Below are 142,315 nucleotides of genomic sequence, written 5' to 3'. Positions count from 1 at the left end.
CCTGCAGTCTGGCTACAGCCTCCTCGGACACCTCCGCTCCCCCTCCCCCCCCCACCCTCCCCCCCCCCCCCCCCCCCCCTCCTCCTTTTCTTCTTCTGCTGCTGCTCTTTTTCCTCTTTTCTTCTTCTTCTTCATCGTTCTCAGCGGGGAGAAAAAGGATAACAAAGGCATAGTCGTCTCAAAGAACAGAAGAGGTGTGTGCGAGTGTGTGTGTGTGTGTGTGTGTGCGTGTGTGTGTCTTTGTGTGTGTTTGTGTGTGTGTGACGACAGGGAGCATTCTCATTTCCGGAAGGCTCCAATTTGCTTTGGCGTTCCCCAGAGAGAGAGAGAGAGAGAGAGAGAGAGAGAGACAGAGAGAGAGACCGTCTATCACATTTTTAGTCTGAGGGGGAGGAGTTGTGAGGATTGAGAGGCGGAGGAGGGAGTGTGTGTGTGTGTGTGTGTGTGTGTGTGTGTGTGTGTGTGTGTGTGTGTGTGTGTGTGTTTGGGTGCTCGACAGGTAAAGATGACATGGGAATGTTCTCGGCAGCGCTTTGTTAACATGTATAAAAGGGCAGATAGGTATTTTATGGCAACCAATAATGTAGATAATTTGACTGAAATGGTTTGTGTCTGTAGTCTCTCTCTATCCAGAAGTGTGTTTGTGTTTTTTCTTATCAGACGGAAGCTCTGTAATGTGTGCCGGCTATAGCAGTGACGTGCCAAGCCTGCCACCATGGCGGCAGAGTTGTGTGGATAGGTGGCGGTGAGCGGTGCTGTAGTGTAGTGTAGTGTGGTGTGGTGTAGGGGGGGGGGGGCACACATCAGTAGTTTCGGAGGAAGCTTTCTGTAAATCTTTGCTGGAGGCAAGTCTGCTGTTTTTCTCTGGGTCAGCCTGGCTTTTTTACCTGCCTTTTCCTTCCTGCTGACCAGCCACAAAGCGGCACCTCGTGGTGTTGTCCTTTCACCGCTTCGTTTTTCACCGAGCGCCATCGGTGCTCGGCCCCCTGGTGGTGGAAGGCAGAGGTGCGGTTATAGGCTGATCATCAGGCAGCTCTCTGGCTCCGCTGGTCAGAGCGCTGGGCCAGCTCTCCCCCAAGAGGGAGGGATGTAGACGGGGCCAGCTCTCCCCCAGGACGGAGGGATGTAGACGGACACTCCGGAGGACAAAGAGGAGTACCGGGCTGCTTGGCTGGAGGGGGGGGGGGGGGGGGGGGGGGGGGGCTTTTCCTTTGCCGGCACAAAGGCTAGTTAACACAGAGAACAGGCAATGCAGAGGCTGGTCTAATTAAAGTCTGACAGTCTCTCCAACCGATCTTATTCCATCTATCTTTGTCTCCTCTCTCTCTCTCCCCTTTTCATCATCTCCATCTGTCCTGCTATTGTTGTCTTGTTGTCTCGCAGTGTTTACTGTGTATAGTGTGTGTGTCTGTTTGTTTGTTTGTTTGTTTGTCTGTGTCTGTCTTTGTGTTCACAGGAAGCGAGCGGAGACCTCTGAAGGAAGGGATAAGTTATCTGCAGTGGAAGGAAGGAAGGGAGGAATAAGGGGGAGATACATTTTTCTCGACTTGCTCCACGGCATGAGGGCTTTTGCTGTTGTTGTATTTCTGTTTTTCTATTGATGGAACAAGTGTGAATTGGTATCAGTGGTATAGGTAGTAGTATGGTAGTATTAAGGAGAGAGAGAGAGAGAGAGAGAGAGAGAGAGAGAGAGAGAGAGAGAGAGAGAGAGAGAGAGAGAGAGAGAGAGACATAGGATATCAGCGCCACTCCGTGCCCTGCAACTGTCCGCAGCTCCTCCGTGAACCCTGTTTTTTTGTACTCCACCTGTTCCCTGAGACCCTAACTTGTGAGCTCTCTTGATGACAAAATCACGGGTTAGGCTCTTGGGACGCGGGCGGAGGGCACAAGCGACTTCCTACCGAGTTTTCCAAAAAGGGTGGAGTCGGTATGAACCAGCTGCTGCGGTCCGGAACAATGTAGAGAATGTCATGTCTCTGTGAGGAGAAGGACGTGGAAGACGAGAGGCAATGGCAAGAGGAGGGAGAGGATGTGAACTGAGGGACCAGAGAGAGCGATAGAGAGCACAGTTTGTAAATTGACCAAACGAGGTTCTTCCCAGCTCAGAACGTTTTCCTAAAACAATGTACACTCTGCACCCCGGGATTAAAGAAGAGGATACGCTGTATCATGCATGTTTGTGACTGCAAATGTTTTGTCTCTATTTAAAGAATTATCTTGACTGTAAATAGAACACTGTTTTAATAATAGATCACTGGTGTGACCGTAGATATGTCAGCTACATTGTGTCAAAATACAACACCTGTCATCGCTGTGTGGCCATATCAACCCACGTATAACATCTCTCCCATTGTGATGTCACAGTAAACAGCACGAACACATAGTAACATCTCTTCCATTGTGATGTCACAGTAAACAGCACGAACACATAGTAACATCTCTTCCATTGTGATGTCACAGTAAACAGCACGAACACATAGTGACATCTCTTCCATTGTGATGTCACAGTAAACAGCACGAACACATAGTAACATCTCTTCCATTGTGATGTCACAGTAAACAGCATGAACACATAGTGACATCTCTTCCATTGTGATGTCACAGTAAACAGCACGAACACATAGTGACATCTCTTCCCTTGTGATGTCACAGTAAACAACACGAACACATAGTGACATCTCTTCCCTTGTGATGTCACAGTAAACAACACGAACACATAGTAACATCTCTTCCATTGTGATGTCACAGTAAACAGCACGAACACATAGTGACATCTCTTCCCTTGTGATGTCACAGTAAACAACACAAACACATAGTAACATCTCTTCCATTGTGATGTCACAGTAAACGGCACAAACACATAGTGACATCTCTTCCCTTGTGATGTCACAGTAAACAACACGAACACATAGTGACATCTCTTCCCTTGTGATGTCACAGTAAACAACACGAACACCACGCATATGGTATCATTAGATGAAAGGCAGGACTCCCAATGCAAAAACACCACATCTAACATGTGTGTTGATCAGCCCCTGTCACTATCACTGTGGTCATAATGGACAAACCGATACATGACTGGCCAGTGCAAAAGCAGTCACTCTGGATTCGATCATTACGTTGCCGCCTCTGAGCCGTCATTTCCACTTCCAACATGGTGGAAAACATACTTTTATTATTATTATTTAATTTTTTGCAGTTTGCTAACTTAATCCAGTAAATATATACATGGTACACAACTAATATTTTCTTCTAGTCATATAGCATGCGCACACCCTCTGGAGATTTTCAAGCTATTCAATGACCCATTTCATGTTTTTATGTCTGCCTATAATAGTATTTTAATGTCAACACTCAGGGATCAGGGGTGGAAAGTAGTGTCCTGTTGAACCAGTGACCTACTGCGACAATACAGAAGGTTAACCCTTTCACTGTCACATGACAAATGGTTAACCCTTTCACTACCACACACCAGAGGTTAACCTTCTGTAGTGTGGCAGTGAAAGGGTTAATGGGAAAACAAACACAGTCCAGATACAACATCTATCTTCAGTAATACTTGTTTTTTTAGTTTAATCAGTTATCTGACTATAAATAAATGAGTATCCCCCAACAAAGACTAAATTATTTCTGAAATATTTTCAGGTAGGGTAAGAATTTGACTTGGCAAGAATCAGTGGAGGTCCAGCTGACCAGGAGAAAATGGAGCTGGATTGGGCACACACTTCGAAGACACAAAACCGCAATAACCAAACAGGCATTAACCTGGAACCCACAAGGCAAGCGAGGCAGAGGAAGACCCAAAAACACCTGGAGAAGAGACACTGAGCAGGAACTCAAGACAAGGGGACTGACGTGGAAACAGCTGGAGAGGATGGCGCAAGACAGACGGGGGTGGAAACTTTTCATCAATGGCCTATGTTCCGAAAGGAATAAAAGGCCTAAGTAAAAGTAAGTAAGGGTAAGAATTTTAAATGACCATGTAGTTCAATATGATTGGATGATCTAACATGTGATATATAAAATGTACACATGATATATACATATATATATATAAAGGTCCTTCTCAATATCATCATATATTTATATGAACTCAAGGCCCTGGACTACTAATGTAGCCACTGTAATTCAGCTAGATAAACTGGTGGAATGACAAACGTAGCGGTGCAATCTCAAGGAATTAGGAATTGTTTTAACCTTTTCACTACCACACTACAGAAGGTTAACCTTTCACTACCACACTACAGAGGGTTAACCCTTTCACAACCACACTACAGAAGGTTAACCTTTCACTACCACCCTACAGAGGGTTAACCTTCTGTAGTGTGGTAGTGAACGGGTTAACCTTCTGTAGTGTGGTTGTGAAAGGGTTAACCCATTGTCGTGTGGTTGTGAAAGGGTTAACCATTTGTCGTGTGGCAGTGAAAGGGTTAACCTTCTGTATTGTCGCAGTGAAAGGGTTCATCCTTTGGTAGTGTGGTAGTGAAAGGGCTAAAAAAAATGAAAACTAAGCTGTATTCCATGTTGTAGACATGGCTGTTGAAACACAACATCATATTCCTTGTGGACATGGCTGTTCAAAAGGTGTGAATTAATTCACCATCACCACACATGACCTGCTTTTTCAAAGTGTCTGCTTTTACCCAAAGGCAGCTCCTGCTTTTTATCGAAAACAAAATGTCTGCTTAATCCTCTCTCTCTCTATCTCTCTCTCTAATTATGTTGGGCGACAGTGGCTCGGGAGGTAGAGCAGTCATCTGGCAATCCGGAGGTTCCTGGTTCGATTCCCGCTCCTCCCGGGCAGCGTGTCGATGTGTCCTTGAGCAAGACACTTAACCCCTAATTGCTCCCAATGCGCAGGTTGGCACCTTGCATGGTTGCCTCCGCCGTCGATGTGTGAATGTGTAAAATGTGAGTAACAAATTGTCATCCAAGAGCTTTGGATGAAAGCGCTATATAAAAAAGCAGCCATTTACCATTTATGTTTTTTCTTTCTTTTCTTATTCCTTCCTTCTCCCGGTTCAGTTCCATAGTGAACAAAATGCTGATGCCGACCAATCATCCGTCTGTACCACGGAGTCCCCGGCAGCCAGCTGGAGAAGCGGCGTGCGGCACGTGGCGCATGCCCCGTGAATACCAAGCAGCCGTTTGGCACAGAGCGACAAGTGCTGAGCAGTCAGACACAGCGGCACAGCGAGCTGCGGAGCTGATGCCCAACCAAACATTCAGGGGTGTAAAGTACTTGAGTAATTGTACTTTGTTACAATACTTAAGTACTGTTTTGGGGTATTTGTACTTTACTCGAGTATTATTAGGTTTGTATACTTGTACTTTTACTCAATTACATTTCAGAGAAAAAAAACATACTTTTTACTCCTTACATTTCAAATGCAGACCTACAAAGTACAAATCTCGCAGGTCCAACTATTTTAATTAGTATATTTGTTTCTCTGGCCGAACTAACGTTAACGTTATTAATCCTGCGGCCGCACTTTATTTAAAAACAGCCAATCAAATCCCCATCAATGGAAAATGAACCCGCCCATACCCATGCTGATTGGTCGTTGTGCAAGACTAGAAAGCGGGGATTTTTTATTAAACACCTGCTATCAGAAGCGTGATTTTTTTTCCGTAACCTTTGTTTGCTCTGATTGGCTAGCCCGCGTACAGCGAAGACCCTCTCTGATTGGTTTAGCTCTGAAGGGTCTCTTCCGCCTTGTACATAATATTCTCTGCTTCTAAGTGGTTATGCTTTGGCCCTCTTTCGAAGTGGGTTATGCTTAGAGTTAGGGTTATAACTCTAACTTATGTCTTCGCAAACAAAGGCTACGGAAAGAAATTTTACTTTTACTTTTTAAGTACATTTAGAAATAGAAACCCTTTGACTTTTACTCAAGTGTGTTTTTAGCCAGATACTCTAACTTTTACTTGAGTACGATTTTGAGACGGTACCCATACTTTCACTTAAGTATCATTTCTGGGTACTTTTTACACACCCAACAGCCAGACACTTTTATTAGGATCCATCTGATGCACAGCAAGGCAGCATCCGAGCGAGTCCACTGATGAAATCCTCCTCACCACTCCCCTAAAACTTACCAGCCTGCTTCCAGCCCCAATCTTCCATACCAAGTACCCAATAAATATACTGTATTATCCCTGCTCAAGGCAGGTTTGTATCTGCGCTTAATAGAGAATACACAAAGTTGTTCAAAGTCAAACTTGTTGTCCCCTTAGCTCCAGAGTAGACTCTGGCTTGTACTTTCTAAACACTTTAGATAAGAGTGGGTTAGTTATTATGTAGATGGAATTATGCAAAAACAAAAAAGTCAAAGCCAGTTCAAAACTGTATGTTTTCACACAATGTAGTCACTCTACCTAAACCAATGTAGTCACTCTACCTAAACCAATGTAGTCACTCGATCTACGCAAACCAATATATTTGCCTATATCCACGTATCCTCTTTTGAATGGTTTTTTCACAGTGTTCATTAGCATGTGATTATTTTTTTCAGACTGTAAATTGTTCTGACCTATTAACCCCTGAAATGCTTGTAGATATGTGGAGGACTGCTAAATAGTGTTATTGTTCGTTGAGCATCCTGATGGCCTGGGGATAGAAGCTTCCTTCTGAGTCTCTCTGTGCTTGCCATGAGACTCCGGTATCGCTTGCCTGACCGCAGCAATTCAAAGAGGCAGTTGTTTGGGTGGCTCGAGTCTTTGATAATTCTCTTAGCCTTGCCCATGCACCGCTTGTTGTAAATGCCCTGGAGAGTGGGAAGCCCCCCTCCAATTGTGCGTTCGGCTGAGCGGGCCACTCTCTGTAGTCTGCTACGGTCTTGTGCGGTGCTATTCCCAAACCAGGAGGTGATATTGCCAGTCAGGATGCTCTCTATTGTGCATGAGTAGAAGTTCTTAAGGATCTTCTGACTGACTTGGAACTTCCTTAGGCGTCTGAGGAAGTAGAGGCGTTGCCGTGCCTTCTTCACAACACTGTCAATGTGTGAGGTCCATGTCAAGTCCTCGGATACGTGGACTCCGAGGTACTTAAAACTGTTCACTCTCTCAACCGGTGCCCCGTCGATGCTGAGGGGGCTGTAGTCCCTGACCCCGACCTCCTAAAGTCCACAATCATCTCCTTTGTTTTGCTGACGTTCAGGGAGAGGCTGTTCTCTTGACACCATCCCGCTAGAACCTTGACCTCCTCCAGGTAGGCCCTCTCGTTGTTTGCAGAGATCAGGCCCACCACTACTGTGTCGTCAGCAAATTTGATGATTGTGTTGTTGTTCCGCTGTGCCTCACAGTCGTGTGTGTACAGCGAGTAGAGGAGGGGACTCAGAACACAGCCCTGGGGGTCCCTTATGTTGAGAGTGATGGATGAGGAGGTGCAGTTGCCTGCTCTCACCACCTGGGGTCTGCCCGTCAGGAAGTCCAAGACCCACTGGCAGAGGTCATAGTTCAAGCCCAGGTCCCTGAGCTTGGCTATGAGTTTGGAGGGGACTATGGTATTGAATGCTGAGCTGTAGTCGATGAACAGCATTCTCACATAGTTCTCCTGCCTCTTGTCCAGGTGTGATGCTGCTGTGTGCAGCACATGGGCTATGGCATCCTCCGTGGACCTGTTGGGGCGGTATGCAAATTTCAGGGGGTCCAGGTTACTAGCTTCTCAAAGCACTTCATGGCTATGGAGGTGAGAGCTACAGGGCGGTAGTCGTTGAGGCAAGCAGGCTTGGATTTTTTGGGTACAGGGAAAATAGTGGACTTCTTCAGACAGGGATGACAGCCTGTTCCAAGGACAGGTTAAATATGTCAGTATTATACCGGGGCCAGTTGGTCGGCACAGACTTTTAGGACGCGGCCGGGGATACCGTCCGGTCCTGCTGCCTTCCTGATATTCACTTTCTTAAAGGTCCTCCTCACCTCATGTTCTGTTACCCTGAACACTGAGTCTCCATCAGCACTGTCCCCCCCCCTCCATTGCAGTGGATTGTAGGCTGGTGCTGTTATTCCCAGCCTCAAACCTCGCATAGAAGGTATTGAGATAATTTTCTAAGGAGATGTCACTGTTCAGCTTGAGGGAGGTGCCTTTGTAATCTGTCATCGTTCTGAGGCCCTGCCTATTCTACATTATTCTTTATATCGTGTGATAAATGGAAGTGGATGCTAATGTTGCGTACCGGTTACTCTAAATAATGGTTATTGTGATGTGTACTGTGTTATAACGTGAAGCGTTTATTGTAAGTTATCACATTATACCGTGAAAGGTTTTATGTTAAAACAATAAGTTATCATGCTAAAACATAAAATGTTTCACGTTATAAGGTGATAAATAGACAGTATATTGTTATAACAAGAAAAGTTTCTTGTTATAATGTGATAGGTTTGTATGTCGTAATAACGTGAAAATATATTGTTATAACGTGAAAAACATCTTGTTATAACAATAAACGTATCACGTTATAACCGTGATACTGATCTTTTTTTTCTGTTTCTTGTGTGGCAGCAATACGCTTCCGTAGATACATATTCTCTGCTATAGTCAACTGCTTCCCGCAGCAGGGAAAGGTGAGTTTGAATCAAAGGTGGATTTCAGATGAAACGCCTGCGCGGCGGTGGGCGAGGGTGTCTGCTGGAGATTGCGTTCTATTGTTCCGAGGTGACCCACGCGCTGCCACTAACCCCACACTGCTCCGTGAGAAATGTAATAAGGACGGATTAACATTTCGTCTGGCCGCATTCGATTTGGGCCAGAGCTGACAGGGAAATTAAGATGGATTTAGTGAATTAGAGAGGGCTTGCTTTTAGCATTGATTGTCAGGTATTGTCGTGTGTTGTTGTACCGGGCTTTAGTGCTCAGCGGATCTCTTATCGCGTCTGGGAAGGAGGAGGAAAGGGGGACAGTAGGTACGTCTGATAGCAATCCGGCGTCGGAGCGGGAGGACTGGGAGGGCGGGGTGGTGGAGGGTGGGGGGAGGGGTGGAGGGTGGGGGGAGGGGTGGAGGCGTCTGAGTTTCCAGACACTGCGGCAGGCGGCCAGACAGTCATCTGAGCACACACACACAAAAGTATGCCAATGACATGCATGCATTATACACACAACATACAGACTCAATATCCCCCCCCCCTCCCCCCCATACCTGTACAAATTAAATTCTCGGTTTAATTCAATCGAGGGAATGAATCGTAACCATTCTGTTAATGTCATCGTCCCTGAGCGCCAAAAAGCATGACACAAACGTTTCCCCTCATGTTATTTTCGGGGGGCGACAGAGATGATAACTGCCGACGTGCCAAGGGGCAGTTGGATGCTGACAGTGAGACCTGAGTAGGGATGGGTACCGTACCGAACCCAATTAAGGGTACCGACCGAATCACGTCGGTACTACCAAGTACCGATTCACGTGAGATCCGCCGGTGCCACATTTCGGTAATGCAAATTTTCTTTTTTCTTTTAACACTTTCAGTGCCACGGACGACATAACTCGTTTGATCAGCCCCCCCATTGAGTGCCCACAAGGACAAACATCGTTTTATTTTTTTATTAGCGATCTGAATTCATATTTCATCAACGGAGTCTCCCGTTGGTACACCAGCCCCTACAGGAACTCAGATTGGAAAAAAGCGCCCCTTATCGTCTATCCCTGTGTAACTGCAGGTCAGTCGCTTAGACTGACCTGGGATCTGTAGATCTGTAGAGGTGGAGCCAACTGGCTCCTTGTGCTGGCGAGCAGTCTGCTCAAGAGGGATCTGATCGCGGGACGGAAATCAGCCTGGAATATATATTTACAGCAGCCAATAATCAATCAATAAGCGTGATCGATATTTGGAATGGCGATCAGGAATTGGAATAATCTTTTTGGATAACATCTGATCTCAGGTAAGGAATCTATTTTACCAGTCTTAGGATAATCAAACCTGTTTTCACAGAGATTTCAGCGTTTGCCCTATGTGTGATGTGGCTGTTTGGCTGTGATCGCTGATGAGGAAATAAGAGAATCGATTTTTCAGATCGCCTCTATAGCGTGCATACGTACACATATACTATCGATAATCTAGCGTTTATTTGAAAACGATTCATAAATAGGCCGAAAAATGACAACGTTTTTGTGTATTCTAGAATATTCCAGTAAATGTCTTTTATCACGGAATCTTTATATTTTCCTTGAAAACGAGGGCTTTTCAAAATGCTATAAAACGAAAATGAACCGATAAAAAAACAATCCGTTTCGACAATGTTGACTGCAAACGAGTCATTGATAAGCGACGGGCAGATTAGACACATAGCCATAATTTAAAACATAGATTAGGCGTTTTTAACGCTAGCATTGAAGTGGGTGGCGGCATTCAAGGAGGTTCCGGGGCACCGAGCTCCGGCACGGAAAGTGTTAAGTCCGACGTTCACACGCACAATACACGCTTACCTAGGATTTGACTTGATTCAACAACAAAGCAGTCGGGGCAATGGCAAGCCGAAAACGGTTGCAAGTGTTGTTACACTTGACTTTACAAAGCTAGATGCAGACAACGCTCGCTGCAATATTATATATTATATACAGTATATATTAACGCGAGACTCAGGAAAACGCTCTGAGCTTTTTTTTTTTGCTTTTCAAAGCGGTCCGCCTTGAAAAAAACGTCTGCTATGGACACAAGCCCTTAAAGTGTCTAAAGTGAGTAAAGTGGGTATTAAGGTGAGTGTTTGTTTAAAGTGAGTGTGTGCGTGTGGATGTGTGTGCTGTGAGTGTAGATGATGGGTTGTTACATAGTGTTATTGTCATTGAGCATCCTGATGGCCTGGGGATAGAAGCTCCTACTGTATAGACCTGAACAGTCTTTCTGTTTTACCCCAGAGGCCTGTAGACACTATTGTGGAATATTCTAAATGGGCCATGTTGAAGTCAGAGGTTCTGTGTAGGATTGTTAGTAACTGTCTAACTGCATATATAACTGTTTCCACTAGAGGGCGCTCTAGGCGGAGCCACTCAGGAACACCACCAGGTGGCGAGTATAAATAGAGATGTCTCCTCCCACTCTTCCTCTTTCCCCCCAGCCTCTCAGTGAGAGGAGAACTCTAGAACTGCTGCTCATGCCATGTGAATAAATAAACCACGCCAGTTAAAGGCTAAAGATAGAAACCATGCCTCTTGACCACATTATTGTCGCCCTATAGCCGGATTCTGTCAACAGGCCAAGACGGTAAGCTGTAGAAATTCAGATGAGTCAATTTGTATATATAAAAATATAGAACATAGTTTATTTCTGTGGCCAAAGAGCTCAGTTTACAATCAGACACACACGAACGTCTGACCAGAAAGTGACAGACTGAGCTCTGATCAGACTTACAATAAATACATAGTTTGACATGACGTACATAAGATGCCCAGATATATGACATGAAAAGGTAAACAAAAATGCCCTAGTGAGAAAATTAAAACAAAAGATGGGTTTAGGGACTTTGTTCACATGAGAACTGGAGTCCAGGCCAAATGTCATATCTCCTAAACCTTGGCCGCTGTTATAAGAACACTGTCAGACTGTCGCCTAGTGTCTTTATACTAGTTGATCATATTAACTAGTCAATGCTGTAAGATAATATGTATTTTAACACAGAGCTTATAAACACGGTGGTGTAGTGGTTAACACTGTCGCCTCACAGCAAGAAGGTCCAGGGTTCGATTCCCGCTTGGGGACCAAGTTTCCATGATGCCAGTTACCCAGGTGGGGTATCTCCCAGGCCTTTCTGTGTGGAGTTTGCATGTTCTCCCCGTGCTCGCAAGGGTTTCCCCCCCCGATAAGATAAACCCAATGGAAAAACATGCACAACAATAGATCGCTAGCGCTGTGGCGTCCTTGACGAAGACGGACAGGAGCACTTGGATTGGTCCCCTGGCGTGGCTCACGTTGACGCCTGTCTGCTCCCGGCTGCCCTTGGGGGGGAAGGACGACGGGATGGGTTAATCGCAGATACGAATTGCATGCATGCATCGCATGTGTGCCGATTGATGACCTCGGAGCAGGTCCTAAATTATTATATGATAATATTTTCCGATCTCAACACAGACACACAGCAGCACAGAGATACAAGCTAGAGAGAGGAGCTGAAGTTTGAACCAGGCAACAACCTAGTCAGCCAGAGGCATGATAACTAACCAATTAGAATGCCTCAAACCGAGCCTCTGTGTATATGTGTGTGTATGTGCGTGTCTACACACACACACACAATTGTGTGTTTGCATCATGTGCATGTTTGTACTGTGTAACAGCCTGTGAAGCTGTGTGAAGACGGGTGTTTCCCCCTTCAACCGCACTCCCCTCCGCCCCCTCCCCGCCCACCCCTCCCCCCCCCCCCCCCCCCCCCGCGTCTCTCTCTCTCCCCCTCCCTCCCTCCATCTGATCAGCGAATCACTTCTCATGGGGAGGCGTTACCAGGGAAACATGCTATCTGGCTAGCAGCTTGGTGGAGTTATTCAAGTGTAACTGGTTGGGATAATTATGCTCTGTCTTCTTGCAGGTTGGGTGTCCAGTGGCTGGGAACTATAGACATGTGACCTACGGCCGGCCTTGCTGTGTCACAACAGAGCAGAGTGGTTGATCCCCCCGGCCATTTGGACGGTCATGCCTTTAGCATAACATGCCCACAGTCAGAGATCCCATTTGAGAAATTACACATGGATAACACACACACACACACACACACACACACACACACACACACACACACACACACACACACACACGCACGCACGCACGCACACAGACACGCACGCGCGCACACACACACACACACACACACACACACACACACACACACACACACACACACACACTCACAGCTAGCTACATACAGACTCCCTTTGTGTCCCCTGAAATAGGTCAAGAGAGGGAAATACGCAGTTCTCATACAGGTAAACCAGGGGTTCTCAAACTTTTTTATACCACGACCCCATTTAATTTATGAATTTTTTTTGGCTACCCCACACTTAACTCATTCAGCGCCAGAGGACGCTGTTTACTGTTACTGTTGAAAGGCCAGCGCTTTAAAGTATACGAATACGTGGCGGTGTTTGCAGGGCTCAAACTATATTATCATAGCTATGGATATAATACTATTGCCCATTTAACATTGAGTATCTATCGTTCAATTTGTGAAAAAGAAATAATTTTTTCATCCTTACATTCCCGTTTTATACCGTGGTGAATATGAGTATAGTTTTAGAGTAATCCTGTCTAATCCCAGAAAACGACGCTATGCAGCAATACGTGCATTTCACAAAAAAACTTGCTGTTTCTCGTCTGTATACGCTACTATTTAGAAATCAACGCTATATTATCGGTATTATGTTTCATCATGAATGCATGAAAGGGTGGGGGGGGGGTAGTTTTTCTATGCTTTGATCGTCACCAACGGAATACGTTACACACACACATACGCTCGGATCGCAGTGAAGGAATTCTTGGATCAACGCAAGATTGATACCATATAGCCCTTACCTGGACTAGGATGTACTCCACAAAGAATATTCCAATTATCTGATCGCCATTCCAAGTATTGATGTCGATCGTGTTGCCAACATAATCCACCAAAGAACATTAACCGGGAGTGCTTGATTCTCCTCAATCCATGCGTTATAAACGCTTGTCCTGCCCGACAAGGAAAAACTCCGCCCCCGGACACTTTAGATCGACGCACAGCCCAAGACAGAGAGTTTCAAAGGATGTGCAATACCGGCCGCAAGGCGGCAGGCGGCGGTATTGGATGTTTGCGATCTCAGACCCATTCCCAATGATAACATCAGGCTCCCTGGATGGATAATCAATGGAAATAGCGAATAAAATAAATAATGACCAAAACCCGACTATACCCGAATGTTCGGGTCTGGCGTGGAAAGTGTTAATGTATCGCATAATTTCAACGTGGAATTAAGGAATATCAAAATAAAAGCACACGTTGTTGATCTTGATCATGCATATTTATTACAGTCCACATCACAGAGGACCTGACATGGTCTACACACATAGATTCTGTGGTGAAAAAGGCGAAACAGCGCCTCTATCACCTGAGACAGCTAAGGAAGTTCAGAGTATCGGGGAAGATACTCCATTCCTTCTACTCCGGGGCTGTAGAGAGCATTCTGACTGGAAACATCACTGCCTGGTTTGGAAACAGCACGGCACAGGACAGGAAGGCACTCCAGAGAGTGGTGCGCTCAGCTGAGCGTACTACAGGTATTGCACTACCACCCCTGCAGGACTTATATAACAGGAGGTGCAAATCCAGAGCCTGCAGAATTATGAAAGACCCTCACCACCCCAACAACAGCCTGTTTAAGCTGCTGCGGTCAGGCAAGCGCCTACGGTCAGTTGGTCACACACTGCAAGAACAGAGAGACTCCGGCTCAGCTGTATTTTGCACAATCAATGCGGGCATGACCACCCGCATTTCACTGTATGCCCTGGTATGTATGTGACAAATAAACCTCTTGATTCTTGATTCTTCTTGATGCATATTTATTAGACATTTTTATTACAGCACTATGTTATCAATACACATTTATAAAACGAGGCATATTTAGCCAAAATATGTTGCCAGAATAAAAGAAAAAAATAAGTGACCCCACTGTCTCCTACCCACAACCCCACTTTGGGTCGCGGCCCGTAGTTTGAGAACCGCTGAGGTAGACAACATGTTCAGCCGGGTTTCACACAGGGAAACACTGAAACTCTCCACCTCGAATGGCTTGTATGATTTCACCAAATCAATTCGGTTCTGTGACCGAAGCGCTCCCAGCGTTCTTCTCCCGTTTCTGTGTGTGTGTGTGTGTGTGTGTGTGTGTGTGTGTGTGTGTGTGTGTGTGTGTGTGTGTGTGTGTGTGTGTGTGTGTGTGACACAGTTTTAGTGAAATGGTTATTTTCTCTTCTCTTTGCTAAATCGCTATCATTATCCTTTTCTTGTCTAGGACACCTGTGAGTCGTCTCTCTTCTTCATCCCTCTCTCATTGTGTTCACAGGTAAGAGAAATCACCATGTTTCCACCTTCAATACACACACACACACACACACACACACACACAAACACCCACACACACACACACACAAACACACACACACACACACACACACACACACCAAGCAAATCTGTCAATTGTTTTAAAAGCTAAAAACCAGGCTGCCAGTCTCGTATATATATTTCCCACGTATACCAAACATCAGGATAGCCGTTTAAATACGATAGTATTTAATGACACGATCCATCATCTCTACCTCTATGTCATGATACAATTCATTATGTCAAAAGAAAATCAATGAAGGAATACACTATATATTTCACCTGGATTTACCTGCTCACTCTATTTTGTTTTGTACACTCTCTGGGTATACTGTAGGTTCTCCAGGCTGTGGTTTCTCAATGCATATTTAGCTGGCTGCTGGTTGTGTGTGTGCGCGCTACTCCATATCATCATCAACCTTTATTTATTCTCGAAATTACAATTGAGGTCACCCTCATTTTCAATGTAGTCGAGACTTTACAGACATTTCAATGCACACATTTCTACAATATAACAATAATAAATATGAATAACTACGGTATCTACATAGTACTAATATAGTAATATAGCTGCTGTAATATTAATTTCTGTTCTGTTATAAATACATTATTCTCTGTACAGCCTTGACTAGTTAATATAATTAACTAGTATACAGCTCAGACACTATAGGGTGACAATCTGACAGTGTTCTTAAAACAACGGCCAAGGGCCAGGACAGCTCCACATAGATATGACATGTCCAAGTAAATCACATCTTGTTCTTTTTCTTGTTGTCTTCATATCAGTCTTGTGTGAGACACGACAAACCCCCTAAACCCATCTTTGTTTTAATTTTCTCATCTTTGTTTTCATTTGTCATTCCCAGCTGGTACTTAATTGTAAGTCTGACCAGAGCTCTTGCTCACTTTCTGGCCAGACGCTCGTGTGTACACTTGTCTCTGATTGTAAACTGAGGATACTTTTTTCTGTGGCCACAGAAACAGAAATAAACTATGTTCTATTTTTAAATACAATTTGACTCATCTGAATTTCTACATTTCACTGTCTTGATCCATTAAAAATATTCCACAACATTTCTGTAGAAGAGGGAGTAACAGTGAGTAAAGGAAGTGTAAGGTTGCCGTAGCAGACGGCTTGGGCTCAGTAATTAGCCCAGAGTCGTCTGGAAGCCTCCCCGCTCCCCGCCCAGGTGCCCACTGTGTGCAGGAAGAGGGAAGAGGCCAGACCATGTCTTACTCTGGTCTGTCCCAGAGCAGCCACTTATGTATGTTTCTCCCTAATACCCCAGTCTCTCTCTCTCTCTCTCTTTGCCATGTTTTCAAGTGCAATTTGTGGGAAGTATATGTCTCTGTGGTTGGCAGGTTTCCACTTTGTCTTGTGTGCAGTGGGTGCACAGTCTGTCTTCTTTTGGGAGCCCTGTCTGCCTATGGCGGTCTTTCTCGATGGCAAGGCTGTGCTCGCTGAGTCTGTTCCAAAACTAAGGAGATCCTTGACTAGGATCAGTCACAGTGCTCAGGTATTCTGTACTCTCTGTTTAGGGCCAACTAGCATTCCAATTTGCTCTAGTTTTGGGTTGATTGGTTTTATTTTTGTTTTCTTATAATTTGGTTTGTCCCATTTTGTAAAATCTTGCAAGTTAGCAAGTGGGACCTCGCAATCATACAGGGAAATGGCTTCTATACAGAGTCTAATATATATAATAATGCAGGACCTGTTCAGAGGTCTTTAATTGGCATGCAATTATCCTCAATGTTTAGCGGTTAGCACACACGGTTAGCACACACACACACCGGAACACACACGCATGCATTGTCTCTTGTAGGATCGCCGATGCGATTCATCTCTGCGATAAACCCGGCCTGTCTAGCTTGATGTTCCCTTTGACAGCATAACAAGCCATTCTTGCTTTATCTCTCAGGTCATTCACAGCTTGGTTGACGTCACACATGTTTAGGCTGAGAGAGGTGTCAGTTTTTGGTGTTCTAGGGTTCTATCCTCTCTCTCCTCTATTCTACTCTACTCTATCTCTGTAGTCTGCTACTATCCTCTCCTCTATTCTACTCTCTCTCTCTAGTCTGCTACTATCCTCTCTCTCCCCTATTCTACTCTCTCTCTAGTCTGCTACTACTGTATCCTCTCTCTCTCTCCTCTATTCTACTCTCTCTCTGTAGTCTGCTACTATCCTCTCTCTTTTCTATTCTACTCTTTCTCTCTGTAGTCTGCTATTATCCTCTCTCCTCTATTCTACTCTCTCTCTTTGTAGTCTGCTACTATCCTCTCTCTCTCTCTCTCTCTCTCTCTCTCTCTCTCTCTCTCTCTCTCTCTCTCTCTCTCTCTCTCTCTCTCTCTCTCTCTCTCTCTCTCTCTGTAGTCTGCTACTATCCTCTCTCTCTCTATTCTACTCTCTATCCTCTACTCTCTCTCTGTAGTCTGCTATTATCCTCTCTCTCCTCTATTCTACTCTATCTCTCCTCTATTCTACTCTCCCTCTCTGTAGTCTGCTACTATCCTCTCTCTCCTCTATTCTGCTCTCTCCTCTATTCTTCTCTCTCTCTATTCTACTCTCCCTCTCTGTAGTCTGCTACTATACTCTCTCTCCTCTCCTCTCCCTCTCTGTAGTCTGCTACTATCCTCTCTCTCCTCTACTCTCCCTCTCTCTAGTCTGCTATTATCCTCTCTCCTCTATTCTCTCTCTGTCTCCTACTATTCTACTCACTCGTTTAGTCTCTTATTATCTGTAGTCTGCTATTATCATCTCTCTCCTCTATTATACTCTCTCTCCCTCTCTCTGTAGTCTGCTATTATCCTCTCTCTATTCTATTCACTCTCTTTTAGTATCATATCCTCTCTCAGTCTCTCTTCCCATACTATCTTACTCTCTCCCTCACCAACTCCCATCTACTCTCTTTCCCACTAGAGTGAGGAGGAGGAGGAGAAAGAGGAGAGGAAGAAGAGGCAGCCACCCCCCGCCATTGATATTCCGCTGTTGTTCCTATGGTGACGCAGCCACTGGACCCACTGCAGGAGCATCAGCACCAGAACAGAACAGCAGGACAGTAGGTAAGGTTGATCAGACCAGACAGTGGACAGGGAGAGAGAGAGCGATATGGAGAGGGGGGAGAAGAGAGGAGGTCAAGGGCTGGACGTCCCAAGGGAGTCTCTCTCTCTCTGACCCCCTCACACACATCCTCCTCTTCCATAATAAATATAAACATATGAATGTTTAGTAAGAAAATACTACCTACAGCAGATCTCTTTGAAGGTATGCAAGTGCAAACATATACAAAATACTCATGCAGTCCTAAAATATGTTAATGACAAAGAGTACTTTGTAGTCTTTATTTAATTGATTTAATAGAATAAATTGTTTAATAAGACTACTTACTTATTACTTAAAACTGTGCTATGCAGTGTAAGGTGCTCTATTTAGGTTGAATAGCCAAGTTCAATGTAGAATCATTTTGTAATGTCTGCAAATGTATTATATATTTTAAATTATGTATTGTGTGCTCTTTTGTTGAGATATACTTTTGATTATTATTTATAGACATGCAACGTTTTGTATTATTTTTGCTAAAAAATGTTTACGTCTTATTAGTAAATAGATGATGAATACATAGTATTGTAAACTGGTTCTGAGTGGTGTTATTAAAGTACTTGACATAATTTTTGTGTGTTTTGTCATTCATATAATATAACTGTTACATCACGTGAGCAAATAATGAAAGAAACCAATCGTGTTTTGTCAAAATCGTTTCACCGTTGTCACATCTAAAGTTTTCATTCCCTTCATGTGTAGGATATTGGTTTTGTGGCCAAAGGCGACAAAAATAGAGGTGTATTAGACAAATAACACATGCTCATACAGCAGAGAGGGAGAGAGAGAGAGAGAGAGAGAGAGAGAGAGAGAGAGAGAGAGGGGGGTTTATAGGTGTGTGTGTGTTTGTTATGTGTGCGCGTGTACGTGCCCGCGCGCGTGTGTGCGTGTGCATGTGCGTGTGCACGCGCGTGTGTGTGTGTGTGTGTGTGTGTGTGTTGAGCAGACAATGTAAGGGGGGGAGCAGTGCGGTCAGGCTGCAGATATCATCCATCTCCCTGTCACTTGGCCCAGGGGCTGCTGGGAAGGCGGCAGACAGCTCCTCGCCTCCTGACAACAGGCCCTGCATCCTAATTTCTCCAACACCATTCTAACACTCCTCCTCCCCACCACCACCTAGTACGGAAAATCGTTAAACCCTACGATCCGGGAAAAAATAACCCTGAGCTTTAGCTAGTTGATTTCACTGTTCAAGGGATGTCATCCATATTACCCTCTGCGGTTTATAATACAAAAAATATATATTTTAAGCCTCAAGGAAACACACTCAATGTTAGCGAGTCATAGAATTCTGTTCACAGTTCATACACACAGTACACAGGGTTTGCACAAGGTCCTTGGAGTGCTTAAAGTACCTGATAAAAAAATAATAATAAGTCAAGGCCTGGAATTCCTTGAAAACAGCATTTTTTTTTAAATTACAAAAAAAATAAAAAAAATAAAAAAAATCTAACCCTAACTAACCTTACTGTCATGCACTTGTCCTAATAAACTAACCTACACTGTAACACGCAACACTGTGATGAATATTGTTACTCAGCTGATAGAGTTGTACCCTTTCCTGATGACCTGTCGTACAGAACTTGTAAGTCGCTTTGGATAAAAGCGTCAGCTAAATGACTAAATGTAAATGTGAATGTTAACAAGGTGCTTAAAAAGTCCTTGAAATTCAAATCAACCATTCACATTGAAAGTTTTGTTCATCCATGATAAAATTGTTCTGAATAAAGTTTTTTTTTTATTTAAAGTGTAACTAATTGTCGGAAATTGGTTTTAAGCCATACATATTGGATAAATAGCATTTAAAAGTGAATTGTATCCTTTTAAATGCCCCTTTAAAATAAAGAATTGTGCTTAGGAAAGTACTTGAAAGTCCTTGAATTCCATTTTGCAATGTCTGTGGGAACCCTGAGTACAATTGTGTACATATTTCCCAGATAGAGGGGAAAAACAGTTTGTTTGTTTGTTTGTTTGTTTGTTTGTTTGTTATCATCTCTACCAGGCCAGTCAGGTGTGTGTGTGCATGTATCTGTCCACGGCAAATCTGGCAAACCTCAAGGCCGATTGGGCTTATTTCCTGTGTGCACGGCTATGACTATAATTGAACAAGGACCTCTCATGGTTTTGTTGACGCAAGACCTTTTCAGTCCTGTAGCCAATCAAGTGCTACTGAGGAGACGACCAACTGCGCCTCATTAGGGATTACTTTTTATATCCACCAGGTGGCAGCATAACACAGTGTAACGTTTGAGTGAACAGCACACTTCCAACTGCAGTGCCTGCTGCAACAGAGGATAATTCCTTGAATTGTACATTGAAATGGTTGCTATAGAGACAAAACATTAATCAGGACAGAGTATGAAGGACCTCAGCCTGATCCGGGCAAGTTGCCCAAGGAAGGAAAACAGGTGTGGGTATTTCTTTTTGGAGATCACGTTTTTGCCCCAGAACAAACTTGTGGAGTCTGTCAGTCTGATCTCTGTATGTAATGCGAGTGTGTTTGTATACCAGTGATAATAATTAATGGTAATAGATGGTCTCTGCATTTGTTAAATATTGTACGTGTGTTTGTTTGCTCTGTAAGAGAGAGAGAGAAGAAATCTCCCAGGTTTGTTGAACTACTTGTGTGCCATGTCGTGTCCACCCTGTGACGTGTCCACCCTGTGACGTGTCCACCCTGTGATGTGTCCACCCTGTGACGCATCCACCCTGTGATGTGTCCGCCATGTGACGTGTCCACCCTGTGATGTGTCCACCCTGTGACGTGTCCACCCTGTGATGTGTCCACCCTGTGACGTGTCCACCCTGTGACATGTCCACCCTGTGACGTGTCCACCCAGTGACATGTCCACCCTGTGACGTGTCCACCCAGTGATGTGTCCACCCTGTGATGGCCAGAGGATGAGGCACATTAAAGGGGAACTATCTTATAAATGGCCTTTTTCAGTGTTTAGCATTGTTTCCTAGCTATGTGGACTTATATTAATATGATCTATGTCTCTAATTCTCATATTGGCGCATTCTTCCAATTCTCCTCTCACAATATTCACCCTCACTGAACTGAGTCATCTGAAAATGTGATGATTTGTGATGTCAGAGAGACACCGCTGCATGTTAATGTCCCAGATTCCGCGAAGGCCACACAGTGGTTTAGGAGCCCAGCCTCAAAACAGCTTAAGATCTTCAGGTAGAAAAATTCTGTTTTTGAGGACTTGATTAGAAATACAAAACAATGAATTAAAAATATATATATAATTACAGAGGTGTTCCATAAACTCACAGGAATTGTGTAAAAGTGCCCAAATAGTGAAAGAAATAGTAAAATAGTTCCCCTTTAAACAAACTGTCTGACTGGATATTCAATCTATTTAGACTAGATAATAGCTACTGTATGTTGCTTTGCACATAGCAACCATTGTTTCTTCCAACATGGAGGAAAAATGGGCACATGGAGGCAAAACATAAGACTAATATTGATGCCAAATATATGACATTTACTACACTTTGTTTACGTTTAACTAAAGTATATCTTACAATGGCTGGTGTAGAGCGTGAGGAAGTGTGGACCCAAGTGCTGGACAGTGAGCGAGAGACGAGGCAGAGTCGAGAGAGTGAGGTACACAGAAAAGGCTTTACTGAGCAGCAGTAAACAAGGCACGTTACAAGGCACAAACAAAACCGAACTTCAAAACACGGAAACCAGAACCTCAGCTATGCTGGAAAACGTGGCAAGATATACAGGAACGGACTCACGGGGAAATGCAGGATAACAAGGGATAAATCCGCGAATGGCAGGCAACAGGACAGGATAACGGCAGACAGGGTAGACGGGGAGCTTCACGCAGACAAGGACAAACACCAGAAACACGGGGCAGGCAGGTATATATACAGACGTTTATTTACAATGAGCGACAGCTGGGGAGCTACACAGACAGGGAGCAGATTAATGACTAAGACAGAGACTAGACTGGAACACAACAGACTAAATAACAAATAGATGCAGACACAGGGAACATGGCGCTAGACTAGATGGGGGAACAATACAGATAGCAGGAACACGGGCAATGACACTAAGACAGGGAACAGGGCAATAATGACAGACAGGCAGATAACAGACAGATGGAACAAGAGTACAGGAAATAGCCAACAGGATGGCAGCAGAGGATTGTTTATGAGTCCAGGGACACTGTTCATGGGGCCAGAGCGAGGCTGATTGTAACAGTATATGGGTTCTATCTAGGGATGCTCGATATTGGCTTTTTTACCGATACCGATATTCCGATATTGTCCAACTCTTAATTTCCGATACCGATATCAACCGATATCAACCGATACCGATATATGCAGGGTTTCCCCCCCCCCCCCCCCCCAAAAAAACGGAATAATTTCAGGTAACTAATAATTTCACTGGATATATATATAACAAATATTGTTATTGTTTTTTTCTTTTTTTAAACCGATAACGATATTTTCCGATATCACATTTTACTGCCGATATCGGCCGATAATATCGGTCGGCCGATAATATCGGACATCCCTAGTTCTATCAAAATAGAAATAGGCCTGTAACTATTAGGATCAGTACCTTTAACCCTTTCACTACCACACTACCAAAGGGTTAAACAAAGGTAAAAAAAATAGCAGCTTTCCAAGAGCAAGAGATGTCAGCAGTTTGAATGGACATATTAAATAGATAAGAAATTTGGGATGCAATTATGGGAGCAGCAGCCTTGAAGTACAGTAGTAAGGTTCAAGGTCATCAGACCCAGGTTTTTTTCTTATCTTATCATTGAATATCTCTATATAATACAAGTTAATATATTAAATCAAATAAAGTAAAACTGCTGTAATGGTCTCCTGTTCTCAGGCTTGCAAAGTTTCTCTCATGGCATTGGCTAATTAACAGAATAATTCTTTTTGATAAAAGAGCAGTTTTAATATCAATCGTTTTTCAAATATATCACTTGAGGGTGGGTTTAAGCTATTTTAGCTTTACAAAAAAATATATAAATATTTCTTTATATATTTCTATATAACGGAATGCTCGTATGTTCATGGATAAACTTTATATTGATGGAACTATGTACAGGAATCCCCGTATTACATACTGGCTGAGTGGAGGCGACGAAAACTTCTTTCATGACGCTCAGGAGGAGATACTGACTCCAAGTATCCAGCGTGCTTCCCGAGCTGCTGTAAACAATGACGCTTGAAGATGACGTCATCATCACCAAGGCGTCCTCGTTGCTATGACTACCCGGGACCTGACTGAATACACGTAGGACACTGCATGCAGAATGCAGATGCAGTCTTCCTTTCTTTTCATTTATCTCTTGTGCTTTTCTTTTCTTCTCAATCTCATATCCGTTCCATTTGTTTGTTTGTTTCAATTCATTTATTTAATTTTTCCTTCTTATCTCTCCACCCTCTCTTTCAGGTCAATGTTTGATTCTCTCTCTCTCTCTCTCTCTCTCTCTCTCTCTCTCTCTCTCTCTCTCTCTCTCTCTCTCTCTCTCTCATATTATTATATTATATTTTCCCTCATCTTTGGCTAGGGAAATGCGGTTAACGTTGGGCTACTCACCCAGACCCTTGGGCTAATGGGTTTGAATGGAGTGGCCTTGGGTTATTGTTTGTATGCTCTGTTAATCATTTTAGCCCATCCATTAGGGATGGGCCATATGTGTTTTATGTGTAACCCGGCTGTGCAAGACGTTAGGGTTATTTTGTTTTACGTACTTCACCCCCTCCCCCCTCCGTTCACCCCCCCCTTATTCCAGCCATTTAGAGACCTGCCCACATTAGCCTCAATAGAAGCGTCAAAAAAAATATTGCATTACCAACAACCATACAACAACATGTATAGATTATGGCTAGTTTGAACATAATGATATGGAACACTGGTGGAATAAATAAACAACACAAACGAAAAAGCGTGCTCACACTGATGAAAAAAGAACAGGTGGACATAGCTCTGCTAAGCGAAACGCACATTTTAGAGAAAGACATAGATATGTTAGCGGACAACACATATCATAACATCAGTCACTCTTCCTTTGGAACGAGAACTCGGGGAGTAGCCATAGTCGTTAGACGGAAGTTGAATATTGAATTGAAGGGAGTATGGTCTGATGCAGATGGTCGGATAACTATAGCTAAGATTTTACATAAGAACAGAAAAATAGCGTTGGTAGCGGTATACGCCCCAAATTTATACGAAGTTAGTTTCTTCACTACACTTACCAGAGCAATGTTAGACCTTCCCGAATACTCATTTATAATCGGTGCGGATTTTAATGCCATTTGGAACCCAAGGATGGACAAATCAAACCCCTCCTTTTCCAATGAACAAAAAAATGCATCTAATGCATTAAAGGATTGGTCGAAGATTACAGGTGTAAATGACTTATGGCGTTCACTCAACCCCATGACCCGGAAGTACTCTTGTCGATCTGCGAGACATAATACATTATCCAGAATAGATTACGTTTTCACAACCCCGAGACTATTTGATAACTACGATGTGGAAATGATACCCAACGCATTGTCTGATCACTGTTATTTACTCTTAAAAGGAACATTTGGTATACTATCATCCCGAGCCCCAAGATGGCGATTTAACACGATGCTGCTTAATAACAAGGAATTCATTACACAAATCAAAGAAGCTCTTACGGTATTCCTACGGATAAATGTGAATTCGGTGCAGGACCCCAGAATATTATGGATGTCGACAAAGGGAATGATCAAGGATTTCACTGATAGCTTTTCCTCCCAAATACGCAAGAATCGATGCTCAAAACTGGCTGAACTGGAAACACTTTACTCAACGTTATTTAATTCTTTGCAATACAACAACTCGGTTCAACTGGAAAATCAAGTCAATATACTAAAAAAAGAGATTAACGCCATATACAGACAACAATCTGAATTGCAAATACGTAGCACAAGACAACAGCAGTACTCCCAAGGTTCCAAACCAAGTCACCTATTAGCTATGCGACTAAGAGTCAACGCAAAATTTGCAGATATAACTACCATTAGAGCACAACAAGGACTTGTTACAGAACCCAAAGAAATAAACACGACATTCAAAGAATTCTACTCCAACTTATACAAATCAGAAACGACCTTCGATCAAAACAAGATGGACACATATCTTAATCAAATTAACCTCCCTAAACTTTCAGAGGATGACACTAAACAGTTAAAAACACCGATCACACTAGATGAACTTAGGGAGGCCATATCTGAAATGCAAAGTGGAAGGGCCCCTGGAAGAGACGGTATCCCACCAGAAATGTACCTCTCTTGTTGGGACATAATTGGACCCTTATTACTAAATATGATTTTATACTCAGTCAAGGAGGGGAACTTCCATAAGAATGACAATATTGCACTCATAACAGTCCTCCTCAAAAAAGACAAAGACCCCACCGAGTGCGGTAGTTACAGACCTTTAAGCCTCCTCGGAACCGATATCAAACTGTACTCTAAGGTATTAGCCATCAGACTACAAAAGCATATGACGTCTTTAATTCATCCGGACCAAACAGGCTTCATAAGAGGCCGCCTGATCACTGATAACATAAGACGATTACTACACGTACTAGATGCTAACAAGGAAGACAACACACCTAAGGCGATGCTGTCCCTGGATGCAATGAAAGCTTTTGACAGGTTGGAATGGTCGTATCTATGGGCAGTGTTAGAAAGGATGGGGTTAGGAAAAGGATTCATTGATATGATTAAAGTATTATACAAAGACCCATCGGCCATGATTACAACAGGTACAATTACCTCCGAAATCTTTCCAGTATCACGGTCTTCCAGACAGGGTTGCCCCCTTAGTCCCGGACTATTCGATCTATCATTAGAGCCTTTAGCACAATATATAAGACAATCCCAATCCATAGAACCAATCGTAATCAAGGGCACACAACACAAAATTAGTTTATATGCGGACGACGTAATACTGTTCATGCAAAACCCCAACACCGCATTGCCTCATCTTCTCAAGTTGATTGAGGACTTTGGAGATTTATCGGGATTTAGGATAAATTGGCCGAAGTCAGCCTTCCTCCCACTTAACGCCCCTGCAAAAAGAAATATAACCCTCCCAGAAGAGATACCGATGGTAAAACACTTTAGATGTTTGGGAGTTGAAATATTCCCTACCATAAGCCAAACGGTGAAGCACAATTACATAAAAATCCAAAACAAAATCAAATACGACCTTGTCAGGTGGTCAAAACTTAAAAACTCAGTACAAGCACGGATATCAATAATTAAGATGGACGTCCTACCTAGAATCAACTTCTTCAGCTCAATGCTACCGTTACCCCCTCCAAAGGGTTACTGGAAAGAATTACACTCCTCCACATACAAATTTATTTGGAATAACAAACCACCACGTATAAAAAGATCCACCGCACAGAGAAACAAAGCAGACGGTGGTATGGCATTTCCAGATTTCCACCACTATTTTAAGGCATACACTTTAAGACCACTGACAACATGGTTTGATCCCCAAGCATCAGTATCCCGGAGAAATTTAGAAGAAAATATAGTAGCTCCACATAGGCTGAAGGACATAGTGTACACCAAATTATCAATTAAGCATTGCGAACGGAAATTTGGCCCCATAATCACTCATGCAATCCGGATATGGCGTGAAACACAAAAAAAAGACTCTATCCCACATAAATGGCATAATCATACTCCCTTATTCAATAACAATGCACTCTTGATTGGAAAACAACCTATAAGATTCCCTAGATGGGAAAAGCAAGGCATACACACATTAGGAGACGTTTTCAACAAACAGGGTTTTTGTAGTTTTGATGAGATATGCAAAAAATTTTATCTCACCAAGTCCTCATATTATTTTTACGCACAGTTATTGGCATGTTTGAAGGCTCACGGTGTTCCATTAAGGATACCAATTGTACACCACAGATACCACAAATTCTTCTATGAAAGAGAGACATCGAGAGGTTTTGTTTCAGATTTTTATCATCAATTACTAACGGCCTCGTATGAAACCCTACATCTAGACTCAGTCTGGAGGAGGGATATACCAGACCTGGAGATAGACTTTGACTGGCAAGAAGCCTGGGCAAATGTACGCCTTGCATCAAGGAACCCGGACCATCAACAAATCAATCTTAACTATATTCACAGGACATACTTAACTCCTATAAGACTGAACAAAATGGGTCTTAAACAAGACTCCAAATGCTCCTTATGTACAAATGGGGACGAAGGGACATTTATGCACATGTACTGGGACTGCCCACCAGTTAAGATATTTTGGAAAGAAGTGACCCAGCAATTGTCAAATCTCTTAACTCTGGATATACCTGTACACCCCTCTGTATTACTGCTGAATGATGTCTTTGAGCATGCAGTACCTCCACAGCTAAAGAGATTGGTTTTATCCGGTATCACAGTGGCTAAAAAGCTGATAGCATCACGATGGTTTCAACCGGAAAAAATGTGCCGTAAGGTCTGGATTCTTACATATCTCGATGTGATTTATCAAGAAATATCAACAGCTAGAATTTTGGGTCTCAATGAATCCAAAATGGCAATGTGGTTAGAAGTGGTGGAGAGAATAAAAGCCAGCATATAATGGTAGTGTCTGGTTAGGAACAAATTATAATGGTTGGATTATCCAATGGGGGGTCCGGGAGAGGGGGGTACGAGCTGGAGCATATGTGTATTTGTATATCCTATTGTGTGTTGTCATGTTTGTTTATGTGTTTGTTTAAAAAATAATAAAAAAATAAAATACAAAAAAAAATATTTCTTTATGGTATATTAAAGGGGACATGCATTGCTATTCCTAGCACTATTTGGGCAACTTTACACAATTCCTGTGAGTCTATTGAAGACATCTGTAAGGTTTTTTTTCAAAAAAATGCATTGTTTTATATTTCTAATCAAGTACTCAAAACCATAATTTTTTAGCCTCAAGATTTCAGGCTGTTATGGCCTGGCTCCGCCCATAAGCACTTTGAGTGACAGTCAGTCCACAACTGGTAGACAGAGAGAGATAGAGAGAGAGAGGGGGGGGTGGGAGAGAGAGAGAGAGAGAGAGAGGGGGGGGGGTGGGAGAGAGAGAGAGAGAGAGAGAAAAGACAGGCCGTTATTGATAAGGCCCCCTCTCTCCCTCCCTCTCTCTTCCTTTCTTTTTTTCTTTCTTTCGCTCTCTCCCTCTCCCGTTCGGGTGTGTGTGCAGGTCCCCCCCCCCCCAAGTGCTCCCGAATGGGGGGGAGGGGGGGGGGGCCCGCGCGCGGAGTGTTTGCACAGTGGTCTCTCCCTCTCTCTCTCCGTCTCTCCCTCTCTCTCTCCCTCCCTCTCTCTCTCCCTCTCTATCTCTCTCTCTCTCTCCCTCCAGAGTGCATGCAGAGGTGGGTTTCACTCTGCCGCAGTATGAGGAAGTAGTTTCCACTCGCTGTGTAGTCAGTCTAGGTAGATTGTGGGCGGGCATTAGCTACAACCACAGAGCCAATCACATCACTGTCCGCTACCCAGAGCCCGAGTGATGTCACGGCATGGCTCAGATCAGGATGGCCTAATTTACTGGAGCAGGAAATGGTCTGAGCTGAATCAGAGCAATCCGCCAATATGGTATTTAGACACTGAAGTAACAATTTATGTTCATAGGGCCATTGATTTAAGATTAAATTAAAACTAGCTAGATAAATAATATTAACTTGCCACACCCCATGGGCTGGAGGACACAATCCCCCAGACTGACCTAATCAGTCACACAATAGTTTCATGTCACACACACACACACACACACACACACACACACACACACACACACAGACATAAACCCAGGGTGGGGCATTGTTGTTAAAAACCTGTTTATCAAAGAAACCTTTGTAATACGTGTGATTTGGAGCAGCTCATTTTTGATGAGAAGAGGGGTCAACAATTTAGGTAAAAACCCTGTTTGACCATTGTAAGGGACTCAGTCTAGCCGAGGCTGGGTCACAGATGGACGTCTTGTTACTGTGCTGTGGAAACCATGCTTGTATGCTGCATTAAATCAACTTCTTCACCAACTGAGCCATTGTCTCGGAAAACCATCTCCAGTCTGAATTCCTCTTGAAACCAGCGCCTACCCTCATCAATGATACTTCAACACAAAAACACATTGATACTAACTCCTATTACTATAATACAATGCTAGAGACTGAAAAATGACATTTATAATGCATGTCACCTTTAAAGGTGCTATAGATAACATTTAGCCACTAGATGTCGCACTAGAGCACCAGGATGTAATTATCCAACCAGGTGCATTAGGGAGGGACCTAGGGAGGAGGTACATAGTACATGTTTTCTTTAATGATAAATTCATTCATCAAAAATGTTTTTGGGGGAAAAGCAATACTTTTATTCTGTACCTTTCGAAATGTTTTGTGGATGTATTCTTACAAAAAAGAAAGTATTAAATTAGTTTTTAACAGTACATAAATAACAGTGAACAATACCACTTCTCTATTTCACAGTGAAACATGTTCTATTCATGCTTGATCAACAGTTTACATAAGAGCTTCCCTCCCCAGGCCATATGGTTAGCAGTTTTACTGCATTATTGCGGCGAAGGTTTTGCATTGAGCTCTCCATCCGTTTCCAGATCCCTGGGAAATCAGTCAACCACAGCTCCAACAAAGTGCTCTGCTGGACTCAAGAGTCCTCCCTGTGCTTGGCACAAAGGAGACTTCTTGATTTCTGATGAGTAAAATAAACACAGTGCGTGCTTGTACATGTTATCAGAATCTGCTGACTGTTTCTCTTTAAATGTGACCCTGAGGGATCTCACACTGGAATCATTCACATGTTGTAAATGAAGCTCCAAGAGGAATAAACCCAGCCAACGATAACTGACAACTGATAACTGTGTGGTGGGCAGGGGTGTAAAAAGTACCCAGAAATTATACTTAAATGAAAGTATGTGTACCGTCTCAAAATCGTACTTAAAGTAAAAGTCAGAGTATCTGGCTAAAAACACACTTGAGTAAAAGTAAAAAGGTTTCTACCACCCGACGGGACTGGTACCGGTCCCGAAATGACATCTGGTCATAAATCAATTTTTTTTACTGTTGTATAAAAGTAGCGATTTTTATTTCAAACGTATAAACATCATAAACATGTCATAACAGCATGTAGAATGTATATTATCATCAATACGTTAGTTTAGCAATAGGTTAAAAGTGTCATTAGATAGATTTAACTTTTCGATTTGGTAAATTTAGTAGAGGACATGCATAGCTCTGGATCTGCGTTGGAACTTTTCAAAACTACACTTCCTGAAAGGATCTATGGGGTTCAAGGTTCAGAGTTCTGTATGAATTATTTCAATAACTGTTATTATTCGGGATAATAAGCCACAAAAGGTAAAGTTTTTGACAAATATTGAAAGGCTAGTTAGTTTCTCTTCCCTATTGTTAACATGTAGGAACATTTAGATCTGAAATTAGTTTCAAAACGGTTGCAGTGTGGGGAAAATAAAAAAGTACAGTAGATTACAGTAGATTTCATTATCTGTTCTTATGCACGCCTGGTGATACTAAATCCAAATTGAACTCGGCCATTTGAAAGATAATATATGTATATATATAAATGTGCGAATTGGCTATAATAAGGTAATTTATAAGCCTCCTATTCTATATTCTATAATAATATTTCAAATTGCATTGGTCCGGATGGGAGAATTCAGTACTGTATCTACAGAACCTTCTGTTTAATCATCTTCCCTTTATTCATTTCCTTAGATTTTTGTGCACATGATCTCAAGAAGGTACTGAACGAGATAAGTGGCAGTTTTTAATGTTTGGTCATTATTAGCAAGGTGTTATTCACTGTCAAAGATGCAAAGAAAAATCATAATTCATATTCTCCTTTGTTTCATCATAATTTAAGCAAGCCTAGTAATAGACACAATATTTCTGACACTGTGAATACATTCCCTGGGGTCCATAGATGTCCCTAGATACCAAGAATATGCAAATGGACCTTGTACAAGTGGAGCAATATTCCATTGAACTAGGTATATATTTTAGGCGGATTTTCAGAAAATATTCCACAGGTGGAAGAGTACTAAAAAGTAAAACATTTTTAATTGGACTGTCTATTCTTCTGATAGCAGGTGTTTAATCTAGTGCTGTCAATCTATTAAAATATTTTATTAATCGCATGATTGTCCATAGTTAATTCGCGATTATTCGCAAATGAATCGCATTTAAAAAAAAATATGTATCTCTAGTGCTGGCAGGCGATAAAAAATATTAATCTAATTAATTACAGGATTTGTAATTAATTAATCTAATTAATCACATTTTAATCGCATAACCATTTTATGCCAGATAAATTCTATATGCTATAATCATATTTCAAATTGCATGTGTCCGGATGGCAGAATTCAGTACTGTATCTACAAAACCTTCTGTTTAATCATCTTCCATTTATTAATTTGCTTAGATTTTTCAGGTCTGGTACATTTTAGCATGGTGTTATTCACAGTCAAAGATAATAAAAAAATGTATTGATATTCTCATTTGGTTCATTACAATTTACTCAAGCCTAACAGACACAGTATTTCTGACACTGGGAATACATTCCCTGAGATCCATAGATAGAATCAGATACCAAGAACATGCAAATGGACCATATTAAAAAAAGTCTCTAAATGTGTATTCTACGTTCTTATGGAATGAATGAGATAAAACAATTAAAATTTTATTTTCATTCATTTTGAGTTAATTTTCATAACGCGATAATTAGCTGTGTAATTAATTCATCTAATTAACGCAATAAACTGACAGCCCTAGAGTCAACAAATGCTTACTTTATGCAGCCATTTAACACAAAAGGATGACCCTCATGCATTGCAAATTTGCATAAAATTCAAAACAGTGATGCACAAAATAACTTAAAAGAAAATAATAATTTAAAACAATGAATAAAGTGTGCATGAAATAATAGGGGAAAGAAAACGTTAGGCACTTGTTACATTCATCCACACAAGGGCTGAGGACTAACACCCCCGCCCCCCTCTCTCTCTCACAGACACACACTCTCGCAGCTCTCTTTCTCTTGCCCTTTCCTCATCTCTCTCACCCCCCCCTCTCTCTCTATCTCTCTCTCTCTCTCTCTCACACACACACTTTGAGTCAGAAACAAACATAGTATCAATGAGAGTATCAATAATACACCTGAGTGAAGTCTAGTAAAAAAAATAAAAAAGTTCTTCTAAAAAGTTAATCGTGAGTTAAAAAAAATAGTGGCGTTAATAGAATCGTGCGTTAACGCGTTAACACATCCACCGCCGGAAACGCTTTAAAACGTTATTGCCTGCCATGCTTTGACCGCCAGACCTCGCTGTACAGCGTTATTGAGATCAATATTTAATTTTTTCGCCATTGCATTCATAATTCATATATACACCTGCAACGCTCCAGCTGGACCCTAAAGGTGAAGGCAACGACGGCTCAATACCGCCGCCTGGTGGATGGTCGGGCGAGTTATACTCGCTTACAGGATATGGCTGCTGTGTGTCGATTAAATTCATCCGGCCGTCAGATATCGTTGCAAGGCTCCCGACAGACACAATGTACATAATGGATCGCTTTATAAACGTAATAATCGATATGATTTCGGCGTTTATTGCGACATACAAACCGAAAATGGACCTAGGCGATCGACGTTGTATACTTGGGATCTTTCACCGCCAGTCTCTTTGACGCACGGTAAGAGGACACTAACGTTATTTTCAGCCCAATTGTACATTTCTTTATTTACAAACCATCTGATCAATAAATCAACCCATACTACATAAAGCAGTTAGTGACGATCAAGGAATTATAAACGAAACCCCCCCCCTTTCCTCCACGCATGATGACGCATAACTATACCTATCATGTACATTTGCATTTTTTTATATAGTGTGTCTAGGGAAGAAACGGCAATCGATAATCTATATGCGTTTAGGCCTATAACTCACGTTCTAGGAATTACTGCAGAAAACGATAAAAACATTTATATTCTAGACGGTATGAATGTATGAATGAAAAAGTATAACGTTCCCACATCCTGAACGATAGATAATCGATGTTGAATGGGCCATACAGTAGTAATGTCAATATACCAATAAAATTTAAAAAGTTATAGCCCTGCAAAGAAGGTGAGCCACTCCATAGACTTATAGCGCTGGCAGAGAGGGGCATTAGATGGGTACAATGCTCGGCAGGTTAATACAGCGTTAACTTTGACAGCCAAAGATCCCCGCTTTCTAGTCTTGCACAAGAATGAAACCAAGCATACTGTACACTCACACAAGGACCAATCAGCATGGGTATGGGCGGGTTCATTTTCCATTGATGGGGATTTGATTGGCTGTTTTTAAATAAAGTGTGCCCGCAGGATTAATAACATTAACGTTAGTTCAGCCAGAGAAACAAATATACTAATTAAAATAGTTGGACCTGCAAGATTTGCATTTTAAATGTAAGGAGTAAAAAAATAATCTCTGAAATGTAATTGAGTAAAAGTACAAACATACAAACCTAATAATACTTGAGTAAAGTACAAATCCCCCAAAACAGTACTTAAGTATTGTAAGGAAGTACAATTACTCAAGTACTTTACACCCCTGGTGGTGGGGGGTTACGTGTTTGTGCATGCACACGTTTGCTTGTAGAGTATGCGTGTGTTTACCTCACTTGGCGTGTGCAGTATGGCTAGAGTACAAACTATTATATTACTACTCTATTATGCTCATATTTCAGACGATTGTCACACAGGAAAAATATTGTACGTTTCTTTATCTTTGCAACGTACAGGATTTCCACATATTATTATAACTACACAATATTCCAACACATGGACTGGATATAAAGAAATAAAATGTAATTGCAATTGACTTACTGTATCTCAAACCCCACCCTGTTTTATTGATCCTCCAATCATAACTGCTTTGTCCGAGGAAAGCAACAGTTTTGATTGGATGATCAAGAAAATAGGGTTTGAGGTAAGTAAGTAAGGCTTTATTTGTATAGCACCCTTCCCAGCACGAATGCACAGAGTGCTTCACAAATTTAAAAAGAAAATGAACAAGGCAATTCATAAAAAAAAACACCCAAGGTAAAAACAGTGTAAAAACAGTGATTCACAAGTAAAAATAAAAATTAACAGGTAAATTCATAAAAACCTACAATATAAAAACAGGCACAAAACATAAGAAACTAAATCACGTGTGTACAGTACATGGCCAAACGCCAACACTACATCTATATCTGTCAATAAAGATCTATCCTCTCTTGGCTTAACATTGAAAATAGATTGTCTTTTAATATACATGCATGAGCATTACACTAGAGGTTCCAGTAGTGGGCAGCTTGATTTGCCAGGTCAAAAAAACCAACGCTTTAACCTCTTAAGCCCAGAGCCCTATTTTCTGAAAATCCGCCTAAAATACATACCTAAGTAAATGCAAAATTGCTCCACTTCTACAAGGTCCATTTGCATGTTCTTGGTATCTAGGGACAACTATGGACCTCAGTGAATGTATTCCCAGTGTCAGAAATATTCTGTCTATTACTAGGCTTGCTTTCTCTTTGCATCTTTGACAGTGAATAACACCATGCTAAAAATGACAAGACATGGGCGCTCCAGTAGCACACCACATAGCGCGCTGAGTTGCGAAGCGGTCGTCCCGGGTTCGTTTCCCAGTCCCGGCGACCATTTGCTGCATGTCTTCCCTACCTCTCCTCCTGTTCTCCCTCTATCGGTCTTGCGTGGCAAGAAAAAGCTGAAAATGCTATAAATAAAAGTAAATTTTTTTTAAATGACCAGACATGAAAAACTGCCACTGAGCTCGTTCAGTACTTTGTTGAGATCACATGTACAAAAATCCTAAGGAAATGAATAAAGAGAAGATGAGTAAACAGAAGGTTTTGTAGATACAGTACTGAATTCTGCCATCCGGACCCATGCAATTTGAAATAGTATTATAGAATATAGAATATGAGGCCTATAAATTACCTTATTATAGCCAACTTGCACATATATGGATCGGGCCAAATCTACTCTTTCCAATGGCAGAGTTCAATTTGGATTTAGTATCACCAGGCGTGCATGAAGAACCGAGAATGAAATCTAATGTAAATACAGTCAGCTTTTTATTTTTGCGACAGGTCTGCCATTTTGAATCCGTTTGCAGCGCGGATTGTTGCTAAATGTTCACAGATGGTAGACACACTAACTGCGCTCCAATCTATGCCAATAACGTTGAGTTTTGTGATATAGTATCCAGAGAAATAAGAGAAATAAAAAAAAATCATACACAAGTAATTTGCTTGCTTGAGGCTAGAATTTCCTGGGTACTGTCGTTTTTCGAAATTTCAACGCTCATTGAGAGCTCTGGATGCTCTGTGCTCATATGACTACAAATCATCATCATCATTCAGTGATTCAAAATGGCCGACCTCCGCAAAAATATTATCACATTTCAAAAACTAAAATCTCACTAATAACACTTTAACCTATTGGTAAACAAACGTATTGCTGAAAATATACACTATGACTGCTGTTGTGACATGGTTAGGATGTTTACTCTTGGATACATTTAAAAAAAAAAAACGCAACATAAGGGCGGCTGGGTGGCGCAGCTTGCCCGGCCGTCATACTGGCTCAATTGGCATAGTCAGCGGGAGGGAAGCCAGTGGGTGGTAATCTGGTCGTTGTAAACAGCGACTCCTACAGGTCTGCACAGCAAGGAAGGGAGATGGTGAGGGTAGTGTGAGCCTCCCACACGTTACACCTCATCAATGAGAGTCCGCGCTGGCAGGTGAAAAGAAGTGGCTGGCTGACTCCGCATGTATCGGAGGGGATGTGATAGTATCTACCAACCCTCCCTAGACCGACCAGTGGGGGGCACATGCGAGCAACGACCAGGAAGGGGAGGGGGGAATTGGCGTGACTAAATTGGGATGGGAGAAAAACACAGAAAAAACAGGAGAAAAAGTGAAAAAAATAAAACTAAAAAACGCAACATTATGTCATACAGTTTAGACAGATTGATTTATGACGTGATGTCATCTGCGGACCGCACGGGTGGAAGAGGTTAAGGAGATCTTTTATTTTTAGAGCATTAACTCTTTGGAATAACCTGCCTCAAAACCTCTGCTGCATTTACAGTAGATTCACTTTTTAAAATAATCTTAAATTGTATTTAACACTGTAAAGTATTTTGTTTTGTTTTTTTTGTTTTCTGTTTCTGTGCTTGAATGTAATTTTAGCCATCATAATTGTTAGTTTCATTATGCATTGTGTGTTGAGTACTGACTTTTAATAATTTAGTTTTGCAATAATAATAGTTTTTTGTATGTTTTTTTTTGTGTGGACCCCAGGAAGACTAGCTGGTTGCTATGGCACCAGCTAATGGGGATCCGTAATAAAATAAAATAAAATCAAAATCCTGATGTAGTGGGATGAAACAACGGTCACCTAGTTTGTTATCATATTACCTCTGGCTTCTTATTGGAAATGCACATGACTTTCACATTATGACTATGTTTTGGTTTTTGGACACTTTCAAAAGTTTCATATCTTAAAATTCCAAGGCTGTTAAACTATGGTTTTCCACGTTATAATATTCACATAAAATTGCCTGATATCACAATAAAAATGTCCATAATAAGCCAAAGAATGGTGTCATTGGACAATAAGATATTCCGTGTCAACCCTCCCTGACCTAGTATGTTCAAAGCTTTACATCGTGCGGTTTCCTCACTACACGAAAGCCAGACACTATCAGGAGGAGCATATCGATTCATCTATACTTCACAGCAGAAATGACCTCACATAGTATGATGACGGCCACCACGGATGGGCAGGCAGCCCTGCTTCCTGTGCCACTATTCGCTGTGGGCAGCAGACAGTAGGAGATGTGCTTCCTGTGCCACTATTCGCTGTGGGCAGCAGACAGTAGGAGATGTGCTTCCTGTGCCACTATTCGCTGTGGGCAGCAGACAGTAGGAGATGTGCTTCCTGTGCCACTATTCGCTGTGGGCAGCAGACAGTAGGAGATGTGCTTCCTGTGCCACTATTCGCTGTGGGCAGCAGACTGTAGGAGATGTGCTTCCTGTGCCACTATTCACTGTGGGCAGCAGACTGTAGGAGATGTCTCACCGGTGCCTCTGCCTGCACACACGCAAGAAATCACAGCATCATGTAAACCACTGTCAAAGATAGAATGAATTAATGAATTTCACAGATTGCAGAATGGGTACAATACAGTACGGCTCAATACACACAATTGTTAAGGGGATGCAGACCAGAGAAAGACTTTGTCTTGTTTACATCAGGGTCCCCCATTTTCAATTCATAGTGAATTCCTAGGTATTAGGTAGGTATTCCTTCATTCCAAAAAACAAACAGAACATGTAAAACACTGTCAAGATAGATATTCATTCATAGGTATAGTCATTACAAAACAAACTTAGTTTTTCAGTATTGCTCGGCTTGGAGGCATATGTGAGTTTGAAGGGAGAAAGACATCTTGAATAGGGGTGGTGGTGTGTGGGGTTACAACAAGTAATGCAGGCTGCTGATGTGGAATCACGCAAGTCTGTTTACATTGCCTATGCAGAAATAACAAAACTGTCCCAGTCAGATTTTGGAGATCCTATTTATGTATGTCAATATACAGCCGTGATGTTAACACGAGTGAAAGAACATTGTCACAATACATCACGTAAACCGCAACAGTGGACAGTGTCACTTTGGACATACATTTAGAAGCAACAGAAGCCACAAGGTAAGTCGATTTATATTCAGACCAGGCAAAAGAACTAACGTGGTCACAGGTGGATAAAAAGTCACCGCTGGCCACCGAAAAGGGACTCATAACACCTGTATTATCTTTTAAAATTATGATTTAATTTAAGGTGTTGATTCAGTCGTTTTCAAAAACACACTTTTCATGTCTAATAACTATGGAAGCGTATTGCTGCCACACCAGAAACAGAAAAAAAAAAATCAGTATCATGTTATAATGTGATAACTTATTTAACATAAAAAGTTTCACATTATCACGTGATAACTTATTGTTTTAACATAAAACGTTTCACGTTATAACGTGATACCAACTTATCACGTTATAACGTGAAACGTTTTATGTTATAACAATAAATTATCACGTTATAACGTGATACCAACCTATCACATTATAACGTGAAACGTTTTATGTTAAAACAATAAGTTATTACGTTATAACGTGAAACGTTTTATGTTAAAACAATAAGTTATAACGTAATACTGATATATTTTTTCTGTTTCTGGTGTTGCAGCAATACGCTTCCGTAAATAACTACAGTATAGGTGAACTTTTGCAGAAATTAACTAGTGTAGGACTACTAATAATCACTTACTTTTGTTTAACTGGAAATATTTCCTGCATAGGTTACTTTTCATGCTGGGCTATTATGACGTGGTCCAGACACCAGTCCTTGTGTTATTGTTGTATTGTACATTATTGTATTAAACTGTTATTGGGAGGAATGAGTAGCTGGTGGCTACCCAATTTGACCGGCTGCCCAACCTGCTACGTTGTACGTATCACATCAGCAAAAGTATTATGTACAATGTGTATCTACAAATATGGTACATATATTCCATAATTCAAACAATGTCAATTACTTACATTTTCAGCTCCCACAGAAAATGAAATCGGGTCCTTTGTCAGTTGGGTCGCTCACGCTACGCTGTATGTATGGAATCAGCTAAAGTCTTATGTACAATGTGTACGTATTTTAAATAGGTACATAAACGTAAATAGTTTACATAGTTAGAATATGTAATGTATGTACCTTGTATACGTACACATTGTACATAAGACTTTTGATAATATTCCATACGTACAGGGGTGTAAAAAGTACCCAGAAATTATACTTAAGTGAAAGTATGTGTACCGTCTCAAAATCAGTAGTAAAAGTCAGAGTATCTGGCTAAAAACACACTTGAGTAAAAGTAAAAAAGTTTCTACTTTGAAATGTACTTAAGTACTAAAAAATAAAAGTAAAAACTTTTTTTTATTGCAAGGGATAGACCAGGGGTTTCAAACTCATTCCATCATGGGCCAAGTTTTCATTTTAACCACACACTGCACCAGGTGAGTTAGTTGAAGAGGTGAGCCAATTAGTGAAATCATCAGCTGGTGTTTAGGCAAGGCTGGAATGAAACCAAGCATACTGTACACTCACACAAGGACAAATCAGCATGGGTATGGGTGGGTTAATTTTCCATTGATGGGGATTTGATTGTCTGTTTTTATATAAAGTGCAGCCGCAGGATTAATAACGTTAACGTTAGTTCGGCCAGAGAAACAAATATACAAATTAAAATGGTTGTACCTGCGATATTTGTACTTTGTAGGTCTGCATTTTAAATGTAAGGAGTAAAAAGTATGTTTTTTTTCTCTGAAATGTAATTGAGTAAAAGTACAAGTATACAAACCTAATAATACTCTAGTAAAGTACAAATCCCCCAAAACAGTACTTAAGTATGTAACGAAGTACAATTACTCAAGTACTTTACACCCCTGCCTATTTGTAATACGTACACATTGTACATAAGACTTTTGTCGATTCCATACGTACAACGTAGCGACCCAACTGACAAAAGGACCCGGGGAAGATGGGGCAGCCGGTCAGACCGGGCAGCCACAGTCCTTACTGTCAGCGGGGTGGATGAGGGCAGTATCTGCTTTACTTCACTAGCCTGTTTTTAGAGGGTGCCATCTAGTGTTATACTGTAAATACAGCAGTAATGTAACATCTCTTCTCACCAAAATCATGGTGACAAAGCTATTTATTGATTCATTCGATAATTTGACCATTCAAGCATTAATTAATTCGATCATTCGTCCATTCATTTATTAATTTCATTATTTTGATTTCCCCCCCCCCATTTTGATACCTGTAACCTCATGTTTTGATAAAAAATAAGCATGTTTGTTATTTAGAACATATATGTATTGTCATAATTGCATAAGTGGCTACATATTCATAGCCATACTGACAATCTGCTTTGCACAGTTGACTGGTTTTGGGAGCATATCCTATCTACACCAAAAAGATCCTGCCCAAAAATGTCAACACCCTCATCGTAAACAGCTACAACAAACAAGTCAACAAACATGTCGTTGGAATATCATGGCTTCTCTCTGTGTTGTAGCTCATTTAATTTTAAATCTGTGAAGAAGCTCTATTCAAACACAGTCAGTGTCACCATATGCCCGTCCGTGATCATATAGCATATGATCCCTTCAATGGTTTATGGAACATTATCAAAGTTCTTTTGACAGAGCTCTACTGGACGCCTCCCATCTCTAGTCTACAGCAGTTTGGACACCATTCCATGCAGCCTCACCCCCTCTCACCAGTGCCCCCTAGTGGTGGAACAAGCTTCGAACCAAAGGTAGTAGTTCAAAGTCACTCTAGACCAGGGGTCCCCAAACTTTTTCCTGTGAGGGCCACATAACTTTTCCCTTCTCTGGTGGGGGCCGGGGTCAGTTTGTAACAGAAAAAGTGTGACGATCGCAGGGGTGCCTAAACGTAAACATTTATTGTTTTCCAGAGAGCCACACATAACCAAATATTAATAACCCTTTCCGGGATCTTCACAGAAAGAAATTTCAGGAAATAAATAATTATTTAAACACTATTAATGAAATAAATAACACTATTTATGAAATAAATATACAGTACCTACAGACCACCTAGCTCTAGCTCTGTACTATTTAAAAGCACAGTGCAGGACACACTCAAAGGTTATCGCACCTCAGAGATGACAGTGGACATGTATGGCAGGACAAAGGCCATATGTAATGGCCTTGGGATTGAGGAACATACTACCAGCCAAAGGAGGAAGCAGAAAAGGATGGACGAGTATGTAGTTGAGTCATCTTGTGGCACAAGCTCAGACCTCAGCTCAGGAGATCAGCTGAGACCCACAGATCTGGAACAAGCTTGACGACAGTCTGAAAATGTCTAAATCCTTCAAAACATTCAAAAAATCACGGAAAGAGGAACTGCTTAAATCATATCTCTAAATAGAATCCTAACTTCGGTATATAAATTGTCTGTATACTATTTATGTGTCTATGTTGTATGTCAGTTATTAGGTAGGTGTGTAAGGCTGCGGTTAGACTTTCGTTTCATTTTCGTTTCATTTTCTGGTGAGTTTCGCCGCAACGTATGAGAGGTGGGTCACACTTTCGTTTTGTCACCTGAGCACAGTGATGTAGTACACTGCCAAAGCAGTAGATGGCAGTAGGTGGCGAACATGAAGGCAATTCTCAACCAATCAGAACTTGAATGTGCCAATACACTTCCTGCAAAGAAAATGTCAACAAGGCGGGCGCCACCATCTTTGCCTATTTACCCAATGCAGCACTTCTTTTTCAGCAAAGTGTAATAAAAGTGCAATAAACAAAACGGATACATTCACTGTGTGTTCTGCTCTCTCATTTGTTGATGAAACAAAACTAACATCAACACAAGTGACCACCAAGAGCGGATAGTTTAGTCTCAAAAAAGATCGGTGACTTTTTGTTAGCTACATTGTTAGCTGCATGCTAACGTGAATGGAAGATGCCATTATAATAGTATAGCATTGTGGCTAGAAGCTAACGTTAGCTCACGCTAGTTAGCCAGCACCAAACTGATGATATCGGGAGCTATCAGTAGCTAGATAACATTAGAGACAACGCTGTGTGTATTAAACAAAGGTGAATAGATGACTGGGCTATTTTGTTTAATGCTTGTTAAGATTGAAAGAGGAGCTTTGAGCTAACAGGGTCTGATAGCTAACGCTAGCTCATGTTAGCCAGTGGCAGTGCTCGTGCAATCGGTAATGCTAGCAGAATGAATGGATGTAAACTTTATTTAACATATTGCATAATGGGTACAATACAATACGGCTCAATACAAACAATTGTTAAGGGAATGCAGACTGTTGTAGCTTGGACTGGGGTCCTTATAACAATAACTTGACAACACATGGTAGCTGCAGCTATTTGGGACAGCTCTGCTGTCACCGGAAGGGCACGCAGATGGTATCTACTGCGCATGGGCGTTTTCGCAACAACGGCTCCGTGCAGATTACACGTCTGTTGTCGGCGAGTTTTGGCGCTACTCCAAAACGGAAAACACAATTTAGCGTTTTCAGTAGGGCCACAACGTATCCGCCAAAAAACGCATTTCTGTGTAAAAGGGACAGCAAACGTATTCAAAAACGTATAAAAACGAGCACAAAAACAGTGTGTGTAACAAGGGCCTTAGCCTACCCACGTTGTATATTATGTTTTTGTTCTTGTTTTTGTTTTTGTTGTTTATATTTTGTCTATATTTGTGATCAGGCTCCCTCCAAAAGCTTCATTCATTCATTCATTCATTCATTCATTCATTCATTCATTCATTCATTCATTCATTCATTCATTCAAAAGACAGAGACTGTTCTATCCAGTCCTCGACATAATGCTGCAAGAGCTTGAGAGCAGGTTCTCATGAGATGGAGAACAACTTATGAGAGGCATACAGGCATGTTATCCAGCCTCAGACCAGTTTCTCTCAGTGGAATTGCTGCAATCCCTCGCCACACATTACAATATCCAACTACTGCCAGAGGAGATCGCAGTTGCAAAGTGTTTCCTGGCCAGGACAGGCAGAGATACAGTCCCTAATATCCAAAGTGTCTTTTCCCTCCTGGATGATGATAATAATAATAATGCATTTTATTTATAAGGCGCCTTTCAGGACACTAAAAAGAAAAGTCCACAAATTGGTGAATGAAAAAATTATAGGATCAAATGAAATTTAAAAATGAAAAAAAATGAATTTAAAAGTACTAAAAACCAACAAAAAATACCAAACACTAACAAACATTCAGCACAGACAATGAGGATGCAGCCATCTTAAAAAAAAATATGTAAAACATTTTTTTTAAAAAAGATTTTTTTTTTTTAAAGCTCCGGGGCTAAGAGAAAAACATCCGGGGCTAAAACCCCGGAAGCCCAAGGCTAACAACGCCACTGTGCCCAACCAGAATGCGTGTTGCTTTTTAACAGCGGAGGAGTGCAAGAATGTGACAATTTGACCATGTGACCACGGCAGCGCGAGAGAGCGGCAATGCGGAAATAGGCTGTCTATTGCCATTCTCTAAGACAAACTCTAACCTTAACCAGCTCCTTAACAGCGCCTAAACTTAACCGTTCTAACCTTAACCAACTCCGAAACAATGCCTAACCTTAACCTTAACCTTAACCATGCCTAACCTTAACCTTAACCATAGAAAGAATATTGCCATTCTCTAAGACAAACTCTAACCTTAACCAGCTCCTTAACAGCGCCTAAACTTAACCGTTCTAACCTTAACCAACTCCGAAACAATGCCTAACCTTAACCTTAACCTTAACCATGCCTAACCTTAACCGGTGAAAGAATACATGTTAAAAAAGAAATACATGTTAAAAAAAAAAATTTGATGGGATTCGAACTTGTCAACAACGGACCGCAGGACCGCTGCGCTGCCAGGTGAGCTGAGCTTCGAATGAAAATCATGGCGGATTAGGGCGGTTACATAATGCCGCAAGCTCTGCCGCTCCGCTCTGCGGTTACCGCGCCTGCCGCGGGGCGTGTCGCAGCCAATCAGGGAAAACGCGGAAGCAACGGCAGCACTGCTCCGCTGTTAATAAGCAATAGGCAACCAGAACTGGGAGAGACCAAAGCTTTTTCTGGAGGGGAGATTTGGAAGGAACCAAGTGTGGTAGAGTACAGGGGGGGGATTTTCATAATGAGAAGGGAATAGGCTTATGAAGCACCCTAAACACCGTTTAGTGTTTTGTGATGGTAGATCAGTATGGAGTGATGCATCCATCTTATACAGAATTATTTAATGTGTAAAATAATGTCTGTTTTGCTTAATTGATTGATTGTGTTTTTGGTTTGTCCCTGTAGGAGGAGCTTCCAGGATAAAGCCTGGGATGGAAGCTCCTCTCAGGGGGAAGTAGAAGCCGGCTTGGAAGAGACACAGCCATGCTGGAGCTAGTGCCCTTAGCCAAGGGCCTGGTTGTGGATATTTTGTTGATGGAGAGTTTGATCGTTTTGTATTTTTGTGTCTAGTTGTGTTAACCCAGTAGGGCCTTACGTACTTTACATGTCCTGGAAATGTCCATATAAAGCTTTTTTTCTTGATTTTACCTCATGAAGTCCCAAAGGGACACCAGTGGAACATCCTGGTGGGGTCATGTGACAGATCATGTGATGTTGTGCTCCCATAAACCACCTTTCCACAATGCTGACTGATGGTGGTGACTAAATTACAGAAGTAGCTACAGTAGCATTCAAAAGCTAGATTTTTGTTGCTAAAAGGTAAGATTTTCCCATTTAAGAATTATAATGCTTACATAACATGGTCTTTATGATATATAACCTGTTGTGAACACATTTCTCGAATAAAATGATAAAGAAAACAATTGATAAAAATTGCTGTGACACATACGTCACACCGGGCAGCTTGAAGCCTTTTTACAACGCATCCGCGTTTCCGGGTTCCCGTTTTGCGCTCTGATTGGCCAGGTCATGTGACATGAGCGCCAATCGTGGGACGGCAAGTTTCTACACTGGTTAAGCTTAGGCACTCTTCGAAGTTGGTTAAGGTTAGAGTTTGTCTTAGAGCGTGACGGCAAGTTCTTTCGCCGGTTAAGCTTAGGCACTCTTTCGAAGTTGGTTGAGGTTAGAGTTTGTCTTAGAGCATGGCGATAGAACGGCAGGTAGTTTGCAGGCTGTTCGACGCGGAAATGGGCAAACACGCTATTGGGCGCACATGTCACATGACCTGGCCAATCAGAGCGCCGGAAACGCGGATGCGTTGTAAAAAGGCTACACGCCATATCACCTTAAAATGTTCATGAAGATTTGCTGTGACACATATGTCACAATGCGAACAATTATTATGATCTGCTCAGTTAATTTGTCTGATTCAATGATATTTAGTTAATATATTTTATATTGTTCAAATGTTCAATTGTTCAAAGCATATTAAAACAAATATCAGTCATATTTCAATGTAGTACCCTGTAGTGCCATGTAGTACCCTGTAGTGCCATGTAGTACCATGTAGTACCCTATACCCTGTAGTGCCATGTAGTACCCTGTAGTGCCATGTAGTACCATGTAGTACCATGTAGTACCCTGTAGTACCATGTAGTACCCTGTAGTGCCATGTAGTACCATGTAGTACCCTGTAGTGCCATGTAGTACCCTGTAGTGCCATGTAGTACCCTGTAGTGCCATGTAGTACCATGTAGTACCCTGTAGTGCCATGTAGTACCATGTAGTACCCTGTAGTGCCATGTAGTACCCTGTAGTACCATGTAGTACCCTGTAGTGCCATGTAGTACCATGTAGTACCCTGTAGTGCCATGTAGTACCATGTATTACCATGTAGTACCCTGTAGTAGGGATGCCCCGATCACGTTTTTTGCCACCGATACCGATCACCGATCGTCGTGAGCCATATCGGCCGATACCGATCCGATACCGATCGTTTTTGATTAAAAAGAAATTAAAAATTATTTTATATAATTTTTTTTTTATATAAAATATATATATTATATAATTAGACTTGTACTTGTATTATCTGCGAGACATCGCCACCACGCAACAAGTCAAAATGCTCGCTATCTGCAAACCGCGCCACTGTCTGTGTACTCTAGTAGCCTCCAGCTCCAAAAAGGATTCTCCGGCGCTGCAGCTGGGCCCTATTGGTATAACGTTACTACTGTCACATTCAGCAAGCCCTCAGCTCGAATACGCATTCAATCAATGTTATAAGACATTGATATCAGGAGCTATCTGTAGCTACTGCTAGCCGGCTAGATGACGTTAAGACAACTATTTAGGGGCTTCCGGTATGAGAGCAGACTGGTAACACACGTGCGAAAGAGCTCCTGGTCAAATGAGTGAAAAAACGGATAAAAAAAGACCCGAAAAGTAATTAAAAAGGAAAATGCTCACGAGAAGTAAGGAAGAGACAACGATTGTGAAGGAAATAGAAATGGAGAACATACGAGAAGGAGAGAATCCGAAGAAACAGAATCCCCGGAGCGAAGCCGAGAAAAGCCAGACGAAAGAAGGGGGAGGTACCGCTGAGGCAGACACGGTAATGCCAGGATGGGCCGTGAACATGCAGGCCGGGATACTGGAGAACATAACAGCGGCGATAAAACTGAACACGGACACGATAAGGAATGATATTGGGAAGCTACGGGAGGAATTGAGGAAGGAACAGGAGGACTTCAGAGGTGAAATGAATACAGAAATCAAAAGGGTGGAGGAGAAGATGACGGAACAGAACAGAAACGTGACCGAGTTACAGACTAGGACTGCTCACGCGGAGGAATGGAACACGGAGATACACGAGGTATTAACATGTGTGATTCAGAAACAAGAACAGATGGAGACAAAGATGTCGGACATGGAGGGGAGGTCTCGGAGAAATAACATCAGAATATGGGGACTGAAAGAAGGAGTCGAAGGGGAATCGGTGACCCTATATGTGGAAAAACTTATCAAAGAACAAATGAAGGAAACGGGACTGGAAAAAATGGAGATACAGAGGGCCCACAGGGCGTTGGCTCCGAGACCACAACCGGACAGACCTCCGAGGGCGGTGATTATTAACTTTCTGAGATTCGAGGTTAAGGAATTGGTACTCAGAACCGCGTGGACCAAGAAGATTGAAATCGAAGGGAAAAGACTATCATTTGATCACGACTACTCGACAGCGGTAGCGATAACACGCAGGTCCTACGCGGGACTGAAGAAAACCCTGAAAGAAAACGGAATGAGATTCCAGTCACCCATGACCTCGCTAAGGATTCACTGGGAGGAAGGGACGGTGACGTACGCGACGGCACGAGAAGCGGAGCGAGAGATGAGACGGCGAGGGATGAGGATGTCGGAGGACGGAGAAGGAAGGAGGCGGGAGGAACAGACGCGGAGCCTGCACCAGAGATTGGAGGGAGCACGCAGGTGGATCAGAGTGGGAGACCGAGACAGGAGGGAGGAGAGAGGAGGAGGCGGAGGTGAAACGTGACGGAGCGAGGACTGAGACGGATGAGGAGGCCAGACGGAGAGGAGGCGGGAGGAGGCGAACGGATGAGTACACACACAAGAGATTGAAAAAACTATTCAAATAGAGACAAAGTATAGAAACTGAAATAACATATACATAAGCACACATTCCCAGGTAGAGGCAGGATATAGAAATGAACGTAACATATACATGGACACATAATACACAAGCTGATGGAGGAAATAAATGGAAATATAACTAGGTTTGATAGGCGAGACACAGAACATACTGAAACAGATATATAGACACATGCTGTGAGAAACACAGTTGGGAGGGATTAAGGGGATAAATGGACATCACATAGAAAATAGAGGAGAGGAAAAGAAAATAATAAGGGGTACACGGGAGGCACCGCACACGGATATGGGAGGAAGGAGGGACAATGAAACATATGAATCACATTGAGAGGGACCAAGAAAAGAGGGTCTTTGATCAAAAGGAAGGACAGAGCGCTTTTTGACCAGGAGCTCGAAAGCAAAAAAAAAAAACAGTAAGAAAGCTGGACAAATATGACGAGCGATTGGGGGCAAGGGTTTCAAACCCCCAAGCCGTCAGGAGGGGGCCCCTCGTTAGGAGGGCAATTACCACTCACCCACCAGCAGGGGACAGGGGGGGACACAGGGACCCCCCGAACGCCTTGGGAGCACTTTATGTAAAGTTTATGTTTTTTATTTATGTTAATCACTATATGTATTCGGTGAAGAAAGCGGAGGCTCCAACCGGAGGGGGGAATGAGTGTGACATGGGGGGGACTGACAGGCGAAAGAAGAAGAAAGATGACAAGGGTTAAAGGTATAAAAATGATGTCGTTAAACGTTAATGGAATGAATAATGCGATAAAAAGGGGCAAAGTGATGTTGAAATGTAAAAAAAGTGAGATGGAAGTGATTTTTCTGCAGGAGACACATTTGGTAGCACAGGGTCATGAGAAACTGAAGAGATTTGGATATGAAAATGCATACTATAGTTCCTTTGAACAAAACCCGAGGAGAGGAGTAATCACGTTAATCAAAAACACAGTCAAATTTGAATTGATCAAGGAAGTAAGAGACAAGGAGGGAAGGTTTGTTCTGGTGAAGGGGAAAATGGAGGGCCAAATGGTTACGTTAGTAAATGTTTATGCACCCCCAGAGAGTGAGAGGGATTTATATGAGACCATTTTTGACATGATAGTGTTGGAACTAGAAGGGATATTGATATGTACGGGAGATTTTAACGTAGTACTGAATCACGACCTAGACACCACGAGTACTAGAAAAGGACGGGCGCCCATCAGTAGATATATGAATATTCAGATGACGGAAATGGGAATTACAGACGTTTGGAGGGAGATGCACGCCATGGACAGGGAATACACACATTACTCACACCCACACGTGACATATGCGAGAATAGACTACTTTTTGATGACGACGGGGGACAGTTACAGGGCACGGGAGAGCAGTATAGGAGTAGCGGACATATCGGATCACAGTGCCATATATCTGACAGTAGATCTAGAAGGGAGACGGAGGAACACGATTTGGAGACTAAATGTAGGAATATTAAATAACAAAGGGGTGGTGAGTCAGATCAAGGAGGAGATAGCCAGATATAAGGAAGAAAATGACAACGGGGCGGTAGACCCGAACATTCTATGGGACACACTGAAGGTAGTGATAAGGGGGAAATTGATGGAAAAAACAGCAATGCTGAAGAAGGCCAGAACGGAGACATATCACAATCTGATAGGGAAGCTGAAGAAGCTAGAGGGGAGACACCAGATATCAAAAGAACAGGAAACGCTCGGAGAAATCAAAGAAGTAAAGGCCAGGATAAATAGGGAATTATTGACGGAAATAGAAAAGAAAGCGAGGTTCATGAAACAAACGTACTATGAAGGGGGACCAAAAGCGACCAGACTGTTGGCTAGGAGAATTAGAACGCAACAGAAGTTGAACACGATACACACAATAAGGGATACAAAGACTAATGAAATATTGAGGGACCCAGCTGAAATAGAGAGGACATTTAGAGAATACTATGAGAAATTATACACACAGCCAAAAGCAGCGGGAGAAGAGGAAATAGAAACATATCTGGAGAAGCTAGAGTTACCATCGATAGGGAAAGAACAGAATGAAGAATTAAATAAAATAATTACGGAACAAGAACTGGAAGATGCAATTAGTAGAGCTAAAAACAACAAGTCTCCGGGGAGCGACGGATTCCCATCGGAATTCTACAAGACATTTAGAACTGAATTAGCACCCATGTTAGGGGCGGCGTTCAGACACACGATGGAAGAGGGAAAAATGCCCCCCTCGTGGAAGGAAGCCATAATCACCACGATACCGAAGGAAGGGAAGGATAGGGAATTATGTAGTAGTTTCAGACCTGTGTCCATACTCAACGTAGATTACAAGATGTATACATCAATAATATCAAAAAGATTTGAGACGTTTATGCCAGACATTATAGATGAAGATCAAACTGGATTTATTAAAGGGAGACAGACACAGGACAACGTGAGAAAGACATTACACATAGTAGAGGAGATACAAAAACAAGGGGGTAGCACGGTACTGATTAGCCTAGATGCAGAAAAAGCGTTCGACAGTGTGAGCTGGACATTTTTATATAAAACATTGATGAGGTTCGGACTGAACGAGAGGGCGATGAAGATGATCAAGGCACTATATCAAGAACCGACAGCGAGGGTTAAGGTGAATGGCAGCTTGACGGATAGAATCAGATTAGAGAGGGCTACCAGACAGGGATGTTGTCTCTCACCGACGCTCTTCGCCGTTTTCATAGAACCACTGGCACAACTGATCAGACAGACCGAGGACATCAAGGGAGTAAGGATAAAGGGAACGGAATATAAACTAGGCCTATTTGCAGACGACGTGATAGTATACATGAGGCAACCAGAAAAGAGCTTCCCGGCACTGATGGATCTACTGAAGGAATATGGCCACTACTCAGGATACAAACTAAACGTGACAAAGACACAGACCTTAGCATGGAACTATTCTCCAACGACGGAAATTAGAGAACAGTACGGGATAAGATGGGACATGGACAAGATTAAATACTTAGGGGTGAACATCACGAGAGGGGTGGAGAAACTGTTTGAGGCGAATTATACACAGATAAATCAGAACATAAAGAGAGACCTAGAGAGATGGACAGTAATGCCCTTGGACTTCAATTCAAGAATAGAGGTCATTAAAATGAACATACTATCAAGGTTACTGTACCTATTCCAGTCATTACCCATACAAATACCACAGAATCAATTCAGGGAGTGGGACAGACTGATATCGAGGTTCATATGGGCGGGGAGAAGACCACGGGTCAGATATAAAACACTACAACTACCAAAGGAAGAGGGAGGGATGGCAGTACCCAGCCTACAAGATTATTACTATGCAGCACAACTGAGAGCAGTGACGTGCTGGTGTAACGACAGATATGAGGCAAGATGGAAAGACATTGAAAAAGAAGGGGAGGGATACAAGGTACAAGCTCTGGTGGGGGATAGGGAACTATTTAAAGAAAAAGAGGGACTATTAGATCCAATCACCAAATACACCTTGACCATATGGAACAGAGTAGTAAAAACACACAAATTGGAGAAGCAGTCAGGGGTCCTGAGATGGGTAGCACATGACAAGAGATTCAAACCAGGGAGGTTAGACCACGGATTCAGAAGGTGGGAGAGGGGGGGGGCAACAGCAATATGCAAAATGATAGAGAAGGGAGAAATGCAGACACTACAAAAATTAAAGGAGAAATTTGGACTAGAAAACAGGGACCACTTCAGATATCTACAGGTTAGAGACTACTACAACAAAGAAATAAGGGGGGCCAAAGACGAGGAACAGAATGGAATAATAAAGATGATAGTATGGGCATACGAAGGGGGGCAAGGAAGAGTAATATCAGCAATATACCGGGCTATAATGACCAGCAAGGGACACACGACCGATTACATAAGGGAGAAATGGGAGAGAGAGCTAGAGATAGAAATAACAGGTAAGGAATGGGGGAACATATGCGAGGTACAACACTCAACAACAGGATCGAGAATATGGAAAGAATTTGGATGGAAAAACATAATCAGATTCTTTATAACCCCAGAGCTGAAGGGAAAATATGCACCAACACAAAAAGCATGCTGGAGGATGTGTGGGAAGGAGGGGGCAAATCACACGCACATATTCTGGGGATGTCAGAAGCTGAAGGGGTATTGGGAGGAGATAGGGGAAGCAATGATCAGAATATTAGGATACGGGATACCACAAACAGGACTGGTGCTTTACTTAGGAGACCTGACACACGAGGGAATACAAGGGGGGGACAAATATTTAATAAAGATAATGTTGATAGCGGCCAGAAAAGCAATAACGAGACTGTGGTATAAGGAAGACCCACCGACAATAGCAAAATGGGTAGGAATAGTGGAAGAAATACAGGATATGGAAAGGATAACACACATGCTGAGGTTACAGGAAGAGAAATTTGGGGAAAGATGGGGAAAGTGGGAGGATTATAAAAGGAACGAGAACGACATCACAGAGGAAGAACCAAATGCAACACAAGAGAGCGAAGGGTAAAGGAGGAAAGATGTTCAAGCAGGGTCTATGAACCCATGTCACACACCTGTACTTTAGTTAATATTATCTATTTTGTTTTTGGGATATTACAAGTGCTGAATGCTTTTATACCTTATTATTTATGTCTGTTTAACGGTGTGATATTAAATATTCAGGGATGATGTGGTTTGTGTATGGGTGAAACAAAAGGCAAAGTGAAAGTTAATAAACAAGAGAAAAAAAAAGAAAGGACGAAGGAGAAGGGAAGTAAGAAACTCAAGGAGGGTCTCTGGACCCAGATCACACATACAAACCTTAGTCAGCATTTATTGTCTTTGAGTAGGAATTACCTGTTTATGCCTGTTTAAGGGAGATACACAATCAGCCTTTGTATCAAATACCTAGAAAACAACAGTAGGGGAACCAGACAACTAACCATGTGATACCCATGTAAATATTTATGTGCACTGTTTTTTCTTTTTGTTTTTATTGTGATACTAGTCTCTTCATTTTTTATTATTTATTTTTTGTAAGTGCTGTCTGTCTAAATAAATGTTAATAAAAAATTTAAGTTTAAAAAAAAAAAAAAAAAAGACAACTATTTAGTTCAATCGGACATTTCGTTTTGAACTGTGAACTAACGTCAGCTAACGCAAGCTAACGCAAGCTAACGGAGATATCAACATGGACTACTAGACTTCCTGGGGCATTTGTTGATATCCGGAGCTATCAGTAGCTAGCCGGCTAAATACCGTTAGACAATGCCTACTAAAAGTGAATAGTTGACTGGGTAATTTTGTTTAAACAGTAACGATAGCTAGGTAGCTAACGTTAGCTCAGGTCGAATGCACTATCTAGACTCAGCAGAGGAGGTGACAGTCCGCCTCCTCTGTGTTTACAAACTCTACACGGGTACGGGCGGGGCTAGGGAGGAGGAGCAGTTTGCAGGTCCTGTGCGTCTGAGACAAGCGAGTGAGATATCCACTTGATCAGTTTCCGCGATCGGCGAATATGACTCATTATCGGAATTCCCCGATCGCATATTTATACTGATTATCGGCCGATAACGATCGGTGGCCGATCGATCGGGGCATCCCTACCCTGTAGTGCCATGTAGTACCCTGTAGTGCCATGTAGTACCCTGTAGTACCCTGTAGTACCCTGTAGTGCCATGTAGTACCCTGTAGTGCCATGTAGTACCATATAGTACCATGTAGTAGTGTACCCTGTAGTGCCATGTAGTACCATGTAGTACCCTGTAGGACCATGTAGTACCCTGTAGTGCCATGTAGTACCATGTAGTACCCTGTAGTGCCATGTAGTACCATGGAAATGCTTCAGTCTTGCTTCCATAGCCTCAGAGGATGAAGCCATATCCCTTTATCAGGACTTGATAACCCTCTGTGCCAAAGGAGGCTTCCATTTAACAAAATGGCTGAGTAACAGTCGCCGTGTGCTGGCAACAATACCAGAGGAGGAAAGAGCAAAAGAGGTTAAAGACCTGGATTTGGACCACGACATCCTACCAGTTGAGAGGGCATTGGGAGTGTGTAGGTGTGTCCAGTCCGACACCTTTGAGTACAGTATAACCTTTCAGGACAAACCACTGACACGTAGAGGAATCCTTTCTACTGTCAGCTCTTTCTATGACGGTGGCGCTATAACAACAAACTACAGATATCTCGAGAACCCCTCATCTGATCGACTTCACAGGGGGTTGATTTGATTGACTTCTTAAAGTACCTGCGCATTTAAACTGCTAAACTGCAGAGTGATGGAACTCACAAATGTGTTTCTCCAGGAAGAGACAATTGATTTCTTTAGATGAAAATAAAAAATTTATGATTATTATGATTTTCCTTTTGGCACATACATAGATGAGAATCAGGTGCATAAAAAAGTGGGTACCATGGAGCATTTTTTCATTTTATGGGATGTTTAAAACAAAAGGGAGTGAATTGGGGGTAAGACACCAATGACGAATTGTTTAAATGCCAGAAGAAGTTGAATGCTCCCTTTAACATGCTCCCTTCCAGGGGTCACAAATAGCTTAGCTCTGATTTATCTTGGCCAGACAAGGGCAGTAAAAGGAGTGTTCTCTCAAGCACTATTAATAAATTGACTTATTTTACCGGATGGCATGGCCACTGGCAGGGCCACCTGGGAGAAATGCGAGGCCCTGTGCGAGATTTAAACGCAAGCCCCCCCCCCCCCCCCCCCCCCCCCCAAAAGGTAAAAAAAAATATATATATATAAAATATATATATATATATATATATATATATTTTTTTTTTTTTTTTTTTTTTCATACAGTCAACATATTCTTAAATAATAGCGCTGCCCAAGGCTGGGCATGATACAGTCAACATATAGCAAGAGAGAGAGCGAGAGAGAGCTCCCGTTCTACAGTCAATATACAGTGTACAGAGAGAGAGACACATTGGAAAGAAATTGAAATGCTATTTGGCCCTAAACAGAGAGTACACAGTGGCAGAATACCTGAGCACTGTGACTGAAGATCCTTGACTAGGTACAGACTCAGCGAGCACAGCCTAGCCATCGAGAAAGGCCGCCATAGGCAGACTGTGTGTGTTAGAAAGAGAGAGAGAGAGAGAGAGAGAGAGAGAGAGAGAGAGAGAGAGAGAGAGAGAGAGAGAGAGAGAGAGAGAGAGAGAGAGCATGTGTGTTTGTCGTGTGTGTGTGTTAGAGAGAGAGCATGTATGAGAGAGATAAGCAAAGATGACCCCCTAAAGGATATTCAACTTTTAATGAAAGAACAAAACAGAAGGAAAAGATAACTTCACAAAGGCAACATGAATATACATAGATCCAAAAGGACAAAGATCAACACTTAAATCCAAAGAGAAGAGGGTCTATACCAGAGAAAACAAAGCAGCAAGGAGCCATTTGGCCGACATCAGCTAAAGGCTAGGCTACTGACACCAGGCCACACACAGCTTTGGCCAACGCTACCCAAGCTACACAAACGACCAAGACAATGAATTCACACACAGCACATGTCGTATCTCCAAATGTTGTGAAGTAACATATGTTTTGCCTGGAAAAAAACATTGTTATTAACAAAACATTCGGGAGGGGAAGGAAGGAAGAGTGGGGTAATGTCATGACATTTTCATTAATCTTACCTGCACCAAGGAATGCAGGGCGAAAGGCCGCAACACAGGTCTCCACGTTGACGAAAGGCCTCTCGCTGGCGGGACAAAAAGCTATGCTATGGCCGGAGCCTTGTCATGGTGCAGGCCCGACTACATCTTCTGTCAAAGATGATGTCGTAGTTAGAGTGCCAGAACCCCCTGCTATTCTCACGGCTAATGTCAATGGTCGTAGCACAAGCTAACAGCTAACTAGTCTCTAGGCTAACTGATAGCATCAAACGAACGTTCCCAGCCGAGCGCAGCCGGCAGCTAACGTCGTAGCTAAACAGCTAACTGGCTAACAGTTAGCTCAACCAGGCTATCGCTAACCATTAGCTAATGCAGAAGCAAGCTATGCGGCTACATACAGGTGCTGACACCAGGCCACACACCGTTAGCTACTAGTAGTACTACAACAGCTAGTCGGCCAGTTTAGCTCCAGAGAGAGAGAGAGAGAGAGAGAGAGAGATGTCCACGGCGGGAATAGAATAGAGTTAATAGAATAGGTTAAAAACTCACCAAACGTCCAAGAGGATGGAGACAACCGCGTGGAGTTGACGAAGTTCATCTGCCAAACGACCATCCTCTTCATCTTGGCTGCATGCGCATGATGCGCTGTCTCTAGGTTAGCTAACGCTAGTTAGCCTTTAGCTAAGCTAGCTACTAACCGACATCACCATGACAAGGCTCCGGCCATTTGTCCCGCCAGCGAGAGGCCTTTCGTCAACGTTCCTTGGTGACCGACCGACTGATAATGACCGACCTCTTCGTCTTGGCTGGCATAACTAAGCATAATAGTCAAAAGCTGCACGCGCGAAATAGTCAAACGCAGCTGACGCGCGCCGGCGTACTACACATGATGTAAGTAACCACTCCCTTCGTTGAAACCAATAGTATGTCTGCTGCAGAGTTCCAGAGCTCCAATAGTGACCCAGGTGCAGACCCAGGAACAAGTCAGACACATTCTACAAACGTGTCTAATGTGAAATATATAAGCATATAAGCAAAACTAGATTTTAGGTCTGTGATGAAAAAGGGCCTCGCGGGAAGGGGGGCCTCGCAAAAAAAGAAAAACAAATATAAAAAAAAAAAAAAAAAAAAAAAAAAAAAATTTCGAGGCCCCCCTTCCCGCGAGGCCCTGTGCGACCGCACTGCTCGCACACCCCCTGAGGCGGCCCTGGCCACTGGCAACATGAATTTATGTTACTAATAACAACCTTGACGCCAATGTGGAAGAGGAGACCTTCCGCAACCTTTAAAAAGTAAGGCTCTCCCAAATCACGCCCCGCCTCCAGCACAGAAAGGCCAATTATATTAGTTATTATCAAGGAGGATATTTGTAGGAATGTGATGGAAGGCTAAAGTATGTTGAGTTGGGTGTATACTTTAACTCATTGGCCGCAAAAAAATAGTATTCTTGTGTTTTGTCGCCAACCGTTCAGCGCCAAAAACGAGTTTTCTCGTTTTTAGATCCTTTGATATTTTCCCTTTGATCCCCATTCTAAACACTCGCTCGGAGCTGCCTGTGTCTCCCTGGCACCGCTGCCTACGTTAAAATTGCAATGACAATTTTTATCGCCTACCTTTTGAACTGGGGATCTCAGTTGTCTTTCAGTACTGAGGTACCTCCGGCTGCTTCCCCCTCAAAGTAAATCAGAACACAACAATCTGTCGGAGATTTGATCGCCTCGAACCTATTGTTTCCCGTATTATAGCCGTGCCCAATGCACACAAATAATTGCGATCGCGATGGGATTACTGGGATTGTTCATTTTTGAGGACCTTCTGACTAAGGTAAGGTCTATTCTAGGTCTATTTTACCGAACCTAAAACATGCTTTTGTATTGATCACAGCGTCATCTTTTACAGAACCGAAAACATGCTTTTGGTAACGATGCAGCTTCGTAAAACGACCCCCCCCCCCTTGATGATTTTGTGAAGAAACATCTATATATGGTATATATCTTTTGATTTGGAAATAATATAGGTTTCAGGCGGGCAACCCGAACTATTTGGGCATATGCATATAACACGTCATATCTTGCGATCTAGAAAGGAAAGGGGCGATGTTTAGCATGGAATAGCGCACAAACTAAAATATGTAGAAATGAACTGGTTAGTCAGTGTTGGACTATAAACAATGCCTGTCAAATGAGCTATACTATAATACAGAACACACGATGGGTCCACAAACATCGCGAAGATGGTCAATAACGCTGGCGCCATTGAGTAAAGATGGGAAAACAGCGTGGCAGTCAATTAGTTAAAGAACAAGGACACACTGTGTCATAGATGTGAAACATTATTGTATATAGATTGAACTGGTTTTACACATTTACAGTAGTTACACTGTAACATTTAGAATTTATTTTAAGGTCCTTCTCCTTATATACAAAGCCCTAAATGGAACAGGACCGGACTTGTCAACTATGTGCCTCCAAGAACATTTGATCCTAGAACATTTATTGAAGGTTCCCAACCAATGTGATGGATGAGTTTATGTGGGTTTGGTTTTAGTTTATTCCTGTGTGCTTTGGATGTATCTTGGGTTTTCTCTGGTGAGCTGTCCATCACCCCCCAATCCTGACAATCCAGCTGCAAGTGGGGCTTAAGACAACGCTGTAGGCACCTTGTCACATGGGCTGCAAACCTGTCCTAGTTTCATCATAAAACTACTGTTTGGACGTCACCCCATACCATATTCCACACACTCCAGCTTTGATTTATCTTTTTTCCCCCAGAGTGCTTTATAGTTGCGTTCCTCAACTCTTATGAATGCGAACACTTCCTACAACGTCCGACATCTTAACTTGAGTTGAAGACAAGAAACGGGTGGCAGTTTGCGAAATGTCCAAATCTCAAATCTTCCAAATCTCAAAGCCTGTTTGCTTTTTTCCGTCAATAAACACAGTAGGATTCACTGGGCGTCGCCTCCATTTATAGATTCAACAGCCATTCAATTTGTAAAAGACAAAATGAATAATTTAGCATACAAGTGTCATTATGACCAGGTTAAATGTATTTGAAGTACCGTATGGATATAATAAAACCATTGTTGACCTACTGTATTAACAAGATAATATTCTTATATCATGTTGGTACTTGTTTCACTGGGGGGCAGTGATGAGTGTGTGGGTAAATAACTTTAATCAGGGCCTGGCTGAGTCACTATGCAAATTCAAATGAATTCTAATTGAAATGATAACACACTTCAAGATAATTATTTTCAGCTGTCTTTGTGTGTTCTTTTTTTCATTTAGCCCTAGTCATCATAGAAATACAATGATGAACAGCCACCGAATTCTTTTGCTTGAATTTTGTCTTCAAAATTGTCTTTGTTTAGTCTTTCAGTTAATTAATCTTCTCACGCCATCATTTTTTAATTGTTTATCTGCTTGTGACTCCTGACTCGACACTGGGAAAGCAATTCAAATGTATCATTTAAAGGAAAACGCCAACATTTTGGGAAATTAGCTTATTTAACATCTTCCCTGGAGTTAGACAAGAAGATACATACCTTTTTTGTCTCTGTGCGTGCATTTAGCTTTGGGAACAGACGCTCCGTTAGCATAGCTTAGCTTCATCACTGGAAGTGAGTAGGGGCCGGAGCCCGCCGTTCCCTTACTGTGTATAGTTTGATTGATTGATTGAAAAGTTTATTAACAGATTGCAGAATACACTCCAAATACAACTCCAAAACGTTCATGTAAACATGTTGTGACCTGTGTATTCACCACGTGGAGAAATAAAAAATTATTGAATTAGACAATTACGTTTTATAAGCAAATATACTTGCCCAACCACTACTGTATGAGCGCAGCCAGTGATTTCAACGTGACGGCGTGTTTGTTTACATTCTCATTCATTCAAAAGATCCGAACCGATTGAAGTTTATAGATACCATGACTTGAAATCCTCTTACCTTGACGATTAAAAGCCTCCCCAATTTAGAAAACAGTAATCCAATGGCTGGTATTGATAATAAACTACTAACGCTCGGAGCTAACCAGCAACCGGACAATCAAGCAGATAACGAGAGCAATTACTTCCTTTCTGGGGGGTTTCAAAATAAAAGAGCGACGTCTATAGCAGCGGAAAACGTTTATTTTGTACATTATCTAACGTTAACACGAACCTAAACTAACTTTAGGTTAGTTGTAACGTTAGTTTAGGTTCGTGTTAACGTTAGATAATGTACAAAATAAACGTTTTCCGCTGCTATAGACATCGCTCTTTTATTTTGAAACCCCCCAGAAAGGAAGTCATTGCTCTCGTTATCTGCTTGATTGTCCGGTTGCTGGTTAGCTCCGAGCGTTAGTAGTTTATTATCAATACCAGCCATTGGATTACTGTTTTCTAAATTGGGGAGGCTTTTAATCGTCAAGGTAAGAGGATTTCAAGTCATGGTATCTATAAACTTCAATCGGTTCGGATCTTTTGAATGAATGAGAATGTAAACAAACACGCCGTCACGTTGAAATCACTGGCTGCGCTCATACAGTAGTGGTTGGGCAAGTATATTTGCTTATAAAACGTAATTGTCTAATTCAATTATTTTTTATTTCTCCACGTGGTGAATACACGGGTCACAACATGTTTACATGAATGTTTTGGAGTTGTATTTGGAGTGTATTCTGCAATCTGTTAATAAACTTTTCAATCAATCAATCAAACTATACACAGTAAGGGAACGTCGGGCTCCGGCCCCTACTCACTTCCAGTGATGAAGCTAAGCTATGCTAACGGAGCGTCTGTTCCCAAAGCTAAATGCACGCACAGAGACAAAAAAGGTATGTATCTTCTTGTCTAACTCCAGGGAAGATGTTAAATAAGCTAATTTCCCAAAATGTTGGCGTTTTCCTTTAAGAAACATTTCTTCTCAAGAGCTGCATGTCACACAATTTCGTACAAAAGCTTGGTAACTAATTGCAATGTCATATCATTGAGATGAAAACGTTTCATTTAATCCATCCAGTGTGTCAAGATATCCCAGCTATAAGCTTAAACAAATAAACAAGCTTAAAAAAGCTTAGACTTCATATTTCCACTTTGAAAGAAGATTCGTTTTTTTTACAAACACATACATACCTCGATATGAGTTCATGAAGAGTCAACCTCCAACATCAACTGTGTAGGGAATTCAGCAACACCAGCCGTCTCGCACTACCTTACGGCTTGAATGGACGAGACGCAGTAGTTTCTACACAGAATGTGGGGAATTTTTTTGCAACATTGGAAAACAAATGTGCAGTCACCTTGACCACAAAGAAAGAAACAAAGAATTCACTCTGCAAAAAGAGCAAAAAGTCTCTCTGTATTGAAAACACAGAGACAACACCGCTTGTGGCCTGCGGGTGCCAGACATCGGCATTGTCGCTTTAATGAATCATTTTAAACCAGCCATTTAAGAACCTCCTCTCCACTGCTTTCTTTGAAGCATTCCTGTCCCTGAGACCTTCATCTGAAAATGTAGTATTGGGCCACGTACTTCACCATCAAACCATCAAAAAACCTCCACCACCTCCTCCTCATCCTCATCATCATCATCATCAATCAGACTCCAAATGTTTTTTTTCACATCTCCTCAGTCATTCACAGTAAGTTTGGCATATTGAGGAAACGGGTGGTCCAATTACATCAGCCATTGCATTCACACATTGTCCAGGGTGTCTACATGTATCAGTGGGTTCAATTTAAGACTCCTTCTAATGCCAGTTTAAGGGGATGAATGGCTAACCAAGAGCAAAGGGAGCCCTGGTGAAACCAGGTGTTTGCAGATTAGCTAGCTAGCTAACTCCATACCAAACAGATGCAGATGCTACAGGCAACAGCCCATCGTGAGAGAGGACGGTGGTCACTAGGGCCCACAAATAGCAAAAGAACACAAATAGCAAAGACCAAAGACTGTAACGTGACAACAGAGGCATTCAAACTTGATTTTGCCAATGATACATTTTACAGGCATTTGGCGCTTGCCGTTAATTTGGGATCTTGCTTACCACATTCAATATATAACTATTTAAGACCTTTCCAAACTGAATTTAAGAGTATTTCATTCTTTTTACGGCCTTTTATTAGTAAATAGACTACTTTTAACGGCCTCGCAGCTACCCTGATTGTCACCAGAGAACAACGTTCTGGAAAAGTGTTCTGCACAGAGGGTTCTCTTCTGCACTGATGGTTCTCTTCTGCACTGAATGCTCTCTTCTGCACTGATGGCCCTCTTCTGCACACAGCTCTCTTCTGCACTGAGGGCTCTCTTCTGCACACAGCTCTCTTCTGCACTGAGGGCTCTCATGCACTGAGGGCTCTCCACAGTTCAGTAGGTGCACACTCTCAACTCTCTTACCCCAACCTCAACTCTAACCCGTCGATCTGATTGGAAGGTAACCTTCTACTATAATCATCTGGGTAGATAGTCCTGTGGTAGTCCACTGAAATTCCTGTCCCGCAGTGCCTGGTCCACAGTATGTATGAAGGAGTCAATAGTCCTCCTCATATCGGGGGTAAACGGGTTGAACGAGGGCTGCTGGGTCCCAGAGCGCTTGAAATGGCCGTCCTGGTTGCCCTGGGCGCACAGCAGTCTCTCCTCGGTCATGGTGACATTCAGGAAGGAGGTGATGAGGCGGAGCTGTGGGGGGAGTGCCCTCTGCAGGTCCTCGTAGTGTACCACCAGCAAACTGCGGCCAAACTTCAGCCAGCTCACCGCATGGGACTCCCACCAGGGGGCGTAGCTGTCTACAAATTCTGGCCATTCTGGAGAAAGATTCCGGTGTTAGTGTGGAGAGGACATTTACTGTATTATTATAATTTCTGAAGTCCCTAACCACCAAGCCATTATATTGTAATACCACTGTATAAACCATCATGTGTTTGTATTACCTTTGTAATACCACTGTATAAACCATCATGTGTTTGTATTACCTTTGTAATACCACTGTATAAACCACCATGTGTTTGCATTACCTTTGTAATACCACTATAAGTCATCATGTGTTTGTAATACCTTTGTAATACCACTGTATAAGTCATCATGTGTTTGTATTACCTTTGTAATACCACTGTATAAACCACCATGTGTTTGTATTACCACTGTATAAACCATCATGTGTTTGTATTACCTTTGTAATACCACTGTATAAACCACCATGTGTTTGTCAAGTCAAGTCAAGAGTTTTATTTGTCACGGCATACAAGTATACGATGAAATGCGGGTGGTCTTGCCCGCAACGATGTGCAATACAGTAGTACAACATATAATGGAATCCAATAAACAACATTGTGCAATAAACAGGTAACATAGTGGGACATCACGGTATTTGTACATAGTTATTTACAGAGCATGAAGGACATGCTAGGTCCCTTGGTAGTGCAATACACTGTTACTATACTATTTTTAAAGTGACCTTTCCTTTGTAGCCATAAGTGTGGGCGTGTGCAGCATGAGTGAGTGCTTTCTCATGTTAAAGGGGAACTATTTTACTATTTCTTTCACTATTTGGGCACTTTTACACAATTCCTGTGAGTCTATGGAACACCTCTGTAATATATATATTTTTTTTATTCATTGTTTTGTATTTCTAATCAAGTCCTCAAAAACAGCATTTTTCTACCTCAAGATTTCGAGCTGTTTTGAGCCTGGGCTGCAGGTGCCACCTAAACCACTGCGGAGCGTCGTCGTCTATCTCAACATTAACATGCAGCGGTGACTATATGACATCACATATAGGCACATTTTCAAACGACTCAGTTCAGTGAGGGTGAATATTGTGAGAGGAGAATTGGAAGAATGCGCCAATATGAGAATTTTGAGACATAGATCATATTAATATAAGTTCACATAGCTAGGAAACAATGCTAAACACTCAAAAAGGCCATTTATAAGATAGTTCCCCTTTAAAGTGGCTGCTAGTGTGCGAGCGTGCACAGCGTGCGTGTCGTGTGTGTGCTAATGTGTGCTTGTGTGTGGAGAGTTCAGTGTTCTGTGACCCTCAGTGTTCATTGTTCAAGGCTCTGATGGCCTGGGGGAAGAAGCTGAGCCGAAGCCTCTCTGTCCTAGTAGCTGGTGTTCGCAGGCGTCTGCCTGACCTCAGCAGCTGGAACAGGCTGTTATTGGGGTGGTGAGGGTCTTTCATTATTCTGCAGGCTCTGGATTTGCACCTCTTGTTGTATAGAACCTGCAGGGGAGGTAGTGCAATACCCGTGGTACGCTCGGCAGAGCGCACCACTCTCTGTAGGGCCTTCTTGTCCTGTGCCGTGCTGTTTCCATACCAGGCAGTAATGTTTCCAGTCAAGATGCTCTCTACAGCTCCGGAGTAGAAGGACGGGAGTATCTTCCCCGATACTCTGAACTTCCTTAACTGGCTCAGGTGGTAGAGGCGCTGCTTCGCCTTTTTTACGACTGTGTCTATGTGTGTTGACCATGTCAGATCCTCTGAGATGTGGACCCCCAGGTACTTGAAGCTGCTCACCCTGTCCACGGTGGCCCCGTTTATCCTCAGTGGTGTGTGTGTCTCCTGCTGTCCTCTCCTATAATCCACGATCAGATCCTTGGTTTTACCAATGTTCAGGAGCAGGCTGTTGTCCTGGCACCAGCGTTCCAGTACCTCAACCTCCTCCCGGTAGGCCTTCTCGTCGTTGTCCGAGATCAGCCCCACCACCACTGTGTCGTCTGCAAACTTCACTATGGAGTTGGAGCTGAACTTGGCCACACAGTCGTGTGTGTATAGTGAGTACAGCAGGGGGCTCAGAACACAGCCCTGGGGGGACCCGATGCTCAGGGTGATGGTGTTGGAGGTCTGACCCCCCACCCTGACCGCCTGGGGTCTTTCACTCAGAAAGTCCAGTATCCAGGCGCTCAGAGCGGAGCTCAGACCCAGCTCGATCAGCTTGTCCACCAGTCTGGTGGGGACTATGGTGTTGAACGCTGAGCTGTAGTCAATGAACAACAGTCTCACATAGCCCCCCTTCTGACGGTCCAGGTGAGAGAGGGTGCTGTGCAGTACTTGGGAGACCGCATCGTCAGTGGACCTGTTTGGCCTGTATGCAAATTGCATAGGGTCCATATCACTGGGGAGGGAGGCACAAATGTGATCCTTGACCAGCCTCTCGAAACATTTCATGGCCACAGAGGTGAGTGCCACCAGTCTGTAGTCATTGAGACCTGCTGGGGAGGGTTTCTTTGGTACCGGGATAATGGTAGACATCTTGAAGCAGGCAGGGACCACTGACTCCTTCAGGGATCGATTAAATATGGTGGTGAACACAGGGGCTAGCTGGTTAGCACAGGACTTAAGTATGCGTCTTGTTATCCCATCTGGGCCAGCCGCCTTCCTGGTGTTCACCTGCATAAATGCTCTTCTCACACTGTGTACCGTCAATGAGAGAGCGTCCCCGCCCCCCGCGGATGCCCCCCCCCCCCCCCCCCCTCCACAACAGCCGGCGCACCGAGTGACGTCACTAGCCGTTGAGCTAGCAGCGCCACTGTTTGCACCAAACCGTGCGTAGAAGGTGTTGAGCTGGTCCGCAAGGGAGGCGTCGTCGCTCCCCATTGAGGGGGGCGCTGACTTTGTAGTCAGTTATAGTCCGCATTACCTTTCCACTATAAGTCATCATGTGTTTGTAATACCTTTGTAATACCACTGTATAAGTCATCATGTGTTTGTAATACCTTTGTAATACCACTGTATAAGTCATCATGTGTTTGTAATACCTTTGTAATACCACTGTATAAGCCATCATGTGTTTGCATTACCTTTGTAATACCACTATAAGTCATCATGTGTTTGTAATACCTTTGTAATACCACTGTATAAGCCATCATGTGTTTGCATTACCTTTGTAATACCACTGTATAAGCCATCATGTGTTTGCATTACCTGTGTAATACCACTGTATAAGCCATCATGTGTTTGCATTACCTTTGCTCTTCCACTGGGAGTCAGTAGCGTAGCCCAGGTGTCCGGCACACTTGCGGTTGAATTCTGCCATTAGGGAGCGGTAAGGGTTCCGGATGAGCAAGATGGCAGAGTCAAACATCTCAATCTCCCTCTGGCCACTTTCATGGGTCTTAATGCAGATGCTCCGCCCATTCTTCCAGTAGTCTTTCTCTCCTTTGAAGCCTGAACCAACACATGAATGAATTATAATTAGGGATGTTCGATGTTGGATTTTTTTTTTACTGATATCCGATATACCGATATTGTCCAACTCTTAATTTGAAGCCTGAACCAACACATGAATGAATTATAATTATAATAATATCATCATCAATCACCATAATATTTATGTATGTAGCACTTTTTGAAACATAAATACAAAGTGCTTTACAAAAACAATAAATACAAATAAAAAAAAGATGGCAATAAGAATGTCAAGATGAAAAATTAAATAACATCAAACAATTACATGTTGAGTGGAGCTCCTGCCAAACCTTACTAAAACTATTATTTGATTGCGCACTTTCTGCTATTTTAATGTGGATATCCCTTTCTATGGTTTATCTTTTTTTATTGGAAGAATTTATGCAGATTTATACATTTCAGTTATCCAAATTATACAACTTCCATTTCCTTCCCCATTCCTATCCCCTAACCCCACCCCATCCCACCCAGTGAGGGTGACAACAAACATACATATAATTCACATAAATAAAAAATTAAAATAAAATAAAATTAAAATAATTAATCATAAATACAGATGTGACAGACAAAACTATGCAAAAATAAATGAAGTAAAATTAAAAGAAATAAGAAAAAGTATAAATAAGAAAGACAGTAATAATAATATATAATATAAGTAATACTCTCCATTTTAGTAGCGTAATTTCCAGATGGTAAAACAAATAAAATGGAAAGTAAATTTAACACCCTCAGCAAAAGGATATCCCTTTCTAACATGAAATACCATGGAGCAGGTTTGAACTGTACACGTTACTTTAATGGCAACCAATATCCGTACATTTAAATATGAAGGCCCCTTGAACCAAAGAACCCATTATATTTTTTTAAGCCTGACTTTTGTATAGCATTAATAACTATAATGTTCTATGTTCATTCATGTGCAGTCCTTGCTTGCTCCACTATAGCACTACTGAATGTTTTATTGGTTTGACACGCTTTCTAGTTTTATTTCTAAATGGGAGATTTGGCAGGAGCCAGCCTACTGGACACTAAAGTGTTCCCCACGACCAACACTTAATGTGTGGTTTTGTTTCAGTTCAGTTTCAGTTTAAACTTTATTTGAACAGGGACAGCACACATTAATGAACATAAAAGTAAATGTTTGCGAAGAGTTTTGTAGTCACCACGTTCTTTTAGGTGACAGGGGACAGGCGACCTACTGGATCTATACTGGACCCCTTCTGAATCTACTGGACCCCTTCTCTTCTCCCTCTACACTAAATCACTGGGTAACATTATCACGTCTCATGGCTTCTCCTACCATTGTTATGCCGACGATACTCAACTCTTCCTCTCCTTCCCTCCCTCAGATATCCACGTCTCTGAGCGGATCTCGGCCTGTCTGTCCGACATCTCCGCCTGGATGACGACCAACCACCTCAAACTGAACCTAAGCAAAACAGAATTGCTCCACCTGCCGGCCAAATCCTCCCCCCTGACCGACCTTTCCATCACAGTCGAGAATGCAGCTGTGACCGCGTCCCCGACCGCCAAGAACCTTGGTGTTGTCCTCGACGACCAGTTGAACTTCTCTGCTCACATCGCAGCGACACCCAGAACCTGCCGATTCCTCCTGAGCAACGTCAGAAGGATCCGCCCCTTCCTGACAAAAGAAGCCACCCAACTCCTCGTCCAATCAACAGTCATCTCCCGCCTCGACTACTGCAACGCACTGCTCGCTGGCCTCCCGGCCACTGCCACTAAGCCTCTTCAACTCATTCAGAACGCAGCGGCCCGCCTGATCTCAAACCTACCGAAGTCGGCCCATGTCACCCCACTTCTTAGGGACCTGCACTGGCTCCCCATTGCTGCACGAATCCACTTCAAGGCCCTCGACCTAGCATACCGTGCGGCAAAGGGAACCGCTCCCGCCTATTTCCGGTCAATGGTCTCTAACTACACACCCTCAAGACCCCTACGCTCTGCATCTTCTGGCCGCCTCAGACCTACTCCTATCCAAGCTCCGGGAGGGTCATCAAAGAGAAGTCGCCTATTCTCAGTCCTTGCCCCACAATGGTGGAATGAACTACCCACCCCAGTTAGGACAGCCGAAACACGTCCAATCTTTCGCCGTCGACTAAAGACGCACTTCTTCAACCATTATCTGAATAAAAAAAAATAAAAATACAAATAAATATCTAACCCTAAATAACCGTACTGTCATGCACTTGTCCTAATAAACTAACCTACACTGTAACACTCAACACTTTGATGAACATTGTTGCTCAGCTGATAGAGTTGTGCTCTTCCTGATGGCTTGTCGTACAGAACATGTAAGTCGCTTTGGATAAAAGCGTCAGCTAAATGACTAAATGTAAATGTAAATGTAAATACTACTTGTTTGTTTAATTCATAATAATTCATTAACTCATACTGTCTTTGACGCAAACAGTTTGGGAAAGACTAGGGATTGCCTGGTTAACTTTGTAAGTTGGAAAGTCAAATCTTTAACTCATCCTGTGAAGCGTAAAAGGGTGCTCACACATCTTAACCATATCAAAGCTGATATTGCATTCCTCCAGGAGCTCTCCGTACTGTTGACCAATTCAGATTGAGAGGTGGATTGAAAGGACAAGCATATATTTATCATTGCAATTTTGGCTCCAAGGCAAGACAATTCTAATCTGTAAGAAATTTACCATTTGTGATGTCTAGCACAGATTCGGACACCATGTTATTGTCGTTGGTAATTTGTAATTTTGTATGGATTCCCAGTTATTTTAGCTAACATTTAAATACCCCAAATTGGGATGACAATTTTTTTTCATCAATACCTTCTCCCGACTTCCCAACATGGATACACATTGCCTTATTCTAGGTGGAGACACAAACTGAGTACTCGCCCCAAATTTTGACAGAAGCTCCTTTAAGATGGCCAGGGGCGGAGCTTCCTATAGGCGGTTGCCTAGAGCACCACCCAGAGGGGGGGGGGGGGGGGGGCAAAAAGGGGGGGGGGGGGGGGCGCAGTGGTGAAGCTTGCCTAGGGCGCCAGATGTGCTAGGTCCGGCCCTGAAGATGGCATTAAATTGTCACAATCAATCCAACTCTTTCTTCAGACATCATGGTGTAATGGATGTTTGGTGTTTCTCCAACCCTACATCTAGAGGTTATTCCTTTTCCCCCCAATCCATAAGACGTTCTCATGCTTAGATTTATTTATTGACAAAAAACGTCTGCCAATGGTAGTTGCTTGTGAATACCAGTCCATAGTCATCCCTGACTATGATAGGGATACGCATTCCTGGTACAGACTCAGGTTATCGAACCTTTTATAAAACTTTAAATAAAAATGTCTCACCCATATTCAGACCCCAGGAATGTTATCCTCAATGGTCTGGGAATCATACTTAACCCCTTAAGCCCTAGCCATATTTTCAGAAAATTCACCTAAAAATACATACCTAAATAAATGGAAGATTTACACATTCTATCGCACTTTATAGTTTTTTGCACTCCAGACACTGCAGAAAGTTTTTCAGTGGATGAATTCCAGGTATACCGTTTATACAGTTGCACAGCCATGCATTGGTTGACGTCAGACAGTTGTAGGCTCTCATGGGAAAAGTTTAGTTGAATGGGAGATTTAGATGTAAAAAAAAAATAAAAAAAAATTTGATAGACAGAAGTTTTGATACAAGAACGGAGCATTTCAAGCCTACGGTATCACCTCAATGCTAAGCATGTTGCAGCTATGAGCTTCTCCCAAATTAGTTATTAGAATTAGAATTAAATGACTGATTTGGGACAAGCTTGGTTGACATTAGCAGCTAACGTTAGTTTAGGTCATTGAACTATCAGCTTGTAAGATATAATCTTTACTCACATGCTCCTAAATATTTTCCCTGTGCTTTGGTGTGTGTTCAGCTGACACTGTTGACACGCCCACTACGCAAAGCGTGCACTCTCTCTCACACACACACACGCATCCACTCAACTCATAGAAAATACGGCATCAGGCTAATTTATTCAAAAATTATCTATACTAATAAAATGGAGTATTGGACTGTTTTTTAACGGCTGGGTATCGCGATATATTTCTAGTATCGGTGTATCGTGCAACCCTATACAGCAATATATTAATATCAACAGAATTGACAGAGGAGGTCAAGAGTGCAAAGTATTGCTTCATGCAGAGGATTTACTATTATACTGTACCTGTCAGATCCTCTGTCAAGCAGTGGCGGCCCGTGGATGCTTCGCCACTAGGGGCGCTATACCAAACATTTTGCAAACATGTACAGTACCACGCAACCGACTCATGGCAAGACGTGAGCGATTCGACTCACGCTCACGGCAATGAATCGGCTCTTATGAACGAGTCGCTCAGCTGTTACTACAACAACACACAACCAGTCAAATAAAGTATAGTCTAATTCACAACTTGAAACACAATATATAAATAGAAAAGTTAGAAACAAAACTCGCTCCGTCTCCAAACACAGGCAGATCTCTCCCTCTCTCCTTCTCTCTCTCACACACAGCGCGACGTGGAATCGATTCGTTACACAATCAGACCTATTATATACCAAGAATAACTTCAGTATGAGTACAGGGCTGTACACATATTTTGCATATTGTTAAACGAGCCAAGGCTAGCTATTAAACTATCGATATGAATCGAAAATCTGGGACCCTGATGTTAACAAGACAAACGTCTTTCTCTGGTCTGCATCCCCTTAACAATTGTGTGTATTGAGCCGTACTGTATTGTACCCATTCTGCAATCTGTTAATAAAGTTCTCATTCATTCATTCATTCAAACATAGACGATATTGAACAAGCCATAATCCACGTATTTTCAATCCAAACGCGAGAGAGAGAGAGAGAGAGAGAGAGAGAGAGAGAGAGAGAGAGAGAGAGAGAGAGAGAGAGAGAGAGAGAGAGAGAGAGGAGAGAGAGAGAGAGACTCACTGTTTAGTTGACACGTCCAGGGCAGGAGGGCTTGCCTTGATAAAGTAGTGTATAATCCATTGTTGATGTATTCCAGACCACTGTCCACTGTGTCCAGACTGCATCCGCCATATAGCTTGTTAGCCAAGTGTTAGCTTGTTAGCAGTTAGCAGCACCACACAACAGTCACAAGTACTTCATTCCTTTGTCCATTTCCGCTCGAACAGACTGCAAACTACCTGGCGTTCTATCGCCATGCTCTAAGACAAACTCTAACCTTAACCAACTTTGAAAGAGTGCCTAAGCTTAACAGTCTAAAGAACTTGCAGTCACGACACGCTCTAAGACAAACAGCTGCCTGCATCAACAACAACACAACTATCTATACCACCAACGGACCAACCTAGGAATAAGCTAGAATTGGAACATTAGAAATTGGATTCGGCCAATCAGAGATCGTGAAATCTGTGAAATTCTGCTACGGAAAAAAATACTGGCGTCGGCCAATCAGAGAGCGTCTCCGCGAAATGCGGCTACAGAAATTCTTGACGCTACTGGCTAGACCGCTTCAATCGCGCCCGGATTCCAACATAATAGTCATATTTCAACGCACAACGCGCTATGCACTGATTGGCTGTGACGGATACAGCGACCAAACTGTGACGCGCACTCAGAGCGCTATCGCGTCTAGCCCGGGCCGAGAAATACGAAAAAATAATTAAAAAAAAAAAACGTGATGTCACTTCCTGCTCAGGAAAACGAGTGTTTTTTATTTGAGATAATAACGTTATATTGTGCATTGGAAATACAAACATACTTAAAATGAGTAAATATTATTCATTTTAAACATGTTTATATTATTTATAGGGCTATAAAACAAAAAACTAAAAAGCTTTATTTTCTTCTTCTCTGATTTAACAGCAGGTGGGGCGGCGCCCGTGCGCCCCTAGTGGCAGAGCCGCCACTGCTGTCAAGCCTCCCTAGACTACTAGACACATTAAAGACATTTGGCAAAACATCAAGCAACATCTCCTATAATTCAACCCCTTTTAAAATCAACACAAAGAAGTTCAAAGACCTCTACAAAGCTAACTTCCTGCCCTTGCTAGAATGTCTGAAACAGGACATTAAACATTGAGATTTGCTGCCCCTCTTCCTGAGTGCAGGATCAATACTAGGGATGGCACTGATGTGAGCACTGCGATCATGTCAGCTGTGTGGAGTTATTTTAAGCTCAAAGAAGAAAAAGGCAAAACAGCCTGTGGTGTTATGTTAATGTGTGCACGCTAATACGACACAGAGTACAGGCCACCGTACTGGGGTCACGGACAGGGTAGAGTAGACTAGGAGCGGATAATGGTGGAGGTACGGAGCTAACAGCTAACAATAAAGACAGTGACTCACAAATACAGAGGACTCACGTGTATACATGTACTTGTGGAATAACCGGACACAGCCGAGAGTAATATCTGCAAAGGAAGTTGTCGTAAATTGATTTAATCAAAATGCACGGTACAATACTACTGAATGGATTTAAGATCAACTAGCTGTCTCCCAAATGGACCCAAGCCACAAACTGTTAAACAGTGTCAAACTCCCCCTCAAATAGCTTCTACTTGCAAGGCCGCTGGGGTCAGCTAGATCCAGACCACTGGGGATCCGGGGACCATCTCCTCTCACACAACCGATTTCACTGACTATTAGGTCATAAAACTGACCGCCTCAAGGATAAGGAGGTGAGCAGGAAAGAGTTTTGTTTACTGTAGCTAAAAAGATCAATAGGCCACTAACCCTTAGGGGTCACGCTGGAGCTTTGAACCCGTCGGCGGATAACAAAAGAATTAGAATCCCTCTTAAATGCTCAAAAAGGACATCTTTTCAGAAATCGATAAAAATAGAAAAATGGCCATTTCTAGTGCTTTGACATGTAAGGTATACGTCCACCAACTTGCTAAACCTAATACGACTTGTAAATACGTTTAATTCTTGCTAGATGGTATGATTGTAATAATCTCCATTTGCGATAAGAACTACATCGCGTCACGAAACGCACATACATGGACGCGCGCACACACAAACAGCGCATAGGTGTTAATCACTGAGTGATCTAATATGCATATTCTTCAGCGCGAGAGGGGGGGGGGTTGTGTTTCTCACTGTCTGTCGTTGATAATATAATCTGAAGAGGTCCTGCATTATTATTATTATCATTCTCGAGAATACACGGGACCCGACGGAACGTTAATTTATGTATTAAAATGCTTTCATCCTCGCCCGTGTATATACCCACGTCGCGCTAAAACAACATAACTACTGTATGGCAGAGACAGAGTGCGTGTGTGTACGAGTTATGAGTTATCTCGCAGTTCATTCAAGCGCGCATCACGGTGATGACAGCTCTCTAGAGTAGAAAGGTGCGCTCACAGGGGCGTAGCTGAAGATTCTGGGCCCCATGAAAGAATCAATTTGTGGGCCCCCAATCTATTAAAAAATGTGGGGCCCCCAATCTATAAAAAAATGTGGGGCATTTGCTGGGCCCTTGGAATCATCCTAACCCCCCCCCCCCCCCAGCTACTCCCCTGCACACACACACACACACACACTCTCTCTCTCTCAAACAGAGAAATCAAAAGAAATCAGTACATTACAGAAGGAATTTATTGTACAGTCTTGTACAGTGGGTGACAATATTGTCACAAGGAAAGATGAAATTACATACCTAGGTTTCATACAGTTGATGTTTCTTGTTGATTATTATTCTCTATGTGTTTTTAATAAAATTGTGTGATATTGTGAGGTTTTGTTCCGCTGCTCACCTACTCGCTCTGTTCCTTTAAGCCTACTCGCTCTGTTCCTTTAGTTTTCTGTTAATCAATTGCATTCTCCTCACCTCACTAGCCCCCACCCTCGCGTTTGTTTGCTCTTCAGCAACCACACCCTTGGACTACCTGTCATTATGTGTTTGATTGGTCTGGTGCCGAACACACACTTCTAGTTTCAAGTATCAATTACCTTCACACACCTGATGTGCATTCTAATTAGTTCCCCTGTGGGCTTTAAGTACCTCGCTCTCCCCTCAGTTCCGGTCGGGTCGTTCCGTATCATATCTCTATCACCTAACTCCTTCGGGAGGTTCTCTGTCTGTTATGCTGTTTTCATCTCCGGCGTGAGATGCGCTCTAGCCTTCGCCTCCTGTCGCCGTTGGCCTGGAAGGAGACACTGGACTGCGCTCTCTAAACTTCCACGGGAGGTATTCCAGTGTTCCACTTCAGACCTCCGCGCAGCAGTCGTCCAGACGCGCATCCAGACCTCCGCGCAGCAGACGCCCAGACGCGCATCCAGACCTCCGCGCAGCAGACGCGCTCTTCACTCCAGACGCGCATCGCTTCCTAATACTCTACGGGAGGATGCGTCTCTCCGAGCCGGCGCGCTCTTCCGCGCAGACGCGCTCTTCACTCCAGACGCGCATTCAGACGCACTCCAGATGCGTCCTCCGTACCGGCGCGTACTCCAAGCAGACGCGCACCCCTCAGACCTCCGCGCCAGATGCGCCCTCCGTACCGGCGCGTACTCCAAGCAGTCGCGCACCACTCAGACCTCCGCTTGGACAACCCGTTCCCCGTGGCGACGCGCTCGCCCTGTTGATCCTGCTCTCTTTACGCACAGCGCCTGGGTGAGTTTTGCAAGACTGTCTTTGACCCAATTCGTTTTTCGTGTGTTTAAGACACTGAAGATATCCTGCTTTTTGTCAGACTGTCACTCACCCAGTGTCAGCTTTTTGGATTGTTCATTGGGATAATATTTGCTTTAACATCACTCACTGTGTGTATTCACACCGAAGATATATTCACTTGGATCATTGGGACTTCGCTCACTGTGTGTATCCACACCGAAGATATTATCACTTGGATTAGTATTGGGACTTCGCTCACAGTGTGTATAGCACCGAAGATTCATCACGTGGATTGTTGTTGGGACATTACTCGCAGTGTGTATTTACACCGAAGATTCAGTCACTTGGATTACTCTGTTTTTGGGACAAGTCACTTCTCCTGTCACCTGCTCTGTTCCCAACTGTACTCTGAGCTAACCCGCTCTCTCTCTCCCTCTCTGTCCCGTTTCCACCTCGGAGAGCTGCCGAGAGGATTCTGCAGAGCGGCTCTGAAGTCACCGTCTGCTTCCTCAGACGAACCATCCCGGGAGAAGCTGCAGAGCAGCATCATTCTCCTAATGCTTGTATCCCAGGCCTTGTCTGTTTTCTCTGTCCCTGTAAGCAGCTCCAGCCCTCGCCCTGTTCCTAGGCCTTACCCTTTTCTCTAGTCCTCCCTGTCTAGTCCTTCCAGTCCTCCCTCTCCCCAGCCCGCCTCTGCGAGCCTCTGTCCCTGTTGCCCCTCTCTAGTCCTCCTAGCCCTCCCTGTCCAGTCCTCCTAGTCCTCCTAGTCATCCCGTCCAGTCCTCCTAGTCCTCCCTGTTCCTGCCCTTGTCCCTTGCCCTGGTCCTGTTCCCTTAGCCTTCCCCTTAGCCAGCTCGCCTCCTAAAGGCACTGTGCCTTTTTCCCATTTCTTGTTTTCCAGTTAATTTGTGTTCTCCCTTAAAGGGACAGTGCCGTTTTCTGTGTGTTTCAATAAATGCCCAGTTCTTGGCTTACTCTCATACCTGTCTTGTGTTGTGCGATTGGGGTCGGTTACAAACCATAACAGTACGACCCGACCAATCGACGACCCCAGCCAGCACAGACGGTGTATGTTGAGTTTGCCTTTTTTTTTCCCCCCTCTAGCTCCCCTGTTAGCTTGTTAGTCTCCCCTGTTAGCTCCCCTGTTAGCTTGTTAGACTCCCCTGTTTGCTTCCCTGTTAGCCTCGTTAGCTCCCCTGCAGCTTGTTAGGCCTCTACTACCAGCATGGCCCCAGTCTGCTAGCTTAGCCCCGGCTGCTAGCACAGCCTCTATGTTAATGCAGCCCTTGCTGCTGGCATGGGCCCTGTAGCTAGCCATGCCCTGGCAGCTAACCCAGTCCCTCTGCATGGCCCCAGTCTGCTAGCTTAGCCCCGGCTGTTAGCACAGCCTCTATGTTAATGCAGCCCTTGCAGCTAGCATAGGCCCTGTAGCTAGCCATGCCCAGGCAGCTAACCCGGTCCCTCTGCATGGCCTCCACTTTTTTTGTAGTTTTCCCACTGCTAGGACTGCCCTTTCAGCTAGCAAGGTCAGTTTTTTCCCACTGCTAGGACTGCCCTTTCAGCTAGCAAGGTCAGTTTTTCTCCCACTGCTAGGACTGCCCTTTCAGCTAGCAAGGTCAGTTTTTCCCACTGCTAGGACTGCCCTTTCAGCTAGCAAGGTCAGTTTTTCTCCCACTGCTAGGACTGCCCTTTCAGCTAGCAAGGTCAGTTTTTTCCCACTGCTAGGACTGCCCTTTCAGCTAGCAAGGTCAGTTGTCCCACTGCTAGGCCTGCCCTTTCAGCTAGCAAGGTCAGTTTTCTCCCACTGCTAGGACTGCCCTTTCAGCTAGCAAGGTCAGTTTTTCCCACTGCTAGGACTGCCCTTTCAGCTAGCAAGGTCAGTTTTCCCACTGCTAGGACTGCCCCTTCAGCTAGCAAGGTCAGTTCCCCACAGCTAGGACTGTCCTTCCAGCTAGCTTGTTCTCTCATGCTGGTCCAGCCCTGTCTGCTAGCCTAGCTCCGGCGGCTAGCGCAGCCTCTTTGTTAATGTAGCAGTACAGCTAGCATAGGCCCTGTGGCTATCTGTGCCCTGGCAGCTACCTTCCCTCTGCTAGCCCCTTTCCCGGTGCTCCTCTTAGTTACCCCTCAGCTCCTCTAGTTACCCCTCAGCTCCTCTGGTTACCCCTCAGCTTCCCTAGTTACCCCTCGGCTACCCTGCCCCAGTTGCTAGCCCCACTTTTGTTGTGGCTTCCCCTGCTGGCTTGGCCCAGTACTTTTTGTTTGTTGCCTTGTTTTGTCCCCTGCCACTCTGTCTGTATTTTTGGGTCGCCGGGTGGCTCCCGTGGAGGGGGGGGTACTGTGAGGTTTTGTTCCGCTGCTCACCTACTCGCTCTGTTCCTTTAAGCCTACTCGCTCTGTTCCTTTAGTTTTCTGTTAATCAATTGCATTCTCCTCACCTCACTAGCCCCCACCCTCGCGTTCGTTTGCTCTTCAGCAACCACACCCTTGGACTACCTGTCATTATGTGTTTGATTGGTCTGGTGCCGAACACACACTTCTAGTTTCAAGTATCAATTACCTTCACGCACCTGATGTGCATTCTAATTAGTTCCCCTGTGGGCTTTAAGTACCTCGCTCTCCCCTCAGTTCCGGTCGGGTCGTTCCGTATCATATCTCTATCACCTAACTCCTTCGGGAGGTTCTCTGTCTGTTATGCTGTTTTCATCTCCGGCGTGAGATGCGCTCTAGCCTTCGCCTCCTGTCGCCGTTGGCCTGGAAGGAGACACTGGACTGCGCTCTCTAAACTTCCACGGGAGGTATTCCAGTGTTCCACTTCAGACCTCCGCGCAGCAGTCGTCCAGACGCGCATCCAGACCTCCGCGCAGCAGACGCCCAGACGCGCATCCAGACCTCCGCGCAGCAGACGCGCTCTTCACTCCAGACGCGCATCGCTTCCTAATACTCTACGGGAGGATGCGTCTCTCCGAGCCGGCGCGCTCTTCCGCGCAGACGCGCTCTTCACTCCAGACGCGCATTCAGACGCACTCCAGATGCGTCCTCCGTACCGGCGCGTACTCCAAGCAGACGCGCACCCCTCAGACCTCCGCGCCAGATGCACCCTCCGTACCGGCGCGTACTCCAAGCAGTCGCGCACCACTCAGACCTCCGCTTGGACAACCCGTTCCCCGTGGCGACGCGCTCGCCCTGTTGATCCTGCTCTCTTTACGCACAGCGCCTGGGTGAGTTTTGCAAGACTGTCTTTGACCCAATTCGTTTTTCGTGTGTTTAAGACACTGAAGATATCCTGCTTTTTGTCAGACTGTCACTCACCCAGTGTCAGCTTTTTGGATTGTTCATTGGGATAATATTTGCTTTAACATCACTCACTGTGTGTATTCACACCGAAGATATATTCACTTGGATCATTGGGACTTCGCTCACTGTGTGTATCCACACCGAAGATATTATCACTTGGATTAGTATTGGGACTTCGCTCACAGTGTGTATAGCACCGAAGATTCATCACGTGGATTGTTGTTGGGACATTACTCGCAGTGTGTATTTACACCGAAGATTCAGTCACTTGGATTACTCTGTTTTTGGGACAAGTCACTTCTCCTGTCACCTGCTCTGTTCCCAACTGTACTCTGAGCTAACCCGCTCTCTCTCTCCCTCTCTGTCCCGTTTCCACCTCGGAGAGCTGCCGAGAGGATTCTGCAGAGCGGCTCTGAAGTCACCGTCTGCTTCCTCAGACGAACCATCCCGGGAGAAGCTGCAGAGCAGCATCATTCTCCTAATGCTTGTATCCCAGGCCTTGTCTGTTTTCTCTGTCCCTGTAAGCAGCTCCAGCCCTCGCCCTGTTCCTAGGCCTTACCCTTTTCTCTAGTCCTCCCTGTCTAGTCCTTCCAGTCCTCCCTCTCCCCAGCCCGCCTCCGCGAGCCTCTGTCCCTGTTGCCCCTCTCTAGTCCTCCTAGCCCTCCCTGTCCAGTCCTCCTAGTCCTCCTAGTCATCCCGTCCAGTCCTCCTAGTCCTCCCTGTTCCTGCCCTTGTCCCTTGCCCTGGTCCTGTTCCCTTAGCCTTCCCCTTAGCCAGCTCGCCTCCTAAAGGCACTGTGCCTTTTTCCCATTTCTTGTTTTCCAGTTAATTTGTGTTCTCCCTTAAAGGGACAGTGCCGTTTTCTGTGTGTTTCAATAAATGCCCAGTTCTTGGCTTACTCTCATACCTGTCTTGTGTTGTGCGATTGGGGTCGGTTACAAACCATAACAGATATTCTATTCCAGTTGTCTTTGGTCTTTGTTTTCTCCCACATTGAGTTTCTCCACCACTCTCTCAACAAAATTACGCATAGCTGGGAATCCATTCCTTGTGCCGTCAGAACCATCTAGAAGGAATACTACATCCTTTCTGGCAGTGTCATGATCAACTATAACGGTGGTTGGTACAGTACTGTAAATACCATCTGAGTAGAGTAGAAAGTAGAGAGGTGAAGACCTGTTCTCTCTCTCTCTCTCTCTCTCTGCCACACGTGCTGTCAGGGTCAAACCAGTCTGGATTGATGTTGTAGTCTGAAAAAATGCCAGGAAATGCTCAGAGAATTGTTGCATATATAGAACACAAATGTTCTAGAATGTTCGATTATGATATCATACTGTGACATACTCCCCCTGTAGTGTGAAAAAACATGCATTCTCATAAATATTACGATCAAATCTATTTTGTACTTGATGATACATTTGAAATTGGTTTGGTTATGATCATGTTATTAGTGTGTGTGTGTGTGTGTGTGTGTGTAAAAAAACGAATTAATAATATAATTATTCTCTCTCTCTCTCTCTCTCTCTCTCTCTCTCTCTCTCTCTCTCTCTCTCTCTATTACTATACTATTATATATCTATATATATATATATCTAAATGTCTAAACCTCAGTCTATCTAGTGTGTGTATACACCAGTATCACTGACTACCACGGCAAGCCTATAGAAAATGATTCTATTTAATAATTATTATTATTATTATAAATGTCTCTCTCTCTGTACTTTCTTTCTTTCTTTCTTTCTTTCTTTCTTTCTTTCTTTCTTTCTTTCTTTCTTTCTTTCTTTCTTTCTTTCTTTCTTTCTTTCTTTCTTTCTTTCTCTCTCTTTCTATTATATTACTATTATATATCTATCTAAATATCTAAACCTCTGTCTATCTAGTGTATGCATGGCATCAAATCAAAGTGTGTGTTGCTGTAGGCCTGCCTGTATTGATCAGTCACACTATACCCCCATTCAGCCGTAATTGTTCCCTGCTGGGCCTTTGTTTCATGGTGTGAATTAGTCATTGACATTGACATTGACATCACATTGCATTCTGGGAAGGAGTGTAGTTCCCTTATCATTAGCTGAATTCACTGAATTCTCTTCAGAGGCTCCTGCTGCAAATTGGTAATGACTGTACCAGAATGTTTGATAGGACATTGATTGAAAAGTATCGTCTCAAATTTGACAATTGATGGCTTATTTTGAAGGTATGAATCTGTAATTTTACATTATGTAACAAAAAAAAAGAGAATATTCTGAGAAGGTGGAGCTAGAAACTCTAGACCTCAGTGAATCATTATCTTTGAGAAACAGAAACTCCATTAGCTTTAAAACAGAATCCACAGGACGACGTAATATTGTTCATGCAAAGCCCCAACACCACATTGCCTCATCTACTCAAGTTGATTGAGAACTTTGGTGATTTATCGGGATTTAAAATAAATTGGCCGAAGTCGGCTTTCCTTCCACTTAACACCCATGCAAAAAAAGATACAACCCTCCCAGGTGAGATACCTATGGTAAAACATTTTAGATGCTTGGGTGTGGAAATATTCCCCACCATAAGACAAACGGTGAAGCACAATTACACAAAAATACAGAACAAAATCAAAGACGACCTGGACAGGTGGGCAAAACTTAAAAACTCAGTACAGGCAAGGGTATCAATAGTTAAGATGGATGTACTACCTAGAATCAACTTCATCAGTTCAATGCTACCATTACCCCCTCCAGAGGGTTACTGGAAAAGATTACACTCCTCCACATACACATTTATTTGGAATAACAAACCACCACGTATAAAAAGATCCACCGCACAGAGAAATAAAGCAGACGGTGGCATGGCAGTTCCAGATTTTTTCCAATATTTTAAGGCGTACACATTAAGACCATTGACAATATGGTTTGATCCCCAAGCATTAGTATCCTGGAGAAAATTGGAAGAAAACATAGTAGCCCCACATAGACTGAAGGACATAGCACACACTAAACTACCAATCAAGCACTGTGAGCGGAAATTTGGCCCCATAATTACCCATGCGAAATATGGCGTATGGCCATATGGCGTGAAACACACAAAAAATATCCTAACCCACAAAAATGGCACAATCACACTCCCTTATTCAATAACAATGCACTCTTAATTGAAAAACGTCCTATAAGATTCCCTATATGGGAAGAGCAAGGCATACACTCATTAGGGGATGTTTTTAACAACCAGGGTTTTTGTAGTTATAGAGAGATATGCACAAAATTTAATCTCACCGAGTCCACATGGCTTTTTTACTTACAGTTACGGCTATGTTTGAGGTCTCACGGTGTTCCATTAGACATACCAGTTGAACACCACAGATACCACAAATTCTTCTATGAAAGAGAGACATCGAGAGGTTTTGTATCAGGTTTTTATTATCAATTACTAACGTCCTCGTATGAAACCCTCCAACTAGACTCTGTCTGGAGGAGGGATATACCAGACCTGGAAAGTGACTTTGATTGGCAAGGAGCATGGGCAAATGTCCGTCTTACATCAAGGAACCCGGACCATCAACAAATCAATCTTAACTATATTCACAGGACATACTTGACTCCTATAAGACTGAACAGAATGGGTCTTAAACAAGACTCAAAATGCTCCCAATGTACAAATGGAGACGAAGGGACATTTATGCACATGTATTGGGACTGCCCACCAGTTAAGGCATTCTGGAAAGATGTGACCCATCAATTATCAAAACTCGTATCTTGGAATATACCAGTACACCCCTCTGTATTACTATTGAATGGTGTTTTTGAGTTTGCAGTAAATCCACAGCTAAAGAGATTGGTTTTATCGGGTATCACAGTAGCTAAAAAACTGATCGCATCACGCTGGTTTCAACCGGAAAAAATTTGCCGGAAGGTTTGGTTTCTTACATATCTCGATGTGATTTATCAAGAAATATCTACAGCAAGAATTCTGGGTCTCAACGAATCCAAAATGTCAATGTGGTTAGAAGTGGTGGAGAGAATAAAAGCTAGCTTATAATGGTAGTGTCTGGTTAGGAGTGAGGGATAATGGAGGTACTATCCAAGGAGGGGTCCGGGAGGGGGGGTTCGAGCTGGAGCATATGTGTGTAGGGTTTTAGATAATAGGTATTAGGGGTATATCCTGTATAAGACATTGGTATAATTGGTAATTTCGTTGGATATACACTGTATACGGTAAAATATTATTATATACTTTTTTTGTTTTCTGTTTCTGTACTTGCATGTCATTTTAGCCACCTTAATTGTTAGTTTCATTATGCATTGTGTGTTGAGTACTGACTTTTAATAATTTTGTTTTGCAATAATAAAAAAAAAAAAAAAAAAAAAACAGAATCCACAGGATGCTTAGCCAAGCAGTTGAGGCTTGGGTAAATAATCTCTGGATGGGGCCTGCGTTCAGGGACACATGGGTTGACTCATGGCGATAAGGAAGTAAAGGCTCAAATTGTGACAATACAGTAAAAACTCAGTAGAAAACTCTGGTGGGTGAGACAAGGTAAAAACGGGGATTATAATACTACTGGAACAAAATAGGACTACATTAAGTCATGTAGAGTAATAATAAAGGCAGAATAATTAGGAATAATCTGACCAATAGTACCAATAAACTAAAAGACTAAACTATTTTAGTCTAGAACCAAAATAGTAAAGAAATGGATAAATTCAGAGTTAAAAGTAATCTGTCAAGCAGAATCACCTTTAGAATATAGGTTTAGAAAATATAAGTAATTGAAAACAGTGATAAAAGATAGTTAAAAGAACCATTATAATGTTACAAAAGAAACTAGGTTAATCAGATTCATAAATAGCTATAGAAAAGGCTCTAGGAATCGGGAGAAAGAATGGTATTATACTAGAGACTAAATAGGAAGTAATCTAAACAGGAAATCCCGTATAGAACAATGCATTTAGTAAAACAAGTGATTTGAAGTAAACCGGCCTATAGTAAGTAGGATGGTCTCCACGCTATATACAGATTGCGTCAGGGTCACCTTGTAACGCTGTTTCGCAAGACCCCGATGACGTCTCACTCAGCAGGGAGACCATCTAAGCCAATGGAGAAGCACGGTCCCTGGGGTGACGTCACTGGACAACGCAGGGGCGGGGGAAATTCTGTGTCCTTTAAAAAACTGCAGGGTGAATGATGGAGGAGACACCGACACACAGCGAGACACGAGACGGACAGCTTGAGAAGGAGAACCTGGAGACGTCACCACCAGTTCGAGAAAAGAGACGTGAACCTAAAGACTGATAGAATAGAAATAATTGATGATGTGAACCCGATGATTAAGCTGTTGTTTTCAATAAAACAACAGACAGTTCTGTTTTGAACCTGACGCGCTTGTCTCCGTCTCCAACTTTGATTTCGACCAATCAAATGAATGAACCTTTACAACGTGTGATACAGCCAGAGTAAGCTATCCACGATACACTTGAGAACGATCTTATAGCTACATAGAATCTATTGAAAGACACGTTAAAGTATTTTTAGGGGTGGCAGCAACACTGGAAACGTCAACACCACGGACATAACCTGTTAAGCTGTAGCCCTATTTTCAGAAATTTCGCCTAAAGGTACATGCCTAAGTAAATGGAAGATTGCTCCACTTCTACAAGGTCAATTTGCATGTTCTTGGTACATCTAGGGACCTGGGGGTGTGTATTCCCAGTGTCAGAAATATTGTGTCTGTTACTAGTCTTGAGTAAATTCATTGTAATAAAAAAAATTATATAAATTATGATTTTTATTTTGCATCTGTGCCGGTGAATAGAACACCATGTTACAATTGTGCTGGAACCGAGCTTGCTCACTGAGCTCATTCAGCACCTTCTTGAGATCAAGTGTACAGAAAATCTAAGCAAATTAATAAAGGAAAGATGATTAGACAGAAGGATTTGTAGATACAGTAATAAATTATAATCCATTTTAATTATAAATTCATATTTGACCTTGAACTTGACCATGCCCTTATTATGGCCAAACCATACATATATGGATAGGGGAAAATCTCCTCTTTCCAGTGGCAGTGTTAAATCTGGATGTAGTCATTTCCTCGCGGTTTTCTGATAAATTCTTATTTTTGGTCAATCTTAACACAAATAATGAGAAATCTCGTTATTTAATCGTTATTTCTTTTATTAGCGATATCCATTCATTTTTCATCCATCCAGCCTCACGTTATCATTGGGAATGGCTCTGACCTCGAAAAGGGCAAATACCGCCCCCTATCGTATCCCGGATGGTATTGCACCCATTGGAATGGAGTCGATGGGAATGCATCAGAAAAAAAAATACTCCGGGCTCCACATTTTACTTCTGAGGCATGTAACCTGAGACTATTGCATTGACTGAGGGCACTGGAAGAAGCGTCGATTATGTGTTTCGAGGTATAACGTTGGATCAATAAACGCAATAGATATTTGGAATGGCGATCAGGAATTGGATTAATCTTTTTGCAGAACATCTGATCTGAGGTAAAGACTTTATTTTACCAGTATTGGGTTAATCAGAGTTTTTTTTCGACAGTGTTCACAACGTGTCTCCTGTGTGTGTGCGTAACGTTAGCGCCAGGCACGGCATAGATAATCGATTTTTCAGCCCGCTTCTCTAGCGTGCATAAGTACACATATAGCCTACTATCGATAATCTAATTTGAAAACTATTCATAAATAGGCAGAAAAATGACAACGTGTTTTGTGTATTCCAGTAAAGAGCTATTTTCGTGGATAACTCTAACAGAGAAAATAACCAAATGTATTGTGCAGGACAACCAGCCCCTTTCTGACGCTTATCCTCGCTTCATGTTGCCAAACCGGCATTTTATCTCCGACATGGCTATTCCAAATAAGTACAATGTTGTGTTTCTCTTTCAAATGTAGAGGGGGGGGGGGGGGGGGTGCGCCGATTCGATAATCAGGCGAATAATGACAACGTGATAACTGGATTTCACTAAAGGGCTATTATTGCGTCTTTTCCTGGGATTACTAAGAATCACCCAAACTATACCCATATTCAAAACGGTATAGAACGGAAATGTACGGATGAAAAAACAATCAGTTTTTTGCATGTTGACCAGAAGCAACTCACTGACAATCGACAGTGTTATTAGATCCATAGCTATAATATTTCATATATTTTAAGCACTCGCAAGTTTCGCAGTCTCCCCATTGACTTACAGCGATGGCATTCTACCCAGAAGTTAAACAGCGACCCCTGGCGCTGAATGAGTTCAGATGCATGTACTGTTGTACAGGACAGAGTAGGTCAGTCAGACAGCATGTCTAGTACTGCCTTCAGTTAGTTACTGTTGTACAGACAATATAACTAGGAGGGATATGAGGACTGTAAGTTAGTGCTCTCACCAGTATCTCACTATATAGTTAGTGCTCTCACCACTATGTAACTGTGATTATAGTTAGTGCTCTCACCACTATGTAACTGTGATTATAGTTAGTGCTCTCATCACTATGTAACTATGATTATAGTTAGTGCTCTCACCAGTATCTCACTATGATTATAGTTAGTGCTCTCACCACTATGTAACTGTGATTATAGTCAATGCTCTCACCAGTATCTCACTATGATTATAGTTAGTGCTCTCACCACCATGTAACTATGATTATTAGGGGTGTAACGGTACGTGTATTCGTCCCGCAAATTTACGGTACGGCCGCCACAGTGTGGTACGCGCAGCCATACCAAGAATACGCCTCACAGCGCACACACACCAGTCATGCATGCAGGCAGTCGCGGGTTCCGTGTCCGTGTGAGCAGGGCCACCTCAGGGGGTGTGCGAGCAGTGCGGTCGCACAGGGCCTCGCGGGAAGGGGGGCCTCGCACAATTTTTTTTTTTTTTTTTTCTTCGATGCCCTCCTTCCCGCGAGGCCCTTTTTCATCACAGACCTAGTTTTGCTTATATGCTTATATATTTCACATTAGACACGTTTGTAGAATGTGTCTGACTTGTTCCTGGTTCTGCTGCTCTGCAGCAGACATACTCACTATTGGAGCTCTGGGGCTCTGCAGCAGACATACTATTGGTTTCAACGAAGGGAGGGGTTACATCATGTGTACACCGACGTGCGTCAGCTGCGTTTGACTATTTCGCGCGTGCAGCTTTGGAGGTTATGCTTAGTTATGCCAGCCAAGACGAAGAGGATGGTCATTCGGCAGATGGACTGAAGATGAAAGTTGTTGCATGTTAGACAGTTCAGTCAGGCTAGCCAGCTAGTTAGCTTTAGCTACGTTATAATATCGAGTGCTAACGTGTGGTTCAGTCAGGATAGCCATGATGAATGAATGAATGAATGAATGAATGAATGAATGAATGAATGAATGAATGAATGAATGAAAACTTTATTTAACAGATTGCAGAATGGGTACAATACAGTACGGCTCAATACATACAATTGTTAAGGGGATGCAGACCTGAGAAAGACGTTTGTCTTGTTTCCATCAGGGTCCCCCATGATGATGTCAGCTAGTAGCTAGCTTAAATCTTGCACAGGGCCTCGCATTTCTCCCAGGCGGCCCTGCGTGTGAGAACAGTGCGCGGCACACCGAGTCCGACTTCAGTCCGACTTTATATTGGAACAGCTGCAGGGTCATTACAATTTTACAGTTTTCTTGTTCGCCCAATAATGTCAACCAAATGAAACAAATGGAAAGACACACACGCGTCGCCAACAAACACACTATTCTCCCCCGCCGGACTCTCAGGCACAGCTGATCAAATAAAAAAAAGAAACGTACATACTGAGCTCCTCTCCAGTTGAACTGCTACTGTGTTTAAATCCAAATAATCCTCTGCCATTGTTGTAACATGTCATCTGTTCTCTAGTATTCAGTCTCGTGAAGTTAAATTCTCTCTAGAAGTGAAACTGAAACTTAGCAAGGATAAGTTGTTAAAGGGACAGTAGGCAATTAATTTATTCAGTGGATGCCTGAACACAGAATGACACCAGTATCACTGACTACCACGGCAAGCCTATAGAAAATTATTCTATTTAATAATAATTATTATAATAATTATCATAAATATATAATAATAATTATAAATTATTATATATATATATATATATATATATATATATATATATATATATATATATATATATATTTTATAATTAAATTATTAAAAAAAAATCTGTTGTACCGAAATCGTACCGAACCGTGACCCCAATGCCGAGGTACATACCGAACCGTGGCTTCTGTGTACCGTTACACCTACAGTAGTTAGTGCTCTCACCACTATGTAACTGTGATTATAGTAGTGCTCTCACCAGTATCTCACTATATGATTATAGTTAGTGCTCTCACCACTATGTAACTGTGTTTAACAGCTATTTCAGTCATGACAGCATTCCTGTGACAGCACTTAATTATGTTAATGCTATTCAGGTGAGGGGGCGTTGCTGGGGGTGCCCAGCTCAAACTAGCAGAAGTGTGAAATCTTTGAGCAATGATTTCTCTCCTTAGTGTTCTAGAAAACAGACTGATTTACAATATTTAAATGATCAAAATCATCTTCAAAACATTTTCAGATAAAAAAATATGACACATCATTTGAAAGCTTACATTCTGTACTTTCGCAATCTGGAATAATCTGGAAAATTTTAATCTCTTGTGGCACAAATCGCTGTGCAGACACATATTTTCAGCACTACGTTTGTTTACCAATGATTTAAAAATCTCTGCGCATTGCACCAGAAAACGGGGGCGAGGACAGGAAGCCGTCATGAAATCGCTGTAGTCTTATTAACTAAAAGATTTGAACAAAATAAAAAGCAGCAGCACTATTGCATAATTGAGTACTGTACGCTATGTATTTATTCTTTTATGGGATGAGGATTTGTTTCACAGTTTTAGCATGATGTCTTATAGATGGCTAGGTTAAACACAGGTTTTTGTTTTTAAGAGGGGGGGGGGTAGGATCCAGTGGCGAATCCTCATGGAAGCCAACGGAAGCCAGGCCTCCCTATAAAAATATGAATTAATATCAAATATGAAATATGAAGAAAAAAAAATTATATATAGTTTACAATAATAATAAAAAATCATAATGTTTCATCTGTGTTATAATTTTTTTTTTTTAAATGTCTCCCTCTTCTCCTTCTCACTCTCTCTAACACACTGTCAGACTCACTGCAGCAGAGGAGACTGGAGAGGAGGCAGGGGGAGGTGTCTTTCTCCAGCCTCCCCATGTATGTGGACTCCAAAACCAATACTAGCCAATCAGATTCGAGCTGACACCTGCCCACACCTTAAAACGGGCCTGTCAGCAGACTAAGTAGTCTGGCGTCCCCTCTGCACATTTGAAAATTGTATTAACCCGTGACTGCTCCCACAGGCCGAATATTGCCCAGATCCTCGCGAGATTAAATCCACAGGGACCTCTCGGCGTGCCGAAGCTTTTCCTAAATCACTTCCATCATCGAAAACGAGGGGAAAAGGTCGGCTCGCGACCCTGAAAATGTCGCATGATTTTAAAAACGCTGTATTAAGTGAGCCTATTATGGGCTCCATGCGAGCTTTCTATCGTGGGAACATCTGGGCGTCCCGCAACTTTTACTCATTCACATGTAGCCCCGAAAATGCTTAGAAAAGGAAAGCCGAAAGCGTGGAATAAACTCACCGAAACGGAAAAGTGTCCAACGGGCGTGCCGTGATTCCGATCCGCGTGAAAATATTCACGGCCATAGAGGAGACCGTGGGACACCTTTTTGCAACCGAATATGTGCTCCTACGCGGCGCGCAAAATCATGCAAGGAAAAATCGGACCAAAAATTAACCAATGCTCCAGCAGTATTAACACTTTGAGCGCCATGCCGTGTTTTCCTTTTATCAATGTTAACGTTAATATAGCCTAATCTATGTTTTAATCTGCCCGTCGCTTATCAAAGACTACTTTTCCAGTCAGTGCTGTCAAGGCAGATTGGTTTTTTATCGCTTCATTTCCGTTTCAGAGCATTTAGAAAAGCACCCGTTTTGAGATAAAAAAAACAGTTCATTCTGGACCATTCTATGATAATCGTCTTTTACTGGAATATTCCAGAACGTTGATATTCGTCGGCCTATTTATGAATCGTTTTCAAATAAACGCTAGATGATCAATATTATACGTGCACGCAAGCACATTCGGGCCGCGCACGGATAATCGCAGTGTTGATTTCCTCTTGGACTTTTACAGTGAAACCGAAAGAGCCCATTTCACAAAACAGCCTATATCTTCATCAAAATTAGTCTGATTATCCTAACACTGAAAACATAGATTCCTTACCTGACATCAGATGGTATCCAACTGGTATATTCCAATTCCTGATCACCATTCGAAAAAATCGATAAGTGTATGGATCCAACGTGATACAGTAGTACACATGATTCCGCGGGGCTGAGAGGCTCCAGAATGAACTGTGGTAACCCCGGCTGGATCAGTGGACTGGAAAATGTGGAGTACCGGATTTTTTTCCCCATCCATTTTCATTGAGTCCATACCAAAATCCCTTATGTCATCTGGGAGACGATACGGGGCGCTTTTTTCCACATATGATCGCCGGCGGCGCTCGGGTATACTCGGGTAGGCAATATGATGCAATATGATTTCAGATTGCTAAAAATAAATAAATAAATAATTCAGAGAAATCTCGTGAGTGGCTTTCAACATAACTATCGGAAACCCGAGATATCTCGTGTGTGGCAGTGAAAGTGTTAATGACCCTGATGTAAACAAGACAAACGTCTTTCTCTGGTCTGCAACTCCTTATAAAATTGTGTGTATTGAGCCGTACTGTATTGTACCCATTCTGCAATCTGTTAAATAAATAAAAAGAAAGTTTGACTGGCCGCCGAGCCATACTGTAGTGTACACGGTGACTGATTGACTTAAAAAAAGAAAAAGAAACATAAAAAATATTAATAAAAATATTAAATAAAAGTTTTTTTAATAAAAAATGTTTGGCATCCCCTGTTATTTTACCCACGCGACGCCACTGGTAGGATCGGTATCAGATCGGTATCGGCCGATAGTCAAGGCTGTGATATCGGTATCGGACATGAAAAAGTGGTATTGTGCCATCCCTAATGAATACTATCAAGATTATTGTATTACCTATAGGTTCCTTTACCTGTTTCAAAGTCTTCCTATATATTTGACCAAATTCTTCTTTAGCTCTACAGATAAACTCATATCAAACTTTATCTGGAACAAAAAAAAAACATGTATATGGAAATATATACTGCAGAGGCCTCGGCTCCAGGGTGGTAGCAACCCCCAACTTTGTATACTATTATTAGGCGGCCAACATCAGGGCATTGACGTATTGTAGCACTCAACACTTTGATGAACATTGTTGCTCAGCTGATAGAGTTGTGCCCTTCCTGATGGCTTGTCGTACAGAACTTGTAAGTCGCTTTGGATAAAAGCGTCAGCTAAATGACTAAATGTAAATGTAAATGTAAATGTATTGGATGAGTCTAAACAACAATCTCTAAATGGCTAATCTTGTGCATCCTGTCTGCTCACCTCCTTACCAGCTCTCAAGATTCAAGAGATGTATTAGTCACAGACTCACATACATACACGAGACGTGTAGTGAAATGAAGGTGGCCATGCCCACCTTGATTGTGCAAAAAAATACAAATCATAATTGAATAAAATAGAATAGATAATAGATAGACATGATAAAAGGTACTAAGATAAAATACTATACAATGCTAAGCTTATGAATGAAAGGTAATGAGTCCAATATACATTACTATACAATATGCTATACAATATACAGCTATGCTATATGTAACTATACTATACAAAAACATATATTTATGTTTTTTAAAGTGACCTTTGCTTTTTCCTAAAGTGACCTGTAGTGTGTTTGTGTGTGAAAGAGTGCAGGATGTGTGTGTGTGTGTGTGTGTGTGTGTGTGTGTGTGTGTGTGTGTGTGTGTGTGTGTGTGTGTGTGTGTGTGTGTGTGTGTGTGTGTGTGTGTGTGTGTGTGTGTGTGTGTGTGTGTGTGTGTGTGTGAAGGTGAAGGTGTGTAGGTGTGTGTGTGTGTGTGTGTGTGTGTGTGTTCATGTGTGTGTTCATGTGTGCTTGTGTGTGGAGAGATCAGTGTTCAGTGTTCTGATGGCTCTATTGTACTCTGGACTCCCACTGGTAAAAACCCATCTTTTTATTATACCATTAACCCAATTGTTGAACAATTGGTAAGATTTGGAACCAGTTTTTAGGAAATAATTTTCTCTCTCCGTGGCCTTTCCCACATGTTTACCCCTTCAATATTAGACGGAGCCTTTAGCATCTGGCTTAAGAGTGGGATCTCATCATTGGAGCACAATGTAGACCAGGGCCCCGTTCCCCGTACCTGGCTAACTGAGTTAGCTGGATAATTTCCAGTCTAGCCTGACTTAAGCCGGACCTTTCTGTTCCCCGACGCTCGATTGTCCAAATCACCATGACAACAGATCAAAAAGTTTGAGCCTGGTCGAGAGCAGGGTTAACTTCAGTTAGCCGGATGAACCATGGCCACGCCCCCGCAAATAAATGACAGCTCGCTTCCTGAAATGATTCTCACAGTCTAGAGATCCCATTTATACCATTCTGAATTATGTTTCTGTGCTTCGTTTTCCTAGAGGGGGCTTTTGAAATGTATAATAATAGAACTAAATGCTGATAATAAATCATATTGAGCCTATAGATTTACTTTGTCCTAAATAAAATAATGCACGTCATATACGGCGCTCGGAGTCGCGATACACGCTGCATGTGGTTATTTTAATAACGGCGCATTGCAAATGTGAATCCCGCAGGGATATTTTTAATGAATGAAACCTATCGGCCGTTTGGCTCTGATTAGTTTCATATATTCTCCGCTGTAGATTTGCTTAACGGAGCGCCCGGATTGTGTTTCATTCAAGCATAAAATTGAAGTGTCTATGCGTGGATTGTGGTTTTTGTGTGATATTGTAACTGGGATTAAAATGTCTGATGAGATGCGCTGTTTGACGGATTTGAGAAATTGAATGAGCCGTTGACGTCACATTAATGCATTTGAGAATAAAGAGATAAAACTTCATTCAAAAGAAAGATATTCTAAACACGGGTCTCTTGTCCATTGATGGTCTTGGATACACAATGGATATATCCTGTCTGGCACAGTGGCGCAGCGGCTAGTGCTCAAACCTGGCAACCGGGCGACCGGAGTTCGAAACCCCGTGTTTCCAATATAATTCTTTTGGAATATAATATTAATGATTATACGCAAAAGTAGCCTAGTTTTAAGTTAAAATATACATGCATTGAGGATGTCATTCTTTATATAGCTCTCAACGTGCACCAAATTGAATTATTCCTACATTGCAAAAAGAAGAAAAAGACTAGGAGAAGTGGGATTCGAACCCGGGCCGTCTGCGTGAAAGTCAAAACTACAAACCGTCACACCACAGTGCAGATAAGTAAAAGATCCACCATACATCAATCAATGGGTAAGAGAGCCGTATCCTTATTCTGTATAACAGTTAAACTAATTATTTTCGCTAGCAAGATCTCATTTGATTATTCAATCCATAAACCTACTGCCAGCAGGCAAGTTTAAAGAAATATAATCTGATTGATTGGGGTAATGAGGGACTTAAAATTAGCCTATAGATTATGCATTTAACCTGTCGGCGAGGCTATTGAGCCGTACTGCAATCTGTTAATAAAGTTTTAAATCAATTAATCAATCAATGCCGTTAGAAAATCAGGGTTTCTGCTCTCGATACGTGCTGGCTTTTCAAGTGAAGCGGCCGCGCGCACTTATCCTGGGTCTCAAGTCTGGTTCGAGTTAACGAGACTGAATCCACCTTCGAGGAACAGGAAAATCCCGGCTTCAAACATCGGGTTAATTGAATCTGGATAATGGGACTCTTGATCGACTTAGTTGAACCAGGTACGGGGAATAGGGCCCAGGGGTCCCCAAACTTTTTCCTGTGAGGGCCACATAACTTTTCCCTTCTCTGGTGGGGGCCGGGGTCAGTTTGTAACAAAAAAAGTGTGACGATCACAGGGGTCCCTAAACGTAAACATTTATTGTTTTCCAGAAAGCCACACATAACCAAATAATTAATAACCCTTTCTGGGATCTTCACAGAAAAAAAAGTCAGGAAATAAATAATAACACTATTAATGAAATAAATAACACTTTATGAAATAAATATACAGTACCTACAGACCACCTAGCTCTAGCTCTGTACTATTTAAAAGCACAGTGCAGGACACACTCAAAGGTTATCGCACCTCAGAGATGGCAGTGGACATGTATGACAGGACAAAGGCCATATGTAATGGCCTTGGGATTGAGGAACATACTACCAGTCAAAGGAGGAAGCAGAAAAGGATGGACGAGTTTGTAGTTGAGTCATCTTGTGGCACAAGCTCAGACCTCAGCTCAGGAGATCAGCTGAGACAGAGACTGTTCTATCCAGTCCTCGACAGAATGTTGCAAGAGTTTGAGAGCAGATTCTCATGAGTTGGAGAACAACTTATGAGAGGCATACAGGCATGTTATCCAGCCTCAGACCAGTTTATCTCAGTGGAATTGCTGCAATCCCTCGCCACACATTACAATATCCAACTACTGCCAGAGGAGATCACAGTTGCAAAGTTTCCTGGCCAGGACAGGTCCCTACTATCCAATGTGTCTTTTCCCTCCTGGATGATAATAATAATAATAATAATAATAATAATAATAATAATAATAATAATAATAATAATAATAATAATAATAATAATAATAATAATAATAATAATAATAATAATAATAATAATAATAATAATAATAATAATAATAATAATAATAATAATAATAATAATAATAATAATAATAATAATAATAATAATAATGCATTTTATTTATAAGGCGCCTTTCAGGACACTAAAAAGAAAAGTCCACAAATTGGTGAATGAAAAAATTATAGGATCAAATGAAAACTACTACTTACTATTTTTTTTAATTAAAGTACTAAAAACCAACAAAAAACACTAACAAACATTCAGCACAGACAATGGGGATGCTGCCATCTTAAAAAAATTAAAATAAAAATGTAAGCTCCGGGGCTAGGGGGCCGGGCCAAATGTGGAGGCGGGCCGGATCCGGCCCGTAGTTTGGGGACCACTGATGTAGACAATCATTTTACATATTTTTTTTAAACTGGTAAACACATTTGGTATCCCTTTGGTATTCCAAATTTTTATAGATATCTACATCTACAGAACTTTATAGCCTCATATTCCGATTGCTTCCACTTATACCCCCCCCCCCCCCCACACACACACATCTGTTAGATTTTCAAGATCAGAACAAATTTAAAGCAGATTATAGGTAGGATATACAACCTTCTCAATTTACATAATTTGACAATTTAAGATCATCTTAAGAACAAATGGGAATAGGACTTAAATTAACTAATTCCAAAAACAGAAAATTATCAGAAGGATTTATGCATCATCCATTGTGAACATATGGTTGTACAATTCAAGATAGTTAGGCTGTCTACAACTAGATATACAGTATGTGTGACAGATGCAATCTCCTGCAAATCTATTACATGTTCTGGACTTGGCCAAGAATATACCATTTTTCTATTTTCAATACTAATATTAGAGGAGCCAATAGATCCATCCCATGTTATTGTTTTATTTGGTGTTACACCACAGGGTGTACAAGTGCAACATGCTGGCCTTTTGTACTGCCAGGAGCCTTACTGTTAAGGTGGAAAGACCCTCTCCCTCCTACGCACTAGCATTGGATCAAAGAGATTATGTAATGTATCAAGATAGAGAAGATAAAACAGACCTCTCCAGGGGTCTGTTTTGAGATTATACGCAATTTGGCAGCTTTTCTTGACATTTGTAGAAAGAATGGAAGCAGAGAATGTAACCTCCCACTCCTCCCACACTGTGCAACATCCTACCCCCTCAAGTGCAATATCCACAGTGCAATACCCACCTACTACCGTCTGACAGTGTGATTTATATTTTGTGTATTGTTATTTTGTATATTGTTGTTATTTTGTATATTGTACAGTATTGTAACATTGTCTTATTGTATGGTATTTTATGTTTCTGTATAGTATTTTATGTTCTTGTATAGTATTTTATGTTTCTTGTATAATATTTTATGTTTCTGTATAGTATTTTATGTTTCTGTATAGTATTTTATGTTCTCTTTTATTACTTGTGTGATTTTATTACTGCCAGGGCCTCCCTCTCACCTACTACTTCCACGCCTTTATATGGGCATCTTCCTGTCACAGTTTCCACACGCTGCTAGACAAGTCTTATCTGCACACCTGAGACTTGTCAGGTCATCACCGGCGCTGATATGAGCCCTGCGGTTCCTGCCACTCACCGTCCGAGTGTTGCTACACCTACCTAGGTACGAGGACGTAACCTACTAGCTACCCTGTCTGTTTCTCTGCATTACCCTAACCCTTGTCTCCCTGTGCCCAGGACTGCCTGCCACTTGGTCTACGCTGTCTCCCGAGACACCACCCGCCTGGACGTTCCTGTAGATCACAAAGGAGTGCTCCTGCTCGCACCAGTCGCACATTCCTGTACATTCAAATAACCCTGTCTGCATGGTACCTGTGGAATAAACAACCTAAACCGCTCCATTCTCCTCTCCCTGTGATCTGCTCTTGGGCTCAAGTTAACGCTACCCTAACATTAATCTAACCCCATAACATGCTTAAATGTCTGACTTTAATTAAACAGTGTAGGTCTGGTGGGTGGGTGGTCTGGTTGGGTAGATACTTGGGATTAGATTGGATACGGAGTACCTTTTGTTTGTTTTTTGTAAATTGTGAAAATCTACAATAAAAAAACTATATATTTGTTTCTATTAATAAGAAGAAGAAGAAGAACTGAATGGGCATAAAAAGAAACAAACACCAATCAAGATGAAAATAAGTCCCAGCCCTAGTTATTAGCGAAATATGAGCTTGTAAAAATATCTGCGCATTATAGAAAACAGACGATTTAGACGTGAGGACAGGAAGCCCGTCATGAAATAGTTGTAGTTCTAAGAAAGAGGAGACACAGGGCTTTTCGATGGACGTCTGAAATTCATAAAACTACACTAACCAATTAGAAAAATAGGAGGAATAAAACAAGACAACAATACAAATAATAATATTGGTCATTCACATGCCAAAGCATCACATAGCTAGCGCTCCCCACCTCTGTTATACAGCATTCCATCGAAGTAGAAGCTGCCGGTGAAGTAGCCCGTCACAAGCTCGATCAGGTGCCGCACCCAGGTGTTGCCCGCCCCGGGGAAGCTGGAGAGGGCCACCAGGGAGCTGGACCTCTGAGGCAGAAACATCCTTTCTTTGCACCTGGCATCTGAAAGGACACATTTTAATGCATCGAAGTTGGAAGAAGCATGTCAGGTTTTATAACAATGCATGCATGGCAGCACACTGTACTGTAGTGACACCAGTTATAGTGGATGCTTTAGACCAGCGGTTCTCAAACTACGGGTCGCGACCCAAAGTGGGGTCGTGGGTAGGTGACAGTGCATTGGCAAGTAAAAAGAAAAAAAAGCAATAATCCCCCCCCCCCTAAATATGCCTTGTTTTATAAATGTGTATTGATAACATAGTGCTGTAATTACATTTTCTAATAAATATGCATGATCAAGTTCAACAACGTGTGCTTTTATTTTGATATTCCTTAATTCCACGTTGTGCGGTTGCCAAAAAAAATCCTAAATAAATTGGGGTTGTGGTATAAAAAAGTTTGAGAACCCCTGCTTTAGACATTTCTTAACCCTTCCACTACCACACTGTCTGTAGTGTGGTAGTGAAAGGGTTAACCTTCTGTAGTGTGGTAGTAGAAGGGTTAACCCTTTGTCGTGTAGCAGTGAAAGGGTTAACCTTCTGTATTGTCACAGTGAAAGGGTTAACCCTTTGGTAGTGTGGTAGTGAAAGGGTTAACAATGCATTGTGTAAGATTTTCTACCGTTGACCCCTTTTCTTGATCCTCCAATCACGACTGTCGCTTCCCTCGGACAAACAAAGTTAAATTATGTTGGAATAAGTGGTGGTTATACCACTGTGTTGAATGAGGACCATGCAGACTCAACCACTAAATAACCGTAGGCCTACTTATTTAAATGTGATCTACACGACCCTCATTCAAAATTATCAAAAATCTCACACAAGGCATCTTACATTTTTTGTTTTGGTTTAAAAGTAATACCTTGATTTGATTTGATTTTAAATCTTTATTTTGAACATGTAAATACAAACAAAATAAAACAAAAACAAATCATTCATCTCTAGCAATAAAATGGAATTTAAATATACGTTTTTGTTGACAGAGTCAGCTGTGGAGCGACAATAATATGTTCATGACGACAAGGTTTCTCTCTTTAGCCTTGGCGTGGTTTATTATTACATTGCACACATCAGTACACATGAGACCTTCTCTTATGAGAGCGACGGAGGAAGAGACAGAGGGGGAGGTAACATCTCCTTTTATACCTCTTACCTGGCATCAGCTTCAATAGCTACGCCTATAGCGCCCTCTTGTGGAAACAGTTAGACAGTTACATGCAATCATACATAACATCTAACTTCAACACTCCCACTTATGGTTGTCTTGTATACTGTACAACTTTTTCAAAAACATCTTTCCAAGAAAATAATACAGTTCAGAACATCAAAAAGGATATGGCAGTCAATATTACATAACAGGCAATATTTACACACCAAACATGACCTCTGCAAATCTTCTCAATTTCAGTTTGGAGACAGGCTTTGTCATAGCGTCTGCTACCATGTCGTCTGTAGGACAATAAACAAGTGTCATTCTTTCTTCCCTGATGACAGATCTGATGAAGTGATATTTTATATCCACATGTTTACACCTCTGTCGGCACACAGGGTTTCTAGCAATTGCAATGGTTCCCTGGTTGTCTTCATAAATAACGGTTTTCTTATATACATAGGTATCCATTCCTTCGAGCAGTTGTTCTAGATAAATTCATTCCTGTATTGTCATAGCTAGAGCCATGTATTCGGCTTCACAAGTTGACAGTGCCACTGTGGGCTGTTTCTTTGTTTTCCACTAAACCAGTGAGCTGTCTGTGTTCAAACTCACACAATACCCTGTGGTACTTCTTCTGTCTGTGGCGTCTGCCGCCCAATCTGCATCACTGTAGGCTTTAAGCCCTAAACCCTCGCTGCTCTTTCTGAAACAAAGCTGTTTATCTGCTGTGCCTTTGAGATAGCGAAAAACATGTTTTGCTGTAATCCAGTGCTCCTCTGTGGGGTCATCAAAATGCTGTGACAATTTACTCACTACAAAACATAGGTCAGGGCAAGTACATGTTGTCAAATAAATGAGGCTACCTACAGCTTCTCTGTACATTTTTACATCTGTCAATTTCTGAGCATCCTCTTGGTAGTCTAGTTTTTGATCACATGGTGTTTCCCTTGTTCTACATTCTTGCATGTCAAAACGTTTCAGGATCTTCTCCACATATCTCTTGTGAGATATTTTTACACAACTGGCAGACTGTTCGAAGTCCATACCTAGAAAATGTTTTAACCTGCGTAGGTCTTTCATTTTGAATCTGGGGGAGAGCATACTTTTCACCTGCTCTAGGTTTCTAGCGTTGTCTGCTGCGATGATCAAATCATCCACCCAAATTACAATTATCACTTTTCCTGACTCTTTTGACTCCCTTGAGTAAACACAGGGGTCTACTGGGTTCTGTAGGAAGTGATCTTCAATGAGACATGTATGAAGCATCTCGTTCCAATTTCGCCCAGACTGTTTCAGATTTTTCTAGCTTACATACTAGCTTCTCTCCTTTCTTCTCGTAACCTTCAGGTTGTTCCATATATATCTCCCTATCTATGGGTGCGTGCAGGTAGGCTGTCTTCAAATCCATCTGGTGTAAAATCAAACTGTCCTCAGCTGCTTTCTGCATCACTACCCTTACACTGGTCAGATTGGCTGTGGGGGAGAATGTCTCACTGTAGTCTATCCCCTCCCTCTGACTATAACCTTTAGCTACAAATCTTTGTACTTGTCGTGGCCTTCAATACCCTCCTTGATTGAGTACACCCATTTTCCTCCCACTGTCTGTCTGCCCTCTGGTAACTTGGTTAGAGTAAAGGTGTGGTTGTCCTCTAGGGACCTCATCTCCTCATCCATTGCTCTCTCCCATCGCCTCTTTAAAGGTCTGAGGTACTCCACTCACTACTCTGTAGCAGTAATCAATGCTGGTAAGTGTACTGTCATCCTCGTCACTTTCTCTCTGGGCATAGTCTTTCAGATACTTTGGGGGTTTGTGTTCCCGTGAGGGATACCTCCCACTGCATGAGACACGTGACGTCACCCTCGGGTGCTCCTCGTCACCATCCTCTGGGGGTTGCTGACTGTCTGTCTGCACGACTGTGCTCAGTACACTAGGCTGAGGTGTCTCTGTTTCTTCACACCTTACTCTGGAGTCCAGCTCTGGCTCCTCTGTCTGTGTCTCGTTCTCACATGTTGTCTTTGTGACAAATTTGACTAGCCTGTGTTTTTGCACTTTCCCTTTACCGGGATAATAGACTAGAAAAGCGGGGCTTCCTTTGTCGTGCCCTACAAAGAGTCCTTTTTCACATCTGGACTCGAGCTTTCCTCTGTCCTGCTGGTAAGCATAACACACTGATCCAAATTTGTGCATTCTGTCTAGATTACACTTCTTTCCTGTCAGTGCTGTATACGGGGTGGTGCCTGTGTGCTTATTAAAACACCTGTTTCTGGTGTAAGCGGCTTCTTGTACCGCATAATGCCATAGACCAGTGGTTCTCAAACTGTGGTACGCGTACCACTAGTGGTACTTGGTGGTACTGCTGGTGGTACTTGAAAACATTTCCAAAAAAGCTAAAAAAAAAAAAAAAAAAATTGCAGTCAGGCCACTGAACTTAGAAGCAGGCCAGGCCAGTGTTTCTGGTTGCGGCAGCGCGATAGTTAGATAATCTAAGTGGGGAACAACCAGGAGATCACTGTGACAGAGAGGAATGCAGTCTAAACAGTCATAAATCTTTAATTCAACTTCAGCCCTGATCATAACCATTTATTTTTAGATTTCTTGTAATGTCAGATAAAAAATGAAATACTCCCACTTTTCTGAAAAGACTTGGTGTTAAATCTGACATTACAAAAAATCCATCAAAATATGTGTTGCTGCTACTGTAATCATTGACACATGCCTAGCCTGTAATAATCCCCCCCAGAAAAATGTACTTTGCATTTGATATATTGTAAATATTTTACTTTTTGTGTGTTTTTTTTAACAATAATTTGTGATGCCATCACACAATCTGGCATTTAAAAGGTAAACATTCAAAAATGTATTGAATATGTGTTTTCTTTTCTTTTTTACAATAATTTGTGATGCCCATTAGTGGTCTGCAAGGGCCTTGAAATAAAGCCCGAGCCCTGCCCGAGCCCGTGAACTTCAGGCCCTGCCCGAAAATAAGCCCGACTGTAAATAATATTTTAAGCAAATTTTTGTATTTGTTTTAAATATTCTAAACACTTTATATATTAACTTAATAAATAAACAAAAACGAAAATGTCCAATAGGTCTGCCTAAATAACGCATATCACGCTGAAAACTAAGAAGCATTTATGCCTCCCTCCCAGTGCTCGCTTATAGAGCAGCCTCGTAAAACGTATTGAAGGCTATAGAATCTTCTTTGACACACACACACACGACACACAATAGCCTACTCAGTCACTATACAAACAGAAATCAGATTTCGAGCAGAGCAACATATGAAAAGCACAACAAAACAGGTAGCGAGTCCGACCCAGCAAATAATAAACATCACTCACCACGACGTCAGCAACGCGTTGAACAACTTTAACAAAACTTCTCCAACTGGCTACATACATCCAAGTACAAATAAAACGTTCGCCAACTGGCTATATTCCAACACAACCAATCGAGTTGTCCCGGTCCTGAGTTCTCCCTGCGCGCTGCGGTAATTACATCCAAATGTTTCTCTGATGACAGCTTGGCGCAAAAGAGAAAGCGAATCTTAAAGGAAAACGAAGGTTATCCTATAACCATAGTTATATAAAAAAAAAAAAAAAAAAAAAAAAAAAAAAAAACGGCGGTGCCTGGGCCCGGCCGAGCCCGAATTATTTATAAAAAAAAAAGGCCTACCCAGCCCGAACCCGCCGGGCCGGGCCGGGCCGGGCCCCGTCGGGCCTGGGCAAGGTTGCAGTGCACTAATGCCCATCACAAACACTGGCATTTAAAGGGTAAAAATTCAAAAATTCCTGTACCAGAATGCAAGAAATTAAGTTTTTGTAACAAAATAATTGTGTGTGTGTGTGTGTGTGTGTGTGTGTGTGTGTGTGTGTGTGTGTGTGTGTGTGTGTGTGTGTGTGTGTGTGTGTGTGTGTGTGTGTGTATGTGTGTGTGTGTGTGTGTGTGTGTGTGAGAGAGAATTACAGACAATTGCTTGCTGTGTGAGAGAGAGAGAGAGAGAGAGAGAGAGAGAGAGAGAGAGAGTGAGAGTGAGAGAGAGAGAGAGAGATAGAGAGAGAATTAAGTACATTTGCTGAAATACAGTTGTTATGTGAGAATGTTAGTTATTATGTTCTCAATGCCCCTTGCATTGTATGAGTTGTGTGGAAGCGTTTGCTAGTTCTAGTGCTATCCCTTTGTACATTGTGGCTGTGTCTGACAAAAGTTAACAATAAATAATGGTATTAGGAATACATTTGCCTCCTGCGTGAACTGTGCATAGCTGAATAGACTGTATTTTAACGCCGGTCATATGGTGGTACTTGGAGAGCCAGCTACGTTCTAAGGTGGTACTTGGTGGAAAAAGGTTGAGAACCACTGCCATAGACTCTTAGGTAAGTTACCGTCTATTAGCTTACACCTAGCCATTTCGAAAAGAGTACGTCCTTCCCTCTCTGCCACCCCGTTCTGGTGCGGGGAGTAAGGGCATGACGTCTCGTGTCTTATCTTGTTCCTTCTCAACAGTGATTGGAACTCTCTATTTGTCAACTCAGTTCCGTTGTCGGACCTCAAGCATCTTATGTTGCCATAAGGCGCTACATCTGCAAGGAATTTCTCCGTGGCCTGGAGTGTGTCACTCTTTGCTTTGAGAAAGTAAACAAACACTGCCCCTGTACACACATCTGTAAAAGACTGTACATATTTAAAGCCACCTATGGATTCGTTGCTTACTGGACCGGCTAGATCTGTGTTAACTAGCTCAAGTGGTACCTTTACTTTTTCCGTGGGACTTCTGTTTCTCAATTGAGTGAACTTCCCCTTTATGCACACTTCACATTCTTTGTCAGGTCTATGCTTTTCACCTTTAATGTGCATGCCTTCTGTCACTGCTTGCAGTTTCAGTAAATCCTCGTAATTACAATGACCCATGATCTCATGCCATGTCTGAATATCGTGACTGACAGTCACATTACACATATCATTATTGTAACTGAGGGGTTACAAAACCCTGACTGTATTAAAGATTGTGATAGATTAAACCACTGCTAATTATTATTATTATTACTTGCCAGACAGTACAGTTATTATATGGCAGACACTCAGAATAGACGGCACGGTGACAAGGAAATATCATTTATAGCAGCGGTTCTCAACAGGGGTTCCCCGGCACACAGGGGTTCCGCGGAGAGCTGCCAGGGGTTCCGCGAGATGCCTGGCAATGTTCTTTAAAAATATAGAATGACAACAGTCTTATTTTGAAAATCCTATAGCGGGTCTCATTTCTGCCCACGCGCAGCTCCAGCTAAATAACTAGGCTCCGAAAGCTAGCAACATTTAGGTCATTATGATACTCTTATTTTGAAACTCCGTGGTGTCGTGACTCATATCCGCTCTACAGCACACAGCCAATAAGGATGCATCTCAACACAGCAGGCTGAGCAGTGAGCTTAGCGTCTCTCAGCTCAGCAGTAGTAGCGTACTCTGGATCTGGAACGCGGACATTGAAACACAGCAAGGATAGTGTTTTTGCGACCCAAAACAAATCCCTGCTGTTTTATTCCGCAACGGGTCAAATGCATATAACATGCTTTGCAATCCTTGCCATTCCTTTGTGGCCACGTTGTGTTTAAGACCGGAATTAATGTCCCTTTAGCATAAGCTAACAACAAGCCCTGTTCAGAGCGACAGAGAACAGCAGGGTGGGGACTTGGAAGGAGGACTGGGAAGGAGGGGGGCGGGGCATTCTCCCTCTATGTGTGTGCGTTTGAAAATATATGATGAAGTCAGACTACTATATTATATTGATAGTAAATGTACTGAGGGTGGACAGACAGATTATGTTGATATTTAAACATAAAAAATACAATACATAATAAATGTATCCATGATCATCATGCAACATAAAACAATTGCAGGAACGGTTTGGGAGAGGAAGGTGTTTTAGGTTGCGTGTTCCAAAAAATGTACTTAAAGTTTAAAGCTCAATATATCAAAACGTGGCACTTTATAGTGAACAGGCTCTTTATAGTGAATCCAAATTATTTTTTGGATTACAGAAAATTATCCCTAAAGTGCTATCTGATGCAGCTGCACTGTTTTCCATGAAAATACCATATTTGGATAAGTTTGACCATTTCTAAAAATCTGAAAATCATTAAGTCACTCTGGATAAAAAAAGACTTTACAGACAACATTGAGACAAAGCTTCCTGACACATCTCCATCCAAACTCTTGGAAGAACTCATTGAAATCTCATCTGATACCACCTGGAGAGCTAGTTTCAGAGTGTGGTGCTGAGTACCAAGTATCTCATGATGCTGCAGTTAAGGTGTTGATACCATTCAGCCCCACATATCTGTGTGAAGCTGGCTTTTCATCCATGACAGCTCTGAAAACAAAATATAGGGCCAAGTTGAGCCTTGATGATGACATGCATGTTGCCTTGTCAAAGATCTCCCCACGTATTGACCGTATTATTAGCCAGCAGCAGCGGACCTCGCATTGAGCTAGAAATGTCCACTGAGTGAACGAGTGCTTATTTTCTGTATTTATTTATATTTTTTGAGAAATGGTAACTTGGTGATCCTTTTCTGTATTTAAAAAAAATACATGATTTTCTGTTTTTGAGAAATTGTCAAACTTATCCAAATGCTATTTTTATGGAGAACAGTGCAGCTGCAACAGATAGCACTTTAGTGATCCTTTTCTGTATTAAAAAAAAAATACATGATTTTCAGTTTTTTCTTAAATAAACATTATTTTGAAAGCAAGCACTTTTGTCATCAGATTCAGACAACTTTATTGATCCCGCGTGGGGCAATTCATATTTGCAGATTCACCAACAAGCAACAAAGACAAACAAACAACAAAACATCTCAACGACAGCACGGCAAATAAAGAATCATTGTATCATCATTGTAGCAAAAAAGACAGGACCGAAAAGGTCTTTATCGTATGTAGGGGTGCCCTGGAATATTTTATTGAACACAGGGGTGCCTTGGCAGCAGAAAAGGTTGAGAACCCCTGATTTATAGTATTTATTATTATGCAGCAATGTACAAAATGGGAATTACTTAGTCGCGCTTTTATGGCGAAGAATATGATAAAGTCAGTGAGTAGCAAAGTCAGTTGGAATGAATAATTCCTAAGCTGGGTATACTAGACCAAACGCCACCTGGCGTGGGATGGCAGTATAGGGGGGCAAACGAGGGTACCGCTGGAGACAGGTGATATCCTCCCAGAGTTGTAAGCTCTAGGAGAAGGAAGAAGGTTCGGATACTCAGTCTGTTCACTTGAAGAAAAGGGGTTCTCATACGGATCCGGTCCTTATAATCCAAGCGCTCAGTAGCAAGGTAATAGCTGTAATCCAATGCTCGATAGCAATGATGATAGCCAGCCAGCTTCGGTCCTCGAAGCTAGCCCGAGGTAAGATCTTCAAGGTAGTTAAATCCAAACGACAGTGGGCATTAACGATGCTCTTCTCCACGGTAGTACGTTCCACAATCACTATAATCCAACCAATACTGGTTCTACAATATTGCCGCGGTAGGTTCCAATATGCACATGTCCAGTAGTTCTGCGACTAGGCCCTCCTCGTGTGCTGGCACTAATTACTAAGTCCACACACACTTGCTAAGGTTTACACTAGCTACTAAAACGAACGAACTGCTTGTTAATGCTGCACACCGAACGAACTGCTGTAATACGATTTACACTAAATGACGACTCTTTACTTCACATTAAGCTAGGTCGAACTTGACGTTACTGCATTAGATCTGACACTTTCACTTGTTCACTTCGCACGTTAGGTTCACACACTACAGCTGCTGCGCCTTCCACGATATATATACTTAAAGGGCTTTCTAGTGCCAAGCCTCAGCTCTCGTCTGGAATCAATGCGCCGGCACCAGGCATGTCCCAACATGTCCAGACTCGCCTTTGAACCTGACTCAGGGGCGCGGTCCTTGGCACCGCGAACGTCAAGGGCATTATCCAATGAGGAAAGCGAATATTACTATGATTCAAACGGAGGCTTAAAGGGATATATGTTGTGAAGGGCCAGATTAAACCGAATATATATATTTATTTATATATATATATTTAATTGTATTTGTATATTCTCTAATATTCCCTGATATCCCTTGTATATTCCCTGTACAATATGCATTGAATATCCATTCTAGCCTACTGAACATCCCATAATAGTCTCCATTCTACTATTGGTCGAGACCTTGGTGCCAGGCTGCCATACCCCTCAGACCCAGTTCAAACGTACCGCTCGACATGTACGAACAAGTCCTAGTTCCGCGTAGGAATTTGGCTACCGCACCACTAATGGGACTATTTGTTCATAGTGCGTATATATACTGCGCTACTAAAGTAGGACTTTCTTTTCAGTCCAGTTTCTTACCCTCCAATAGAGTCACAGACGTAAAGCCTCCCCGCGACGCCACGTGTGGGAGTAAGGCCAAGTTCGCCTACCATCGGTATTGAGACATCGTGTATATTAATATTTGAATAGTCATATTTGGCACTATATCGTCGAGTTGGACGTAGTCTATTAAGCTAATAATAGTCTGTTAATATATAGTGCTTCGTGCGGTGAGAATACTACCGTAGTCAGTACCCCATCGTTTCGGGCAGAGAACTGGCTGCTTACCCAGGGTGGTTGACCCTATGTGAAGCTGCACCCGAGGAGCCCCAGAGCCGACGAGCGAGTGGACCTGTATACCGGATTATTCTACCAACGACAGCCCGCCTTCCCAGGCACGGATTATGCTTTGGATACTTTGATTATTCCATGGATAAAGACCCCCGACACTGCCGTGTGTTGGAACCCCCCCCCCTGGAGAGGACGCAAGGTGAGGAGACGCTCTGCAAGACGAGGTCGCTTCACGTCTCTCCCCCGTGGACCGGAGAGAGCCGGCCCACAAAGAGTCCAACTGCTTTCATCTGTGGTCCAAGGATCGCCGGCGCATTGAACGGCACTACAGTGGGTTCACCTGGGATACCCTTGGCCGGACGAGGCAGCCGGATTCTACCCCCCCCCCCCTCCTACTCCTGTCGGCTTACAAGCGACCGGATTAACCCCCTCTAGTGTATCTAGTATAATCATTAAAGTATCATTGCTGTTATTCCTTAACTATTCCAGGTCGTATATTTACCACCTGCGCCTTCAGAGATTGGACATTCTCTATTGATATACCGACGAATACTCCTTGCCATAAAAGTGCATACTATTTCAATTCATAAATGTAATTAAGTGATTAAGTGCTTATTCTACACACCATCGTTGTGTAGAAATAAAGACCTGTTTCTAATTCGTACATTTGTGTTGGATCCGTTTCATCTACGTGAGAGTGTTCATGATAATATATTTATGCCGTGTACTGGGTGGCCGAATATTAAGTACAAAGGTAGTGGTAGTAAGTATCATATCTAGTAATACAGTCAGGGAATTGTACCCCTCAGTTACAATTGGTCCTTCGAGCCGGAGGGTAATTAGTGTAATATTAATATAGTGTTATTAATATTGAAATGGCCTATGATGAACACTCCACGAAACGATCCTCCTAACCAACGCCCGCAGCGCGAACGACGGCTCCCTCAGTACTTAGAGGCTTACGCTGTCAGTCAACAACCTAGTCTTCTACTAACAGTAAACGCGGTAAAACTAGAAAGTAAAAGTATGTCTAACCCCAACGCCCAGACTACCCCGACCATAGAGGCCCCTACGGGCTCTAATGTAACTGACCAAGTTCACGGTGGGGACCAGTGGGAACCAGACATGACTTCACACCCCGCCAGTACTGAAGAAGTAGTCCCCGATGAGTCCCGGGAGGAATACAACGCTACCGAGAGAGAACTCGGCACGGAAGAAGACGGGGAGAGCACCGTGGAGATAGAGCTCCAAGGCTCCGCAAGGAGTACCCCGAGGGAAGGCTCCCCTATACAACCGCCTTCTCCCAGCGAGGCAGAGAGGACCCTACAGCAGGCCTTCCTCATCAGCCTGAACGCCGCTGCTGAACGCGACCGACTGCAGATCCAGCAGCGAAGCGAACACGAGCAGATACGTCTAGAAATAAGACGCATTCAGATGGAAGAGAATGTGGCCCGAGAACGAGCCGGTGCTCAACGGGACGCAGCGCGCGACAGACAGCAGTCGCAACTAATAGAACAGCTGATCAGACGGACAACACCCTCTCCCTCCGCCAGAGGCTCCAGGAACTCGTCTAGACACACCTCCAGGGCGGCATCCCCTAGCCGAGTAAACAACCCTGAACTTGACCAACAGACGAGGTCTATACCCCCCACAGACCACCTCCCCCCACCGGTCCAAGCGAGACCTAGCAACCGGGAAGGAGCAGCATATCCTGTGGAGAGGCTAAACCAGAGACTACAAGCACTGGATGACCTAACTGAAGACGAAGAGGAAGAGGAGGAGAACCACGCCCGAAGACAGCACAGTACTCTACCGGACCAGGAGGTCCGGTACAGCCCAGGCTATACTCCCGCGGAGCTGCGCTACAGACCCCCGACTCTATACACGGGTGAGCACGACGCACGACCCGCACCAAGGAACAGCACCTGGACAAGCGGGCCATGGTACACTGCCGGTACCAGCCCATACCAAGGAGCGGGAGGAGACTCGCCTAGGAGGCCTCTCCCCCAACGCTCGCCGATGTATCCACAGTCAGCGTCATACATTGGCACGCCTATGGTACCCGACTTCACCCAAGAGAACCGGGCCCAGTATACAGAACTCCGCATGTGTCTGGAGACCATGTTGGTGGATGTATTGGATGAACGCCACAAATACGCCATCCTACTGAAGCACTTAAAGGTGCCCCGCGCACATAATATAGCGCTCGCCTACGCGACTTCCACCACCCCATACACAGCAGCGCTGGTAGCATTGGACCAGAGGTATGGGCGCATATGGGATTACGTGATCCAGGAGATCCGACACATCGACCGCTTACCCCCAGCAATAGACAATCGAGCACTGGACGACCTGTCCATCAGAGTGCAGTCCCTGGTAGGGATGTTGGGAGCGCAAAGAGAGTAGGGGAGCCATGAACTTTACGCCAACTCAAATGTGGAAAGGATCCTGGAGAAGCTGCCGCCCGTTGAGCGCTTTAGGCGGCAGAGGGACCACAGAGACCCGAATGGCCCCGAACCGAACCTCCTCGATCTAGCAGACTTCCTGGCGAGAGAAGTCAGCAGCCTACGGCTAGATACATTCGGACGGAGCACCCCTGGCTCCAGAGAAGGAACCAGACGACTAAATGATGGAAGAAGATCGGTGACTGTGATGCACCAATCGGAGTCAGTACCGAGCAGCAGGAGCCACAGTACCCCCTCCAGAACGGAGAAGTGGAAGATAGTGTGCCCCTACTGTGAGAAAGAACACTGGCTAGCGCAATGTGACTCCTTCCCCAAGCTGAACGCGGAGGAAGCAGGTCAATGGATAAAGTCCAACAAGCGCTGTTTTCGCTGTGCGCGCTCACACATGGCAGCCGAATGCCGCTTAAAGAAAAGGTGCACCAAGTGCGATGGAGCCCATCTGGACATACTTCACGACAGTAACAGACGGCGCCCTTCACCTGCACCATCCAGCCGCAAAGCGAGCGTCATGTACATCGATCCCGCCAGCAGCAGTGGAGCCCGAGTACTCCTAAAAGTAGTGCGTGTGACACTAAGCTACCAGAATAAAGTCCTGGACACTTACGCCGTCCTCGATGACGGGTCAGAGAAGACCCTGCTGCTCGCCTCCGCTGCGGCCCAGCTAGGGCTGCGGGGAAGCGAAACCCAAATGACAATTCGGACAATAAGACGAGATTTGAAGACGATAAAGGGCGAGAATGTCTCATTCTCTATCGCAGCAAGCGGCCAGCCTGAGCGACGGTACCAGATTGCAGACGCTTTCACCAGCCAAGAAATAGGACTGTCGCGGTACACATACCCCGTCGCCAAGCTGATGGAGAAATATGCACATCTGCGCAAGTTACCGATCCCGCTCATAGACAATGCTATGCCGACCCTGTTGATAGGCTCCGACCATGCAGACCTCATTGTCCCGATAGACCGGGTTCATACCGGACCCCGAGGCTGCCCTGCAGCAGTCGAGACCCGTTTGGGATGGACTCTCCAAGGCCCGCTCGCCAAATCTCTCAACCGAAGTACAGCCACTAGATGTCTCCACTCCCGAGTCACAGAGGGAGAAACCGCACTCCTGCAACACGTAGAGCGGCTATGGACCTTGGAACAAATGCCCTTTAAGAACGGAAAGAAAGACATTCGCTCTAAAGATGACATTTACGCCATTCACCTCCTCGAGACAGGGACCAAGAGAGTCCCGGTCAACGGCGTGTTGAGATACGCCACGCCACTCCTGCGGCGAGAAGGAATGCCTACTTTCCACGCCAAGACAGACGCCACAGAACGGTACCTGCTGAACACGGAGCGGCGCTTAGCCAAGAACCCCGCCCAAGAGAGTGTATACCGCGCTGAGATTGAGAAGCTCATCACAGCGGGACACGTCACAAAGATGGACATTAAAGAGGCTGACCAGACCACTGAATCGTGGTACGTGCCCCACCACAAGGTCCATCACAACGGTAAAGACTGCATAGTATTTAACTGCAGCTACCAGATCGGATCCCAAAATCTGAATAAAGAGTTACTGCCCGGTCCCACACTCGGCCCCTCCCTACTCGGCGTTCTACTCCGCTTCCGCCAGGAAAAGGTGGCCATCAGCGGGGACACTAAAGGAATGTTCCTGCAGGTGAGATTAGTAGAGGCGGACAAGCCCCTGTTACGGTTCCTATGGAGAGAGAAGCCAGGAGATGAGCACCCAGCCATCTACCAATGGGAAGTCCTCCCCTTCGGAACGACGTGCAGCCCCTGCTGTGCGACATTTGCACTACAGAAACATGTAGCAGAGGACCCAGCAGCGGACGAAGAGGTCCGACACAGCGTAAAGAACAGCTTCTACGTAGACAACTGTCTACAAAGCCTTTCAACCCAGGAAGAAGCCGAGGCTCTCCTGATTAAACTCCGCGCCTCATTGATCAAAGGCGGCTTTGATCTCAGGCAGTGGGCCAGCAGCGATCCGCAAGTACTGCGCAGCCTCTCCTCCGAGGACAAGGCAGCCAGCAGCGAGACCTGGATGGCTACAATCCCGGGAGAAGCCCAGGAGATGACCCTGGGATTGGTGTGGCGATTCAAAACAGATTCGCTTCACTACAGACACAAGCCCCTGACTACGGAGCAGGGAAGGCCGGCGGCGGCGCCGACCACCAGACGGAGTGTGTACACAACACTCGCCCGACAATATGACCCGCTAGGATGTATTCTACCGTACACCACCAGGGCAAAAATGATTGTACGAGCATTGTGGGACAAGGACCAGGGCTGGGACGACCCCATTCCCGCACACCTTGCCTCCACCTGGAGAGAGTGGGAGATGGAGCTCCACTCACTCCCAGGCGTTAATATGCGCCGAAGCTACTTCCCACCCACGGTGAGGCCAGAGACATGTAAAATGGACTTACACGTCTTCAGTGACGCCTCAGAGGTCGCATACGGATCAGTAGCCTACTTGCGGGCCCAAGACCAGGGGGGAGAGATCTACACAGCATTTGTCCTCGCCCGCTCGAGAATAGCCCCACGCAAGCAACAATCTATCCCACGTCTAGAGCTCTGCGCAGCCCTAGCCGGAGCGCACCTAGCCACGCTCATCCAACGTGAGCTCACCATACCGGTGTCTAGAACAATCCTGTGGTCAGATTCCACGACGGTACTCGCCTGGATCAAATCGGACTCATGCAAGTACAAAGTCTTCGTGGGAGTCAGAGTCACCGAGATTCAAGACTTAACCGAAGAGTTAACCGGAGAAACAGAGTGGCGCTACGTTGATACAAAACAGAACCCAGCTGACGTCATCACCCGGGGGATGCCCCTGGATGACCTCACCCGTCGCAATGTCTACAGTGACGGCCCCGCATTCCTAAGACTCCCGGAAGGACAGTGGCCCATGCCTATCCCGAGGGAAGCAAGTCCAGAGGAGGTGGAAATTAAGAAGTCTGTGTTCTGTGGATTGAGCACCGTAGCCTCCACCGACCCTAACATAGACGATTGCACGTCCATAGAGAGTGCACAACAAAGAACATTCCTGCGGTACCACCCGGAGTGCAAGTCCCCCGCTGATATGTCAGCAGCTAACTACGAGGAAGCAGAATTGCTTCTACTGCAGCGAGCCCAGAGAGACTCGTTCCCCGATGAATTGGCCTGTCTACAGGGAGGAAAGCCCGTCCCATCCGACAGCAGATTAATTCATCTGGCCCCCGAGAGCGACGCTCATACCCTCATCAGAGTGGGTGGTCGCCTACGCAGAGCCCCCAACACACTCCTGATGGGGCGGCTAGATCCTGCATTACCACAGACAATGTACCGGCCTGAAGAAGCGAACGGCCGACGAATGTGGAGGTACAGCCAAGTATTAGCCGACAAGTTTTGGAACAGTTTCCTACTGCACTACCTACCGTCTCTACAGACCCGCCAGAAGTGGGTAAAGGAGAGAGACAATTTGACAGAAGGAACAGTCGTCATGATTATTGATCAGTCACTGCCCAGAGCTGTGTGGCCGGCCGGCCGCGTAAGCAAGGTGATCACCGGTGCCGACGGCAAGGTCCGAGCGGCTGAAGTGCTCGTCCAGGGTCGCACTTACACCCGTCCCGTGGCAAGGCTCATAGAACTGCCTCGACTCCCAGACACAATCGATGATGACCATGACCCTACAACCCTATGACTTTGTGAAGTTGACTGACCCCTACAGCAAACCCTTATGTGTAAATAGACAACGCGATTAATCTGTCTCTGTTTAACTGATTAGGTTAGATTATTTAATTGTATTTGTATATTCTCTAATATTCCCTGATATCCCTTGTATATTCCCTGTACAATATGCATTGAATATCCATTCTAGCCTACTGAACATCCCATAATAGTCTCCATTCTACTATTGGTCGAGACCTTGGTGCCAGGCTGCCATACCCCTCAGACCCAGTTCAAACGTACCGCTCGACATGTACGAACAAGTCCTAGTTCCGCGTAGGAATTTGGCTACCGCACCACTAATGGGACTATTTGTTCATAGTGCGTATATATACTGCGCTACTAAAGTAGGACTTTCTTTTCAGTCCAGTTTCTTACCCTCCAATAGAGTCACAGACGTAAAGCCTCCCCGCGACGCCACGTGTGGGAGTAAGGCCAAGTTCGCCTACCATCGGTATTGAGACATCGTGTATATTAATATTTGAATAGTCATATTTGGCACTATATCGTCGAGTTGGACGTAGTCTATTAAGCTAATAATAGTCTGTTAATATATAGTGCTTCGTGCGGTGAGAATACTACCGTAGTCAGTACCCCATCGTTTCGGGCAGAGAACTGGCTGCTTACCCAGGGTGGTTGACCCTATGTGAAGCTGCACCCGAGGAGCCCCAGAGCCGACGAGCGAGTGGACCTGTATACCGGATTATTCTACCGACGACAGCCCGCCTTCCCAGGCACGGATTATGCTTTGGATACTTTGATTATTCCATGGATAAAGACCCCCGACACTGCCGTGTGTTGGAACCCCCCCCCCTGGAGAGGACGCAAGGTGAGGAGACGCTCTGCAAGACGAGGTCGCTTCACGTCTCTCCCCCGTGGACCGGAGAGAGCCGGCCCACAAAGAGTCCAACTGCTTTCATCTGTGGTCCAAGGATCGCCGGCGCATTGAACGGCACTACAGTGGGTTCACCTGGGATACCCTTGGCCGGACGAGGCAGCCGGATTCTACCCCCCCCCCCCCTCCTACTCCTGTCGGCTTACAAGCGACCGGATTAACCCCCTCTAGTGTATCTAGTATAATCATTAAAGTATCATTGCTGTTATTCCTTAACTATTCCAGGTCGTATATTTACCACCTGCGCCTTCAGAGATTGGACATTCTCTATTGATATACCGACGAATACTCCTTGCCATAAAAGTGCATACTATTTCAATTCATAAATGTAATTAAGTGATTAAGTGCTTATTCTACACACCATCGTTGTGTAGAAATAAAGACCTGTTTCTAATTCGTACATTTGTGTTGGATCCGTTTCATCTACGTGAGAGTGTTCATGATAATATATTTATGCCGTGTACTGGGTGGCCGAATATTAAGTACAAAGGTAGTGGTAGTAAGTATCATATCTAGTAATACAGTCAGGGAATTGTACCCCTCAGTTACAATATAGCTTATATAAATAATATACAAGTTATATAAAACAATAAAACGTAGATTCTCAGTGTTAATCTGGCCCTTCACAACAGCCGCCTCTTAATTAGTCCGCACCTAATTAGTAAAGGGAGACAGATTAATGGACTGCTCCATACTTGTTGTGAGGAGTAGGGCAATCTACAAAGTCAGTGGGTCATGGTCGTCATCAGGGGAGTCAGGGAGCTCCGGCAACTCTATCAGCTTCGCCACAGGTCGGGTGTAAGTCCGCCCTTGGACTATGACTTCTGCCGCTCTGACCTTCCCATCGGCACCAGTAATCACTCTGCTCACGCGGCCGGCCGGCCACGTAGCTCGGGGTAGTGACTGGTCTATTATCATGACGACTGTGTCCACCTTCAGGTTGTCCCTGTCCTTTACCCACTTCTGACGGGCTTGAGGTCTGTCATCAGGACTTCCTCCAACACGGTCTGGGCCCCAAGCACGGTGTACATAGCAGTCTTTATAGAACGGACTTCTCTTTCCCAGGTTCCCCCGAAATGAGGGGCGTTCGGGGGGTTGAACTGGAATGTGATCTGAGCGGGAGCGAGGCGGGTCTTAAGTCCTTCACCCATAGCCAGGAAGCTCTCTCTCAATTCTCTGTCTCCTCCTTTGAAGTTTGTCCCTTGGTCGGACAACAACACAGACGGGGTTCCTCTCCGGGCTTGAAATCTCCGGAAGGACATGAGGAATGAGTCCGTACTCATGGTCTGGAGGATTTCTATATGAACAGCTCGGGTGGTCATACACTTGTACACAATGCCCCACCTCTTCTCTGTCCCTTTTCCTTTCTTGACGTTGAATGGGCCGAAGCAGTCCACGCCCGTGGAGTGGAAGGCCCTCTCGCCGAGTCGGAGGCGGCAGGGAGGCAATCATCGATATACTGGGCTGTGCTCGCCACTTGCGACAGGTTAGGCAAGTCCGTTGGAAGCGACGTACTGCTTCTCTCCCTTGGAGTATCCAGAAGCGTCGTCGGATCTCAGCGAAGACTCTCTCTGCCCCCGCGTGGTGCACCACCTCGTCGTACTTCTGTATGATCAGCTCGGTTATCTTGTGTCGGCGGTTGAGGACGATAGGATGCTTAGCATCGTCAGTCACGTCCGGGGCCCGTCTCAAACGACCACCCACCCTGATGAGGTGCTGGGCGTCGAGCTCTGGGGCCAAAGTGAGAGGTCGGCTGTCTGAGGGGACTGGCTTGTCCCCTTTCAGGCAGTCTAGTTCTTCTGGGAATGAGTCTCTTTGGGCTCTCCTTAGCAGGAGGAGTTCGGCCTCTTTGTAGTTCGATGCGTCAAGGTCTGTGGTGGGGGGAACCTCAGGGTGGTGCCACAAGAATGTCCTTTTCTGAGCACTCTCAAGGGTTAAGCAGTCGTCTAGGTTCGGGTCCGTTGGAGCCGGGGCGTGCGTCAGCCCGCAGAACATAGACTTCTTGATCTCTGCCTCCTCTTGACTCGCCTCCCGTGGTGTGGGGGTAGGCCACTTCTCCTCCGGGAGCTTGAGGAACTCAGGACCGTCACTGTAAGGGTTAAGACGTGTGAGGTCGTCTAAGGACATCCCCCGTGTGATGACATCTGCTGGGTTCTGCTTAGTGTCAACGTATCTCCAGCACGCTGATCCTACCAAGTCTTGAATCTCGGTGACTCGGACTCCGACGAAAACTTTGTATCGACAAGAATCGGACTGGATCCAAGTGAGCACAGTCATGGAGTCTGACCACAGGATTGTCTTTCGCACCGTTATGGTGAGTTCGCTTTGTATCAGCGTGGCGAGTTGCGCGCCTACCAGAGCTGCGCAGAGCTCTAGACGCGGGATAGATTGCTGCTTGCGGGGAGCTATCCTTGAGCGAGCCAGGACGAAGGCTGTATGTACTTCTCCTCCCTCCTCTCGGGCTCTCAAGTAAGCCACCGATCCGTAAGCCACTTCTGAGGCGTCACTGAAGACGTGCAGGTCTATCTGACACGTCTCCAGCCGCACTGTGGGGGGGAAGTAGCTCCGTCGAATGTTCACATCTTGGAGCGAGTCGAGTTCTCCCTCCCACTCTCTCCAGGTGGAAGCCAGGTGCTCGGGTATGGGGTCGTCCCAGCCCTGCTCCTTGTCCCACAGTTCTCGCACCAGCATCTTCGCCCGAGTGGTGTAAGGTAGGATACACCCCAGCGGGTCGTATTGGCTTGCGAGTGTTCTGTATACACTCCGTCGAGTGGTCGGTAGAGGGGTCGACCTTCCCTGCTCCTTGGTCAGGGGTGTGTGCTTGTAATGGAGCGAGTCTGTTTTGAAACGCCAGACAAGGCCCAATGTCATTTCCTGTGCTTCACCTGGGGTGGTCGCCATCCAGGTCTCGCTACTTGCTGCCTTTGTCTCTGGGGGGAGGCTGCGGAGTACGAGAGGTCGAAGCCGCCTTCAGCAAGATGCTTTCCGCTTCTTCTGGCGTTGATACGCTCTGTAGGCAGTTGTCCACGTAGAAACTCCTCTCCACGCTTTGTCTGACCTCCTCGTCGGCTCCAGGGTCTTCGGCCACGTGCTTTTGTAGTGCGAACGTGGTGCAGCATGGACTGCATGTGGTGCCGAAGGGGAGGACCTCCCATTGATAGATGGAGGGTTGTTCATCGTCGATCCTCTCTCTCCACAGGAACCGCAGCAGGGGCTTGTCTTCCTCCATCAGTCGCACTTGTAGGAACATCCCTTTGATGTCGCCGCTGATTGCTACTTTGTCCTGGCGGAAACGTAGTAGTACACCGAGGAGGGAGGGGCCGAGTGTCGGGCCGGGCAGGAGCAAATTATTCAGGTTCTGTAGTCCGATCTGATAACTGCAGTTAAATACAATGCGGTTCTTGCCGTTGTGGTGGACCTTGTGATGGGGCACGTACCAGGATTCAGTCGTCTGGTCTGCCTCTTGGTCGTCGATTTTCTTTATATGTCCAGCCGTGACCAGTTTGTCGATCTCAGCGCGGTATATCGTTGCTTGAGGGGGGTCTTTAGCGAGACGCCGCTCGGTGTTCTGTAGATAGCGTTGTGTCGCTTCTTTTGATGCGTGGAGGGTGGGCATCCCCTCCCGCCTCAAGAGTGGAGTTGCGTATCTCATCACTCCGTCGACCTCGACCCTCTTTGTCTTCTGCTCGAGGAGAGCTATGGCGTACTTGTCTTCCTTGGAGCGAACTAGTTTCCGTTCGTTCTTGAAGGGCATCGAGTCTAATGTCCATAGTCTCTCGACGTGCTGCAAGAGGGTGGTGTCGTTGTCGCTTACCCTCGTGTAGAGGCAGCGTGTGGACGTTGGTCGGTTGGAAGACCCGGAGAGGGGGCCTTGGAGCGTCCAGCCCAGGCGGGTCTTGACCGCGGCTGGGCAGCCTCTGGGTCCGATGTGGACCGCGTCCGTTGGGACGATGAGGTCTGCGTGGTCGGAGCCTATGAGCAGGGTTGGTGTGGCGCCGTCGATGAGCGGTATAGGCAGTCGGCGTAGGTGCGCGTACTTCTCCATCAGCTGGGGGATGGGGTAGTTATAACGTGACAGACCTATGTCATGGCTTGTGAATGCATTAGTGATGCTGTACCGCTTCTCGGGCTGCCCGACCGCTGCTATTGTGAATGAGACGTTTTCGCCCTTTATGGTCTTTAGATCTCGCCGAATAGTACGGATTGTCATTGTTTCTTCGGTACCCCGCAGGCCCAACTGGGCTGCGGCGGAAGCGAGGAGGAGAGTCTTTTCTGACCCATCGTCGAGGATGGCGTAAGTGTCCAGGACCTTGTCCTCGTAGCTTAGGAGCACTCGGACCACCTTCAGCAGCACTCGGGAGCTCCCGCTCTTCGCAGGGTTTTTATATAGGACATCTGCTCTCGAGCTGCTCCGTGGTACGGGTCTCCGCTTGCTGCTATCGTGTAGGACATCCAGGTGGGCGCCGTCGCACCTGCCGCATATTTTCTTCAGGCGGCACTCAGCTGCCATGTGGCTGCGCGCGCAGCGGAAGCAGCGGCGGTTCGCTTTGATCCACTGACTCACTTCGTCAGCGGTCAACTTCTTAAAGGTGTCGCATTGAGACAGCCAATGTTCGTGTTCACAATACTGGCAGGCAATCTTCCACTTTCCCTTCGCGGGGGGGTGTTATGGCTCTTGTGCCGCGGCACTGACTCGGCCTGGTGCATCACGGTCACGGACCGGCGGTTGTCATTGAACCTCCTCGGTCCATCTTTAGGGTTAGAGCCACCCCACGCGAACGTGTCTAGTCGTAGACTGCTGACCTCTCTGGCTAGGAAGTCAGCCAGGTCTAGGAGGGATGGTTCTGGGCTGTGGGGGTCACGGTGGTCTCTCTGCCGCCGAAAACGCTCTTGACGGGCTGGGGGGAGCTTCTCCAGTATCCGCTCCACATTGGAATTGGCATATAGTTCATATCTCCCCTTCTCCTTCTGTGACCCGAGCATCCCCACAAGGGATTGCACCTTGATAGAGAGGTCATCTAGAGCTCTATTGTCTTTGGCTGGGGGGAGGCGGTCGATATCCCGTATTTCTTGAATTACGTAATCCCATATGCGTCCATAGCGCGCGTCGAGGGCCACCAGAGCATCAGAATAGGGGGTTCTTGAGTTCGAATATGCCAGCGCTATGTTATGCGCTCTGGGTACTTTAAGGTGCTTGAGGAGGATGGCATATTTATAAGACTCGTCGTGTACCTCGGACATGATAGTCTCTAAACACATGCGTAGTTCAGTATACTGTGCTCTGTCCTCACGCGTAAAGTCTGGGAATGTGGGTGTTCCAAGGTAAGATGCCATGGATGGCTGGGACACCGATGCGCGTAGGGGGAGAGGCCTCCTGGGCGAGTCTCCCCGTACGGGTGGTCGTGGGTTAGTGCTGGGTGGGAACCAGAGGCCGGGCCCCCAGGTACTGCTCCTCGGTGCTGACTGTGTATTAAACTCACCCATGGGTTGGGTCGGGGGTTCGTAACGCAGCGGCTCGGGGCTGAGGTCGGGGCTGTACTGGGCCTCCTGGTCCGAAATAGGTTCGTGCTGGTGGGCTTGATGTCCTCCCTCATCCTCCGTTAGGCCTTGAAGTTTCTTAGTTAGTTTCTCGGCGACGTAGGTGGGATCTTCCCGTTGGTCGGGTTTCATATAGACTGATCGGGGAGGGGAAGGTGCCCTCGACCCGTGTAGTGATGATCTCCGGGAGCTCCGGGTGGAGGAGTGGGGGGTCGCCCTCTGGAGCACTTGCTCCATCATCTGCGCCTGTAGACGGTCTCTTTCCGCCTCTCGCTGTGCATTGGCGGCGTCGCGCTGTGCATCGCGTTGCGCGTTGGTGCGGTCTCGCTGAATGTTTTCTTCAGCCTGGAGGCGCCTCTCTTCCAGTCTGATGGTCATCGCTGCGTCAGCCTGGAGGCGACTCTCTTCCAGTCGGATGCGTTTGCGCTCGTTCTGTTGTTGCGCTTGGAGACGTTCTCTTTCCACTGCAGAACGTTCGCGCTCACTCTGTTGTTGCGCTTGGAGACGGTCTCTTTCGGTTGAAGCTGTCAGCGTGGCGATCAGGGCTTGCGCTAGTCTCTGGTCAGCCTTGCTGGGGGATGACGCTGATGAGGGTGATCTGGCGTTGACAGGACTTGGTGGTGACCTGTTCTCTTTACGCGCTCCGAGGTCCATCTCGAGAGCGCTGCTTCTTATTTTCTCCCGCGCCCCGAGGTCCATCTCTGAGACGCGGTACTCTTTATCCTTTGGCGCTCCGGGGTCCATCCCGGTGGCGCTGTCTTTATCCTTTGGCGCTCCGAGGTCCATCCCGGTGGCGCTGTCTTTATCCCCCGGCGCTCCGAGGTCCATCTCGGTGGCGCTGTGGTCGTTGGGCATAGTCAAGTCATGTCCCGCTTGTTCCCCCCCGGGAGCTAAGTCAGTTTCGTTTGAACCCACTGGGGTCTCTACTAGTGGGGCCGACAAGTCGATCAGGTTGGGCATGCTTAAGCTATTAGTTTTATCCGTGCTTAACGTCTTTTTAGATAAGCTAGGAGGTAGAACAACAGCGTAGTCCTCCAAGTGTGGAGGGGGCTGACGTTGGCGCTTAGGGCGCTCTAGTTTGGGAGAGCCGTTTGGAGAGTGTCCGCCGCTGGCCATATCACTATTAATATGATTAAGATTACTGATACCCTCCGGCTCGAAGGACCAATTGTAACTGAGGGGTTACAAAACCCTGACTGTATTAAAGATTGTGATAGATTAAACCACTGCTAATTATTATTACTTGCCAGACAGTACAGTTATTATATGGCAGACACTCAGAATAGACGGCACGGTGACAAGGAAATATCATTTATAGTATTTATTATTATGCAGCAATGTACAAAATGGGAATTACTTAGTCGCGCTTTTATGGCGAAGAATATGATAAAGTCAGTGAGTAGCAAAGTCAGTTGGAATGAATAATTCCTAAGCTGGGTATACTAGACCAAACGCCGCCTGGCGTGGGATGGCAGTATAGGGGGGCAAACGAGGGTACCGCTGGAGACAGGTGATATCCTCCTAGAGTTGTAAGCTCTAGGAGAAGGAAGAAGGTTCGGATACTCAGTCTGTTCACTTGAAGAAAAGGGGTTCTCATACGGATCCGGTCCTTATAATCCAAGCGCTCAGTAGCAAGGTAATAGCTGTAATCCAATGCTCGATAGCAATGATGATAGCCAGCCAGCTTCTGTCCTCGAAGCTAGCCCGAGGTAAGATCTTCAAGGTAGTTAAATCCAAACGACAGTGGGTATTAACGATGCTCTTCTCCACGGTAGTACGTTCCACAATCACTATAATCCAACCAATACTGGTTCTACAATATCGCCGCGGTAGGTTCCAATATGCACATGTCCAGTAGTTCTGCGACTAGGCCCTCCTCGTGTGCTGGCACTAATTACTAAGTCCACACACACTTGCTAAGGTTTACACTAGCTACTAAAACGAACGAACTGCTTGTTAATGCTGCACACCGAACGAACTGCTGTAATACGATTTACACTAAATGACGACTCTTTACTTCACATTAAGCTAGGTCGAACTTGACGTTACTGCATTAGATCTGACACTTTCACTTGTTCACTTCGCACGTTAGGTTCACACACTACGGCTGCTGCGCCTTCCACGATATATATACTTAAGGGGCTTTCTAGTGCTCTCGTCTGGAATCAATGCGCCGGCACCAGGCATGTCCCAACATGTCCAGACTCGCCTTTGAACCTGACTCAGGGGCGCGGTCCTTTGGCGCTGCGAACGTCAAGGGCATTATCCAATGAGGAAAGCGAATATTACTATGATTCAAACGGAGGCTTAAAGGGATATAGCTTATATATATAAATAATATACAAGTTATATAAAACAATAAAACGTAGATTCTCAGTGTTAATCTGGCCCTTCACAACAATTATTATTACACTTATCGTCATCATTACACTCTGTTTGTAGATAATACATTCTCTTGTACACCTCTATGTTAAATCGCGTACCGTCAGAACATATTTACCTTCATTGAAGAACACTTTGGCACCGTTCGCAGTAGCAGATTTTACAGAGAATAGTTCTTGTGGGAACGTGGGTATGTAGAGAGCGTTCTTTAACGTCACTGTACACCGGCGCCCCTCACTGTCTATGAGGCATACCTGTGCGTCTCCTCTCCCCTGCGCCAACCCGAATGTGCGCTTCCCGTCTGCCAGCTCCATGCTGTGTCTCTCCGGCTCGAAGGTGTTGTCAAAGTTCTTGAATCGATTCCTGTCGTTGATGATGTGGGACGACGCACCTGTGTCCACGATCAGTCCCTTCCTTTGGACCTGCTGCTGCTGCGTTGGCTGGGTGACGTACGCTGTCTGCGCCCCGAAGATGAAGTCCTCTCGTCCCGCTGCTCTCCGGGCGTCGTCTCGACTCGCCTCACGTTCACCGTTGTCGCCATCGTGTCCACAGCCGCCATCTTGTCCGTGTACCGAGCGCTCTGGTCACGTTTCTTTCTGCACACTTTGTCTGTGTGCCCCGTGGATTTGCAGAAGCTACACCAAACAGTCTTTGTGCAGTTATCTTTCCGGTGCCCTTTTTCTCCGCATCGCCAACACGCCAGCTCCGTCGGGGGTCTGGTCTTCTCTCTCGGTGCCGCCCGGGCCTTCAGCACCCTCTCTCCCGCCTCCGCGGCGACTGGGTGTGTGTCTTCTGAGGCCTCAAAGTTTCGCAACTTGGCCTTGAACTCCCCCAGCGACATGTCCGCTGAACCGTGTGTCACCAGTAGTGTGAACGGTTTGTACAGCTCCGGTAGTCCTCTCATAACCATCGCCATCATTTGTCCATCGCTCGGTGCTTCTCCTGCACTCTTAAGCGCCGTAATGATCTGCTCAGCCCTGATGACGTATTCGGTCACAGTCTCGGTGTGCGCTTTCCTCAGCGCGGTCAGTGTTATGTAGAGGGATACGATTCGGGGTCTTCCCCGTCCGATATAGTGTTCTCTCAACACTTTCAGGCTCTCTCTGCCTTTGTCCTTAGTGTCGCGGAATATCAGCCCCAAGCTTGTGTCGTCTAGCAGTGGTGCTAACTCGCAGTATGCGTCGGCAATTTGCTTGGTGTCCATGGCTTGCGCGGCCGCCGTTACTTCTCCCGTGGGGGCCGTCAAGATCGTTGTCTTCAGTCCCACTCTGTGCATACAGCACAACATTCGCTCTTCCCAGAGCTCATAGTCCTCTGCTCTTCCGTTGAACGAGGGCCATTTGCTCCTTCCTTTGGTCGCCATCCTCTTTTGATGGTAGGCGTAGCTTTAGCTCCTGTTAGCCTAGCTTTAGCCACGCGGTGCTCCCGGTGCTAAACTGGCCTATACTTCAGCTAAACTTGCTACCCTTATTATTTCGCCCCTGCGTGATCTGGGCCCATAACCTGTTGACAGAGTCAGCTGTGGATCAGTACACATGAGACCTTCTCTTATGAGAGCGACGGAGGAAGAGACAGAGGGGGAGGTAACATCTCCTTTTATACCTCTTACCTGGCGCCAGCTTCAATAGCTACGCCTATAGCGCCCTCTTGTGGAAACAGTTAGACAGTTACATGCAATCATACATAACATCTAACTTCAAAATTCTTTTTTTTTTACAAAAACATAATTCAATTTACATGTTCAAAAAGGAGTAGGAAGAACTATACACTTATTTAATCCTACCCCTTTTCCACTATTCAAAATGTATGTAATTTCTTCTCATTTAAAACCTTACAATTTAAAACCTTACAAAAGAAATATATATATATACAAATACACAAAAAAAAATATATATATATATGTAAAACGTGAAGAAAAGAAAAGAAAAATGTAAACACCCTGTTTACATTTAGTAAATAATGCAATTCCTTAATAAGAGAACTAGAACAAGGAGTTTTTTTTGGAGTGACTCACCAAGCACCGGTGTTTGGTACACCTGGTAGTAGTCGTGGTCAGTTGGTACCATGGGTATGGAGGTGGTGCTGGACTGGTTGAGCTTGGTGCCACCCGCACACGGCTGGCCACGTGGCTCTTGGCTCAGGCTGAAAATAGAAGACGCCCACGTGCAGAAACAATGGGGCCTTCTCACCACGGCCAACGGGAACTCCTACAAAAACAGAAGCAGAAATATCTACGATGCGTCATAGCTTATTTCCCCTCCAGTGGCTTGTATTTCACTGCTGAAATACACAAAAAGTCAGAATCACACAGTCATCAAAGTGTTCACTGTCCTTCATTCCTTTTCACACTTTTTTTCCAATTATCAATCAATCAATCAAATCCTTTATTTAACCAGATAAGCATCATTGAGATTAAAATCTCTTTTTCAAGAGCGATCTGGCCAAGCAAGGCAGCAGAAAGTTTCAACATAAAAAAGAACATCACAATAAAATATAGATAAAACATTTACATATAAAAGGGCCTTAAAGTTGCTCAGTGTCAACCTGCGAACACCAACACAATAGTGGAATAGTGGTTCTGATACTGAGAGATCGGAAATTGGAAGAGATGCACTCGCATATAGACACCTCCATTAATAATGCACTCAATAATAACCGATGAGCAATAACCGTATGTATGCACAATCACACACATAGATGAGCACACGCGGTGAGAATCAATCGCATCTTAGTCGGAGACCAGAGGACGTAGCAATATTTGTACCAGCCATTCCTGTATTTGGACCCAGCCAAAGATACATGGAAGATGAAGGGCAGGTTCCAAAGAAATACCATCTACTGTATTTCTCATTAGAGGCATATGATGGAGCGCCACTGACTGTGAGCAGGGCGCATACACACACGCAACACACACACACACATACACACACCAAACATTCACCGTTCCCTTCTGATTGTACTGAGAACGGCAACCCCCCCCCCATCATTCAATCATTCATTTCATATTATCATTACATATTATCATACATACATACATTCATTACATATTATCATACATGCATACATTCATTCAAATGATCATACATACCTTCATACACATTATCAAACATACATACATTCATTAATCTTATCATACATACAAACATACTGTACATTCACTCATAAATGGTAAATAAAATGTCTATATTTATATAGCGCTTTTATCCAAAGCGCTTTACAATTTGTTCCTCACATTTTACCCATTCACTCACACATCCACACACTGTGACGGCAGAGGCAACCATGCAAGGTGGCAACCTGCACATCGGGAGCAATTAGGGGTTAAGTGTCTTGCTCAAGGACACTTCGACAGGCTGCCCGGGAGGAGCAGGAATCGAATTGGGAACCTCCGGATTACCAGATGACTGCTCTACCTCCTGAGCCACTGGAAAGTGGTTTGGGATTTTTCTATAATAGTAGATTTCGACCGCTAAAAATATAATAAACATTTTTAAAATAAATAATAATTACTAATTTTAAGTATGTTTGTGTTTAAAATGCACAATAACGTGTAATATATCAAATATAAATCATTGTTTGTGCATCCTGTTCATCCCCTCTCTTTTCTGGGGCGCTAGAAATATCGCCCCACTGACTGGGCGTCAGTGCGCAACGCAGCCAATTGAAAAATGCACAGGGCAACATAAATGCACCTAGCAACTAAATTTTGCCAATCAGCGTCTTCAAATATGATGCCATTTATTTAGCGCCCCAAGCAGAGTCATTGGTGTGTTAGGGGGTCCGCAGACTGATGACAACAACAATGATGGATGCAGGGACTCAAGACAAGACAGGATTACAGTTGTTGTCGTCATTGGAAATTGATAATAATCACAAGATACACTTCAATTCAGACAGTGTTGGATCTAACAAAATGGATTCATATAGACACATCTATGGAAAGTTCAAGCCCGGACCGCAAAGCTTCTCGAAGGGTTAACGCGACACGCAACGGCTCTTCCAATTCGTGCGTGATGTTCTACCGGCAGCAAAAAAAAGTTAGTCTCAGCCTCAATATATACTGTTCTGTATGTTGCTGAAAATGATTGAATATGGCACCGCCCCACCTAGAATAAATTTCACCAGCCGCCACTGGCCGTGAGTGTGTTACAGTGTTGTTAGTTAGTTTGTTATTCTGTGTCGGGCTTCACCTGTTAAAGGTTACAGAAGGTAACTAGGGAAGCGCTGTGCAGTAAGTGTTGTGTTTATCATCATGACGTTATTGTGGAACGCATCTGATATTCCAGGTAGTATAGAGTATTTTTGTTATTTCGATTATGTCACTTGTATTGAATATCACCTCTGCACCTTGGGAGGCTGGGCAATAAAGCAACACCAAGAACATTAGTCCGACTACGCCATCATTTGTGGGAGTTTGGAGGGGAGCGAAAAAGGACCCTGTCACAAGGTACATTAAACCTTAAACAATCAAACAGTGTTCCAAGGAGTGCTAGTCTTCTTAACACTATTTACACTCACACACAATAAAATTTTTGTCTTCAGCACAGCTTACTTAAGTCCTGTGCTAACCAGCTAGCCCCTGTGTTCACCACCATATTTAATCGATCTCTGAAGGAGTCAGTGGTCCCTGCCTGCTTCAAGATGTCTACCATTATCCCGGTACCAAAGAAACCCTCCCCAGCAGGTCTCAATGACTACAGACCGGTGGCACTCACCTCTGTGGCCATGAAATGTTTCGAGAGGCTGGTCAAGGATCACATTTGTGCCTCCCTCCCCAGTGATATGGACCCTATGCAATTTGCATACAGGCCAAACAGGTCCACTGACGATGCGGTCTCCCAAGTACTGCACAGCACCCTCTCTCACCTGGACCGTCAGAAGGGGCTGACCCCCCTGCTGTACTCAGTGTTGCAGTGCTGGTATAACGCGGTATAACGGCGGTTTACCTCGGTCACTGAGGCTGAAGTACGCGCAATCGCGCACGGATATGTTCCCGCGTGTACGCGCAGTCACGCACACAAAAATCCCCTGTTCCCATTCGTTGTAACTAAGTATCGGCTCGGCCCGCGGCCACCGTTTTTACATAACAAAAGCACAGGTAGAGTAGGCTGACCAAACGTCCTCTTTTGCCCGGACATGTCCTCTTTTCACGCCCTGTCCTGGGCGTCCGGGGGGGGTTTATTAATTCATCGAAATGTCCGGGGTTTCACTGTTTTTCAGTTTCAGTTTCAGTTTCACGGCCCTTTGCGAGCATCTGAAGGCTCGGGGCTGCATTTTTCGCCGAACATATAAATTACCGAATAAAGCGCTATTCGTTGCCGTTCGAATGCCATCTGGATCGCCAAAATCCGTGCCTCGGTTCTCGAGTTACATGCCGATATGTCAGGCATGCGACTTTTTACATGGCATTATCCAACCGGACTCCCGGAGAAGCATGCAGCTGCAGAGCCGCAGAGCCAGCGGCGCTCTCTGGGCCGCGCGCTGACGGCCGCGCTGTGAGGCAATAGTATCCAGCTGCAGGACGAGAGCACCAACACTCTCAGGACCGCAACACTTTAAGGACCCACACTTTAAGGACCGTCGCTTCCATTGGCTGATTTGGGTCACATGACCGTCCCACCCAATGGCTGAATTGATTGATTGATTGATTGATTGATTGATTGATTGATTGATTGAAAACTTTATTAACAGATTGCAGAATGGGTACAGTACAGCTAAATACATACAATTGTTAAGGGGATGCAGACCAGAGAAAGACTTTCGTCTTGTTTACATCAGGGTCCCCCATTTTCAATTCATCATAACATATATGACATACACGACATACAGATAGACAGTACTGCTACATCTATACATTTATGACATATACCAGATTTGCAAATACAGTACTGTTTGTGATACAAAAGTTTCATACGCTGCTACCTTTTTCAGCTTCTCTATGTCAAGGCAAAAAAAAAAAAAAAAAAATCTGTGCCAAAAAAAACTGTGCATGCGCGCACGTGTGCATGCGCACGCGCGCGCACGCGCGTGGAGCGTTTGACCTACTGTCAATTTGCCACTGCACCACTGGCTGTACTCACTATACACACATGAGTGTGGCCAAGTTCAGCTCCAACTCCATAGTGAAGTTTGCAGACGACACAGTGGTGGTGGGGCTGATCTCGGACAACGACGAGAAGGCCTACCGGGAGGAGGTTGAGGTACTGGAACGCTGGTGCCAGGACAACAGCCTGCTCCTGAACATTGGTAAAACCAAGGAGCTGATCGTGGATTATAGGAGAGGACAGCAGGAGACACACACACCACTGAGGATTAACGGGGCTACCGTGGACAGGGTGAGCAGCTTTAAGTACCTGGGGGTCCACATCGCAGAGGATCTGACATGGACAACACACATAGACTCAGTCGTAAAAAAGGCGAAGCAACGCCTCTACCACCTGAGACAGTTAAGGAAGTTCAGAGTATCTGGGAAGATACTCCAGTCCTTCTACTCCGGAGCTGTAGAGAGCATCTTGACTGGAAACATCACTGCCTGGTATGGAAACAGCACGGCACAGGACAAGAAGGCCCTACAGAGAGTGGTGCGCTCAGCCGAGCGTACCACGGGTATTGCACTACCACCCCTGCAGGTTCTATACAACAAGAGGTGCAAATCCAGAGCCTGCAGAATAATGAAAGACCCTCACCACCCTAACAACAGCCTGTTCATGCTGCTCAGGTCAGGCAGACGCCTGCGAACACCAGCTGCTAGGACAGAGAGACTTCGGCTCAGCTTCTTCACCCAGGCCATCAGAGCCTTGAACAATGAACACTGAGGGTCACAGAACACTGAACTCTCCACACACAAGCACACATTAGCACACACACGACACGCACGCTGTGCACGCTCGCACACTAGCAGCCACTTTAACATGAGAAAGCACTCACTCATGCTGCACACGCCCACACTTATGGCCACTAAGGAAGGGTCACTTTAAAAATAGTATAGTATAACCGGAGCTTGTATAAATTAGCATGTACAGAAAGACACTACCAAAGGACCTAGTATGTCCTCCATGCTCTGGAAATAACTTATGTACATATACCGATATGCCCTAACATGTTAATTGTTTATTGCACAATGTTACTTGTTTATTGCACAATGTTGATTCTATTATATGTTATTTGCACATCGTTGCGGGCAAGACCACCCGCATTTCATTGTATACTTGTATGCCGTGACAAATAAATCTCTTGACTTGACTTGACTTGAGCTTGAATGCATACACACACTCTGATAAATAGTTTTATTTCATTCTAACTGGATTTTATTTCTTGTTTTTTCATCTCCTGTTTTATATTTATTTGTATTCTATGATACATGTTTTTCTCTATTCTATGATTAATTTTCTTTGTGATATATGCTTTTCTTATGTTCTATCGGTGTATGTTATCTTGTGTAGGCCTATGTATGTTGTTGGACCCCAGGAAGACTAGTTGCCGCTTAGGCATCAGCTAATGGGGATCTGTTTAAATAAACAAATAAACACATGCCATTCCCATCTGCGGCAAGCGGAGACAGCTCTCTGATCAGCTCTCTGATCGATGATCCCGGAGGACTCGTGAAACAAATGGTTCTGGTTTCTGGAAAATTATTTCAAACCTTATCTGTGCAGGTCTCGATGCAGGACTGCGAGGTCAGGTTGGGCTGGACGGAGGAGACGGGGAACGTGCCAGTGGTGCTCCTCTGCATCTTGAAGCAACCGCTGTAGCGTACATTTCTGACTGGAGGAAATTCACATATGAAATACAAGGTCATCAAACAACAATACCTTATAACCACATTGACTTGCTGACCTCAGGGAGACCATGTCCATTGTAGGCATCTGCTATGGCTGACATTATTGCATCACATTATGCAAATAAGAATTTAAAAAAAATGGCGTAAAAAGAAAACAACACACCCCATTTTAAAAAGGTCAGTTGTGACAGATATTAAAACCTCTTCCACCCGACGGGACCGGTACCGGTCCCGAAATGACATCTGGTCATAAATCAATATTTTTTAGACTGATTGTAATTTCAAACGTATTCAAGTATTAACATCATAAACATGTCACAACAGCATGTAGAATGTATATTATCATCAATACGTTAGTTTAGCAATAGGTTAAAAGTGTCATTAGATAGATTTAACTTTTTGATTTGGTGAAGTCTATTCCGAGAGGGCGACCATTTTTAACCATGGGAATTGTAGTCTTTTTGCGGCCATTTTGTAATAGACATCGCTAGCTGTCGATCAGCGTTGGCATTTTTCCAAACTACACTTCCTGAAGGGATCTATGGGGTTCAAGGTTCATAGTTCTGTATGAATTTCTTTAATAACTCTTATTATTCGGGATAATAAGCCACAAAAGGTAACGTTTTTGAGAAATATTGAAAGGCTTTCAAGTTTCTCTTCCCTATTGTTAACATGTAGGAACAATTAGGTCTGAAATTAGTTTCAAAACGGTTGCACTGTGGGGAAAATAAAAAAGTACAGTAGATTACAGTAGATTTCATTATCTGTTCTTATGCACGCCTGGTGATACTAAATTCAAATTGAACTCGGGCATTTGAAGGATAATCTATGTATATATATATATAAATGTGCGAATTGGCTATAATAAGGTAATTTATAAGCCTCCTATTCTATATTCTATAATAATATTTCAAATTGCATTGGTCCGGATGGGAGAATTCAGTACTGTATCTACAGAACCTTCTGTTTAATCATCTTCCCTTTATTAATTTCCTTAGTTTTTTTGTACACATGATCTCAAGAAGGTACTGAACGAGATCAGTGGCAGTTTTCAATGTTTGGTCATTATTAGCATGGTGTTATTCACTGTCAAAGATGCAAAGAAAAATCATAATTCATATTCTCTTTTGTTTCATCACAATTTAAGCAAGCCTAGTAATAGACACAATATTTCTGACACTGTGAATACATTCCCTGAGGTCCATAGATGTCCCTAGATACCAAGAATATGCAAATTAACCTTGTAGAAGTGGAGCAATATTCCATTTACCTAGGTATATATTTTAGGCGGATTTTCAGAAAATATTCCACGGGTGGAACAGGTTGGTTAAATTAAAAAATATATCAACATGCAAGATAAAACCATTGAAACATAATTATATAAAAGCATTGGATGCAGGGCTTGACATTAACCTTTTGGCTCACCAGCCACTGTGGCTAGTCGTTTTCCAAAGTCACTAGCCACTCAGCATTTTCACCAGCCAAAAATCTCACACACACACACACTCTATCCAAATATCCAGTTTGTTTTTATAGTGTAAAGTTTGGCTACTTGAGACAGAGAGAGAGAGAGAGAGACTCTCATTACGCGAGATGCAAGTAAGCGCACACTGCGTTCCGAGAGAGAAAGAGAGAGGGACGCTCATTATGCGCGACGCAAGTAAGCGTGCACTGCGTTCCGAGAAAGAGAGAAAGAGAAAGAGAGAGAGAGAAAGAGAGAGAGAGAGAGAGAGAGAGAGAGAGAGAGAGAGAGAGAGAGAGAGAGAGAGAGAGAGAGACTCTTCACTACGACTCTAAAACAGTGACGCATGGTCTACCCGCCAAAGTGGCTGAGAGTGACGGAGTTACACGCCACTGCCGAAATCTAGCTGCATTTGGCGGATGTTAATGTCAAGCCCTGATTGGATGGTATATTTCTGCATTTCCCTGCCTCTGGCATTGTTGACTCACATGTCCTGTGGCCTGGGGGTTGCTCTTCCACTTTGTATATGGAGAGGCGCCCCACACCCCCGCAGGGCGACCCCCCCTCACCCCGGCACGTTAGGCTACAGTCCTCCTCTGATGCCCGTGGGCTACTGATACGGTTCCCACAGTGGCACTCAGCTCCATACTCTAGACCTGCAAACCGGTACCCACTACACGCACACACGCAAACACGCACACAAACACACACACACACACACACACACACACACACACACACACACACACACACACACACACACACACACACACACACACACACACACACACACACACACACACACACACACACACACACACACACACACACACACACACACACACACACACACACACAATTTCTTAGGCACACATTCTGCCCTATAGCCTGGGGCAATGCAAAACCTCAAGCTATTGGTCTGGAGCTAAGCCATCCCATAGGACACAAGTTTAACATTTAAATCTCATGAATTCATTCAGACCTCATTTAAACACACTACCCACCCTTGTTGATGAATATATTTAAAGCCACAGCATATATCCGAGTGGCTTTTGGTTGGACTGAGGTCACCCATGTCAAACCCATGTCAGTTCTGTCACCAAATCTGCCTTCTATCACATCAGAAACATCTCCAGACTCCGATCATCACTTTCTGACTCCACAGCAGAGATCCTCATCCATGCCCGCGTCACCTCCCGCCTGGACTACTGCAACAGGGTCCTGTCCGGGGGTTCCAAGCAAAACCCTGGACAGGCTCCAGTATGTTCAAAACTCAGCTGCCAGGGTTCTCACCCGCACCAAACCCTGGCAGCACATCACCCCCACCCTCATCCACCTCCACTGGCTCCACATCAAATCCCACATCACCTACAAAACCCTCCTGCTCACTTACAAATCCCTCCATGCTCTGGCAGCTCAGTACCTCACTGACCTCCTCCACCTCCTCACTCAGTCACGCGACCCTGCGATCCTCAGACACTGATCAGTTCTCCGTTCCCCGAACCAAACTGCAGTCCTTTGGGGACAGAGCTTTCAGCATGGAAGATCTCACCCTCTGGAACTCCCTCCCAGCAGAACTCCGCAACGCCCCTACTCTGGACTACTTTTTTAAAAAAAATCCTCCAAACCCACCTCTTCAACTTGGCCTTTGACCCCTAATTTCCTACTTTGAAGGTTGTGTCTATCCACCATGTTTGTTATATATATATATTTTTTTTCTCTATGTAAAGCGACCTTGGGTTTTATGAAAGGCGCTACATGAAACGAAGTTGTTATTATTATTATTACCTCTGATATGTACCTCTTTCCATATCAAGGACATTGTGACTCATCCCTCTCCCTGTCTCTCTTATCCTTCCTCCTTGGGTAGAAACGGAAACCTCGTCAAAAATAACCATTTTCATGTGTGCTTTTTAGCTTTCCTCGTAAATTACTGTGACTTTTACATTTGCTCATTTCACTAACGGGCCTGCTTGTAACAAGCATGCCTCCCGTCTGTGTGGGTGGGCAGAGGAGTGTGTCTGAGATGTAAACAACAGCCTCCCGTCTGTGTGGGCGGGCAGAGGAGGCTCGGTGTGTCTGAGATGTAAACAACAGTCTTGACAACAATGTCCGTCTCAATCCGTCTGTTGTCTGGCCGACGTCGATTTGTCTCAAACTTCTTTCCTTCCAGGGGGGATATAAAAAGGAAATAATGGAACAAACAACAGTGGCTGCTGGGTTTGCCTGCTCAAATTGTCCTCGCCTTTCTTCTTTATCTTACTCAACAAATTCAGCCCTCGCTAAATCCAATTCAACAGAAGACGTAACATGCCCATGAAAAGGATGCCTCACATTAGTACTGAAGCCCTTAAAGCCCTTAACCGATGAGTAAGGTCTCCCCCATTATGCTTTTCTAACACATACACACACCTCCCACTTTCTCTCTGCTGTCACAGCTCCAGCTAGTACCCACTATAGTCCTGCCCCCCCCCCCACCCCCATCACCGACCCCCCCAATCTTTGCTGTCATCCAGCCACCTGGCTCTCCACTGGGAACACAGGAGCCTTTCATCCGGACAACTGTGATCCAAAGTGTTTTATTCAAACAGCAGGCCCTCTGTGGTGGTCCACTCACTCACTGGACCCTGTTTTGAGGATGCAATACCTTTCTGAGCAGGTGTCCTGACACAAAGAGCTGGTCATTTTCCGCAGGTCGTACAGCACAGTGCCCCCCAGGGCACGCTCATTGACATTGTGCAGAAAGCAGCCGACGTAGGTCCCTTGACGTGATGAAACAAATGGGGGGGGGGGGGGGGGGTAGAGAAACTTTATTATTCAGTCACAACATAACCTCCTGGAGTAGAGAGCACCCAATGAAATGTATATTAAACAATTTTATTGAACCTGAAGGTTAAGAACCACATGATGGTAAGTGGAGGTTTTCCTCTGTAAAGTCCATTAAAATCCTTCTAACGTAACCCACTGATGCTGGGATCAGTTACACGATATATTTTGTTTTTCATGATGGTCACCATGTCAGATTAGGTTATCATAGCGTCGTAAAATCTCGCTGTGTCTTGGCTGGGAGACAGAGCAAACTATGAGTTTGCCCCAGACAGATCACAGCATGCCATCTTGCCATGAGGTTCGCCAGGGATCCGGGAGGGGTTTGGTTTCGCCTTCTAATTTTGGTCCAAAGTCAAAGAAGTGTGTGTTTTGTTTTTACTAATGATATTATACACTTCTCAAATAAACTATATGTTGGTGGATTTGGGGAGATAAAATATAATTTTTCATCTGCTGAGGCGCTGTCCGTGGTGTTGAAAGGTGCATTAAGGTAGGTGTGCTAAGGGCTGAATTAATTGCCCCCATCCTGATGAAAAGCCTATGGCACGTGAATAAGCGCATATGCATGAGGACGTGTGCTACACACTTAAGGGTCACAATGGTTTGGGGTTGGAAAATAATGATCACCCTATAATAGCATCTTTTATAGCCTGCCAGAAATGCATGAGAAGAAGAGGAAGAAGATGATATAGCCTGCTGGAACTTCCTGTGGGATTCAGGGTATGTTAATTCATTGTTGGTTCTTCAAATGCACTGCAACAATGACATCGCTGACAACCCTCTATTGTGCCCGTCAGTGATTTGCGTATATTCCCCAACAACCTTTTTATCTATTGTGAAATTTTACATGGAACAAATGTGGAATTATATTGATTATATATATATATATATATATTATAGAATAGAAATCCTTTAGAAATCCTTTAATAATCCCGAGGGAAATTCGGCACTACAGATCGCTCACATTGAACAATAAACATTTAGGTAGTCAATAGGACTAAAATTAAAATAAGAATATAATAATATTAAAATTAAGAATAACATAGAATAAAGAATAAAATACGGTCCGGGATCTACATTCTGGTATGTATATACATTGTAAAATCTTAAATATACAACTATCCAGCCAAAAATATACAGAAATATACAGTAAAATGTACAGTAATAAGTGTGAAAATGTAAAGTGAAAAGTGTCCAGGAGGATTTTGAGAAGTGTAAAAAAAGAAAAGTGTCCAGGAAGGTTATTATTAAAGGGGACATGCATTGCTATTCCTAGTACTATTTGGGCAACTTTACACAATTCCTGTGAGTCTATTGAACACATCTGTAAGGTTTTTTTTTTTTTAAATTCATTGTTTTATATTTCTAATCAAGTACTCAAAAGCCAAATTTTTCTCCCTTTGGATTTCAGGCTGTGTTGGCCTGGCTCCGCCCATAAGCACTTTGAGTGACAGTCATCCACACAGTCTGCGACTGGCACAGAGAGAGATAGAGAGAGACTGAGGGGGATACTAATTAATTCCGCCGCGGGGGGGCATAATCCCACGGGACAATGCATTGGTAACTTGTTTCAAATGACAATATATACCCCTGTGAATATTATTGTACAGATCGGAATACGGGCGTGCGCGTGGGAGCATGCACAAAGATATTACAGTGATATGCTGGTGCTCCTGACTGCGAGGGAGAGAGAGATAGAGAGGGAGAGAGGGAGAGAGAGAGACAGAGAGAGAGAGAGGGACACACGGAGGCACGGAGCACTTACACACAACCTGTGTAAACGCTCCGTGTGTGTGTGTGAGAAGACGGGTCCCTCTCTCTCTCTCCATCTCTCTCCCTCCCTCCCTCTCTCTCGCTCATCCGCTCCCTGCCTCGCAGTCAAAACCCGTTTGAGGAAGTGTCAGGTTACACTATGGCAACAACCCCTCTCTCTCCCTCCCTCTCTCTATCTCTCTCTCCCTCTCTCTCCCTCTCTCTCGCTCGTCCGCTCCCTGCCTCGCAGTCAAAACCCGTTTGAGGAAGTGTCGGGTTACACTATGCCTACAACCATAGAGTTTGGCTGGGGTGCATTGGGCTCTGCTCTGTCTGTTACTGCAAATCAGTGCTATATTCACGTCAGCAAAACTGTCAAATCAGAACAGCTTAGTTGAGTGAGGGAGGATCTCGTGAACTCGAGACTAGACTGATGAGTCAATATGATAATTAATGACACAGACCCAGGGCTGTACACTGCGATGATATCGTCGCGAATTGCCCCTTTAATTGGCCGTTGCGATTGGTAAATATTATCTGGGGGCGGGCTTGCGAGTAGTGCTTTCAAGCTTTGCATTCGCATTTCACTCCTAAATTATCCAAGGCGTGTGATGACGCGATGACGTCACTCACGCGAGCTGAGCAGTGAGCACTCAGCAGGTATGATCAGCGGGAACAATCGACTGAGCACTCACTCTGATAGACTGGCTGACTGTCTGATTTAGCTATGAAGAAAAGTAAAGTTAGTATTGCTTCATATTTTCGACGCGTTCGACCTCCTATAGTGAGCCGAACTGAACTGAACTCAGACACGCGGAGAGAGCTGCGGCGTCTGCTGCTCCTCCCGCACCCGTGGCTGTTGTAAACACTAGTCTCTAGTGCAGACCTGGGCATTGTACGGCCCGCGGGCCGGATCCGGCCCGCGGGATGATTCTGACCGGCCCGCGAAAGATTACATGATAATAATTTTTTTCATGTCAACGTTCACACGCACAGTATACGCTTAGGAGACATGCTCAGAAGATGTTTGTTCTCTTTGGATCCACCTACATATGTGAACAGACATTCTCAGTCATGACGTTTACCAAGTCCAGGTACAGATCCTCTCTCACTGATGAACATCTGGCAGCTGTGCTTCGCATCTCCACCTCAGACATGTAACCTGACTTTGATGGACTTGTTAAAGCTCAACAGAGACTGGATTTCTCACACTGAATGAAAAAAAAAGAACTGAAGAACACTAAAATGTGGAAATATAACAAGTGAAATGGGACACTTGATCTTTTTTTTTCTTTTTTTTTGCACAGTTCTGAAAACATTAAATGTTTAATATAGGCATGTAAAGTAAAAAAGGCTACAAAACTGGGACACTTTTCTTTACACAGTTCAGTGACATGTCTTGTTTATTTTTGCTATAAGATGATGTGATGTCTTTAGAAAGCTAAGAAAATCCTTGTTTCAATAGTATATGAAACTCAAAATGCCCTTTGTTATTAATGTTTCACATTTTGTTTATCATTTTGGAAATAAATTCTATTTGAATAAATGATATTTTTGAAAGCTAACCTCACCTTTTAATTGCCAAATAATAACATACACTCTTACCAGGGGTCAAAACAATGCCATTTACTGCTTTTTATATAGAAATAAAATGTATATTATGCATAATTGAGTTTGGAATTTTGGCCCGGCCCCCCAACATATTTTCAGTTGCTCATTCGGCCCCCCGGGAAAAATAATTGCCCACCCCTGCTCTAGTGGGACACTCATGGGACCTCGTTGAGCTTGCCAGCCGGCTAGCTACTGATAGCTATCAACAAATGATCCAGTAAGTCTAGTAGTGCATGATAGCTCGCGTTAGCTTACTGTTCAAAACGAAACATCCCATTAAACTAAATAGTTCAGATAGCTCCTGTCCTGATATCAATGTCTTATAACACTGAGTCGATGCGTATTCGAGCTGAGGGCACGCTGAATATAGTCAATAGGGTCCAGCTGCAGCGCCGGATAATCCTGGCCGTAGCTGGAGGCTACAGTATAGGGTCCAGCTGCAGCTCCGGGGAATCCTGGCCGTAGCTGGAGACTACTCGAGTACACACAGACAGTGGAGCTGGTTGCATATAGCGAGCATTTAGACTTGTTGCGTGGTGGCGATGTCTCGCAGATAATACAACTACAAGTATGATTATATAATATATATATTTTATTAAAAAAAAATTATATAAAATAATTTTTTTTCTTTTTTTTTTAAATCAAAAACAATCGATATAAATAATGGTAAAATTGTTATTTAAAAATGTGCCCCTAAAAAATATTTTTTGCCCCTAAATTTCTCATTTAGGGGCAAGTGTGCCCCTAGTGAAAAAGCTTAGCGTACAGCCCTGATAATCCCCAATTTCTAGGAAAACATGCTAAACACTGGAAAAGGCCATTTATAATGCATGTCCCCTTTAAGATTATATTATATATTATATTATATTAATTTATTTGCTTTATTCCTTGCTAATCTTGGCAATCTCCCTGATTTACAAGATTATTCATTTCCATGGCTCATGCTTTGAGTGTTAAATAAATGCTATATCAAATAGCTATATAAACCCTTTATAAAAACAGTGTTTCCCCTAGCTTGAGGCCATCAGATTTAAAAAAGTAAATCATAAAAATATAAATAAAATGGTATTCTTGCTACCTCATATATTATTCAATAGGAAATGTTTCAGTCAATAGGCTTTCATCAAGGCTTTTTAACTCACATATCAGCCCTCCTATTGCTCACTTCCCGACAGTACAATTGTCTTTTCACTCTAATTGTGTTTTCCTCAATAAATAATAAATTGCAATAATATTTTCCAGTTGATTTGTAGCGGAGGTGGGCGTACTGTAGGGGTGAATGGGGTTGGTTGTCACACGGGTTGGTTGTCGCATTCATTATATTTTGCCACCAAAAGGCGCTGTCTCCCATATTTTGATATGGAAATGTCCAGAATTGGGATCAGAGCTCACCTACATAGTCTTCTTTGGAGTAAGACAGCTGAACTTCATGTGAGAGGACTTTTTGTGTTTTTCATGTCAAATTGTAAATATTCAGCTCCTCAGTATTTCACTTCTAGGCTTTTACACAATGGGTTTATAATGAAACAATTATTACCCTTAAAAAGTGTGAAGGGAAAGCTATAGTTTAGATTGTTGTTGGCTAACTAACTAGTTGTTGGCCTTAACACTTTGAGTGCCACTCACGGCTTTTCTCTGGTTTACGCCCCGACCGTTGAATGCCACGGTCACGAGTATTCTCGGGTATTTTATTTTTATTTTTTATTAGCGATCTGAAATCATATTGCATCACGCGAGCCTACCGTTGGAGATCCAGGGACCGCCGGCGCTCAGATGTGAGAAAAGCGCCCCCTATCGTCTCCCAGATGGTAAATCACCCTTTTGGAATGGACTCAATGAAAGTGAATGGGAGAACGGATTTGTGACTCCACATTTTACTTCTCACTGATGCAGCCGGGGTCTACCAGAGTTCATTCTGGAGCCTCTAGGCCGCGCGGATCATGTGTTATACTGTACACACGATGGATCAATACATTTATTGATTTTTTCGAATGGCGATCGGAAATTGGAATAAACCATTTGGATACCATGTGACCTCAGGTAAGGAATCTATGTTATCAGTGTTAGGATAATCAGACTCGTTTTCACAGAGATATAAGCGTTTATGTGATATGTGATATGGCTGTTTTGACTGTAAAAGCCATGAGGAAATAAGAGCAGCGATTATCAGCGCACGGCACGAGCGTGCGTGCGCACACATATACTATCGATCATCTAGCGTTTATTTGAAAACTATTCATAAATAGGCCGACAAATGACAACGTTCTGGAATATTCCAGTAAAAGGCGATTATCATAGGCATGGGTTGTTTTTCCCCGGAAAACGGGTGATTTTCAAAATGCTATCAAACGGAAATTAAGCGATAAAAATACAATCTGCCTTGCCAATGTTGACTGGAAAATGAGTCTTTGATAAGCGACGGGCAGATTAGACACATAGCCATGATTTAAAACATAGATTAGGCGATATTAACGTTAACATTGGCCGTGGATGGTGGCATTCAATGGGGTAAAAAGGAAAACACGGCCGGCACTGAAAGTGTTAATACTAGCAAGACATTCCAGTTGGGGTTGGTCGTCACATTCTCTTTGGGGTTGGTTGTCACATGTGACAAGCACGTGCCAGTGCTTTAACACTTTGAGTGCCAGCGACGAGAATTCTCGTTAGTTCATGCCAACCGTTGAGTGCCAACCGACGAGAAATCTCGTTTTTAATCGTTATTTTTTTTATTATCGATTTCCATTCATTTTTCATCAATCTAGCCTCACGTTACCAGTGGGGATCTGTCTGAGCTCGAACAGGGAAAATACCGCCCCTATCGTCTCTCCGGATGGTATTGCACCCTATTGGATTGGACTGAATGAAATGGATGGGGAAAAAAGATTCCGGATTCCACATTTTACTTGTCAGGCATGTAATCCGAGCCTATTGGAGTCATCGCCCACCATTAGAACAGCGTGTAATATGTCTTTCGACCACCCAGCGTTGGATCAATAAACGCGATCGATATTTGGAATGGCGATCAGGAATTGGAATAAACTTTTTGGAGAACATCTGATCTGAGGTAAGGAATCTATTTTACCAGTCTTGGAATAATCAGAGGTGTTTTCACTATATATCAACGTGTCCCATATGTGTGTGTGGCTGTGAGTGTGTGTGTGCTGATCAGGAAATAAGATAACCGATTTTCAGCCCGCTTCTATAGCGTGCATAAGTACACATATACTATCGATAATCTAGCGTTTATTTGAAAACGATTCATAAATAGGCAGAAAAATGACAACGTGTTTTGTGTATTACAGTAAAGCGCGATTCCTGCAGAATCTTTTTTTTTCTGAAAGTTTAAAAAAACGAGCGTTTTTCAAAATGGTATAAAACGGAAATGAACCGATTAAAAAACAATCCGTTTTGACAATGTTGACTGCAAACAAGTCATTGATAAGCGACAGTCGTATTAGACACATAGCCATAATTTAAGATATAGTTTATGCGTTCACAAATGCGAGTGCTCTGTCATTGAATAGAGCGTTGGCACTCAACGGGGTATCTACGACTGGCATGGCTGGCACGGAAAGTGTTAATGAGCACAACGTGGGCCGTTTCTTCACCAACCTGGAGGAGGTGATGACTGAGCTGAGGACAGACCGAGCAGAACCCAATGCACCCCAGCCAACTTCACCACTCCTCCCTCAGAGCCATCCACTATATCTGGACAGAGACCACCAGTGATTCCACAAGAGCTGAGTCCTTATCCAAAGGCTGCAGCCAGGAAAGTAGCCCAAAAAACGAAAAAGAATGTCAAGCTGTATCCTCACTGTCACCCCAGAGAAGGAGAGAATAGAGCAGGAAAAGGCACCAAAAGAAAAAGAAAAAGAAAATCAAAACGACCCAGTGCATCCCAGCCCAGTCCAGCTGCCAAGCCTAGTACATCCCAGCCGAGCTGCCAAGCCTAGTGCATCCCAGCCCAGCCCACCTACCAAGCCTAGTGCATCCCAGCCCAGCCCACCTACCAAGCCTAGTACATCCCAGCCCAGCCCACCTACCAAGCCTAGTGCATCTCAGCCCAGCCCACCTACCAAGCCTAGTGCATCCCAGCCTAGACCACCAACCAAGCCTAGTACATCCAAGCCTAGACCACCTACCAAGCCTAGTACATCCCATTCTAGACCACCTGCCAAGCCTAGTACATCCCAGCCTAGACACTGTATGCTTGTATGCCGTGACAAATACAACTCTTGACTTGACCGACCACCTGCCAAGCCTAGTGCATCCCAGCCTAGACCACCTACCAAGCCTAGTGCATCATAGCCTAGACCACCTGCCAAGCCTAGTGCATCCCAGCCTAGACCACCTACCAAGCCTAGTACATCCCAGCCTAGACCACCTACCAAGCCTAGTGCATCCCAGCCTAGACCACCTACCAAGCCTAGTGCATCCCAGCATAGACCACCTACCAAGCCTATTTCATCATAGCCTAGACCACCTGCCAAGCCTAGTGCATCCCAGCCTAGACCACCTTCCAAGCCTAGTATATCCCAGCCTAGACCACCTACCAAGCCTAGTGCATCACAGCCTAGACCACCTACCAAGCCTAGTACATCCCAGTCTAGACCACCTACCAAGCCTAGTACACCCCAGCCTAGACCACCTGCCAAGCCTAGTACACCCCAGCCTAGACCACCTGAAAAACCCTGAAAAAGCCTAGTACATCCCGGTGAACTCCACCCCAGCTGGAAAAGACAGCCAGCAAGAAGAAGACCCAGAAAAGAAAGAGACGGGAGAGTCTTCATCAGATGAAGATGATTGTTTTTGTTTGGTTTGTATGGAAACGTTCTCCCACAGGAGGTATGGGAGAAGTGTTGGATGCAACCAGTGGGCACACAAGCTCTGCTTAGTTGGAGTGCCCAGACTCTACATTTGCCATCACTGTAACTCAGATAGTGAATGAGTGTAGCCTAGTTGTGTTGGCTATTATTGTTATGCCTATTTATTTTGTTCTTATTTTATTATATAGGATGGCCTAAAGATGTGTTTCCTGTTTATGTTCATGGTAAGATGCATTACGTTATGTATTTGTCAACTTATCAATGCAATTCAACTTTCAAATTTAGTTCTGCCTTCTTGCCTTCTGTTTAAGATTTTTCCCATTAAAACACATTGTGACAAACAACCCCATAGTGTGCGACAACCATTCCCGTAATGGGGTTGGTTGTCACAATGTGTCAGAGTGTCTTTGATAGGTAATTTCCTCTTTGTTACAATACATTGGAAAAGAAGAGGGATACACATTTCAAGCCAACGTCTTAAGATTCCATTTAATGTAGGAATGACTATTGAAAGATGTTTTGATGATGAGCGATTCACACTAGAGTAAAAAAAGTGTGACAACCAACCCTGTTCTCCCCTACTACAGATATACAGAGACAATTCAACATTTAAGTACAACCATATTACAGGGTTCCCACAGACATTGCCAAATGAAATTCAAGGACTTGCAAGTACTTTTCTAAGCACAAGGGCATTTAAAAGGATACAATTCACTTTTAAATGTTGTTTTTTATAGAAAGAAAAATCTGATCCAATATTTATGTCTTAAAACCCATTTCTGACAATTAGTTACACTTTAGATTTAAAAAATTACATTTCTTGATTCAGAACAATTTTATCATGGATGAACAAAACGTTCAATGCAAATGGTTGATTTGAATTCCAATTAATTTTTAAGCACCTTGTTAAAAAATGGGCTGTTTTCAAGGAATTCCAGGCCTTGACTTTTTTGGGTAAAAAATCAAGCACTTTAAGCACTTCAGGGACCTTGTGCGAAACCTGATATACAAAGACAATTGAACATTAAAGTACAACCATATTAGGTGTGGCGGCGGTGTTAAGCAGGTGGTACCTTTGGGTCTGCTGCTCCTGTGGGGCGGGGGGTTCCGCTGCTCAGGACTCTCCGGCAGAAGGCCGTGGAACCAGCGCTGATGATGCAGGTGTTGAAAGCCCAGATTTCGGGAGGCGCCGGGCCAGTGTCGGCCGCTCGCCTTGGCGGCCCCTCCCGACACGGCTTGAATGGCCGCCCACCGGGATCGTGCCCTCATGCTCATGCTGCCCGGGGCCCTGAGGAGGGCGGTAGGGGGCGCCGCCAGGGACAGCGAAGGCGGGAGGCTGGTGAGGAGACCTGATGGCTGGGCTACTCTGGTCAGGCTGGAGCGCTGCAGGAGCAGGATGCAGCCGGCCATCAGGTAGGCGATGCCTAGGAAGAGCAGCAGCATCTGAGCCCTCCTCAGCAGGCAGTGGAGTCTACAGAGGGGCGCCACCATCCCCATGCCTTCAGCTTCCACTCAGTCTCTCACCCCACTGGACAGCCACTGCACCGGGTAGTAGGGATGGGTACCGAATCCGGTACTTTTAAGGGTACCGACCGAATCACGTCGGTACTACCGAGTACCGATTCACGTGAGATCCACCGGTGCTACATTTCGGTACTGTAAAAAAAAATTTAAAGTTTAGTCCGGAAAAATACATTTACTGCACGTCAACGTTCACACACACAATACATGCTTA

At 43.9% G+C, this 142,315-nt stretch overlaps 1 protein-coding gene across 1 annotated transcript; it reads right to left on the bottom strand.

The window, feature by feature from the left end:
* Positions 1-61,499: 61,499 nt before the first annotated feature.
* On the bottom strand, positions 61,500-142,071 carry wscd1b (WSC domain containing 1b; the record flags this gene model as incomplete). The annotated part of the gene is made up of 8 exons (XM_084319971.1): positions 61,500-61,852; positions 65,017-65,217; positions 95,368-95,532; positions 122,335-122,527; positions 127,963-128,084; positions 130,051-130,235; positions 132,210-132,324; positions 141,654-142,071. 8 exons carry the CDS (start codon positions 142,069-142,071, stop codon positions 61,500-61,502), a joined length of 1,752 nt encoding a protein of 583 aa, XP_084176097.1.
* Between the last annotated feature and the right edge of the window lie 244 nt (positions 142,072-142,315).

Source organism: Notolepis coatsorum, assembly GCF_963971535.1.
Source record: "Notolepis coatsorum genome assembly, chromosome: 8".
Taxonomy (NCBI): domain Eukaryota; kingdom Metazoa; phylum Chordata; class Actinopteri; order Aulopiformes; family Paralepididae; genus Notolepis; species Notolepis coatsorum.
This window is presented reverse-complemented; position numbering and strand designations above follow the sequence as displayed.